Genomic DNA, 129,535 nt, shown 5'->3' with positions numbered 1-129,535 from the left:
ATTTAAGTGTCTCTACTACTCAGTGTATATAAGTGTCCCTACTACTCAGTGTATTTAAGTGTCTCTACTACTCAGTGTATATAAGTGTCTCTACTACTCAGTGTATATACGTGTCTCTACTACTCAGTGTATATAAGTGTCCCTACTACTCAGTGTATTTAAGTGTCTCTACAACTCAGTGTATTTAAGTGTCTCTACTACTCAGTGTATATAAATAAGTGTCTCTACTACTCAGTGTATATACGTGTCTCTACTACTCAGTGTATATAAGTGTCCCTACTACTCAGTGTATATAAATAAGTGTCTCTACTACTCAGTGTATATAAGTGTCTCTACTACTCAGTGTATATAAGTGTCCCTACTACTCAGTGTATTTAAGTGTCTCTACTACTCAGTGTATTTAAGTGTCCCTACTACTCAGTGTATATAAATAAGTGTCTCTACTACTCAGTGTATATACGTGTCTCTACTACTCAGTGTATATAAGTGTCTCTACTACTCAGTGTATATAAATGTCTCTACTACTCAGTGTATATAAATAAGTGTCTCTACTACTCAGTGTATTTAAGTGTCTCTACTACTCAGTGTATATAAGTGTCCCTACTACTCAGTGTATTTAAGTGTCTCTACTACTCAGTGTATTTAAGTGTCCCTACTACTCAGTGTATATAAATAAGTGTCTCTACTACTCAGTGTATATACGTGTCTCTACTACTCAGTGTATTTAAGTGTCCCTACTACTCAGTGTATATAAATAAGTGTCTCTACTACTCAGTGTATATAAGTGTCTCTACTACTCAGTGTATATAAGTGTCCCTACTACTCAGTGTATATAAATAAGTGTCTCTACAACTCAGTGTATATATGTGTCTCTACTACTCAGTGTATATAAGTGTCTCTACTACTCAGTGTATATAAGTGTCACTACTACTCAGTGTATATAAGTGTCACTACTACTCAGTGTATATAAATAAGTGTCACTACTACTCAGTGTATATACGTGTCTCTACTACTCAGTGTATATAAATAAGTGTCTCTACTACTCAGTGTATATAAGTGTCTCTACTACTCAGTGTATATATGTGTCTCTACTACTCAGTGTATATAAGTGTCTCTACTACTCAGTGTATATAAATAAGTGTCTCTACTACTCAGTGTATATACGTGTCTCTACTACTTAGTGTATATAAATAAGTGTCTCTACTACTCAGTGTATATAAGTGTCTCTACTACTCAGTGTATATATGTGTCTCTACTACTCAGTGTATATAAATAAGTGTCACTACTACTCAGTGTATATACGTGTCTCTACTACTCAGTGTATATAAATAAGTGTCTCTACTACTCAGTGTATATAAGTGTCTCTACTACTCAGTGTATATATGTGTCTCTACTACTCAGTGTATATAAGTGTCACTACTACTCAGTGTATATAAATAAGTGTCTCTACTACTCAGTGTATATACGTGTCTCTACTACTTAGTGTATATAAATAAGTGTCTCTACTACTCAGTGTATATAAGTGTCACTACTACTCAGTGTATATAAATAAGTGTCTCTACTACTCAGTGTATATAAGTGTCTCTACTACTCAGTGTATATAAGTGTCCCTACTACTCGGTTTATATAAGTCACCCCACCACTCAGTCTCTATATGCTGTATAAGTCCCCCAACTACTACGTCCCTCTACTACTCGAGTGAGAGTTTAGTTTTACGCCGCACTCAGCATTATTTCGGCCATATGGCGGCGGTTTATAAATGATCGTGTCTAGACCAGACAATTCAGTGAACGGCATGAGCATCGATCCGCACAACTGGGAACCGATAACATGTGTCAACCCAATCAGCGAGCCTGACCACCCGATCCCGTTGGTCGCCTCTTACGACAAGCATAGTTACTTTTTTCTCAAGCATGGATTGCTTCACGGATCCTCCCTACTCAGTATATATATGTCACTCTACTACTAAGTCTATATGCCCCCTGTGTATATATATAAGTCTCCCCCCTACTAAGTCTACATAGGTCTCTCTGCTACTAACTCTATATCTCCCTGATAATCGGTCTATGTAAGCATCCCTACTATTATGTCTGTGTAAGTCTCCCTACTACACAGTCTATATAAGTGTCTCTACTACAAACTCTATATCTCCCTGATAATCAGTCTATGTAAGCATCCCTACTAAGTCTATATACAAATGCAGGTCTCCCTTTTACTTAGTCTACATAAGACCAGTATTCAGTTTATACATGTCTCCCTGATACTCAGTCTATGTAAGGATACCTACTATTCAATCTATACAAGTCTCCCTACTACACAGTCTATATAAGTGTCTCTACTACAAACTCTATATCTCACTGATAATCAGTCTATGTAAGGAAACCTACTATTAAGTCTATACAAGTCTCCCTGATACTCAGTCTACGTAAGGATACCTACCATTCAGTCTATACAAGTCTCCCTGCTACACAGTCTATATAGGACTCTCCACTATTCAGTCTACATACGTCTCTCTCTACCATTCAGTCTACACAAGTCTCTCTGCTACACAGTCTATGTAAGACTCTCCACTATTCAGTCTACATACGTCTCTCTCTACCATTCAGTCTATACAAGTCTCCCTGCTACACAATCTATATAAGACTCTCCACTATTCAGTCTCTCTCTACCATTCAGTCTATGTAAGTCTCGCTGCCACACAGTTTATATAAGACTCTCCACTATTCAGTCTACACATGTCTCTCTCTACCATTCAGTCTGTATAAGTCTCGCTGCCACACAGTCTATGTAAGACTCTCACTACTATTCAGTCTATATGAGTCTAGCTACTATTCTCTCGTACTAGGTCTCCGTACATAAGACTCCAGCTATTAAGTCTAATAGAGTCTATCTTCTACTAAGTTTATATGCATACCCCAGCTACTAAATCTACAATTATATAAATGCCTGTGTTACAAAGTCTGTGGAAGACTTCCTCCTACTAAGTGTACGCCTCCCAGGCATTGAATATTTCCCACACCATATCCAATCTATGAAACAAACGTGTTTAACTAAAGTATTTAATAACAAAACCTGCAGCAAATTAGATTAAAATAATAATAAACATACAAAACATCGGCGGTGCAGACAAACTAAGGACCCGTGTGTTCGTGCAGCACCGGAGCAACAAACACGTCGCCATTACGACTACATCCTCACTGAAATTTCACCTGGCAAAATAGGCACTGTTCGGGGTCGCCTCTAGTGTCAGCGTGCTGGGGGGTACCCGATATGGAGTCATTAAAACCAGACTTCTTCTAATCATGACAAATGAGGTATGCAGATAATAACCAGGAATATTGAAACAATAATCATAGGCACAAGGTCCACATCAATCTGCCGAATGTCGGAGAACGTGAATGTTAGGGTCTGTCTTATGCAGGTACACGGTGGTGTTTTATGTTTCTGAAGAGCTGAGAGTGAGAAGTGATAAAAGACATCGAACGAGTTGTTCCCCCTGGTTCCATTTGCATCAGATACTTCATCTGCCCAAGGCAGCACAACATGCTGGCAGATTTGCGTGCTGCTGAAACCACGATCCGCTGATTGTCTGTTCGAACCCAGAGCACAGAATCAAAACAATCTTAGCTTTGTAGGCAGTGAAACAGTTATTGGTTTCATCGAACCAGTCAGTTGGTTGGTTGTTTAACGCCACACTCAGCAATGTACCAACTACATGGCTGTCGAACCCAAAAGACAGTATTCATTAACAGAAGGCGTTGTTTGTTTGCGTACCTGCGTTCGTGTGCCTGTGGTGTTTTCAGACGCACAGTCTATATGTTTCCACAACGAACTATATATTTGCTTATGAGCACGACCATACAATCTATATCTTCGATCATCTTAATCATTTAGACGCAAAACATGACTTATGGGTATTTTCCACAAAGGAAACTATCAACTCAAACATATTTCTGAACATACTATTCATTCAAAATATCTTCAAACCCACCTCGTAGCATTTACATACATGCTCTGGACCATAGACAAACGGTTAGTCTCTGAAATATTTGAGTTTGATAGAGCCACAAAACTTCATTTAAACTGAAAACGAGTCTCGCATCAAATACAGCTATTAGACATTGTACCCACATAAGGACTCGAACCCTGGTTTTCAGCGTGGCGAGCGAATGATTTAACCAATAGACTAGCGACTGCCCTAGACTACCAATACATCTGCTACTTGCCTTCTCACTCTGTGGTTTAAATATGATGTTATTAAGTAGTGTGGTGGTTGAAGTGTTAGCTCGTCAAGCCAAAATCACGGGTTAGATTCCCAACATAGGTATAATGCTTGAAACCCATTTCTGGGGACACCGGTAGTGATACCATATAATCCTCATAAATCTCTCCAACAAGCAGAGCTATGGCCCCGATTATGTCATGAACACGTGTTTGAGAATGACTGAGTGAGAGAGTGATTTGGGTTTTACCCCGCTTTCAGCAATATTCTAAGAATGTCAAGGCAGGAGACACCATAAATGGGCTTCACATATTGTACCGATGTGGGAATCGAACCCGGGTTTCCCCCGTCACGAGTGGACGCTTTAACCTCTAAGGTACCCCGCCGCCCTTGTTTGTGAATGAATTAAACACTTATTGAAATGCATTAGAATATGGAAGAACATGAAAACATGACACTTAATATGGATGACAACTTCTTTTAACTCTTTATCACGACGTTTCACAGCTATTTATTTTCTGCTCCCTCATCAGGCAGTTGCTGAGTAAAGACACATAGTTCACAGACAGACACACAGACAGATAGACAATTACGAAGCCAATGATATAGGTTATTACACAAAAATAACACTGTAATTGTCCGAAATGGCAAGTTTCATGCCAGATTAGACAAACTAAGTCTTTTCATATTTTGGTGGTTCTAGGACGTGAAGTCTTCTCAATGTACTCGTCCCAGCAGCTGCATGATATTTAACTGTGATAAAGGATAAAAGGAAGTTGTTAACAATGAAAGGTGATATGTATTCAGACTAGATAACAATGGTTATTCTAGGCATCAAATAAATGAACGTATCCTGCTCCGCCAGTAACACCCGTCCCAAATACTAGCAAAGCCAAGTCAATTATTCACCTGAAAGGCTCATGGGAACAGCCACAAGTCTTAATGTTGGTCACTGACGGGTCAGATGTGAACACACGTGAAGGTCCGGGTTGGAATATTGACCTTCAGTAACCCATGCTTGTCGTGAAAGGTACCTAACGGAATCGGGTTGTCAGGCTCGCTGATCTTGTTGGCAGATGTCATCGGTTCCCAAAGGGAAAACACCCGCGACAAATACCACTTTGTGATTTTGGGGCGTAAAACTAAACTGCTAAATGACCTCATAAAACTTTATCAAAACTTTGTGAAGATTGCCCCCGTGAATGTAATCACCGCGATCACACAACTGTGGATCGATGTTCAATGTATCAATGAACTGTCCTCTGATATCCCCGCTCAAGTCTAGTTTAAACAAAGCTATCGATCCATGTCGCGGTGTGGACGTACACGCTGAAAGTACCGGTGACGTACTGGCGAGACGACGGAGCAATGAATTCCATGCTGTGTATATATCATTACCCAACTCAAATCATACACTTATATAATCATAACAGAATTTCTAAACTGATATCGCAGCAGTTGGAGGTGTGCAAGGGATATTAGTCGGCTTAATGATGAGGCCTACATGTGTATATCTTGAATCAATTTCATATTCAGCCTAAGCTGCCGCCATCTTTTTTGCCACAGCCAGATTTCACACAATCCGAAGTTTCACCGTTACAAGCTTTAAATGCCATTTTGATTTTTTTTTATTCCCCTTCGCCTATTTTTTTCTGTATGTTATGATTTAAACATTAGTAAGGGTTTTACAGTAATTGTTTTACACAAAAACCGAGAAACGCGGGAAGCCGATGAAGGCATTTGAGTAGCGGGATATTTTTCCAAACTCTCCAAACACACTTGTTCATGCAAAAAGATAATATTTCATGCTAAGAGGTGTGCTGGCCGACGTTATCTCCAGAAAACTCGGAGACAATTGGAAGTCGACAGGGTGCCGTTTTTTGTCACGGGGTAAGCAGAAAAAAATATTTGTCAAATTGATCTTGTTTACTGTCCCGACAAATCTCTTAGCTTTTCATACACAAGATTTGCGTTTTTTTCATTAGAGACCGTGTACCTCTAACCTCAAACGACGCTGGCTGATTCCTTACTTCTCATCAGTAAACATCGGCTGTGAGATTAGGAGAAAATGTGAGAATCATCAGTTTTCTTAACCCTGGCTAATTATGTAAACATTCTTTGGCTGAAATCCCCCAAGGGGGCTAAAGCAGCGAAATGCTTTTATAAATTACGAAAGCAGAGTTGGATCGGATCGTTCCTTCGCATCATACATAGGCCGAATAACGGCGGTTGGCATTTAAAAGCTGGCTTCTTCGAAAGTAATGAAAAATCATTTGCACTTGTTTTTACTATCTCTCGTTTCAAATTAAGATGCGCTCTTTGTAATCTTGCGGCGCACGGTAAAGCAGGCGGTCGGTCCAAGAAGATGGTGAAAACAGGCGTAATAACATGTAATTCGGGGATGCTGTTTTCTAGATTGTCAGCTATTTGGCGAATGTTAGCATCGGGAAAATGAGTCACAGTTATGTTTATACAGTAGATTTTGTTGTTATTTTGTTAATTTACTTTCCTTTCATCTTATTTCTGTTGATTTGAACGCAGACGAATGGCATCACTGCGAGGCACTTTTTTTTACAACGAAAAAGAACTTTCTTGGTAATGAAACCTAGCCAGCATGTCAAGGCGTGGAACGAAGAGACGGACTTACTAGGGAAGGAGGGGAGATGGAGGGAGCGGGAACATTTACTTCGTGGGTTTTGAAGGTTATCGAGGCATTTTTGAATGGGAAAGTATTTTGTGTATTTTCGCAGCAAATATTGTAACATTTTCCGTGTATGAGACCCACGGTGACGTCGGGTTGGGCGAAGGGTGGTGGGGGATAGGTGGTGGGGGTTTGCTTGTCGATTCTCATGGCTTACTAACATGTACAGTATGCTACCGTTTGCTATGTTATCGGTATATCGTATGTTGGCATTGGGCCCTATGTTGTCGTTAATGTGAGTCTGTTGTTACCGGTAGGTTTAACATTTATGTTAGATCATACCCTACCGTTAAGTAATATAATATTATTACCGTTAGGTCATATCTTACCGTTAAGTCATATATTACGGTTAGGTTATATCTTAGCGTTAAGTCATATATTACGGTTAGGTTATATCTTAGCGTTAAGTCATATATTACCGTTATGCCCTTTCTTACCGTAAGGTCATATGCTATAGTTAGGCCCTTTGTTATCGTTGGATCATAGGTTTCTGTTAGGTCTTATCTTACCGTTAAGTCATGTACTACAGTTAGACCCTATGATATCGTTAGGTCTTATCTTACCGTTAAGTCATATACTACAGTTAGACCCTATGACATCGTTAGGTCTTATCTTACCGTTAAGTCATATACTACAGTTAGACCCTATGATATCGTTAGGTCTTATCTTACCGTTAAGTCATATACTACTGTTAGATCCTATGACATCGTTAGGTCTTATCTTACCGTTAAGTCATGTACTACAGTTAGACCCTATGATATCGTTAGGTCTTATCTTACCGTTAAGTCATATACTACTGTTAGATCCTATGACATCGTTAGGTCTTATCTTACCGTTAAGTCATATACTACAGTTAGACCCTATGATATCGTTAGGTCTTATCTTACCGTTAAGTCATATACTACTGTTAGATCCTATGACATCGTTAGGTCTTATCTTACCGTTAAGTCATATACTACAGTTAGACCCTATGATATCGTTAGGTCTTATCTTACCGTTATTTTATATGTCACCGTTATAATTAGGTCCAATGTTACTCGTAGGTCGTTATGCCATATATCGTACTTTTAGCTCACCAGTTTCCACCAGCACTTACCAAACGGTACCACGTGACTTTGTTTGTTACGTCAAGTCTTGTGGTACTGTTCGGTCAGTGCATCTGTGTGAAACTTCGCAGCAGTCTACTGTTACATTGACGCCACAGCCGTGTATTACAGCGTCAGTGTCTGGAGTTTATGGCTGAGGTCTGGGCACAGAAACATGAAAACTTAACCTTGCACCTTGCCTATCCTTCGTAATTTTACAATCTGTTTGATTCGACTGCGACTTACGGCTTACTTCTCGACTTGTGGAGTCCCATTATCACTCGTGTGAACTTTTCTGCACATACCATTAACATTAAGACTTACTGAATGGTATGCCAAACCACTCAATGCATATAGGAACGTTGTTTTCAGGGGAAGGCTAACTGATGAGTTAGATGTACAGATATGTTTACAAACCCGTTATTTGCTTTATTTGCTCACTCACTAACCCGCGTAACTCGAGTAACCTGCGTTTTACTGAAGTGTTATAGATATAAAGACAAAAGATGGTGATATCATATCTAATATGTTGACTCGTTCAATGTTTCTCGGTGTTTTCCAGATGAATAGTTGATCAACTTGTCCTTGCATGTGACGAGTGTAACCATTGTGACAGGATACGCCCCTCTTTTTTCTTATATCTTGTTTTATCACTATTGTATAGTGATTCATAAACACAGTCATGCATATGCTATACTGGAAATCGAACAACGCTCCTTGTACAGATTATTTATGATGGTGGAATCACTTTATAAAAAGATTTCTTCTCAATATTAAAACTGTATTATAAACGTACAATAAAGTACCCGAAAGCCTCACTCAAGACGTTAACTGTCGGCATATGCAATTTCAAGACACATAGAGATTCAGAGAAACATTCGTTAAGATTTGGCAACACATAAAAAACGTGATCATTGACACAGCCACAATACTGGTACCTTTTATTCTATAGCTTTAATGGATGTAGTGGAGCTTGAATGTTTAAGCGTACACTTGGAATATCAAAGATCGGTGTTCGATTCCTGAAATGACATCAAGCAAGGCAAAATGAGATTATGATGGATTTTTCAATTACGTCGTCGTCGTCGGCACCACCACCACCATCATCGTCGTCGTCGTCGTCATCATCATCGTCATCATCATCATCATCATCATCATCATCATCATCATCATCATCATCATCGTCGTCGTCGTCGTCGTCGTCGTCATCGTCGTCGTCATCATCATCGTTGTTGTCGTCGTCATCATCATCGTCGACGTCGTCATCGTCGTTGTCATCATCATCGTCGTCGTCGTCATCATCGTCGTCGTCGTCGTCGTCGTCGCCGCCGCTGCCGCCACCACCGACCTTAAAACATAACTCATTTGGACTTTGTACTTAAAATGTTTATGAATGCAGACTTGTTTTCGTCACTATAGGGCTTGAATGAAGTCAGTGTCACGTAAAGCCCAATTCAACTAAACGTCATCATGTCATCATCATCACCATCATCATCATCGTCATCACCATCATCAACTCACCACCACTATCGTCATCTTCATCGTCATGCTCATGAGTAGTAAGTAATAAGCAATGGTAGGCCTAGGAAATACAGTATACACGCTGCAGTCCAAATAGAAAATTCTCCGTGACAAAAACAAGAGGAAACATATTCTTTATATGTCAACGCTAAAGAATACACACGCAAGATAACCACTGTATCACTCTACACAGTCTGAAGTATTGAAATATATATCTTGCCCCGCAGAAAAAAAACAGTCTCAATCATCCCCCGAAACAGATTCCAGTGTGTTTCAAATACAAACAGAAGAATAGAAACATGTTTTCAATGACTTTGAGATACACACTTTTCCTTGAAACGAGAAACAAAATATTATTTTTCGGCCTTTCACATGACTGGTGCACAGTGCAGAGGCAGAAATATTCGCTGCAACAATGTGCAGATGGTGCTTCTCTGAGTTCTGTTTTTACAGTGGCAGGCATGTTTCTAATTAGAGTACAAGCAAATATTCCATCATCACATTGCACAGGCAATATTGGGGTTTACAGCTACTTTGGTGCTGGTAGTGATTGCAGGTTGTCTCCAGAAGGATTGATGTTTGATTTACGCAGCTACATTGTTTCAACCAAGTATTGTCATGAACTTACCTACTTCAAGGTAAGACCATCGTTTGGATCAAAAGCCTTAAATTCAGGAAGAAAACAAAGAACATAAAACGTAACTTTAATCGTCAAGTCTCTTTCAAAACTAACCTATCCACAATCCACCCGAGTCCAACGAGTCCATCAACCCACCCGAAAGTTCATCATTCCTGCAACCAGTCTTCGTCTATCCGGTTATTTATCCATTTATCATTTAGTTGCCACTGACACCAATCTATCCTTATGTTCACCAGTTAATCATCTTTGCAATAGTCCATCCCTCATTAGTTAATTACCTCAACAACCAACATCCAATCATCAGTTAATCACCCCTACAACCCACCCATCAGTTGATAATGCGTTATCTATCCATCCTACCCACCAACGAAATCGTGCGTTAATCAACTTGTTATTCTTGTCAGGAACGCACCTATCAGTCTACCAACACGCCGACCCATACATTTATCAATCTATCATCCAGCAGTTATTCTTCACACTTTCAATCTACGAATTCATCCACAACCAAACCAATCCGTCTATCACTCATACCATCCACCTAACAATTACTCCATCAAAATCGTCTTTTCCATTAATCACCTCCACCTACCCACCTACCCATCTCTCCCCAATCAGCTAACCGGGAAATCCATCATTCCATTCCCCCTTCTACCCAGCGGCAACCAGACAACAAGCCAAATCATCTGTCTATTTATCAGCCCCATCCCTCCAACAGCGAACCAGACATCAGTCTATTAATCACCCCTTCCTTCCAATTTACGTGTCCCTCCGACCATCCATTAATCAGTCCTTCTACCCATCCTGTAGACATCGAGCCAACCATCTATCTATTAATAAACCCCTCCCTAACCCCCCACTCCCTCCCAAACACCACCACCACCACCATACACTCCTCTAAACATCTATCTAACAATGAGCCAACAATCTATCTATTAATCCCCCTTCTACCCATCCCTCGAACAACAAACCAACCATCTATCTATTTATCACTCTTTCTACCCATACCTCCAAGACCTAGCTATCCATTTTTCTATTAATCACTCCTTCCACCCATCTACCCATTCCTCTAACAACCAGCAAACCCATCTATCTATTAATCACTCCTATCCAACCATCCACAATACTACAGTGACAAATATTCAGTACTCTGTCTGCAGAAAGCCATCTAGCGTCCCACAAGTATCTCCGGCACTGATCTCCTCACCAAGAGGCTTGGCTGTCTCATCCTCTGTTCTAAAGCTAATTGTACCGGACACTGCAATCGGACGGCGAAGTATGGTGATGGAATCCATTGGCTCGAGGCGAGAGGGGGACTAGAAGTTTATCAAATTACCACAACACTCGCTAACATGGTCCTTACCACATTTGCTCTAATCTATCACGCGAGTTCCAGTTACTAGAAACACTCACTTGTGATGTCTTGAGTAGCCATATTGTAAAACATACCGTAATTCGTCGCATTTCCGGCAGACATTTATTACAGGTCGTAATCTATCTTATTATTTAATTCCAAATTTCGAATGGTTTCCATTGAAGTTGTCTGCAGTTGATTTGAAGATGTTTATGTGCCGATGCCAAAATTGTAAATTTACCATCATTTACAGTCTATTTTAGCTGCTCAAAGAACATATTGTTTCCACGCGGTGGTACGTTACGCACGATATCATGGCTTTGAAATTTGAAATATTGGTTATTAAGTCTAATATTACCACTGAAACCACGAAAATAGTTATAGCCTCAGCAAAATCAGACAAAACGTGATCAGCAAACGCATATATGCTGTAATTCATAAAACCAAAATGAGAAAGAAAAAACAAAACAAACACACACACATGAAAGCCAAAATAATAGATAAAAACACAATAAGATTCGTTTTCGTTTTGTGCAATTAATTAAGTCAAATTATTTGAAAACATGGCTTTTTTTACAGAACAACTCTAATTTTCTGTGCTGTTTGTTCCTAACGGTTATTATCAGAATCCTAGAATTTGCGACATTGTCCTCAAATACAGAGAGATCTAATTACACTGTGACATGTTTGCTGTAATGACTTCTTTTATATTTGCGTGTATAGAGTCAGGAGGTACCTGGATACCAGGGTTTCTCCGAGACATACAAAAGTCGGAATAACAAGAACGAAAACGGAATGTATAGTATTTTCCTATTATCCACCTACATCAAACAAAAAAACCCATCTCTTGGTTTCATGCCCTTATAGCGGACACTATTAAATAGTTATTACTCTCCCAGAAAATAGAAACGACAAGTAATTCATTCCCCGAGTCCACAGATGTAATATAATAACGTCATTACTACCGCGGAACGAGATTTCGAGAATTGGACGGAACTTCTAGCCCTAATCTGAACTCTGTCAATATTCCATTGGCATGTGTGGACTGCAAAATAAATAAATCGCTTTATTCAGTTTTTTTCTCAAAATGAACCGCACTTTTATGACAGCTTGATGACTACAGTATTTGGAAGAAGTTGATATTTTGTTATGATAGACTCAATGAATCGTTAAAGATTGTATTGATCGCACGCCAGACACATTAAATATAGGGAGAAACATTCAATATGGTCGTCGGCGCGGAAAATACCTTGTACATGATCTGCGTATTAATTTCGCCATTGGGTAGTCCGAAGCGGTCATTAATTCCCTGAGTTTGTGAAATAGATTTTATTGGTCTTAGGATGACCAGCTTTCTAAGCTATTACAGTCAATCATTTAAATTCATTTGTCACGGAGGAAAATCTCAGTTAAACGCCAATCCTGTCAAAGGAAAATGAAACGGGTGAAATATGTTGTCAATTTCTTGTGTCTATCAACGATGACACCCGACCAGTCACGTGACACCATCTTGGCAATACAATAGGGTGGTTTTGAAAGGGGCAGTCATTTTTCTATCTCGGCGGGATAAACGGCTAGATTTAACAAATTGAATGATTTGAAAGGGACAATGATTAAACGACCACTCGGAATAACAACGTGAATAAAACGATTCTGCCAGGCACATATCAAATAGCTGATCTGTTAAAAAGAAATTAATCTTATTGGATTTGCAAATTGGATGCCTCCATAAAACCTGCAAATCATCCGCATATTTTCTAAATAGGAGAAGGTTATCAAAATACTAGGTTTTTCTTGGTCGACCAAATTACTATTTGGCTGAATAATGAAGCAATTAACGAGAGATTGATTGAAGAATGTGAAATATAACGATACCCATAAAGAAGGATAAAAGTATTAAAGATGTTCTGCCAGCGAGTCGATTTGAAGCAGAGGAGGGCTGATTTCATCTTTTATTTATACAATGCAAGGAATACTAGATACTGCGATAGCCGTAATGTAATACCCTAAATGATAAATCGACAACTACGTATAGTTTGCAGAATCTGCTGCGAGTAAAGAGGCAAATGCGACTACATTCGTGTGTTGAAATGTTTCCGTGCAGACATAGATGCACATTTTTTGATTGAATTACACTGATCGCAGATGCACAGGTTCTGAACTCAGCTTGAGTGCAAAGAAGGCTGCACAGTCCATGAAAATCGGGCTCAGATTGCGGGGTTTGAAGTCAGTTCTGCTGCGTATGTTTGAAGTCAATCGCCAATAGAAATACACAGGGTTTGAAGTCAGCTTGAATACTAAAACATCTACAGTATCTGAAATGAATGAATAGTAATGCATTGGTTTTGAAGTGAGCTAGGGAATTAACAAGAATGTATTAGTTTTGATGTCAGCTGGAATGGGGTATATTGGTTTTCACGTCAATACGAGAATGAATAGGAATGTACTGGTTTTGAAGTCTACTCGAGAACAAATACGGATGTAATGGCTTTGAAGTCAGCTCGAATAGAAATGTACTGGTTTTGAAGACAAATTGAAAGGAATACGTTTGATATCAATTCGAGAATGACTAGGAATGTTCAGAGAATGAATACTGACGTATGGGGTTTGAAGTTAACTGGAGAATGAGTAAGGAAGAACAGGTTTTGAAGATACCTCGAGAATGGACAGGAATGAAATGACTTTGAAGTCTACTCGAAAATGCATTGGAATGTACAAATATTGAAATCAGCCTAGTACGAAATCATCTCGAGAATGAATAGGTATGTACAGAATTTGAATTCAGCATAGTACGAATAGGTATGTACAGAATATGAAATCAGCATAGTACGAATATGGTTGCACAGATCTTTAAGTCAACTCGAGAATGAATAGGTATGTACAGATTATGAAGTCAGTATAGCACGAATACGGATGCACAGATCTTTAAGTCATCACGGGAATGAGCATATAGTCGAGTCCGACTAAGGATGAAGTCAGCACGAGAAGGAATAGCGAAGTATAGGTTTTTAAGTCAACTGTAAAATGAACAGGCAGGCAATTTGTACATTTCGTTCCATGCATGTAATGACTGTCGCACAACCCCTCACTATACACTTACATTTCTCAACACGTATTTTTATTCACATATATACGGTAATATCCTCACTCCATTAAGTTGTACTTTTTAAGTTTTCCTAAGACAACCGGACTTGTTTCAACTCAAATTTGCAATTGAGCGATACAGACCCCCAAGGTGGTACACACGCGGTGTAGAGTCGGACTTAAGTGTCATTTGGGCGTTTCGTGATTGATATATCACAATTATACCTATTCATACGTAACGAACGTCGTCATAAAACTAGTCATTTGTAACTAACACAAATATATCCCCAGTTTAAACTTTTTTACGGTTTGTTTCCGATTTCTAAACATTCCCACGAATAACAAACAGCTTCGACAACAAACTGACATCGTCCCAATTTAAAGGAACATTTTACTGTCGGCGCTGCCAATGACGCCAACTTCGCAAACGGTCCCTGTTAATCTAATGGCGTAAAATATTAATGTAATGAACTGGGTTCGTCCTCAAACAGCAATAATTATCTCTCAACTGGAATACATTCTCATAATAATGTGTTACGCACTGGTGCAAATACATCCTACAAGCAAGATTCTGATTTATTAACAGTTTGTTAATTAGTTACATGAGAAAGATTTAGTATCGGTCAATTCTGAAACGCATGTAATTTGTATTTAAATGTCAACTACGGGAGTGCCCATTTCATTTCTTGTAAATTTGTCTCCCCTGCTGAGAAGTTGAATTCAATACTAGTAGGTTTAATTATACCCACGATGAAGAGTAATGGAAAAATGTTTTTGTGTGTATGTAGATCCCTTTGATCCCTATGTTTTGCAATATATAACTCAAAAGCTTGATATATGAATGAATTATTGGCTGACCATTTTTTGCTCAAACGAACCCAATCTAGTTTAAATTGATACGATGTTTTCTGTTTCTAATGAGAAAACATCAGGATATGTGACTTTTTGTAAACATGTTTGTAAAATAGTTTTGAGATATTGAAACGAACTAGGTAAAATATGAGATAAGACAAAACCGGGGATATAGTTGAAATATGACCTTTCAGTGGGAATAATATGTTTATGCTATTTGTATTTTACATTTTCTTCTAATGATATTGTTCGTACACCGTTAAATTTAAATGTTTGTGTGCATGTATCATCACCATATTACCATTAATATTTTCATCATCATTTATTATTCACAGATTGAATGACTGAATGCAACGATGAGGTCGAGGGTCCAGGTGGTTCGGACACAGTCGGGTCAGGTTTCTAGACTAACGCTAAGTCTTGGAAAATATGTAATATTTTGGATTTCACTTTCTTAGTAAAGTACAAATTCTAGTACTTTTTTAGTTGAGTCCCATCCAGGATTCGAACCCGCACCCTCAGAGTCAGGCGCCTAATCGGCAGCACAGAAAGTCAGCCGGCTAGCCCACACAGCCACCGCGACTTCCACTTGATGGACTTCAGGGACGGTGAGACAGAGTCCATGTTCTCTTTACCGGATCCCATACAGCGAATGGCATTTCTCTTAGTCGAGCCCACAATAGAAACCTGTACGGAAAATGTGAAGACCCCCCAACACTGCAGCTTTTTCATTACCAAGAGTGTTAGAAGGGTTGTGTTGTTAGCAAACAAACTGTACTCTCATAATGTTGAACAAGAGAACGAGAGGTACCAAACCAAAGGCACCAAGAGTGTCAGGAGGGTTGTGTTGCTGGTAAACAAACGGTACTCTCTCAATGTTGAACAAGAGAACGAGAGGTACTGAACCAAAGGCACCAACAAGAGCGGTGAGTCGGACAACTTGGTATTTTGAATGCAAACGGTGCATTTCATGATCGAGTTCTGCATGTTTGCTTTGTTTTCTCTGATGATTGTCAATCACATTTGTTTTAAAGGGGATACATCAGAGTTATGTAAAGGACACGGGTAGGCTTGTTGGATTTGATACATCTGAGTCTGTATATTTTCCTATTTGAGATAATGCAGTAAGTGCCATTGTCCATGACCTACTCTTGCTCGTAGCATGGGTGGAGTCAAAACTACAAGCAACGCGAAGGCCACAATAACGGAAACAGACGCTATCATGTCGCTTCATTTGTAGTGTTTGGGCCAATGCTAGGCTTCCACGGACAAGGGGGTTGGGCAGTTTGACTGAATTCAAACATTGATGGTTATACGTGGGAAGTGAGTTTCCCTCTGTTTCACTTTTCGAGATAGCCGACTTTATCCCCGCGAAAGAACTGTCCATGACTGCTTTTCTTCGTAACACGCTTCTAGTAAACTTTATGTACCGGTCGTTCAACCGACCTACCTTAAAAACCTGTGCTGATTTCATATGTCTCTTCACTTGTTTGATGCTTATTTCTGTACGTACCAACAGTGCAGAACCTCCACCAAACACAACACTGGGGTTTAACAGATTATAGAGGGGCGGCTGAAAAGGTCACTACGAGTTTCACATGCTTCACAAGAGGATCATCAGACAAACAGATAAATACTTCTGTCATGAAGCGCCTCCAGGCAAATCCAACGACACCCTCAGCTTGAAATTAAAGCTAGAATGTTTGGCTTTATTGTATGACGCGATTCCTCTTCTAAGGAATTTTTTTGTTTTGTCCATTCAGCAGTACCAGATGAATATGAAAGGACGGGCACAGGGTAAGTACTTGTGGATCTGGCTTGACTGCGAGGATGTAGTTCTGAGCTCCATGTTTTTCTGACTTTATATTTGCATTCTTGTATTTGTTCTTAATATGAGCTTTCAAGAGTTTGTCTCTGAATTGTTTCCCAAACTTTCAGCGAATTGATAAACAACGAACCCGTCTCCTATACCTTGTCACAGTTCAGAAAAAGAATGTTGCATTTGTCGAGTTCATACCAGTGGAATGACAATCCACTTTTCTATGAGAAGACTCGACATGAAAATCTATTTTTTATTCTCCCTTGGCAAAAGGTTCCAGGTCATCCATGTGAAAGAGGTTATTAAGAAATGTTGGACATCTGTTCTCAGACTGTCAAAGATGATGTTTTTTTCAGCAAAAAACCTTAAAATATTGAGTGACAAACAGAAAAGCAAAGGACTGAAAACATCACCGTAACATATTCCTTTTTTGACAGGAAAGTCAAAATCAGTTCCTTTCAATAGATCTCAGATTAAGGAGACCATCAGGTCAGTAGAGACTAGAGTATGACAACTAATCACTCAGGTATTGTTATCATTATCAGTCTTTTCTGACATGCAGGCAGATGTTTCCTGTAGGAAATGATTTTCCTTCAGTGTTGGTATCAACGATATCCTTAGCAGCCATCGGGACTACAGCACATGTGTCTGCTTTGAGGAGGGTCTCGAATATTCAGGAGCCGTCTGTGCGAGGTGGACATTAGACAGTGGTATTTGTCCCAGAAGTGAGATTCGAGGACAGGTCTGTGAAGGAGCAACAGCGAACAGGCGTAGACTACGGCAAATTTCTTGGTGAAAGTTGCAGCAATCCAAGTCAGTGTTGGTTGATGATGGATGTTTTGTAGCAAACTACTTTCGGCATACTCGATTGCAGAACTGCTTTGGTGTATGGAGCCATGTCCTATTTGCAGTGGTTTAAGTATAGGTGACAGCAGGTAGCTACTCCGACCAGTTTCTCCGTCGTCCGATTTTCATCTGACAAGCGAACGCCAGATTCTTATCATTGGCGACATTCATTACAAGACACAATTGTCTTCAGCAGTCCATGCTCACTCAAGGAGACGGCATGTGCGATTGGCTGGTCAGGCTTGCAGTCTTAGTAGACACCTCACAGTATTCCAATTGCGTAGATCGGTGCTTATACTATTGATCACTTGATTGTCTGGTTCAGACGCGTTGAAATACAAATCGGTGCCATATTGCTGGAATATTGCTGTGATCGTCTCGCCAAGGTCTTTTTCACGCACACGCACACGCACGCGCACGCGCACCCCCACAAACCTATGCATGCAGCATACTCCTTAAAATAGTATGGAACAGGACATATTCTACGGAGTCAGGAAGCCAATACCAAGCATTAGAACAAAGAAAGGCGTTTACAACAAACATCCAAAGCAAGAATGTAAAACATCAAAACGCATCCAACAGTTTGCACGTGCCCCATCAGTAACGCCATACACGTGTTTCCAGTGCCGTTCCTCTTCGTGATAAAAGACAGGATCTTCCTTGACCATTATATCTGTCATTCATATTGATTCTGTGTAACATAAAGTTTTGATTTACTTGACTTCATCCCATGGTTTTGCAGCAAAGCGACGTCGGCAACGCGCGGAGCGTCTGCAGGATATGGGCGTGCTGGAAACTGCCCGTAGCCTGCTGTGTCCAATACGTTCAATGTTCCACAGTCTGGGATTAGCAGACCATGATATAGGTACCAACAAACCAAACATATTGACGATCAACTCTGATCAATGACAAGAGTAAAGATTTGGTTGATCTGAAACCAGGGTCTGCGAAATCGAGCTGAAAAGATGAATAACATTGCCTTCACCGGACTTCTGGGCTACAGGTAACAGGTCAGACGATTTGGAATCGTCTATACGCAGCTCATCTTCATGCTCCGTCGTCTTTTATGCTGCTTCTCATAAATCATCATGCTGCCAAAGGGACTGGCGGGTAACACAGTGGTTAAAGCGTTCGATCGTCACGTCGAATACCCGGGTTCGATTCCCCAAATGGGTAGAAAGGCGTAAAACCAAACTCACTCACTCATATTGGCAAAGACGTAAACGGTATGCATGGTGCTGGTCACGTGCCATGTCTGAAGATGAGCCCCAATTATCTTTGCACTTCCTTGATGGTTGTGTCTGGTGACGTCGTAATGAACGTCAAACAATGTCATAATGAGACGTAATGTCACAGCGGGTGACAGCTCCATGTTGTGCAAAGGACAAAATACTGACACACCTTACATTTGCAAAAACGTCTGAGTCGACAAATTGTCTTTCAGCACGACAACTCCTGTGCTTACCATGCACGAATTGTTAGTGCCCACCTCAAACAGTCCATAGTACACAAGCCATTCAATTCCACGACCGTAAATATCCAGACATTTTCCGCCATTAAACAAGACCGGGGCAAGTAAGTCGGTTGCATCAACGTCGTTAGGTGCCGTCAACGTTGGCTCCGTTACGCCGCCATTGGAAGGTTCAGACTTAGGATGAGTGAAGTTAGTCATTGTCAAATCAAATACTGATTCAAAGACAAATTCTAAAATTTCACCCAAGTTTTAAAATTAATAATTCACTCATCCTTTATTTTCGTTGGTGGTCATACTTCATTGCCGTTTCAAATATGATCTCAACTGTCTTCTCATGACTTTTACTTGAAACTGATATCTCCTAAAATGTGGAATTAGTATAATTTTTGAAAGATGTTTCAATTTATTTATATGTATTACAGGGGTTTGTTACTACTACTACTACTACTACTACTACTACTACTACTACTACTACTACTACTACTACTACTACTACTACTACTACTGCTGCTGCTGCTAAATAACGGTACTACACTTCCGGGGTCCACGGCACCACAGTTAACTCCATATCTATGATCGTGGGTTCGAATCCAGAGTCAAATCGTAAGGTTTGTCAGCACCATAACCGTGCTAGTAAACGGCTTAAAACTCAACTCACTCACTCATTCCTCCAGCTATTGTCCGAGATTCACACATCGTATCCATCCCACCTGAAGTGACAAGCCTATCCTCACTAATTTGGCTGCAACCGCATTGCAAAAGTAGAAGGCAAAGCTGAAGATATTTTACATATTTATTGATGACAAAATAGGAATGTCTCCACGAAATATTGCAAAAGTGACACAAAATATACAGGCCACTAGGACGCGTAGCAATACACTGTTTAACCCGAGGGTAAAATGACATCATTTCCGTTACACATGCGCAGAAGGAAATTTCTATTCGAGACCAAGTCTTCAGACAACAGCGTTGCCATCAGACATTGTTTAAAAGATCTAGCCATTGTTTGGAATTTTTGAGAAGGGCAATTGGATTTGTCGATTTGATTAAAATGATCAGAAAATGACAGACTTACATGGCACTAAAGATGGCACGTACTAATAAAGAATGATAATAATTTATGAAAATAACCAAACAGTGGCAAAATTTAAACGAATTTCGATAAAATCTAAATAACAATGACTACAACTAAATCATTAGTAAATGGGGGAAATATGGCGACAAAGTGTTCGCTGGTGGCACATCACCATACAAATATATACGTTATCAAAATATTCACATTCAAACAAGTTATTATCAATCACATTTGGGTAGAGAAGTGGTGAAAATGAGTCTCACATTTGTTAGTTATTTTCACTAACATGTATATTATTTAGTGCCGCCACTGCAATGACGTCACTAAATTACGTCATCAAAATCTGAACACGACAGGACGAGACCAAAACAAGAATGCTATGAAAAATGAAAAATATTATAAAAACAAATGATACAATGATCATAGTTCAAGGACAGTGATACTTCATACATAGATTGATGCTTTCGATATTGAATAAACCATAACTCACAGGCTTCGACAGCAATCAGTAGATCCGTAGAAATGAATCCTTAATCAACAAGTTGAAGAGGTAGTCATTACGGATAATGTTTCGTGTCAATACCCTTATTGGGAATATCTCATTATTGGAGGTCGGTATTCGACCAAGCGTGAAGCATTTCCCTCGGTCGATCTTTGTCATCCGGGCACCGTGAAAGCGGCATGTAATCAACGCCCTGTTCCTACTGCAAACGTACTTAACCTTGGCATATTTTTCACTGGACGTTTGACGAACCTCAGACGAACTTTCAATAAGTAAAACTAGTTAGAAACAAAAATGGAAAATAAACTAGTAAGAACAGCTATTATGCTCACCCATAGGATTCAGAATACATCAGTAAAAACGTCGTACACGTTATAATACTTCTTTCAGAATACTTGAAGTGAAGTTTAGGATACGAGAATTTGGTTCGATAAATTGAAGAAACGTCCATATAGAAATTGTTAATGTATTTTTTCCATAGCTATACTACAAGATTTGACAAAGAGGATGGGCATTATGGAGGGGCTTTATTGAAGGGGAGGGGTCGTGGTTTGAGAGGTAAATGATCGTATTTCAGCATGATCTGAACGGAGAACACACACATAAATATAGTTATGTTCGTAAAAGTGAAAGTGAAAAATGTACTCATGCGTAGGTTTTCCTAGTGACAAGTCCAGTTTCGAAAAATAGTTATTTTTTCGTGTTGACTGATGTGAAAATGAGTTGTAATACAAACGCCTGTTGTATGAAATCTATCACAACTAAATTATTCAATGATGTACAGCATTAGGCAGTTTTAAATCGACTAGATTTAGGAATGGCATGGCATTATAAACGCTGGAGACATTTAATCTAACGTCAAATATCATTAACTTGAGTACCTAGAAATACAAGAACCATCTAAAATTATGCCACTTACATTTTTAAATTAAAGCTAAATTTAGAATGCTACTCACTGGCTTTAGTCTCTACCTTTGGCCGAGTACTAGATACTAGATATTTGGTTGAAACCAACGAGAGCACCATGTCATAGCTAGACTGTTTCTAGAGTCTGTAATAAACATTTCTCTGTAATAAACATTTCACATAAAAACATGACAAAGGCCGATTTACATTAAAGGTTTAACAACCAGTACGCAATTATGAACGAAAAGAAAAGTTATGAATCGTAAATATGACGAATATATTTGAGTAATTCTGTGCTCAGTTTTTACTAATAACACCCCCAAAATAATCATGTTCCTTAACTTTCTATGTTCAGTGTGTATATCTTACTCAACTATGAATAAGGAAATCATCACTGTCGACGTTCACAGATGGCTTCGCGATAATTTCCTTCATATTTCTGTTACCAGTCTCCACAAGCAGGAATTTATCCTATCCCTATGAACGTTGAGTAGTATATATTATGCATTTACAAGAAATATGATTTCGCTGATGCTATCTCGTTAAATTACTCATAATGATACGTTAAGTAATTAGCAAGCTTTTAGATTCATACTAATTTTGATGACCTTCGAGAAATTTCACCGTAGCATACAATGTTTTTGATGTACTGAATAAGGTCCAATCTTGACCAACTTAGTAACGTCAGTGATTTAAACAGGCATTATAAAAACCAACATTTGTAACTATATTGCAGAAAACACAACAATATGAACACCATGTCAGTAACCAAGTGAGCGCGAACAATGTGGCACGACGCGACGCGACGCGACGCGAAGCATATTCGCCTCGAAGTCTCTTCGCCTAATTACATGAAATATAACAGATGGTCGTATTGGCAGTGATAATATGACGTAAGTTTTGGGGTTTTTTTGTGGTCAGAATATCGTTAATTCCGATGTCCAGGATATGTAGAATGATTCTATTTTTTTTATTTTATTGTAATTTATTGTACGACCAATGAATAAATAAAACGTATTGCAGCTTTGATGCCGTTTCGTCGCGTCGCACCACGCCAAGTAGTCATCACGTCTTACAATTCTAGCAAACATACAATATACGCATTTATACCAATATTAAGCAACACTTCCGTCTAAACGTCCGATATTACATCTAACGTGTGGTAGATCCAAGTTTTGACATCCATCATTGTTATTATTGAGATTGAGCTGTATTTGTCACAACCATCATAAGTAGTGGCAAATGTTCCGCCAGTGGTTTTTAAGTACAACACACAGACCACACACACCAAGGGCGCACACATCTCAAGTGTAGTGAAATCTAATCTAATGTCGTACATATATGGGTAACCCTCTTCTAACCTAACTCGTACAGTTGTGCAGCAGGCCTGCTCAGTTATCTGCCTTCCTGGCCTTGACCTTGTATCAAATCTGCCGTTCTTGAGTACGCCACTTGTGGCCCATGCTGCACGTTCTAAACAATAGGACGAAGTCAATACTTCCTCTTCAAGGCATATGTACAATGTCCGCCTCCTATCTAGGTCGGGCTGTGGTGCTGTAAGTCTTTAGTTAGTCGTTACAGTCGTAGTCCCTAAACGGGAGGCTAGTACCGTCAGAGACAGGGTAGCTTCCATACTGATCCAGAAGCTTGGTCAACTATGACCTCTACGTTTTCTGAGACCTTGAGTTCTGAGACATTGCTCTGAAAGTATCAGAGGAGTCAAGATGGCGGACTGTCACGTGACAGCCTGTCGCTATGACAACTAGATATGTTGTTGTGGTGACGATCACTGGACTTCATTCTGTACCATTGGGAGGTAGGGAAAGCGGGTGCTGCTAAGAGTATGGGGTGGCGGGAAGGTTTCAAAGATGTCTCGATGATTTGACCGACCGTCAGAGAGATCTGGAAAAAATCAAAACAAGACTGACCACAAATTGTAACTATTTTAGGATGTATCAATCAAAGATTGCTCTGAGAGATCTGAAAAAATGTTAACTATTTTCGCATGTATCATTCAAAGATAGTTTCAAGGTTTGTTCAATTCTAGTTTTATGCCACACTAAGCAATATTCCAGTTAAATGGCAGAGGTAAATAATCGCGTCTGGAGCAGGTAATTCATTGATCACCATCTTGAGCATCAGTTTGCGCAGATGGGATACGGTGATGTGTCAACCATGTGTCCGACCACCCGATCCCGTTAGTCGCTTCTTACGACAAACATGGGTTGCTGAGAACCAGTTCTTTTTTTTTCCAAAAAACCCGACATTTACAACTGTTACGGCGTTGCCTCCTATAGCGGTAGCTCACCTGGTGTCTTCTTCCCCGAGTCACATTGGCTGTGTTTATCGACGTCTGAGTCTTGGTCTACTGAATCTGAAGAAGAAGGATCTTCTTAGCGATGCTATTCGTGCAGAGAATACCAGGACTTATGTAACTAAATAATCGTGGCTGCTGTTACAGTCTGAATCGCTTCAGACACTGTTACTCCAATATGTATTACTAGAGAACCACCATGTACCACAAGTTGAGATCATGGGTGTAAAAAGTACGAGATGGGGTGTTCATGAAATCTGACCAACCTATTCCGGAAGTGGAATCACCGATCCTCGTGGGTGTAAGCCGACCCAACTTCCGGAATATGCAGTCTTTTTTACTTTGACGTGACGCTGGTATGCTTGATACAGCTTAAGATTATATATAATGCCATGAAATGGCTCCAGTTTTACTGTCTTAAAATAAATGTTCATTATGGTCAGTATATCCATGGTTCAGAACCCCCTGCAGCAACAGAAGCTTGACTTCATTATAATTGTAAACAGGAAGATGCAGTACTCACCTGCGTTATTTCTGGTTGACTCCGGGCTGTTTGGAGCCTTGCAGGCATCGATGGGTACCCCGGACTGCCCTCCCTGTTGAGCCAGAATCTCCAACTGTTCCTGAATCTTCCTCCGGGCTTTCTTCTCTTTCTTCAGCCTTTTCTGCAGGATCACTACACGGAAGAAAGAGAATGCTTGTAAAGAGGACGTTCAAAAGGAAACATTCTTCCATACATTGTAGGATGAATACAGAGTGTCGCATTGGGTAATACATAGAGGAAACGTGAAGTCTTACTCAATCACAACTTGATACATCTCTCAAACACATGGCCATTATCAATACACAGTTTCCGTTACAGGTCCTACCAGCAGATCCACGTATAACTGAAGGAGATAACTCTGAAATGCAGCTGTTCACACCACGAGTCCATCACTGAGACTTGTCACTAAAAGGCCGTAATGTGGAGGTCAGTACTTTATATCTTTTGTACAAGTGTGTGAGTTCAGTTTTACGCCGCTTTTAGCAATATTCCAGCAATATCACAGTGGGAGACGTAAGAAATGGGCTTCACACATTCTACCCACATCGGGAATCGAACCCGGGTCTTTATCCAGTATAATAAGCTTTTTACCCTACCGCCCCTCCTTTGAATGATAAGGGCAAGGCTTGAGGAAATAACCAATATTCCGATAATTAGTGCCAATAACGTCCATCTTTTATTACAGAGGACGCATAAAAAGACATCTATATCAAAGAAAGTCAGATCTGATTAGCGAACTAAAAAGAGATCTCCGTAATGTAGACAGTCGTGCTGGCATCATGAATCCCATTGACTACTCACCTCTATTTTTCTGTTCGTCCATGAGCTGCTTCTCTGTCTGTTCTCGGGCTTCTTTTTCTCTCAGCAGCTCCATCTTCAGCTCAGCTGCAGCAGAGGAAAAACAACATGAAAACATCACGTCAGACATTTCAAGATATATTGGACATAGCTTTAGCACTTCTTACATTGAACTTTGAAGACAGAACAATTCAACAAGGTGATTCAAGTAATAGTTTTCGAGGATAGTATTAAAATCAGCTATGGTAGCTTCAGTTATGAAAGTTACACTTACATAGCTCTTGTTATCTTTAGTTTAAATAAACTTATTGCAAACTGAACATAGGTACATTCAGACTCTTCAAATACTCAAAATCGTATGTTAGAATGGTAAACGGAAAGATCATGTTCCACTAAAGTTACGAAGAGTATAACATCTTAAAATTTGGCAAAGCAAACGGCCTTGACATTGCCGCGTGTCTTCACAAAGTCTACTTCAGTTAACAAAGCGGAAAGCCCGAAATAATTCGGCAATATATATCGACTACAGTCGCGGCAATTGAAGGTTAATTGTTTTCCTCCTAAATACAATTAGAGATTTGATCATTGTTTTAGATTATACAGGGAATGAACTGAGCCAAACTGATACATAATTCATCAATCGTCTGAAGCCAGCTCCGATGTTTATTGCAACGAGAAATCCTTTTGCACCACAGGCCAATAAATAACGCATTTAATACTTAATAAATATGCACCGAGTCACACAGAACTCAAAAAGCAGTCTTTAAAGACCCACATACGTTTTATTGAATGACATCCGTGTTAGATGTTCCACAAACAATCCAATATCAACGCCTCTTTGCAATGCATTTATTTGTACAGCGCTTCAATGATCGATCAGACCCTCCACCGACTTAAACTCGAGAAACAGAACTTGTAAATTCAATCCAGTTATACCGAATACGTTTCATTGTACGAGACAGCTATGAGAAACAGAAGGGGATTTTATTCATTTAAGCAATCGACTATAACCAGATTGAGATGGATTTCGTCGTCTGTGCCAGCAACACTGCTATTATTCTCTCCTTTGTCATTTGAAGACAATCTACATTTCTCAATGTCTCTGTTGAATCAATAACACAGCCAGGCTTTTATTCCCTAGCCGAGAACACACCCATTCCAAGGTTTTCCGATCACTTCATTGTGATCTTTCATTTAGGTTCTTGATCTTTTTATTTTTAATCTTTCATTCGAGATCCCGATCGTTTTATTTAATCTTTCATTTGATTGTTGAGCAAGAAAATCGGTTTTTCGTTTTATATGTCAATATATTTTGGTGTTTTGTAATGTATATTTGTGAATCTAAGACTTTTTATGGTGGTTTCGCAATACATAATTTTGTGACACAAACGTGGGAGAAAATTTATAGATATTCAATTGAGCTGGATTGTCATCGAGTTTGTACCGTGACACGGTATTGATATACTAGTACATATATTATTTATTGATGACATTTAATGTTAAAATTTAAAAATGAATAAATATTATATTTAATCTCTGGGTTCAATATCTGTACATTTAAAAGGTCTGTCCATGTTTTAGTATTGGGCGTCATTTCAAGATGTTTCTTTGTGGCCTGCTTGCAATACATTTGAGACATGCCTGGAACTCGAACAGATCAGTTAGTGGTGCTTCCTTTGACAGCAGTTATTCGCGTGTATGAACATCAAATTGCTATTTTGTCCACAAATATAGAACATCAATAACAGAGATTACGTCTGGTTTATCTGACGGAACACACTTCAGTAATGGAAAAGGCAAGGTGTTTGAAGACATGTGGACATGAAACATCTTGAACATACACCAAGTCCAGTCTAAGGTTGATTTCATTCCGTTGTGTTTCGATTGTAACGCGTCGTGATCCACTGCATTGTATGGAACCTCATTTTATCGAATCCCTAAGTTAACCGCACTGCCGCCTTCACGTGTCCCCGTAACCATCACCGTAATATCAAATCTATATGCTACGGAGTCAATATCCAGCACGTCTCGACCTAGTCACTCCACTTACATGCCCATCTAACAACTACATCACATCACAACTACAAAACAACCACATCTGCATTGCATAGCCATACCCTAAAATCCATCAACCTCACAGGCACACCACAGACTCCCCCTCCCATCTATCACCAATATCCCAACACCTCTTCCAGTACTCCAATCTCAACCTTCCATCTGCCCCACCACCCTACCCCTCCACCCTTCCCCTCTTCCACCCCCGTCAACCCCCTCCGAGTACCAACCAGTAAGTTCTGTGCCAAATGACGTGTATAAATTTGCAGCCATGTTCATCTCAACAAGCCCCGTATGTGTACAATTGTGCGTTGATGGAAGCCTCATTTGATCCAATTTAATCAAAATCGTATTAAACGATCGGAACCCTCAATCTACAAAAAATATAACTCTGCCTGAGAAATGACTGTAAAATCAAATTTACACCTAACATGAAAGTCGACAGGACGGCGAATCAAGCGCTTCGTTGGACTCCGAACGATACGCGAAGTCCTCGCATGCTTATCACCGATATTCCAAGCATCTGGCAGTCTGCGTAGAGTCACGGTGATTGGTAATCCCACCTACTTCAATCACTGAATCAGAAAAAGCCCCAATGATAACTGAGAACCAGACCAGGCCTATCTTTATCTAATTGCAGTTATTGTTATTCATCGCGATCCATGGATTTTTCTAAATTATTGTCTTCAGCCTTTCGAGATGTTACATTTGACAGAGTCCCATAGCGGTCGGCCGATTCGTAATCCTATCAGTAAACCACACTATTATTGATGGCATGGCGAAATTACGCCACACGTAGATGGGACTGATTTGAATTTTCGCGCAAGCGAACTCTGAAAACACGATAAACGTCGCTTTCCAAACGACTGATCAAAGCCAATGCACATGTGGCTGTCGTAATGGATCGTTTGACAAAGTCTGAAATATTATTGTTTCTTCACGTCAAGGCCCAAATACAAGACTTTGATTTAGTGGGACCAGGAGCCCTATCTTCTGTTACAGAACACTAAATTATCTCCTCATTTTCTTATTTATTGGCCTTTAATTTATTTTTGAGATGAATCAGACTCCTCGAAGTACGTTTGACTCGGTGGCGATCTGGGATTATGACGGAGAGGCTAAACAGAAATGAGAAATTTTCACATTCCGCGCTCGAGCGATGATAGATTTGTATGCTTCGTCACCCCCATTGAACGACCAACCAAGGTAGAGTCAGGAATGGGAGTAAATCACTGTTTTTCCTTCTGGTCATAATGACAAAGCATTATCCAGCGCGTTAATGAGTAATTTCTCCCATTCCGTCTCCGTCACAGTAAACCCCGACGCCTCACCAGGAAAAATGTAATAAAATGTTTAAAATAAACGAGAGTAACGTGACGGTTTTCCAATAATTCTCACAATGAAAAGCCCCATCACCACTCCTTAAGCGCTGCAAGACCGATGCAGATTGAATCTGCTAGTTTCAGACAAAGGCCCCAGGAAATCATTTCTACATTGAGTACTCTGTGATAGAGGCGGAATTTGGAGCTCCGGCAGTGTGAGGACAAGTGACGATGCTGTGAGGAGCTATGGAGCCACCAAACCAGGTGTGGACAGGCAAGATCAGGTCTTTGGGGTCGAGGCGGGTAGAGCAATCAATCATTATCTGGCTTCGTGTATTGAAACCGATCGACTTTGGTGACAGGATCACCAAAGAATGGCAAATACGATATTCAGGACCATGTTATTGACACAAAGTGTCTTTGACAATAATAGATTCCTTCTGGAGTCGGACTCTGCAAGGTGTGGGTTAATAGGACTATGATTGAGTAATGGTCGTGAATTGTTGCAAATCAGCTGCTTGATACGAATCGCAGTTCAAATTGCGTTTCCTAATAAGGAAAATAAAGGGCGCTTGTGATTATCTCAACGGGGGAGCATTGAGCGGATAGTTTCCTTCCAGTTATGCCCTCAGAAACGAGGGCTTGCCATTGAGACCAGTCATCAAATCCGAATAGCTAACACTTCATTTAGCTCAGTTCTTGGCAGTTATAACATGAAACAATTTCTATGTTTAGATGGAACGAGTAAAACGTTAAAGTTTATTTATACATCCGTCAAATTCCAGATCTCTTTACGTTTGGGAAATTTAAAAAGTTTATAAGTGGTAAAAACACGAATTTCTGTTAACGGAAGACGTGAATATACCTTTTTTTGCAGTGCAAAACCGGGTTTCAGATGATTTTTGTTGTTTATTTAACTTCAAATGTTCAAAAGAGTCGAATAAATCGGTTTTCCAATTATTCCCTTCCACCGGTGCAACGGGTACGAGGAACAGGGGTATAAGATGTCATCCGCAGATCTATTCACATCCCTTAACAAGATAAATGATGGGCAAACCATTCACGCACTGTTTTGCTCTCGCTGTCAGGTAATTAATACTTCTATTTAAAAAAACTAATCGACACAGCGGATTCAATAGTTCACTTCTTCTAGTGAAACTATCACCAAGTCAGTGAACCGCACAAGCGTAAGGGTCAGAGCTTGCCGCGAGGGGGTCAGGCTTGTCCAAGGGGGGTAGGGGTATCCTTGAGGTTCACATAGGGTGATACGGTGGTTGTGCTAATCTCTGCACTAACTAAGGGTCAGCTGAGATGACCACGACGCGATCTCCGTGACCACTAATTAGAAACATATACATCCGTAACATGGGAAAGGCGAGTTTTTACGACCACAGCAGACCAAGCAGACTCGTGGGACTATGAATCTGAAAACATTTGTCAGGTCACGCCGGACATTACTGTGATAGAGTGTCAGGTGGGTCAATTAAAACCCGGGGGGTGGAGCGGGGGGCAAATGCATCCCTAATCACAATGAGAACACGAATCAAATACCATGAGAAAGCCAGAAACACGAAATACGATCCGTGCCTGTTCTGTGTGAATGAGTCGAGGCATAGGTAAAACAAATTATTTCATTTCATGCTACATTGAGAAGCGGTACCCAGGTCTGAACTGAGACCCTCTTTTCATTAATCGGGGCGAGTGTTACAATGGCTGTCTGCAGGGACAATGGTATCATGTTGACTCGAAGGGGGGTCACCTCTCATTCCCCATCCCCCAACTAGTGTGGTACATCATCCATCTCATTCGAAGTTCTCGAGGTTCTAAGTACAGATAACTGTCAACGGCTCTGTAGTATATCTCTGCTTGCCTGAAACCGACAGCAATATTTCTGCCAACGTTTCTCCCATACCATAAATATTCAAGATAATGACTTCATAATGCTGTCAGACCTACTGCTGATTAAAGAAATTATATTTGTATTCCGATTACAGCGGGTTTTACAAAAAGACATTTCTAACTTTCGCAAAGACCGAATTCTTTTGAGTTTCACATAATGTATACAGTGCGAGGTGACATTTGTGATTTATGTATCTGCTCTTGCTGCCGAAAATGACATTTATGGCGCTTATTTGTGTCCTTTGAAAATAGATGCAATCACACCTCAAACTAGCTGATTATGTTTTAATGGCTTACAAATAAAAATATCGCGCCAAGTGTATGTTAAGTAATGGTGAAGTGGTAAGGATAACTATGTTTCTAAAAAATGTCATCATGAAACAAGGTGTAAGGAATTACTCAAAAATTACCTTCGTGTCGAGTTCAATGAATCATGTGCATGTTTTATCCGATGTCAGTTTCATGCAGTGTGAATATCTACACGTTTCTCATCACCAGCATCCGTGAGATTTTTAAACATTAATTCAAGTTTGTCTATTTAAAAATAATTAGTATATTACATTCCGTGACATTTGGTTATTAGTATTTAATTAGTATATTTCATTCCAAGCGGCTTGGTTATTTCAAAATAATTAGTATATTCATTCCAAAGCAATTCAAAGATTGAAAGGAACACGTGTCAATTTCAAGACCCATCACTCGAACACATGTACATAGCAAAGGTTGTGGATCCGAACAGGCTGTTGTCTACCTCTGACAGTTAATCCTACCAGTATCAACAGTTTACGTTAGGCTCGTGCAAGGTTTTAACAACATCAACAATTATCCCTTCCTTCAATTATCGCCATATTTTGTTGTGTTTCGGTGTACATTCCGCGAAGCACCTGTTGACCAGAAGCTCAAGCACGCACAAAACATGTCCAGTAGAAATAAGAGCGGGATGAACGAGCGAAACTTGACGCAAGGGTTGAAATTAACACTACGCTTATGCATATTTTCACACATGCCATGAATGTTTGTAGTAGAACTAATCATCCACGGATTACTAATGTCGTGTTCATGTGTGTCTAAGCATAGGATGAAAATGGACATGTGTTACTGAAAAACGATAGCTGGGTAATTATGTTGAAGACGTTTAAGCTTACAACGGAACCTCGACATTAGGGATCCCTTTGTTTCTATTTAGAAATCAGCAGTTTCCATCAAACTCTATATTATATCGGAAACAGGATATTCCCAGTTTTTTATGAGGAGGGATGTTAATCTGGATTAATGACGGTTTAGTTTTAACATCACCCATCTTAATGTCCTACATCGAAAAAGGTTTTGGCATGTTAATTTGTATTCGACATATGCATTACATTTTGGGGGACGTGAACTTTCATGACTGAGCTGCCAAGCAAAAGAAAGCGAGGCGCTGAAAATTGGATTTGGCCAAAACATGACAAACTTGCCCAAAACGTAACTCGCCCGAAAACGTCTAAACACTGCAGGCTTTGGATCTCCAGCCGTGGATCGTGACAGCCGTGTGGAATATCGCTGTCCAATGACCATTTCTGTTCCTTTCATTTTTAGATTAAATCAAACGAGTGGATACGTTCTCATGCCTGACAGTAAGGCTATGAAATGCGGGGAGATGTGATAACAATAGAGTGGTTTCAAATAATACTGATATAATAAGCACAGAATCCAACAGCTTTGCCTTACGTGATGATGGGAAGAAATGGCATGTATATAATAACTATTCAAACGCGTGAGGTGTTTCGTTATGTAATTTATAACGCGTTGTTAGATTCAAATTTCAATATATGTCGACGCATGACAAAACATTAAAGCAAATAATAAGTTCATTTCAACGTTAAGACGCAAAAACTATTGATATAATGCTGTACATATTACAGGTAATCAGTATTGCAAATAATCAAGCCTTAGATTTACTAAGCATGTCATTTACGGAGTTTAAAACAGTTTTACTCATAAACACATAAGCAGCAAATATTTAACGTTTGGTTGGCACTCTTGGAACAAACCATCTTCATGTGAATTCGTCGCAACGAACGTCACCGTTTCCTGATCCGTTGTCGTGCAGCGTAACGCACCCAATTATCACTAATGAAGATGTCGACTCTGACAAAGGTCAATGCACTTTTTTCATAACGACATTTTTATCCTCGTTCATGTCCCTATTTTATCATCACCAGCCCCAAACAAGTGTGAGAAATATTCTCCTTCCTATCGGGCACCAAATGGTATTACTTGTAAGTATATGTAGTCGCACTTGGTACCACGACAGACCAATCAACTACCGTAGGGTAAGTACCTGGATTAGTGTCGCTTCTTTTTAACAAGATTTTGGAAATTGTTTTGGATATTTTTCATGTTTGACAGGTAAAACCAGAGATTTAATTGCACCATTTCGTGTTTTCGATGCCTTGGGTCAATTTTTGCTACAGTGCAGTGCTGAGTTTTCAGGAAAATCCAGATGTTCCTCGATTGGGAACAGTGTGGTACATAAGCACATGTTTGAACTCACGCTTCTCGAGTGTATACTGGCTTGCTTACACCAAAATAAACAAGCGACGAAATAGAGCAAAAATATACAAATTCTTCGGCATGAACAAGAAACCTCTGGCATTCAATTTCCCAGTACTCAAGTCGTGAGGAGTATTTGGTGAGAAAACCAAATAAATATACTTCAACGTGCACAACAATACTAAACATGTATGTTTAGCTAGAACTTGTATACGTTGATAAAAGATACAGGGATATGTCTGTCAGCATCTGCTTCTGTACATAACGAATTCACGAGAAACTGGATTGGAGTTCGACATGGCTTATTTTGTTGATGGTTATCTGGTTGTACACATTAATACCCATTGGAATGTGTCAGTTTTCTATGCATTTACCCACCTTAATTACACATGCATACATGGATATGATGTTTATCGAGCATTAATAAAATTCACAAATATAGCATGACTCCGTTTATCCAGACGATACCGTTAACTGTGAAATCGTCCAGATAATGGAGTTCCGGTAAAACGAATCGTGGGTATAACAGAAAACGGTTGTTTGTGTCTACCATTAACGTGTTAAATAACACCCTTTTTGACTGTATATAGGAAGTCCGTTAGGGAAAAATCACGTGTTCTTTAACTATGTTTTACTAGTTTAAGTCACCCGTGAAAGTCCCAGGGTAAAATAGGCTTTCAGCAACCCATGCTTGCCACAAAAGGCGACTGTGCTTGTCGTAAGAGGCGACTAACGGGATCGGGTGGTCAGGCTCGCTGACTTGGTTGACACATGTCATCGGTTCCCAAATGCGCAGATCGATGCTCATGGTATTGGTCACTGGATTGTCTGGACCAGACTCGATTATTTACAGACCGCCGCCATATAGCTTGAATATTGCTGAGTGCGGCATAAAACTAAACTCACTCGCTCACTAGTATAAGTCATTAAATGTAAGTAGTAACCAAAGTCCCATTTGGCGTTCTCTGATGTGGAACAAACGGGTTCAGTGCATATGTATCTGTCAAGGCGTCCATATCTATGCATTTATCTACTGCATAACTTCAACATATGGGATTCAACATAAGGCTGACACGCTGAAATGCTGTGGGAGCGACTTTAAACAGAACCCATGGACATTATTCAAGTATTTGCAATATATTTCTCCGTTTTTTTCCTTTCCCCAACAGCTTATCCCTGTACTATTTATTCCGTCATTCTATAAGAAATTAAGTGCACCCAATAGGCATCAGTGAATACACAATGACTTTTAGAAATAGGTCCAGTTGAACTCATAGACGTGTAATTCCAAATATAACATGTTTTACAGCATCATCAAGTATCCATCATGTTTCCATTTCATCATCAACTACTGTCTCTTCATCAGGCCATCTGTCCATCAGCATACTCCATTTCAATCCATCCCTGAGTTCAAGGCCAGCCCATTTTCCATCCTCTCCATTAAGCATATAAGGAAACAAACAGTCTCAGCCCCTATGAACACGGTCATAAATCTTCACAGTCTAAACTAATTCAAACCTTGTCATTTTTCATCCGTTCTAAAAACAGCACTCCCCAAACTTCCTGCCATAATAGAAATTTCACCCTATACTTACGGCATATTAGATACACAATATTAATATATCTGGATTATGTTATTTAAACTCCACTTTGAATGGCCGGTTTCTTCATTAGCGGCGCGAGGCGGGTGGTAGACACTGTGTAATGTTAAACAACAGCATTAGTTGCGAATCCTTGTAAAAAGTCAAAATTTCATCAATCATCCTTCACTTCATTGAAAGCTAAACGTCTTGCTTAACTGGACTCCAAAGTCTGTTTTCTATCACACTAAAATATATTTAACCATAGATACGAATGTAAATCAATGGCCTGCAAATTGAGTGAGAAATTCACAGGGTGGAAACACGAAAGCGCTGCAGTAATTATTAATTTATTTCTCAAAGGGAAATTTTGATGTGAATGATAAATCGAATTAGCAATTACTTTCACTCTGAGAATAAAATAAAACATATTTTTCTGGACAAGAAAAATATGACATCCTATCTTCGATCGGGATTCACAAAATGTCATTTGGTTAATCGTGTGCATGTTTATATGCACGTAAGAGTGTTCACTCGACATGGGTGGTGCTATAAGTGGACAAGAGGATGCATTTGAGTTTTTACGCTGAAATACTTTTTTAAAAAATATGTCCAGGATCGGTTCTGCTCATATTTGAAGGGTGTCCAGCCATAACATCTACACAACAACGAAATGAATAAACTGGCCTAAAATTACTGCCTGGCCACATAATGCAAACTTGTTCCAAAGTATTTCTTCAATTAAAAAGATGAAATGAGTTTGTGACAAGTGTCACAGGTGGGGCAAAATACATTGACATTTTCGTGCAAGCTCAATATCATCGTTACTTGATACTGGTCCGTAACAGGCTTGTGGGGTCTGTTTCAGGGAAAGTGTCTTTTTATTGTGTATGTTTCCTTTAGTTTTTATAGACATAAAAGTATCTCAAATATTGAATTTACTTCCAGAGAATCAGGTCAGTGTGTGAATGTTACCCTGAACGATTTATTAATTTGATATTTATAAATATGTTATACATGAATCCACTTTAACACTAAAACCTGTGCTGATTCCATCACCTGTTTGGTGGCAGTGGAACGTTTATGGTTGACAAAAACTGCCAAATTTAATGTGACAAGACTTGACTGTATTGAAAAAGCTTAATTCCAAGCACTATAATGTCTGACAGTTTGCCATAGGCAGGAAGTTGTGATAAACAGTATCCGACAACTGTCACAAAGAAGTTGATCCATTGAATTCCAAACACACGCCCTCATCCTCCGGGTATGTCTGTATTGACTTGACCAATAATCATGTGCGCCAAATTGACCATAATCCGGGGTGTTTGATGCACCCCATACCTCTTTTGATCCCATGTACCTCATCCAGTACCTCCTCCCATCCCCACGCCAAACCCTGAGGATATACCATGCATAACTTGACTGGTGATGATACGTGTCTAATCTAGCTTAAAGTAGTTAAATGTCCTATGCTACAGTAATGGCCAAACTGAATAGCCACGTTGCCCCGACCAAGCATTTCTTCCGAGATTATTTTGTGGCTAAGAACAGGGCATCGATTCAAAATATAGTGATAACAAAAAAGTCAAAAGACCTAAATAGCTAAGGCTATAGAAATGAAACATACCAACAGCCGCGAATGATAAAATCCACAACGACGAGGGTCATGCGTTGACATTAACAGGCCCTGATCACGCATAAAAGAAGAGCTTTACCAAACATATTTTTAACAGTTTACAAAAAAAAACGAAGGGAGGGAGACAACTGATGTCAAGTATATAGAAGCAACACCTGTATTTATCAAATCAGTTTCTACATTGTATACATTTTTTAAAAATACCGCAGAAAATATTTTTTTTAAGGAATACACGTTCGTATACACCATACACATAAATATAGACCCCGCGCTACGGCTGACAAGGTAACAGGTATCACGTGACCAATGAACACACGTTTGCTGAATATTTGTCAAGACTGTTACATTTCAGTATTCAAATAAAATCTAACATAATTACAAATTAATTATGAACAAACGACGCAAGTTTGTACTTAAAACGATTCATCAACAATGAAATTTAAACATTTAATTTAAAAATTTGCATAGCATTATTACCGAAATACGATACAGGGTATGTCGATTTAGATCGCCTAACCCACGGAAATGTTTAACGAGAACCTATAATTACATTCTGCATTCGGATTCTTCTCTATTTTCCTTTTTTTAACAACAGTATTTGGTGACAGAGACCCACGACCCGCGGGGCAATATTGAAGTTAAGTAGCCACTTGGATGCGACGTATTTTCATAGACAAGTGACCTGGTTAAATTGTTGGTATTTCTCTATTTCGTCTCCGTAATGACAATCTTCATGAAATGTCATTCCCTTTCCGGCTGGATGGAAAATTTCATCCATGGCTTGAGCAACTCCATTCATCGTCCCTCGAAGGGGGCTATCTTGTCTGCTCGAGACTTATGGACAATCGCACGGAGACCACACAATCCTTTGGGCTTCCGAAACACTCCTTTAGGTACACCCTCGTTATTTCCCCGTATTCAGTCTTGTTGGGTGCTTAATCAACAAAATGTAAATTTGTCGAACACGATCCCGATTCACTTTGTGGAGATGCAGTGAAGCATTTGGGGGATAACAGAGTGCGCCAAACAGTTAATATCTACCGAAGGATGCTGGCTAGGAACCAGAGATGTTTTATAAATCGCTATATGGTTTTACATTGTGATTTCTCTGTGTTGTAATTTATATGATATGAATAGTTGATACACGATAGTCCATATACATCGCACGAGAGATTCTCTTTGTGAGAAGAAAAATACCTTGTATCAAATGTTTCAAGATATTTCCAACAACAAAGAAATGTTATATTCGCTGCTTAAAAGCAGTATTTGATACGCCGGGAGATTCTCTAAGGAAGACCTTCAGTGAGAACATTCGGTGGGCGCATATTACTTTTACCTTTCAATGGAAGACGCATTTCTTAACATTCCAAGCGGAGCCGTATCGAAATACAAATTCTCCTTTGAGGGTAAAGAAAACAAGGTTTTAATTCTGCACTATTTGGGAAGGATAGGCTTGCACTTCCTTTGTATCTCTTTAATACAACGTACATACTTTAAACCTCATTTTAACACCAGTTGAGTCATTTGAGTCGTGGAATTCAGTTTAAAGTTACGTTGTAATTTTCAAGTTATTTCGTCACGTTTCATTTTATTATATGTTTTTTTGAATTTCAAATCCTGAGTAATTAATGAGATTTTTTTTAGAATCGAAGGATTTTCTTCAAAATCAGAAGTCTCTTAAATCCTCTTCACCCTGACCTCCATTATATCACGGAGTAAAATACAAAGGTTTCGCAATTACAACTAGAGTAATGGTTTTAATGGTGCTGCGAGATTGAAAAGAAATCGACTAAGCCAAATGAAAGCTAAAGTGATTTATACTCGACAGTTAAAGAGTATCTGTTCTCCATTTAATGCTCGTAAATTACTTATATGACAAATGAAAATGGTTAGACGGCACAGAAGCGTCTTTGTTTTTAGTTATGTAATTACAAGAGCTCTGGGCTCTTATCGTTTCTGTAGTTGTGGCCGGGTTGACGCAGACTCGCAGACTGGGCCCGTATACGTTGCTTTTGATTTACAGGAAAGAAAAGCGATTTATAGCATAAATATTGTAGCTGTCGCTCCGTAATGGTCATGAGAAGAAAAATCTTGCGTTTTTCAAGATGGTTAAAAAAAGGCCGGAGAACCGGTAACATAAACCTTTATTGATGTTGAGTTTGTACATCTTGTAAATTCTCAACCGATGTTAAGAGAATCGGAGTTCTATCTTTTGATAAACGCGTCCTCAGATGGCGCTCCCAATCAAATCTCATTATCTATCTATCTGCCCGTTCCGCCTTGTTTTCTTAAGTTGCCTTAGGGGGCCATTTTCTCAGTCAGGTCCAAATGGGCATCGCGTTGGGTATTTCTCTGCGTACATTCTCTTCATACTATCATTAGTCCTACAAAGAGACGTTAGCTTTTAGAAATGTGCTAATGATATAATGTCCTTGCAAAATGACATTTTCATCTAATGTGTTCTCCAAATGCAATTCATTGTTTTAGCTTGAGATCAATAGACCAGAGTCCCTGGCCTAATAGAGACGAAGAGCATAGTAGCCATTCTTAACGATAACCATCAAAATCCGAAATGAAATTGAATCAGCCTCTGATTTATGCGAGTTTGACTGGCAAGCGCTTAATTATTTATAAAATCCAATCTTTTCCCTTTTCGCCATCTTCATCGACGCCCGTGTTCCTCCGGCAACGTTGAATGGACCGACATCGACAACGTCGTAACGTTGATGACATGTCGAGGTTCGAGCGGATATGTTTCAGTGTGATTGGGGAACACATTGTGAAGAAAATACAGCGCAATCATTCTGCCATGGTACAGGTATTCTCGAGGCTTTATTTAAAGTCATCAGCCGAAAACGAGGAATTCATTATCTTCGACAGCAATGACGACGATGATGATGATGATGACGACGACGACGATGATGATGTGTGCTTGGCAGCCATTCATAAGGACTTATCTAAGGTTTGCATTCGAGCGCCAATGGTGATGATGATGACGATGATGGTGATGCTCAGGGCTTGGCAACCCATTCATAAGGATTTATATAGGGTTTGCACAGAGCGTCAATGATGATGATGAAGCATGACACCAATGATGGCAATCATCAAATAAGCATCATCATCAGCAACAGGCATGGCAGCTTAATCGGGTTGAAATCGACAACAATTTCGAAACACGTGCAATTTTACAGCCGTGGAGCAATCTAAGTGAGAATAATTTTAAGCAGTGTTTCAACACGCTGCTGTTACAGATGCGTTGCCGACATGCGACACGCTGCCCGCTGTTCCTATCAGATTCATCAACCGATACAAATCTTTCACCATTGAGAGAATAAATGGATGAAGTTGATGCAGGAGATGTTAACGCGGAAATCGCCGAATCTCTACAGCTGTAATAGCGCACTGAGAGGAAGCTCATTCCTTGAGCGAACTATTTCTCGATATTTCTCTCAATTAACGTAACGCTCCCTTTTCCCCTTCGAGTGGTCTCGCCGGGTGAAAAAACACCATCGAGGTTGTCAGAGGCAGTAATATGGTGTCAGACAAAACTAATTTATTCACTCGTAAAATTGAAGGTTCATTCAATTTTTGATGTCTGTTTTTCCTACTGTGTAACACGCATTTTGCCGTCTAAGATTCCGTTTGATAGCAGTGTCGTGTCATTTAGAGCCATTTATATGAAATCGTAGTCATCAGGAAATGACAGCATTTTCATAGCTAGATTAATATCTTGCAATCAGTGGTACGCAAATCCGGCAATATGAGCTCTGATACTTATTGGAAATGGAAACACTTGCGAGAGGGAATAACGCATTTGCAAAGAGATATGGATGATAATGAAATCCGCTTGAAGGTTTGGCTTGTACCTGTTGTAAAACTTTCTATAATGATAGAGCCGATATTGATACATAAATCGGTAATATTTTCGGCGGGGTTGCTTTAGATTGTTGATCTATGGTAATTGATGGTTTTTCGATCAAAGGAACAAATGCGCAGATCTCTTTATGCGCACGAGTGTGGTAATTTGTGACGTCATCATGAGTGTTATCGTCCAACATTGAGAGAAATTTATGTAGAAAGATAATAGGCTTTGAGAGAGATAATTCTGTTTTATCTATCATGAATGTGCATGTTTTCGTCTGTCATCCTCCCAAATGTTATTTGGTCTGTGACATCCCGACTGTTTGGAAAGAGTGCTTAATAAGTTGGGCATGAATAGAATACCTTATTGCTGAGAACAGCTGTCTGTTAGAATATCGCCTTACGATACCGACTGCATGAACCTCATATTCCATAAAGGACACATTACGTTTGTTCTATACAAAGTCATACATCCTTGAGAGGCATCTCGTGTATGAAAGACTGTCTTTTATCTATTGGGCATCTGGTAAAGCCTCTCCATTTACCGAATGCTAAAGAAATCTATTACAGCACAGAAGTTGGTGCCTTCTTACAGAGTAACAATTCCAGTCTCTTTATCGATTTGTCTTTTTATTTGTCTAACGAAACATCTTATGTAAAGCGTTTTTGCCGCTGGAATCGGTGATTTTCCTACCCTCATATTTAAAAAAATTGATACATGTGAATTTGTTGTAGATATTACACTGTCACTGTCCCGTCCGGTCGACATCGGTAAGCTGGTTCATTTATGTTTTATAGTTTATAGTTTATAGGTTACAGATGAACGAGTTCTTGTGTACAGATTTATTCTACCTGTCTGCACAATGTAATTGAGAGTTATGGCTAATGGCAAAATTCATTTCATTACGTTTAGTTGATTATTGATATCATTATATAATTACATAATAAATTAATGTAATAAAATGTAATCACTGTACTTGTCTGTGTGTAGTTTCCTCTCTGGTAGTTTCATCGTTCGTGAAGACGACGGTGACAATGGCCATGGCCGTTGGGAACAAAATGAGACACAGGACCCCTTAGTTAACACTGCTACTGAAAGTCGTAGACCTTGGCGACGCCCGCATTGTCACGTCAAAAGCTCAACGTGAGCGGCAATAACCAGCCAACCACTACATCCACCACCACGGTTTAACGATATGATTTATGATGTGAAGGGCACTGGGGAGGCGTCTGATAAATTTTACTTATTTCGCTTCCTGCTCGTTTATCGTTGTTTTTGTGTTTTCGGTGTGTCGAGTTTCCCTATAGATAGGTTTATGCATAAAACATGTCGTTATTTAGTTAGGGTAGTTATCTGTTGTGCTTGTGTGGCGTGAAAGGTTGTTAAGATAGATACAGTTGTAATCTGGTGCACACTGCCATTTTATATGAAAAACAACTTGGACCATTTCATGAATATTTTGTACAAAACGAATGTGTACTATACCGGGATTCTACGCATATGAGAATATCAGCGTTGTTTACATGTTGTGACTACATGTTGTCCATCTAATCACCTATAAAAATGAAGACACCACATCCAAGATTGCTGAAAATGTTTGACAACACTACATTCCAAATAGTTGAAACTATTGTTTGGTGATATTTCTTCCTTCCTCTTTCAGTTAAATTGAAAATGCTACATTCTAGAATGTTTAAAATACTGATTTAGTCATGTATTGGCAGTAGGTTTTGAGCTTAAAGTTTTGCAACATTCTTGATTTTGTAATGATGATATTATGGAAAATAAATATGAAAACTACAACAGTTAACCACTTCAGTGTCTCAGACCATCTAACAAAGCGCAAGCAAAAGCAAACCGAGCCGTCATAATTAATTGATGGCATCCACAAACCCTTTCATCTTTTCCCCTCGTCAGGGTAAGTTACAAATTGCGTCCACGAAAAACAATAGCCCCGGCAGATCAATGACAGAAAAAAATGAGCTTTAATTTCTCCATTGGGAAGAAACAGACGGTTTCTATCTGTCAACATGTATTCTCTTAAAGCAAAGCTGAAATGCACTGCGTTCAAACCTGGCTCTCAATGACGAAGTACTGCGCTGCATGCCTTTTGGGCGAATGCAAAGGTTATAAGCCATTATGGTAATAAATCGCCATAAAGTATTCAGAGGTATTGTGTGCGTGCCCTCAGTCATGTGCTACAGGATGCTATATGATGAACGTTTGTGGTTGGAGGAAGAGGAAAGAGTATCTAAATCAGGGTCTCAGACATCTTGCACACAAGTATCATGTGGTGATTTGGAACGGGTCGGTATAGAGACTTTGTCTTACTACATTATTGTCAAGTCTATTGCCAGTATAATATGAAATAAACTGACAGTTTATAGTGACTACATAGTATTATATCCTACCTATCATAAGTATGATAAAGTTATTACCCCAGCTTTTTATCTAATCCAATTATATTTTATCTTTCAGAAGGATTTATTTTTATTTTTCCTTGCATCAAGTGTCTTAGGTGGTTTCATAACAGAAAACGATTGATTTGCTGAAGGTGATTCTTCGTAAAATGCGTTACCCGGTTGTAGAAATTGCTTGGCACAAGCCAACAGGTAACATACCTTTCTCCAGCGTTATCTGTCTCTCATGATGACGAGCATTCTCCGCTGCCACCTTGAGGAGTCCTTGGATGTTGAGAAGGAGCGTTTCGATTGATGAGATCCCTGTAGCCTCTCCGTTCAGCAGCTGAGGGGTGTGTCCATGCTGCCCAACCCCTACCTTCTCTCCTACCTCTCCCGGGGCATGGAAAGACTCGTTGATGTCAACACTGTCGTCCAAATCTGCAATTGATCAACGATTGTTTGTCAAAACAGCTGAAGGCATGTACATGAGACGATATCTACAGGTACATCTTTACATATTGATTAGACAAGCCAGTGACCAAAAGGGTGAGCATATATCAATTGCGTTGCACTTTGATGTTATATTAAACGGGACCGTCTGAATAACTGAACGAACATAGTGACAGAGTAAAGGTTTCTTTTTAACGTTGCACTGAACAACTTTCTAGTTACAAGTTGATACTGTAATAAAGTGAACGAGCCTGACCACCCGATCCCGTTAGTTGTCTCTTACGACAAGCGGGGAGGTTGAGTAGCCAAGTGGTTAAAGCGTTCGCTCTTAACGCAGAAAGCCTGGGTTCCATCCCCCCATTGTGTGAAGCCCATTTCTGGTGTCCCCCTCCGTCATATTGCTATAAGCGGCGGAAAATTCAACTCAAGTTTTACGACAAGTATGCGTGATGGAGACAAATTAATTGAGGGGGAAAAGGTGCATCACTTTGGTCGTTCCTAACGTAATAACTGACTGGAATACTACGATCACACTCACTCACTTACTCACTCACTCTCTCCCACGTCTCTAAACTTTAACACTGTTGTCCATCGCAAAGATGCACAACTTAATTTGGCCTCACTGGCATAATTTCGCCTTGTGCGGCTGAATACCGAGTTCGATTCCAACATTCCATTCAAAGTAAGAGTAGCAATGTACACATACACGTTTTCAACAAGAGCACCTTTGTAGGATGATGGGCTGGAATAAATCACAGGATCCGGTACTAGTCGTAAGAGGCATTTGATGGGTGGACAGACTCGATGACAACATATTCTCGTACACCGACCAGTTTAATCGATGTTCACAGTATCAACCTCGGGATTGTCTAATCATTTAGGACCTTGAATATGAAAGAAGCGCATATGCAACGCAGTTTGACATGAAGTCAAATGGCTGTCAAAGTAATAAAACATCATTTGAAAGAAGTGGCATTTTACTACCGTATAATCATCAGTCAACCGTCTCTACCAGAATTTTTAAAGATATTTATTGTGCACCCAGATGACATTTGCTAGAACACCCCCGTTTTGAAAAACATTTTAATCTATTTCTAATATACTTTAACTGGTGTAAAATATGGTAAAATGACTCCAGATTTCACAACATTTTCATAAACCAGTAGTGCGTATTCAAATTAAATGCGTCTCCTGTTTTCCTATCAGAGGGAGAGCCCCTAATGTGATACTCTCTCCCGCATTAACTAACGTGATTTCCAAAACATGATTTTCCCACAACCTCCTCTCCATAAATTTAACTCGATCATGTGGAAAAGTCAGCAGAAAAATTATTTCATCTTTTCGGCATAATGAAACTTTAAAGACGGTCAAGATATGTAGAATTTGCCTGGCGTCTGAATGTTTACAAACTGCATGTGTCATATGCAGAACACCGAAAGGCATCACACTGCGAAAACGCAAGAAACACGCAAAGAGAAGACATATATTCAGCCATAATTGACCAGATCTTTAGAAAAATCTTACAAGTTTAGGGACAAAATGAGAAAAAAAACTGTTACACGTGGCGATATGAAACAACGTTTTAAAAAGAATTTCTCCCTGGGTTTCTCAGTAATTACCCAGGGTATAGAGAGAAACATGTACATTTCATTATCGTCCCTATGAGAAGTTAAACATTGTGCCAGTAGGGGGAGCTACTCCTGAGGTTACTAAGGAAGTCGGGAATCTTCCGTACTGCCCTCTCATGCATATTTTAAGTTTGTATTCGTATCATTTCGTAATCGTGTCCGCTTTTGTCAGATTATATTTATGTGGTGTAGATAAAATGCGACCATGTACAACAGAATACTACAGTTTAAGAATTTATTATCAAACTAATCACTGCTGATTCGACAAGATCAGATCAATGCTCATTAAATGCTAGAATAATTGCGTTCTTTGGATGAGATTTGTTCCTTGGCTGGGAAAGAAATGGCTGGCTAGAAATAAGAAATATCTGACCGTATAATTAAAACAGCTTGAACAAATATATATGTCCCAAAACACTGAGTCCGATAGGCTTTACATGGTACCTGCGCATATGCGTGTTCGTATACTCGCTGTAGTTTTTAAGAGGTAGTTTAGATGTCCTCGTTTCGATGGCATAAAGGCAGTGTTTCACCCAATGCTAAATATGCAATTACATGAGTTAAGAAACACTGCCATCTGCACTCTAGAGTCGGTCCCGTGCTTGAAACATGTCCGTCTGTTCTCAGGAAAATACCACCCTGTCGCAGCACGATACGTCTGTTTCATTCCAGTTGCCTGTTCGCAATTACTTTTGAACTCAATGTGATTCTCAAAGAGAACGAAGAACTATATTATCTATTCCGCCACCAAACTGAAGCGGAGGGATTTCAAAGATTACTCCGCCATCTGTGTTAACCCTTTTAGCCGGACAGATGTAGCTTAAATACTTCGCTTCCACAGAGGGCGCTTTTCATATCTTCATAAAAAATGTAATTTTCTTTTAGTTATGGAGTGCCGCATCTGAAACGACTTGGCTAACTTTTTTCAAATCCACATGAAAGTTTGGCTGTTTGGCCCATCTGCAAAGTGGGAGTAATTTCGTGGTTACGGCCATCTAGAGACGGACTTCACGTCTTTGAAAATTTTAAACGTAATCCATCAAACCGTTTCTATGTGCTGTGTTAGCCGTCTCACAGACGAAGAGGACTTTTGACACTGGTGGAAATAAGCTAGGGAAATATTCGACTCGCCAAGTCGGAGAATTTATTGCTTGGCGTAAAACGCCTGTGATATTTAAAAGATCGTGTGAATGACTTGCACGTGCTTTCCGTGTGAGGTGAGGCAGGGTGGGACACGCAGTGTGGTAGAGTTTATATATCTCTATAATGCCGACGTTATGCGCTCCATAACAGGAGATCACGCCATGTTCATCAGAACGAGAATATCGGAATTTGATTCAAATAGGCTTTGCTAAAACATAATCATCAGTTATAGGAAACAGTTTGTTTTGAAGCATTCTGATTTTTATCTTTCACACATTTTATGAAAACATCGGTTTAAACAGGTGATTATGATTTGTTTGTTTTACGGAGTTACAGTCCCAAACCCTAAAGTCAGCTGTAATTGCATCTAAGAGTAGTAATGTTACATTGTTTAATTAGAAATGGACCTGGTTTTGAGCAAAGAAAAAAACGGGTTTGACTTAATGATCGAGGAATCATTTCCCCTAATTGTATATAGCACCCAAATAAAAAAAGTTTATATGTATCATTTTTGTGTATTAAATAGATTACAAAAGATAACCAAACGATAAATTAAACCACGTTGCTTAATCGTTTTAATTAGTAGGTCCGGTTTTTATCCCTATTTATTTTGGTTCTGCGGTAAAGGTCGATTTTTTCCATCCTTTCATCAAAGTGGCTGTATTCTTTTAACATGCCGTTCGTCCCCACCCACACTGACATAGCTGGTGACCTTCTGTATAATTCAGCCTTGATCATAGAGAGGGGCTGGCGTTATATTTTAGTTAGGGTAACGCGGAACCCCCCCACATGACTCAGCTGAACTGGTTCTCTGTGTGCGAGTTGTACATGCGTTCAAGCCATCACGTCGATGCCCTTTCATCAGAATTTGTCATCTTTAATTCCTAGATTACTTCTCAGAAATTTGAAATAATTGCAAAAACATAATTCTTCTGCCTACATCGGCGAGAGTTGCGATTCCTGTAATTAATACCATTCCCACACCAGTTTTTCCCATCCCTGAAGATACGTGTGTATCTACGAGACATATAGCCTTGCGTTTCATCTTTCAAACAGAAACAGATTCTCCCCATCAAGGCTCTCCTTAAGATAGTTTTATACGGTAATCATAGATACGAAAATCAAATACGCGACTGTTTTCAATAAGAGGTAATTGTCACTTTGTGCACAAGAAAACCATTAATGAATTAGCTTAACTGCTAGCGCCGGGATATGTTCCAGTTTTCAGAAACTCAAAGAATATTAAAACATACCCCCAGCAGAGAACGGTAACACTGAAGCTGATGCGGTGAAAAGCACAAAAGAATTTTCTGTTGAATATTTAAGTTTGGCTGTGGGTTAATTTATCGTTTACTGAAACAGGTTTAGAGGAATGAAGTCATATGTTTGCAAGTATATGAAATCAACTTCCATGTTTCGTTTTGGAACAAATCTGCATACACTTTGTAGGATTATAAAATGTTATTTGTCTGACTCTCCGGCAAAAGGAAAAAGTTCCATTTCACAAATATGAAAACGTGGACAAATCCAGATTTGTAGTTTACAAATTTCCCGAAGCGGTCATATAATCAAGCCTTACTTACATAGCCTAAGGGTATATGCACTTTGCAAGAGAATAAGGAAAATGTATTTTTGTGTGAGGTTGAAAAATAAAAACCTCTGGGAGTTTTTTTCAGAATGTTAACATTTACATATCTAAAGAATTTCAGTGTTTAAAATTTCCCAATTTTAAATCATTTGACAGTTAACAGAAAACAGCGGCAGAAGATTATATCGTTTCGCCACAATAAGGCAGTTGAACACACAAGTGTTGATTGTCCATTTCAATATTGATTGACAGGTTTGATTGTCGCGGCTGGCGTCTCCATAAACCCACAGCGTTACTGTCATGTGCCCTGCGTCAAACACAACGGCTTGACTAGTCAATCAGTGAAATTACCATCCCCCATCCTCCCCCCATCCCCCTCCCGGTGTTTCTCGCTCCCTCCCACCTACGTCCAAATACTCACCCTCCTGCAGGTACAGATTTGATATAAATTTGTTTTTGTTCTTTAACTCGGTTTGAAATATTCATGATGGAACGGAGGGGATTTCGTTCCGCAGAGACATCGAGTGAAATTCCGTCTCCGTAATCAAAGCCTTATTCTCGCTCTCTCTCCTGGTATTGTCGCCCTTCAAGAGCTGACAGAGGCCGTCCGATGCACCCATCTGCTTTGAATGAATATTTCAGGCGGCGACACTGCGTTTGGGGAAAAGTAGCGAGAGAGGGTTCATTTTGTGATTTTGCAATACGTTTAGGTGTTTGTTTGATTTTGTTGCAGCATCATTCAGTTATTACGTTAGTCTTTTCACGTTGCAAACGCGAGCACTTGTATAACTTCAGAGTCTGTGAAGTCCAATTCTGGTGTCCCCTGCCGTAATATTCCTACGATATTGCTAAAAGCGGCAGAAAACCATATTCACGTATTCATTTTTATAAGAGTATGGGTTCATAGCGAGTGTGGGGATCGGTACGGACCCTGATATCCCAACCCTTATATCTGGATCAGTGCAAGTTGGTAGACATCCCAGTAAACTACTGTAGCTTCAGCTTCATCGCGGACGTTAATAAAATTTGAGCAATAAAATGCTTGCCAGAGCAAGGCTTAAGCTAACCACTTCCTCAACCGCACGTCCATCTCGTTCAAACTCAACGTGTACATTGAACCACACTGACCTCAATCTCTGAGTCAACCCCAGCGCTGAAAAAAAAATCATCAAACCACCAGTTTCTTCCTCAGTTGCCCCTTTCTAATGCAGCCTCTTAGTCGGTTCGTAACCCGAACACTGTCAGCTTCTTAATTTACTCATTAATGCACAGATGTTTGATCTTCAGAGCTAATCTTATCATTTTTATCATTCAACCTTGATCATGTACTGGCATTAACCCCCCTAACCCCATCCATTGACGTGGATCCGAAATATTTACACCTATGCCAGATTCAAACTCATCAGTCGGTGGATCCGAACCTAAGCAGACCAACCGGCAAATTCCCTTAATCGTTCGGCCGTGGATCCGAAGCAATACATACGAGCCCCCGGATTAATTTTTGTTTTGTTTTGCTTTTGTTTTGCTTTTTTTTTAATTGTCTATGCCCAACGAACTGAAAAAAAACAACCGTCGGATTCCTGGCATATTCAAACCTAGTAGATCCGAATGCAAAATGGCCAACTGCCAGATGGCCGCTCAACTTCGCACCTTCGCGCTTAAGTGGATCCGAACAATAACGTATGAGTCGCCCGCTTCCATATTACATTTAAACTAATGGATCCGAACTCAGACCAATCGCCCTAAAGGACCTGAACCTGAACAGGGCAACAGCCTCATTCAATCCTAACGGATCAATCCCCAAGTCTTGCCATAACATGTCCCTTCCACCCACCCACCCATCCCTCCACCCATGCACCCCACCTTCCCCACCACAGTCTCTGCCAGCAGCCAGGAAGCATACCCTACAATCCTACAACTGAGGAAAGGAATACAAATTACTGTCTCCGTATCTGCAGTCTTTATGAGAGTTTTACAGTTACGTTTCGTGTATGATTTCTGCCTACCACATTGAAAACCAGTTTGTGCCTTTTATCGTGGTGCAAAAATTACTGGTTCCTTAATCATGTTGTTATTACTTGATTAAATTTTTATTTTCTTTAAAATAATTTTTTGTTTGTATACCATCAGAGCGAAAGTGACTGACTGCAAAAGACGGGTGACCAGTCACCACATCCGAAGTGATAGGGTTAACATTGTGTTCAAGATTATTGCACACAGAAACTGCGCACTGTGAGTTCGGAAACGCCAAAATATGTTCTGGGACAGAGGGCTTACTTTAATGTTTCATCCTGCCCTGTGAGGAGCCTTCGTACTTATGTACAGTCGACGATTACACACATCACTATTGATAGCTCTATCATGAAAACCCCTGACAGCGCTGTGCCTGGGGACAAGCGTGTCACCCGGGGCTCTGACAAGGGTTAATACTTAGGCGACAAATCACACGACGTAAGGATTTATGTAACGGTTGTTTGCCAGTCTGATGGGTGTGGCCGTGTCTGCGAGTGCTGTCGTTGCTGCTGCTAGCCTTTTCGTCATTGCGGTCGTTAGTGTCGTTATGGCGTTCTTACAGTAGTTGTGGGTGTTTTGCTTGTTTCTCTGTTTGTTTGTTGCTTAATATTGCCACTACAAGTTTCCAGCAATGTGAAATCCGTCTGTAATAGAGCTTGGATAAGATCAGTTGTACGGGTAACGGTACTACAAAACACATAAGAAGTCATAAAGGCAGTAGTATTAGTATTGCAGCTGCGGTTGTGATATCGTGCATTTGGTGCATGTCTTAAAATGTCATAACGTCTTTTTGCAACGCATATATCTCGGAACGCAGCATGCAGCGTAGTGCAAACAGAGACGGACACAATCTAATGCCACAAGCGACTCTGCTTTGCACCCAACACTATAAACTCCACTCACTGACCTGTAAGGAGTTTGTAATATGATGCGAATCCTACCAAATCTCCAGATGTTTCTTTACGTGCTAATATGTATAAACAAATACGCATCTACATGTTCGCTTCACTTTGGCATCACAGTAATCATTTAGTCATATTTGTTTAGGATTCCAGAAAAGTTTATTTTTCTTTTTGTGCGATGTGGTTTACTGCTTTTCGGACTAGTGTGAACGGAATACGTTGATAAATATGGCTTCATCGGACATGGCGGAGGCTTCGTGTTTCTGCAACTGTGAAGGCGTTTTGTTGATTGAAAATAAATATGTTTTCGTGTGTTTGCTTTGCAATAATAGCACAGAATGCACTTGTATTGAATGGGTTGAACACCGTTTCGCACTCATGTTTACTGTTAGCAATATCGGTTTCCGTCATACTAATTATTTGCTTACTTTTCACCCACATGGCAATAGTTTTGTGAAAAACGCATAATAAAAATAAACGTGAAAATATCATTTGACAAGCGGCATGTTCTTCCCATAATGATCGCTAACACTTCTATTTAGGAATATTATTGTGTTACACCGCTTAATATTAACCGAACCAGTTGAACCTTTGGGATACATTACGAAATTCAGGTTTTCAACTTCCACGCATTGTAGCAACCGTCACAACACTGATAATAATAGGAGCATATACCATGAATCTATTATTTCAATAAAAATACACTGATTATAGACCACAGAACTTCAAAGCCCATCATATACAATTCATATTATTAATCACAGAAATCATATTTACCCTGTGTCTTAATGAGTTTTCTTTCAAACAATACGCCATCCCATTAACACACGTTTCGTGTGTACAGTCATAAGCAATATACCAATCAATCCTTCCATCTCGTTCAGATATCATAAGCTAGATCTTTAATTATCCCCTGTATGTTTCACAGTAAGAATAAACACATGGAGGCTGTATTTAGCCTATCGGGATGTGAGTAATGCAATGCTTATGAAATTAGCCTGTGACCAGTAAGTAGACGTTCCACGCTCCAGCTAATGAGATGATATTCTATGTTACTAATGACAATACGTCTTATTCAGCAAGAACGCACAAAATGCAAATTCTACCAGCACAATACATCCATATAAAACCCCAGTATCTGCTTATATTTGCAAATTCATTTATCGCATGATTACATCGTCATCGGATCAATATAGGCCTTCATATATAGACACTCGGCTACTGCCATCTTTGCACTGTTAGCCATGTCGATGCTTGTTCAATAGCCTGACCAGCTCCAATCCAAGAAAAGTCGTATTTTCAACTTTAATGATTTCTTGTCTTTTTATTCTTTGATATGGCAAACAATCTCCCTGATACCTGTTTATACTGCATTAAATGTGGTTCTTTCATCCCTGAGTCAAAAGTCGAAATTCGTATTTTTGTTCTGTTGTTTGTTCTTATTATTCTACGAATCCTGATTCTCAAAGCAAATACGGTGATAGAAGTTTCGCTAATCACTCGATTGCAGTGGTTGAAAATTCCCATTACCTGGCTAAATTCACATGACTGTAATGTTTATTACTCAAATGACAGAATTCCCCACGGGATCAGGTGGCCTTTAAGATAATTGATATTTAGGCCGTCTCTTCGCTAAGCTAATGAGACGAGTACTCTCTTCATTTCCACATATTCTTAGTTAATATCATTGTGGAAAAAAGAGAAATCATTCGCTTTGGATGTCTATTTTTGAAATAATTTCTCTGCGCATGAATACAACGTTACAGTTGCCGGTTTACCGCTCATGTTATTCCGAGACGATGTGGCTTTGAATTGTACGGGATTCGATAATCAAAACATTTGCAAAACACGCGGTCAAGGGGAAAACCAAATTAAACCTCCATTACGCAGACCCGCTAAATCAGAGACAACGGCAAACTCAGGGGAACAGAAATTGAAATGAACGAATGCCACACAGATCAAAGCTTTCACCGTATTATGAGAATAAATAAGGTTTTGAGTTGTCCCCTAGAATGCAACCTGCGTAATTATAATGCTCATTTAGGGAGATTGAGTCAGGGCCCATATGAACAGACTTGAAACATGAGTCGGTTCAAACTTGGCAAGACTTAGGGTCGGACAGTTACAACCTGATGAAAGCTTTTTACTGATCATAAGTTCAATCGGCCAATAATACTAAATTAATTAGAAAACTTCACAGTGATCAAGGTGTAATTATGAAAGCTGATTAACGCAGCCGTTTAATTTTCTACAGTCGAGCGACATGTTGATGTAATTGAAGCCTGTGTCACTCCGTGCATTAGACAAGCAATGTCAATTGCAGTTCGGCAACTAGGCGGAGCTATATCACGACAACGTATATTTCACACAGAAAGCGTACATTGCAATGTTAAGTACAGATAATTGAATTTCCACGTGCCCCCCATTTCTGAATCATATTATTACTTACATACGAGAATGAAAATACCAGCAGTCAACACTTGTCAATCTTATGTTTTCCTTGCAACATATTATGTCAATTATATGCAAGCGAAATGTATTTAACGTTAAGACAGCTAGAATCAATATTTATTTGCTCTTTTTAGGTGAAATAGTAGGCTAGGAAACCACACGCTGAACATCAAATGTCGATGAGGTAAAACGTCTTGAGTTGGCGAATATTGATTTAAACAAGAGTGGTCAAACTTTACGTAAATATGAAACAATGCTCCTATTCCTTCTAATCATTTAGCAAGCAAATCAAATACGCGGGATGACTGCGGCACAAACACATCCTGTATCTAGAAGGTAAAACTCAAAATAAACAAGTGAATATAAACAAAAATGTCACATATCACATATATGTCACGTACCTACATGACTTCTACATACAAATCACATGACAAATGTCGTCTTGTACGAGACGTGATCAAAGCAACAAGTGAAGTTGTCAATAACAGCTGTTATTCTCTAATTAATACAGATGAGATTTAGGAGCCTGAAGCAAGCCTGTCATATTTGGAAGAATATTTACATAAAACACTTCGCCAGAGGCAGTACATAGATTAAATGTTCAAAGTATGTTGCACGACAATAATATTTATTGCCGTACCTGTCATATTTATTTGAAATCAATGAGAAGGTTGGCTTACTTGGCAACATTTGGGAAAATAAGACACTTAATTTATAACGCGAGTAGACTTATTTTATTGTCATGTCAATATCAGACAACACGTTGCACCGTTTACAAGTATTTCAGTAATATTTCACTTATTATGTAAAGTTTCTCTAAAATCATCGATAGCATGTTAATAATATCGTTATATGATATCCTTGTACAATCAATTGATAGCATCCATTCAGTGGAAGGGAGTCGGTTCATCCAAACACTGATGTCAACTTTAGATTAGAAAGTTGATTTTAATCTGGTATTTTACTTGTTTAGAGTTTTTTCAAGCCACATTTCCCCAAGTCACGATGTGACAAAATTGAGATCGCAAAAGCCAATTTGTCAGGAAGGCCTATGGAGGCTTCGCCACGAGACCAACAAAAACTGGGTGTATTTAAACAATCTGCAAAATAAATGGGGATTATTTGATAAATGCAATATGTTTTCATGGGGACGTTTTTTTAACTGCAGCGAAAGGTCTGCTTCTACAGCAAACTAAACTCTTGGAAGGTCTTTTTGTTGATCATTGAGTGCACCAAATGTACACCTCTATTATATCGCGAAATAGTTCCATTATACAGAGGAAGGAACAAGGTGGTGCTGCACACGACGCGTCATTACGTGGATTAAACTAGCTCTCATATGTATAGCATTGTGGACAGAAAGTACAACGAGCTCACAGTTAATTCAAATAAATCCTGAAAAACATCCACGTTAAGACGTCATATTATACACATAAACCCCCAATTTGAATCGGGATGGAAGAAGAATATTTTTTCGTTTTAAAGAAAACAAATTGTTAGATTAGTTATGCATGACTATACTGAGGAGAGTATTGTGTCTTCTGTAAGGAGAAAGGTATCCGAATGTATGAAGGCCCGAGCAGGCATTTCTCTTGTAACACATTCTGTCTGCGTGTATTATAATACAAGCGATTAAAATGGAATACTTCGAACTATTAAATAATCAGTTTATAGGCCATTAAATTTTCAAATGGTTAAATATTACCACACGTCTCATTAGCTACCCAGTGTGTTTCTCGGGTTTGAAATGAAAACAAGTGTGTCCTTTTTTCCGAATGCTTCGACCTGGGGAACCATTTTCTAGAGCCTGTGACCCGCGAAGCATTAATCTTGTCACAGGACAAAGACAAGCTACGAGTCTCGTGCAAGATGCTGGGTAGAAGGCGACCCCCCTCGGCTCCTCCCCCTTCACCATCTCACCTGGATGGGGACAATACCAATGAGGGAATCGCTGAGACGAGACAAGAAATATGAATTTTATGTCTGTGAACTAAAGAGAAACTCACAGGATTAAAACACACTTCGAAGGATTTTTGAGAGCATCGGTGGTTAGCTTTTGTTGCGAGCCGATTATGACGGTCGTAGAATCAAGTGTTTCCGCCTTGCCATTTCATGATGTTCTTGAGAAACTGAGGACTTAGGGAACTGTACTACCTGATAATCAAAGATGTCGAGATCGAAATCTATGGAAGCATGCACACAAACGTAACAAACAAAGGTTCCCAGCCACCATTGTATATAAGGTCATGTGACAGTGTATGCGCCCCCACGCGGGAAGAACGCGAAACAGGGGCAGATAGCTCCACTTACCGTCGTCTCTATCATCCTCTGACATTTTGTCATCATCGGGGTCGTCGTCATCATCATCACTTCTGAGAGGGCCGACTGATTTATAAGCGTCTTTCAAATGTCCGTTAACGTGGAGGTTGAGTGGTTTGTCTGAAACAAGCCACCAGATATTGCGGATCAAGAGTCGGAGGGTGAAGTTTAAAGTTAATTTAGTCAAAGAAACAGAGCTATCTTTCTGAAAAAATGCATGCCTACAAAAAGGAAGAAAAATCAAATGGATTCCACCATTGCTTTGCTTTCAGAGCTGAGAAAATCTGGGCTTGCCAAATCATTGACGTCTTCAGCCACTAGGAGGCACGTGATAACGGGATCTAATGGCAAATGTTTTAATACCAATAAATTCGACTTAACATCATATCGGAAAAAATAAATTGGGATTATTTAAAAGGTGCTATATATTTTCATAGGCTTTCAATAGCGGCGAAACATAAATCGTAGGTTTGGTTTCATGAGAAAACTATTAAGTAGAGAGCCTGTATGAGAATTTAATGCAAGCTCTACGATGCCCAAGAATGTTCAATGTTTTGACATTGGCAAATAAATCGTCACTGATTTCATCAATGGTAAAACTGGAAAAGCGCTTTAAAAACGACAGTTCTTATGCAAACCACATGATATACTGATATCTTGAAACAGTGACTGGGTTTTTTAAGCCGTTTTCAGCAATAGGACAGCAATATCACAGCGGGGACACTTTAAATGTGTTTCCCAGTCTGTTCACATATGTGAAATCGAACTCGGACGTTCAGAGTGACGGACGAATGCTGTCACCTCTAGACTGAGCACTGTGTAATGGCCATGGGAGTGTCAAAAGACTAGATGCAGCCTTAATGTTTACTAATCATGATAGTGTCTAGAGGATTATAATATGGTAACTCACTTGAATCGTTGTCCATCATCCGGGGATGAACCCGGTCTGTATCGTAAGGGGATTTGCCAATGACGTCATCGCGACCTCTGGAAAAATAGCAATAGAATGAGTTTTATGCCACTTTTAGCAATATCCCAACAGTATCACCGCAAGCGACATCAGAGTGAGTGAGTGAATTAGCCGCGTTTATCAATATTCAATCAAGATCACTTCGAAGGACACCAGAAATGACCATCACAGATTGTGACCATGCAGGAAAACGAACCCGGACCTTCGGCGTGGCGAACGAACACTTTAACCACTACTAATACTATACATAGCACATCTGAACTTGAGGTCATTTCAAGTAAGTGAATAAGACACATTCTCCATTTATATATACGCCCATAAGTTACAAACATCCAATACAACAAGAACCATAGATTTAATGGAACAAAAGTGTAGACGCAAGCTTACGATGACCGCTTGAATCACTTGATAGTGGGGACAACGTGATATTCTCAAGGTGCGTTAGTTCTCGGAGACGACTTATCTCCCTTGCACACTCAAAGATGCTATGGTTATGCACAGAATTGTTTTCTTCTTCCTCATTCTCCTCCATCAAACTAAAACCATTGACCGTAAACACTATGTTAGCTTTACGCTCAAGAACGCCCAGATAGGGTTTAGTCATAAATACGAAAGGAATTCTAATCAATAGACAAATAGATTTGTTCAACATCTTGATGGTATGATAAACCCATGGTCTTTAAACATGCAAGTTAAACACTAAGGCGCATAACACCAAGATAACCCCGGACGTCTGTTATTTTAGAAACTGTGACATCTAAGATGAACAAAACGTGTCTCTATATATATCCGTATCCTCGTATTTGCGTCCTTCATTGGTGCAATTCATGCTTTCTGTTGAAAGGACATACAATATGCCGGCCACGGCTTTCCGCGAAGCATGTTAGTTTAACATTCAGATGAAGAAAATGTTGTGCTACTTTTACGCAATACATCTTTCAATCTTTTTCACTGATGATAACATTAAAGCTTTACCCAGTTCATTACAATGGGTTTTGCGTATATATAGAGAAATCTAGTTGATATTGCTTTGATTTTTCAATTTGAGGAGACTTTGAAGCCTAAGATACAAATTTCTGACGTATATTGTGTTTTGCAATAAATATTTATCCAATTGAAAAACAACTTGTTTTTAGCTGCCGTGATTCATTTGATCAAGTCCAAACAACGAAATCATCTTCTATGACGAATTATAGAACAGAAATAACGCTCAAGATATTTGAACTTCCTTCTCTGAGGAGATGATACATAGTTATCTCCCTTTGATAAATCTTTGGTATTTGAAAATTACATCTAAAAGCGGAAGCACGTTTACTCTGTTTCTAAAGCCTGTCTCTTCAATTAAGAGTATACCTGTTGGAGTACGCGAAACAGGTTTAGCGCACATGTCAATATTTTCTCTTTTGTTTCGTGCTTTCACAGCAATAGTGCAATTGAACGGACTTCAACAAAAGCAAGATGACTTGGCTCTAATCGTCGTTGATTTAATACGTGTGGGATTGAATCCGCATGTTGATGGCAAAGCAGCAACGGCGTCTGACTATGAAGAGCCATCATCCCGCTGCCATTATCAAATGGAAACGGAAGCAAGGTCGAACCTAAGTATTGTGCTGAAATCTATTTGGAATACAAGTGAAAAGCACGGGTTGTAAGGCATACGAAACGATTTTCATATACGTCCTTAACGTTGTTGAAAACAACAGTCACGGAAAGCTGTTTCAAGCCAAACAATAAATTCATTTGAAGACAAAAAGCACTGTGTTGTTTTCATCAATCGATGCCAATAGCCGTAAAGAGATTGCGCTTAACGCGATACGACAATTACTTTCCAAAGAAAGGGCGTGGGGAGCATTTGTTTTTAACAATTGGAAACAAATTTCTTTGGATGCGTGAGCGAGCGTTAATCAGCTGCATGTTGTATTTTGAGAAAAACTCTCCGAAACATATGTGAGATGCATTGTCTTTTGTGAAAATTCTTTATTTTTGACTTCAAGTGAGTTCTTTTCTGCTTTCAACAAAAGTATAAAGAAAGCCAAATTGCGATAATATGTTCGCTGGGAGAAGTACAGTGAACGAGATGGCATGTTTGGTGCTTAACTCTCGAGGGTTTTCTCTCGAGGGCAACAGAAATACTGAACGCTTATTTTGTACAGAATGGATGACTATCCAGTCTTGTTAGAATCCATTACCATATTTCTGATCGATGGGAGACTCTTATCCCGCATGCAGGTATTTATTTAATCACAACTCCCATTAAACGACTTTTATGTGAACTTAGTAAAATGTTTATTTTCAAAACTATTAAACCTATTTAACTTTTTGCTCAGATAAAGGCATCAATCATATTTCTAAGCTACAGAGAGGATCAATGTGGATATTTCACATTACGCAACATCTTTTGTTGGCTATTGGCATCTGAAACAAAATCTCATAAATATTAATATCGACCAAAAACTTTATACTTCACAGATATGGTTTTATAAGGGGTCTATAATAACATTAACTTTTCTGCATCTGTTACATTCACTGTAGCTAATGATCAATTTCGTGTCAGATGTTCATTAAACACACGCCTAAACGTGTATATTGACTGTATAGTTGAAGGTGAGTAATGACTGTGTATTTGAAATTGTCCAGTGACTCAATGAGTGAACTTGTCCGGTGGCTGTAAAACTGAGTGTTTTTGGAGAATGTGTGTTTAGAACTGTAGGTGCTCTTTCGCTCTGTGTATTGATGTGTCCTTAAGGCGTGTAAACGAAAGTGTTTTGTGGCTGTGTAAACGAAGGTGTCTTGTGGCTGTGTAAACGAAGGTGTCTTGTGGCTGTGTAAACGAAGGTGTCTTGTGGCTGTGTAAACGAAAGTGTCGTGTGGCTGTGTAAACGAAGGTGTCGTGTGGTTGTGTAAACGAAGGTGTCCTGTCCTGTGTGAATGAAGGTGCCCTGTGGCTGTGGTAATAAGGAATTGCAATGAACACGAGAAGGAAATGGGTCGAACTGTATGCATGAAGGTGCGCTCAGATTGCATAGGAAGCTGGAACGTTTTTGCGCTAACTACCAGATCAGGCAAATATATCCTTGTTGTATCACAAACGAGAACATGGTACAAACACATCTACGTTCTTGCACTAACGACAACGTGAGACAAATATAGCTACGTTCTTCTACTAACGACCATATCAGACAAAATATATCTACATTTGTGCACTGACGACCATATCAAATAATTATATCGACATTCTTGTACTAAAGACCACATCAAACAAACATATCCTCGTTCTTGCACTAACGACCACATGAGACACATGTATTCTCGTTCTTGCACTAAAGATCATACCAGACAAATGTATCCACGTTCTTGATCTAAGGACCATATCAGACAAACGTATCCACGTTCTTGTACTAACGACATCAGACAAATACTAATGGATTCTTGCATTAACAAACTCAACAATGCACTTTATCCATCTTTATTCAAAATACCAAATATCTATAAGCTTTGTACTAATCGTTGGTAGGGTGAAGTTTTGTATCAGTTTGAAATACTTAGGATATAACAGCTTTGTACAATTCCAGATATTTAAGCCTTGTAAATGTCTGTATACAATTCCAGATATCTAAGCCCTGTACTAACCGTTCGAAATGCTAGAGATATATAAACCTTGTGCTATCCGCTCCAACTACAAGATATCTATCCGGCTCCTAATGGTAACGACGGCGGTGCTCGAACCAAAGTGAAGCCATTCGCGAGGGGTACACACGAAACGATTGTACTTGAGGGACCTTGGGTTCACCAAGTGCTCGCTATATCCCCCTGTATCCCGCTCCACAGATCCCCTTACTCGACCGAGGTGCTAACAAAATTACTTTTCCACTTGCCCAACAATTTCTTGTTTTAATGGCAATATACACACCATCTGTGAGCGTACTGCAGATAAACTGACGGAGAGAGTGGGACATATGTTACCCCGGCTCGCCAAACTCTACAACAATCTGTTATTAATTACAGAATTGTGAGAAGGCAATAGTTTCAAGACAGCGCTTATAGCCAACACCATCGTCAGGGTTTCGTACAAACTATGTTTTGTTTGAGGAAATCTCGCAATGACCGACACGGCCAGCTTCTTTGTGAGTTCTGTTCATTTTTTGATATATAATACGGGTTCAAAGAAACAAATGATTTGTCATGAAATCGTCAGCAATAATTTTCTTACCACAAATTGGGTTTTTCTCATTATTTTGTCATTTTCTATCAGAAATAGGTTTCTAAACACTTTCACGTGTTTGATAGATTTTCAAGACGGAGGTACCAGCTGCAGGGAACGGATACTTGCTGCTTCATAACGAAAATATCATAATTAATTATTTCACTCTGCATATCAAGATGCTTTAGTAAGTTAATATACTACAAGTATGATATGCATGGACTCAATCTGCATCTTATATTGTGCATCAAACACGAGCTTGACAAATCTGTTGGCCGCATGTGCTTTATGTTCTATAAGAATCATCAGGGAGCTACCAGGTGTAACACATCACTTGAAAGGTTGAATATATTTACTTTTAGCTTTGGGCCGAGGCCAATCTAATGTTCACGGTTTATTCATTAGGGGAATGAGCGATGGACAACACTTTATATCAGACGGATGAGGAACCGTCAGATATACCTTCTTGTTTTTGGCATTCTATATTTTTTTATTAGATTGGAGTGAGGCAAAGTTGATCCTTATACCTAGTGCTATTAATGTTAACCGTAGAATTATTAATAGTGTGTAATTCTAAATATGTTTAGTCTATATCTTATTTAGTATTCCTACACATTTACAGATTTGTGCATCTACTTAGCTTTCTTATTTTCACACTCGTTCTATTCCAATACATTTTATGCTTAAATGATAAGAATTTAGTCATCCATACTTCAAGAGTACCTACAGCTCCGTTCATCTGATTCTCTTTGTCGTAGTTTAGTTTTGGGAATGTTTAGGGGTTAAAATCATTTGAATGAAACAATCATCAATGTTTTATAATTGAATGTAACACGATACCCCCTGAAAAAGTTCTATTTATCCCCACTGCATAAATTAAATTCGCAATTTCTGTTTTCAACATTTTGAACTTAACATCTCTTTACAAACCTCATAAAGTTAATATTTATAACCTCGTAGAAGTTGATAAATTATTTAAAGTTAAGGGACATCTTTGTGTACGGTTTATGACAAGTATAGATTTCACAGAGATTAGGAATTCCCATTATAAATCCAAAAGTATTGAAGAAAAAACACATTAAGATGTTTATCTCCGAGCTACAAAGTACAACGCACTTCTATTCAGAGAGTTCTAGGAGCGTAATACAGGCTTATTTACATCGTAGCGCGAGATAGAGATTACATATGCACTGCTTCAATTTACATGACAATAGTGACACATCTCAGCTCATAATCCTAATGTTAATTGTAATGTCTTACATTTTTGCTAAATACAGTTACCACGCTTGTCTATTTTGATAACGCGCGAGATAATCGTTTTTCCTTCTTTTCAGGTAGAGAGTAAATGAGTTTTGGAGGACCTTGAAAAACTAATTCTGTGTTGCTTCATTACATGGGGTGTTTTTCAATTACTGCAGTGCGATCATACACTAACCGTGTTATTCTCTGGTTACATTCTTCACTCCAACATACCGTGATACATGCGAAAAAGTTAAAATGGATGCGCAGTGATTAATGCAGATAACATACACTTTGCAGAAATGTCGTTTCCAAAGAATCAAATATAATATCACTGGTTTGATGGGAATATGTGAATTGAGTCTTTCTATCAACACAATCGCATGTCTTCCATATCAAATGAGAGACAAAATACGAAATAAAGACATGTGTGGTCTAAAGATTAACAAACTGATATGACGCACATCGATGCTAAACTAAAACACACACATAAATGCATATACATTATGGTGACCTTTCCAAAAGTCTCATTCCTTCAATGGCGGTTTTCTCTGTGACATTTTCCTAACTGCATATGTTTCCATGTTGCATTTGACGCCCAGTTCAATCTGCTTGTTTGAATAACCGAGACTGGTTATTTTCTGGCAATGACTTTCTATATTTACAATAACACCACATGGGCATTTGTGTTCATAGGTTTATAACATAATTCCTATACATAAAACAACATATTAGCGCACACGCATTGCGAAGACACTTACGGAAAGACGTACCTGGGTGACATTAGATCCGACTCTGAACTTGACCTGTCCTTGATGATTGATCCGTCAGGTCTGAGGCCGAGGTGCTGAGCCATTGCCATGGAGACTGGTGGGGACATCATGGGGTGAGTGAGGGGCATGAAAGGAAGGGGTCCCATAGCATACGGATGGTGTGGGAAGCCATTGAGTAGGGACTTCCGGTCTCCTGGAAAATACGAAAGACCTATATCGATTTATTGATTAGAAATCAAAAGGTTGGCAAACATACACAAGAACAAAACATCATATGTTTATAGCATTTTAATGACATTTGAAGATGGCTTAATCTTAATAATATTGAACTGAATAGGACAATTTATGTTATCACTAGGTATTTTCACTATTGATGACACTATGTGTATACATTGCAATAATCGACAGTTATTGTTTAGACATGGATAACAGATGTAGTATGTAATGTGTTCTCATATGTAATGTGTTATCACATTTAGAGGTGTACATAAACAAATGATCAGATAAAGGTACAGGAAAACCATCTTGTTTGTGATCCAAGAATCGAACCAGTCTAAGTGGAAACATAAACACCGTGATTTCTGAAACTGTTCACTCGCTTGATGGTGGTGTATATTTGTTAAACCGCGGTTATTATCGAAAACCGGAGCATGGAGTAGGAAATAGTGAAGATTTAGGACAACCGGCTTCAGTGGAGACAATTCAGGCTTAAAATGTATTTATTCAATGTTGTTTTTCGGGCAGTCATGTGGAGTTCGATATTAGTGCTGGAGTTCGTCTGATGTACAGACAAATATGACATTTTCCAAACGCAGCTCTGTAATCAAAAAGAAAGAAAAGACATGCAAAGGTCGTGTTTCAATTGAGATGCGTCTGACAAATCATTGAATTTTCAAAAGGCACAGCAATTAATTATTCCAAATTAACCCCCACTTAAGCCTGTAGTTTTATGTTGTTCCTGTCAAATGACTTAATGATCGACGGCCCCATTTGTCACTATGGCAGCGCAAACTTCCGGGGGCTGACCGATGCCGGAATTCGGTTCAATATCCCTTCCGACATTTGTATTTAACCCAGTATGCCGCATCCAATATGGCGGTCACCATGTGCTCAGGCGGAAGTGCGGACGACAGGGGTTTACGTTCTACACCTGCCGTACAAAGATAATATGATCTTATAGTAATTGATACCTTTATCAATTTCCAATAAGCATGAGTAATATGGCTTTATGGAAACAGAGGATTTCACACGGAGCCTCGCTGCGTTTCAGCAACTAAAACGAACTGACACATTCTATTCAAATTCAAGAACTGTAATTTATTTGGGAAAAGAGGATGGGAGCGAAAGAATGATTTTGGGTGGGGCCGGGGCGTGATGTAAAGTGATATGGCGAAAGAGACGCAGTTGCCAAAACCATTATTACAGTTGTATCGGGGGGATATGAAACACAGTTTTACTTTTTTTCAAATTTAAATATTTATATTCTTATTAAAGTAATGGGTCAGGAAAAAATATTTAATGTATAGGATTTCCATGTTGGAGATAGGGGTTGGTTTGGAAGACATGACTGCAAGACAAATGGCAATAACTGGCTTGTCCCTTACTTCAACTAAAAGTACTTCCTGCGATTCTAATCCTTTACATAATTAATGCCTCATAAAAGTTCATTTTTTTCAAAGTTTTAACAGTTGAGTCGATTTCCGAACAAAGTAAGTCGGATGCAGTAATGGCCATTATCTTACTCAATGTTATTGTTATCTCTCAGCCTCCGCGTGTAATCTGATCAATACTATTTTGAGCCAAACATCCTCAATTCTAAATAAGCCTTTATCTGATTAAATGCTTATAATTCTGTATCACTTCAAAATTTAAATGTTTCCGTTTCAGATCGTTACTCCGTTTTTCGAGTAACCCTTGGCCAATACGATATAATAGAGAATATGGTTGAACAGGAAGTGAATTAAATGGCGACATCTGTACATGGGTGTTTAGAAAACTTACATCCGAGTGGACGAACGTTATTTCAAGCTGTCATTTATAATGACAACAAATAGGCATTTAATGATTCTAAGAAAGCGTATTTATTTCAGCCTCGTGCTAGCAGTCGTGATAAAACAGAATATATAGTCTGTATTGGGAAAGGAGTAATGTTCAATATCTTTGTTACCATAGATGAAACGGGTCAGGTAATCCAAATATTAAATAAGAATCGGAGACCACGTGCCCCGAATTAAATATAAACAAAAGCATGGCAAGCAAACAATTCTAACGTCTTTAGATTTCTACATCAAAGATATATATTTGTTATGGAAATACTACCTCTGACGGATCGTTATAAACTAAACACAGCCTTTCTTTACGTTACATGTATCAACACAAACTGACTAGCAATAATATTTTTATTGTCAAGTCGTCCAAATGTTGCGCTTTCGGTGGACGGGAAATCGCTATACTGTTAATCAACGCCTTGGATATGAGACGAGACAACGATGATGTCATGCCGTTAAGGTCGCGTGATCTCGCCGGCAGCGGCAGAGACAATATGAAATATCTTACGTCACTGACGTGAATTATACATGACGTGTAATTAATTCAATGTCAACCTGAATCATACAAATTATAGGTATGTTTGTAAGCAATATGGTTCCTTGAACATCTGGTTTATGACGTTTCTTCAGATGATAATCTGAGAAAGGGATCCGTTCTGTCCCTAAAGAAGAAAAACTCATTGTTTATATTCGCAGTTTGATGGTCGGTAGAGTAGCCTTGTAGTTGAAGCGTTTGCTCGTTACGCCAAGACCCAGGTTCGAGTCCCAACATGGGTACAATGTGTGAGGCCCATTTCTGGTGATATAGCTGTGATATTCCTAAAAGCTTCATGAAACTAAACTCACATGGTGTCAAATGTCACGCGTTACGTTGCTGAATTATTATTTCAAGACGGCGTAAACTGTACTCAACCAATGCAGTCGATATGATTTCAGATTTCATCTAATTTCGTTTACATGTTACATTTAGCTCTCAGTATCCGGGTTCATATCGTTTAGCTATTCCACATAAATATACTTGTACCTCAAGGAAATCAATACATTGATTCTTTATAACGTTTTGTTCCTTTCAGTGACATGTGCTTTTAATTGTTACACTGATACCTAATTTGGTACATATATATATATATATATATATATATATATATATATGCCTTCCCAACAATAGAACTACTATTTTAACCTTCTTAGAATTGTATACCGCTTTGTCTCGGGTTGAAACGGAGAGTTTTCCAAAGTTTATTTAAAGCTCCACGGCAGTATGGAACTATAGAAAGGCACACGAGGTGAACCTTCCGACTTTGTCTATTCTCTTCACAGCGTCTAAATAACGAAACCATGAAAGCAGATCAAACAATCTGTCTGTATTTTCTTTAACAATATTCCCTCGGTGTGCGTTTCATTCTCTCGGATACCTTGGATTCACCTGTGCTGCTTAAAGAAAACTCGAGTATGCTCTGAGGCTAAGGGAGCGGAATACAGGTAGCGCAATATTGATTAAAGACGCCGACCTTCGGGTGATAGTCCACTGCAGTAGACACTGGTAATTCTGTATAGAGGCTTATGATCTCAGCTGCGCTAGATAGCTATACTAGAAGACTATTGGCGTTTTGATTTGTCTCCTGGCATCTGCTTCATACGGGACACCTTGGCAGGATTACGTGGCAAGGATGAAACGCTGGAGCCTTTCTCCTTTCTAAGTCCTACAAATTCACGGACATATGCAACCATACCGATCTTCCTGTCAAGCTTATTGAGTTTTAGCCGATAGAAGAGCACTTTGGACTGTCTTAAAGATAGCCTTTGTTTGGGTTTACGGGGCTTTTGTGCTTCAGCAAAATTACTCGACGTCAAGAGTTGAATTGATCAGAAATAGAAAACTACATTTCCTCTCTGTCAAGGCAGCAAAACCAACATGTAAAGAAAGAGAAGCCGTATGAGCTGGTGATACGCCATTATGGTCTTCCTGTCGTGGCGCTGACAATGTTTTCCACACGACAAGAGAAATAGATGTGGAACAATAACGTCATATTTGGTTTCATTTCTATTTGTCTGCGCTCAAACTCAGAAGAGAACTCTTAAAGGACAATGGCTTACCGGTCCATCACGGGTTGTGTCCGCCTATTCAGTTGCCAATACGCAGCTAGGATAGCAAACACTTCATGGTAGAACATGAATTTTTACTTGATCATAGAGTAAGGGAAAGAAAGCAAATTGCTCTGAGATTCCCTAGGAATCGCTACGGTAATCGTAGAGTTTCCTTCCCCGGGGCCTGAGTAATCAGCAATATTAAACGCAGGGTGGGTAATTCAACACAACAAAAGTTCAGAGGTACAAGTGGGATACAGATATGGGTTCAATGCAGTACACGCCAAACAAGTAATTAGTCAATAAAGCGGATGAACGTTGCTTCGGAGGAGTCTTCGGACAAATAGTATCTTCTGCAGTACAGGCAGGTATTATCGATTGGGGAACAGAGGGAGAGGCTGTCGAACGGTTGACGGGTTCACCTGTGTGATTGGAGTTGATGGTGATGTGATGGCTGCTGCTGCTGATGGTGATAATGGGGAGGTATGTGGATGGCGGGTAAGGTGCGTGAGTGAGTTTAGTTTAAACCGCTTTTAGCAATATTCCAGCAATACCCCGGGAAAACACAAACTGGCTTCACACATTGTACCTTTGGGGGAATCGAACCGGGGTCTTCGGCGTGATGAGCGAATGCTTTAACCACTAGGCTACCTCGCCACCCTTGGTGGTAAGAGGTGTGAAGATTGCGGAAGGAGTCAATGAACAGATTCAAGTGCGGATGGCTGATTGTGCGTAGGTCCCAGGAGTGTCGATTGTAGTTCATGCGTCCATCACTTCAATGAAACTGGTACCGTATTGCTGACTGCACCCCAAATGAATACTCACTCAACTTCAGTTGACTTTGGTAGATTAGAGAAGGGCCGTGGACAGTGAGATGTGCTTGAGGTGGCGGTGGGGTACACGCTAAGATGGTTGAGTGAGATCTGTCTCTCGATTCTGGCTCGAGGTGCCAGTAGCCTGCCTCAAAGTGTCTGAACCGCATTATTTCCCTAACTACCCAGCCAGCCCTCCCTGCAGTGCTAAAGCCCCAAGTGATTCATTTTCTGAATCTCCCATTTCAATAGGCGTCCATTTCAATTTAAACGGGATTATTTGTTACTAACAAAAGTATATATATTCAGAAACTAAAGGTTAGTCTATGGGGACGGCTGAGCATGTAGTATTACGACATTTTTCTTGGCTAAAAGTAAGGAAATAGCTTTGGGGCGATTTAATGGTTGCCAGATGACGCGAGTCAGCTGGGCAGGAGAGTGGGCGTGGGTAGAGATCCGGGCGAGGTCATTGTCGACATTGTCGAGAGAATCATGCCGCTACTTGTCAGGTCGAGTTCCCTCTGTTGAATGAATGACATTTTACGTCGCATCGCCAGTAGTAACTGACTGTCGACGAACTGGTTACTGGGACAATCCGGAGTGAGTGTGTTTAGGTTTAAGACGCTTTTAGCAATATATCAGAAATTTCACGGCGGGACAAGCAAAAGCTTTGATCACTAGGCTACCCTGCCGCCCCGGAACGATCTGGAGAAAGCTTTATATGGGTTTGAATACATTTTCGGTGTTGGGATCCGACACTGTGCAGTATAGATACACACTTTTCACAGAGTTTAAAAGGAAAGATCCTGTGGTGAGTAGAACACAGATCATGGACGTAGATGCTGTTGAGAAACAGTAGTCACGAATGCCCACGTAAGCAGAGTCGATGTAACGTTCAAGATTGTGACACTTATACAACGACGTGTTGCACGTGTGTGCGTGCCGGTGTTCGCGTGCGTGTGTGTGTGCGTGTGCGTGTGCGTGTGCGTGTGCGTGTGCGTGTGCGTGTGCGTGTGCGAGCTAATACCGAGACAATATGCTGCAGTATAGCATGAATACTCTGATGCATCTATCTGAGTCCGAGCCAACCATTCCTTGATGTATCATCGTAGATGCAGATCGCAGATAGCGTAACAACAAGTTTCATCGTCTTTTTCTACGACGTGGCCGGGGATCGAACACTGACATTCTGCGCTCTGGGCAAACACCTTACGTGTTTATGACGTTGACGAGAACCACAAAATACGCGGTACTGCAATAACAGCAGAAGAAAAAGAATACAGAGGGTGAGGTCCCCCCGCGAAGGAGAATAGTCCCTCCCACGCATGGTTCTACTGTCGCTTAGATCATTTTTACACACTGAAGGTTATAAATGTTAGACGCCCCATGGATTAAACATTCATATTTCATAAATCTGGAAGACCATTTACCGAGGCGTATTAATAAATGCGGTGTACGCCCCAGTCAATGTATTCATACATCTAGTACTTCACACAATGCGCGTCAAATACTTAACATACACACCACAACACTTTGGGAGGATTAATTATCCATGGAGAGGGCTGCCCTAGTTCTTTGTTATGCCCCGAATCTGCTAAGGTATGCAGTGTTCAAAGGTACATACGAGCCAGGCTTTTACCAACACAACAAAATCAACAAGTAATTCGGAAATACAAATGCAATATTAGGACATTATTTCAGAGTAAGCTATATCGGATCTAGTTGAGTGTGTTATTTTAACTTATCAAATCCCGGTGTTATGTTTTGCAGGACTGGTAATGCACTACCAGAAAATAATATTTAACTCACCTTACTATTTGCGTGAAATGTAAACATTATCCATTACCAGTAATATTTACACATATACACAATATGCTAAAAAGATCATGAACATTTTATCCGAGTGAGTGAGTCAGTCAGTGAGTATGGTTTTATGTTATTTTTATTCAAGTAATATCAAGGACTTGTTGGCCGGAACTGGGCTTCAAAAAGTGAGCCAGTATAGGGAATGGAATGCGTTGACAATTAGGCTAGCAACAAACAGTTCAATAACAATGGGCTTGTTTATAAATTTCGCATTATCATAAGTTCATACGTAAGTTCTTTACTGTCTTCAACCAGTGATATGAATAGGATAATGTTGAATCAAACACCGTATTCTATATTTAAGTCAGGGTAGAGGTGGGGTAGCCTAGTGGTTAAATCGTTCGATTCTCAATAAGGGTACAATGGGTGAAACCCATTTCTGGTGACCCCAGCCCGGAAATTGCTAGAATATTGCTAAAAGAAACGAAAAACCAATGAAACTAAACAGCTTCCGATATACAGTTGGGTTACTCTGATTTCGAAACTGTAGTTTGAAATGAATGAGTGAGTATGACCTTTAGAAATATTCCAGCAACACAAACACAAGAAATGGGTTTCATACATTGTATCCATGTGGGGAATCGAACCGGGGTCTTTGGCGTGGCGAGCGAATGCTTTAACCAGTAGGCGACCCTACCGCCCAAGTTTCCATATGAAACTGAAAGGCGTGGAATATACACTTTAGATCCTAATTCATTCATTTCAGTTTCAAAATCCATAGCGATAAAGGTGAGCTACAGTGACTAGCAGCGTTATTACTTTTTGCATTTGTTTTCTATTTATCCGTATTTAAACAGAGCACAGGGCGTGGACCGTAATGGCACACGGATAATGACATGCGTGATTACGCATAGAAATAGTTTGCAACGAAACCACTCTCATATTTAGGAGGTCGTGTAAACCCCGACTACAAAACAAACCTCCATATTCAAATAGTAGATCAAGTCTCACATCCACTGATTATGCGGAGTTCAAAGTTGTATATTCGTGACGTGGCTTGTATCAGTCTCTATTGTTTGCTTGCTACTATTTATTGTTACGGTTTAAATTTCTTCAGTTCCTTGGCGTCAATTCCTATGTATGCTTACGAATTATGATTATGAAACTAATAGTACCGTATTCATCGACAGGTGTTGACTGGAAGATGATATGACTTGTTGATAAATATTGAAACATGAATGTGCTGAAACACGTAATCGGGTTTTGTCGATGTGGCGTTTATGTAAACGTGTGGATAGTATGTGGCGTACACACCGAAAACTTTTCAGCCCGGAAACCTCTTTCAACGGACGATTGTGAAAATGGAGACGAGTCAATGATTATCAATTAAGAGAAAGCAGCATATAATTTTTTCGTATTTTATTTACGATAGCACCTCTTTAATACGGACAGTACGTTGATAACGTAGGTAACGTGCGGATTAACGAGGTTTCGTTGTTAGATAATATAAAAATTGGGATTACATGCTGCTTTCGCGTGTAATCCGTGATATTGTAAGCCCGATGCTTTAACAATCTACACACACTTTTACTTTCACGGTTCGTGTTTCTTTAATCGTTATTTCCAAAGCGAAGCAATGACAAGCGCTTTGATGTTGCACCCTCGAATCAATGAATTTAAGCGACAGGGAGTTTGGTCGATGAAATCGCAAATAATTATTCCATGTGAAATACACAAAGACTAAAGTTTTATCGGTTTGCAGTCCATTTCCTATAATTACGGATAATGCTTCAGTTACCTTCAGTAAGTGAGTAATCACCTGTGCCGTTCAAGGGCGAATGTAGGTACTACAATTTTCAAACATTCGAAGATTGGGAAGACACCAAATGCATGGATGCAGCTAGTGCCGACATTACCCCTAACCCTCAACCCCAAACCCCTATCAGAACCCCCATTTTATCCCAAACCCCTAACCTCTCATGTCCTTCATCGTTGTAGCATGCATCTGTGGAACTTCCGATACGAAATATTTCTTCTCCAAACGTTCTGCTACAAGCCAGTATTATCTATTTATCAACCACATTAAATATTTTTCATAGAAACTCACTCGTGTGAACGAAAACATCCTTTGATGAGCGAAACAGATAAGTCCATTGGTACATTTCACTTTCAATACCTTTCCTGGGTGAATTCGTAGTGTGTTTCAATTTATTTTACCGTCAGATTTAATCCTTCAAATCCGCCAATCGATACTTAACTGGATTGTGCTATCGACACGAATCCATGTAGATTTCGATACATTGTGAAATTGACATGGTACAGCTTCACACACTTTTCTAACGGAAGTTCGTCCTACCTGTGCATTGCATCTAATCCCTACCTTAATTTGATTCCATTCCCAGGAAAAGTAATTCATAGTGCAATGAACACGATCACCCCTGTGTGCATTTCTTTACCTGTCAAACTAATGAAAAAGACATCATGTTTTTACAAACGTGAACCTGTAGTCGTTTCCATTATCATGTACAGATCTAACGACTCAGGCAAAGAATGTAGACAATTTAGTCGTTAAATGCAAAGCTTTCCGTTCCAACCGTCTCTGAAGACTGTTCTTGCATACAATAATGTTTCTATAAATTGCTCTAATCACAAGAAATTCTATAATCCAACCCATTTCATTCTATTTAACTGCTGCAAAACAATTACACTATTCTATTGTCATTTTCCATTGAGTAACAGCCCGAAACACCAAAATCGAGTCCCCTATGAATTAATTCTTTTTCTGCCGATGAAAATCCATATGGTATTTTCGCGACTGCATTAGGTGTAATTAGCTTCCAAATGTCCTATTGTCCAACATTGTCACAATCCATTTCTACATTAGTGGTCTGTTTGACACGTTCGTTGTGATGAAAAACCTCTCCCCAGCATATGTCCGTTTCACCCAGACCATCTTCAATGTTTTCAGGTAACACAATGAGAAATTTCATGAGCATGACGTGGCGTTCTTATTCCATATCGATAAGTGCATCGTTTTGCTTTAGGGGACCACAGACAGATAAGATTAAACGGGTTTCATTGAGTAAATATAAAATGCAACATTTTAAGTTATTAGGACAATTACAGCGTATTTATATGATTATGAGACTCTGTCAGCCTCTCCATTGAGCGACTGGAAGAATGAAATGGTGAGCCACGCGCAGGTACGCACAGGTGAAATTGATTAATTGCAATGTATTACCGTCAAACTACAGCAAGCTTTAAGAGCTACATGAGGGTAAGGAAATTGACAAGCGTCAATTTCAACCAGGAACAAGATTTAAGCAAACGTTTCAAAACTGGTGTAACTTTCAATTTCATACAAACCAGTGTTCTTGCAGTTGTGCAACATCATTCAAGATTCCTTAATGGTGTTTGTCAAAGCTGAGCGCAAAGACGGGCATATTAATTTCGGCTTCGATTTTGATTAATCTGTTGAATTATTGCATGAAATTAATTCACATCATCGATAATTCATACGGAGGGACGTTTTAAAGTGATTACCTTAGCCAAGTATACTGTAATCCACCATACCCGTTAATAAAATATACCAGCGTGTATTTCACATTCTGATGCAACACTAAAAGTAAACTTATGTTTACAAACATGTATTCCAGTGACACGTTATAAAAACGCCATTTTGACTTTTGACAAAGCATTATTTAATTGGTGCCAAAAATGTTAGTAATTATTTGATTAATCCCGATTTTAACACATTAAATACATGTCAGTAAGGCATTTTAATTTCAAAACTACCAGTCATTAATCATGTTTGATTCAACAACTGTTGCTGTCGTATTTTGTGGGAGTTATTTAAGGATTAAAGACTGGTCTCATTATCTCCCAAACCTCCCAGATTAACCATTAAGTCTGTCAGGCGAAGAATGGACGATGACGCTTTGTTCATGGAGTGAAAGCAAGTCGTTTATATTCTTAAAGGATCTCGAAAAGGAAGGGGGAAAGACGAAGCCAGTAATCAATAACAAAAATACAATGTCTGACAAGTTTGTGAGGATAAACCAGCAATTTCTTGGGCTTCATGCTCAATGGTGCTCTTTCTTACCTGACCAATTCCTCGGCCAAGTCACCGAGCTAACAATGAAAAGAGTGATCAGATATCCCGTCTTTGTTGACTCCATACATCGCTGTTGTTTCAGCGGCAGGACTACCATCTGACTATTAGTGGTTAGTGGATTCATAGAATTTCGGTATAGATTTTCGTGCTCGGCAGCAATAAATGATCAGCTCCTAACAGCTCGCGAACAGTCCTTGCCATTGATTTTTCAAAGAAATTATAAATTTAGCGAGTGCAGTTCAGCACCTATGAAACTACAGGTACACGACTATCGTCAAGGATTACACCGATAATCGGCTTAGATTTCTGCTGGGAGAAGGGGACTGGATTTACATGCATCGTATTAATACAGATGTTACATGCTAAACAAAATTATTGCCTTCAAACAAGGTTAGGCTAACATTGCCTGTTATCTTTGATTTTTTGAAGCCACAGTAAAGAAGAATCAATGTTTAAATCATTTCTGGTTTCAGAAGCAGTCAGTTAAGCGGTAAGCGTTAACACTGATGTAAAGAGCAGTTGGCAACATGGTATGTTCTCAAGATCAAAGGCGTTATGCTCAAAGAAAAATATGATGAAAACAATTTTCAGCGGGTTTTTGTACACGTTATCCCGTAAGGTCTTTTCATGTTTAGAACTGCTTTGAATTATGAATGAGAGTATGGCTCACGTCGGTCTCTATTGCCTGACAGCGAATACGGCACGATGGGGAACAAATTCAAACTACTTAAAATTAACGCTGTCAAGTTAAGTTTTCAATAAAATACGCATACCAATTTGAAATTCATATTTTCGGGCGGACAAAAATTGGGGGAAAATATGATGGCATGAAATTGAAGATCCTTCACTGGGCGTTGAGGTGTGATTCCTATTGTCATTTTTCATTGGTGATTTATCATAGCTCACCTTATCCAGACCAAATATTGCAGAGAAACATCAACCGTTCTTGATGATGATTATTTTCCTTGATCTGACAACATTATCTCCGTTGTTGTCAACGCTATCAAGCTGGTCAATTGTCTCCAAACTTCATGGCATCATACTTTACTAAACATGTAATAATTTAATTGGAAGACATGAATGCAGTATGTTCTCTGCATTCGTGTCTTTTTTAGCAATTGACGTCAGACATACGGAATCGGTCCGGCTTGAATCGCAAAGGCTGCATGGCATTTCGCAGAGGTTTTACGGTATTTGGCTCAAACCTGGAAATGTTGCACATACGTCTACTGAAGCGTGGTCCCTGAATATGTGCAACATTTTCATATCTTAAGTGAACTTGACTGAGGTCATCACACTCTCGTCTGTGTTACGAGATCAGATGCCACCACTGACCATGCTCGCGGTGCCATGAGCCCTACTACATGTCCAGAACGAGACCGGAAACACGGTTTGGACTTTGCTACACTACTGTCCATCCCAGTGGGAAATATAAGAACTGGTTTCACTTTGTTTGACTAGAGCTATGGGATTGTAGTTTATGAATCAGAAATTGATACACATGGTTTGGAGAACGTGCTACACGAAAGCGAAGCAAGTGACACGCGAGTTACGCCTCCTTGTTGGGAGAAGATGCACTGGTTTTGGGTTCAAACATGTAATATTTTGAGAGACGGGGTTTATGGTGACAGGATGTAATGGAGGGGGTGATGGGCACAGTGCTGATGTAGATATCGGATGGTAGAGAGGGTGGGTGTGGTGTTGATGTAGATGTCGGGTGGTTGCGAGGGTGGGGATGGTGTTGGTATAGATATCGGGTAGTAGAGATGGTGGGGGTGGTGCTGATGTAGATGTCGGGTAGTTACGAGGATGGGGGTGTTCTTGATGTAGATGTCGGGTGGCAGCGAGGGTGGGGATGGTGTAGATGCAGACGTCGTGAGGTTGTCAGGATGGGGATAGTGTTGATGTGGATATCAGGTGGCACCGAGGGTGGGGTGGTGTTGGTGCAGATGTCGGGTAGTTGTGAGCATGGAGGTGGTGTTGATGTAGATGTCGGGTGGCAGCGAGGGCGAGGGAGGTGTTGTTGTAGATGTCGGGTGGCGGCGAGAATGGTGGATGGTGGTGATGTAGATGTCAGGTTGTAGCGAGGATAGGGGTGGTGTTGATGTGGTAGTCGGGTGGCTGCGAGGGTAGTGCGGTACTGAGCTATTGTAATGTGTCTAATACGTTGTAATGGTGTGATGGTGTAAATAATACATAGCAGGTATTGATGGAGTGAGTGAGATTCGTTTTACACCGCACTCAGCAATGTTCCAGCTATATGGTGGCGGTCTGGACCAGACAATGGACCTGCGCAACTGGGAACCGAAGACATGTGCCAACCAAGTCAGCGAACCTTGACCACCGGATCCCGTTCGTCTCCTCATACAAGAAGCATAGTTGCCTTTTGTGGCAAGAATGGGTTGCTGAATACCTGTTCTACCCGGATCTTTACGGGTCAAGTATTGATGGAAATAATGTGTGAATTAGATCATAATGATGAAATCGGTCTATCAATGTGGACCAGATATATCTGTATTACAGTACATGTACCCTGATGTACTGTGCTGTGTAGTCGATTGTGTGTAAATATACTGTGACAGACGTCTAGATGTGAACATATAAGCGTCGTACAGTAAATGTCGAAATATAATCAATTTTAAGATAGTTACCATAGAGCCTTGGGTCAAACTGATAATCACTTCCATCTAGACGACTCTTCTTCAGTTTCTCTATCGTCTCAGGGCTAGCATGTATAGACGGAGATCTCTTCGGTGGACGACCGGGCCGCGCACTGAAACACGCAACACGGCGATGAACAGCCAGAAAATTCAAAGTCAAAGCAGAAAAGTGGACATGTTAAAAACATGTTTGACATTTAACAATTGACAGACCAACACGAAATCGCCTTCAAATGTTATCATAAACAAAATGAATTAATCTTCCAATTTCATAATAACCTGAACAAAAGTAATCACAGTCTGGAGAGGAACCATTCACCCCTCGTCTTGTCACAGTTAATGGATTTAGGTAATTAGGAACTAGTTGACTGTCTACATCAAAATGTTAAATCGAGAAAATAATGATAGCTGTATCCAAAAGATGCTCAAGCATCTTGGTTTGAAAGTATTGAACAATTCTCAATTCCTTTCTTCTCTTTGTTCATAAAAGCGGATTCGAAATGGACTCGTTCTAAAGCATCTGCTGAAATGCGGAAAGTAAATACGGGTATTTCTATGGGAGATTGCGAAATCAAATACAAGGAAAGTAAATTAAATACCTTTACCGTCAAGGTTTAAAGTATACATGCATTAAGAAGTATCGACATCTGCATGGACGTGTACCACGCTATTGTAGTCGATGCATTAATGCATTTTCAAAGCAAGGAAAAACGTATGTGAAAAGGACGATTAGCATTGTGTTTAAGAGTACATAACCATCCATGAATTGAAAATATCCACTGCTTAAGTGAAGAGGAGGATTCTATTCAAATGCAATTGCATTTTTCGATATACCCTGCTGGTCTCCCACACAAAGACTAAATGATGCATATTCCTTTTGAAGAATGAATAGTTGTTCGATGTCCGTAGTTACGGCAGAGTTGTAAAAATTCTTCCCTTTGGCAACGATCTGTGAAACAGCTTATTAGTATCATTACTGTGGCGGGTGTCACTTTTGTATTCAGTTCATATGAGTGGACTTTTTTCTGAGAACAATCACCACATCTCATCGTCTTCCGCTCTGGATGTCCACAGGGTACATTACATTTAACAATAAAATCTCTATTCTTTGCCCCACAGACGCCTCTGTTAGCCTCCCGAAGCGATGTCCATCTGCCTTATAAAACTTGATATACTCCCCGCATCTGTACACTGTTTATTTATGTTTAGAAAGCATCATCGACAGTAACTAAATATGGAACGACTGACAGACTAGTGTGTTGGTATGCCAGGTCCGAGCGCTAATGTTGAAATGCCACACCAGGATTTGCTTATATCGTGGTTTGGTTTTGATAAAACTCGCTCCGAACAATTCAATGTTTTGATTTGTTTATGGGCTTGAATTTGAAACCGTTGGGGCCCACAATACCTCCGCAGTGTCCCTGTTGTGAAGAATACACGAAGGATGAAAATTTAATTTACTACGGCCGCCACACAGGCAGAGTGATTCGGGTGACGAGGAAAAGAACACAACAACAAACAGGGTAATGTCAACTATCAAAAAAAACGACGGACGTGGATTGAAACGCTACACCATCGGCGAATACAACACTAATTGAATTCAGGCCATATCTGCATAAAATATTCCGCTCAGTCAAGCTGATTGGGACAGTCGCTCTGACTAGTAACGGATAGCGACAGTTACGATATCTTTAATTTGTCAGCTAATACCTTTATACATCTTGTAGTTCCATACCTTTGTGTGGAACATCAAAGAGACTCGGTTTATTCTCTGTATCATTTGAATAAATCTCATTTGCCACGAGGTTCTGCGTTCAACCGTTAGGAAAAAATGCCTAAACCTTCACCTGTTGATTCTAGGGAGTACACCTTGGACCAGGTGATCACTTGTAATAATATACACTTCAAACCGACTGCTATAACACAAACCTTATTTTTACAATCCGAACAGTTATCAAATATTTAACTATTTACTTTGATAATACCTTGGTCAATACAACCGCATAATGTTTCAAAAGACGAAGCGTAATAAAACCCGAAATGAAATATTTTAAAGTACGGTATCGGCGACACAAACGGAGTGGGTATCTTTTTCAATATGGTATTATTTAGTTTTCATGTTTATTTTGTTATTGATGAAGATGAAATGAAACGCTTTTCTGATAAAACGACAGAAATAATATTTAGATACCTTTTGAGCAGAAGACCCAACCGGCTTCCTTCAGAGTGTTACTGGCGCATCATCCGAGATTCATATAAGGGGGACTGAGTTTATTAACTAATTACAACCTGTACTACTATATTGACATTAAACACGATGTATTGCTGCCATGTCTGAGTGCAAAGCTTATTTAAAAGTTTGAGAAACAGTTTTTCTAACGTTTAATTATAAAATATCTCTCAGCCTCCAGGATGTTGGAGAGCATAGTGCGTCAAGCTGATTGCTGGAAAGCCCCCAGGTCCCAAGATATATATCACTGGGTCATAAATATTAATCATCGTTAAACGCTTTTAAGAAACTGTTAATTGCATCATTAATATGACATTAATCTACGAATTATACCAGACACCAACAAGGTCAAATTAAGTAAGTATCAGGGTTGGTGGAACCAGATACCACAGAAAGTAACAATATATCTCAAAAACTATTAATTTAACGCTTGCACGATTGATCATGAATTAAAGTCTAGTTTCTTAAGAGAGACAGACAGACAGACAGACAGACAGACAGAGACGGACTATGTCTTCTAGCACTTCATTTCCTGGGACACCCATCTTCCTTTTGTTATTACAGGTTTGTTTTATGCTAATGTCACTAAAGAATTTAAGGCTGTATCGGGAATGGAATAAATAAGGTGTTAATAATACCTTCTGAATACAGTATTATGTGATTGTAGACCGACATTGTTCACTGGCGTAGCAGACGCTTCCAATATTTCTTTAGGCAACAACTGGTTGTCGTTTGACAATGATGTTCATTCACTATAAATGTATTAGACTCCAAGGAACTCTCATTTGTTAGAACATTCTCAGTTAGTCCCGCGTTAACTGTTGCGTGAAAATGTCAACAATGTGAAGCTATTCAATTTGACAAGAAGTTGTAATGGCTATTTGTATTTTACATTTGAGACAACATTTGTATCCAAATCCCAAATCACAGCTTTACATGGCTACATTCATGCACTAGCCTAGTTTGTTAATACAAAACATGTTTTCAGTCGTGATTATTACATCAACTTTTGGGAAAATGTCTAAAATAGTTCTCCAAATGTAATCATGAATGCATGTGAAATACATATATGAGGTGTGGTATGGTTCCGTCATTTCGAAGGATAGGCACTTAAAGCGCTAGCATATGTGAAGATGGTAATGCAATCATATATTTGAACGATCCAGATAACATGTCTTCTACATTTCATGAACATCACAGGAACGATCAAAGAGGAAGTGGGTCCTAAAATCCAGAAATGAGCCATTTCATTACTGAAATAATATTTTCTTCTCTGATATACTCACAGCGTATGAAACATTCACTGAAACATGCCAAACTGAAACATTTTCAATATACGTAAGCTTCAGTTACACCACATCAAATACATATTTTAAAAAAAACCCAATGAATTATTCGCTACCATTTAGTATGTTTTCGTTTCCATGGTGGAAATCATATGCATATTTCAATGATTCATTAACAACAATGTCAATTGCATTTTGCTTTATAAAATTGAATTTATTGATTTTAGATTGAATACGTATTTTAACAGTCCCTTAAACACAGCTAACATCTCTATCCGTCCCTGTCCTTCTGTTGCCCACTCCTTTCAAATTATCCCTCTCGTTGTACCTCATTTCGGATGGAGACCCCCTAGCGGCTTGAAACGAGATATTCCAGAATTTCAAATATCATTATATTTATTTCAATTCATGCATAACGCTTGAAAGAGCCAGAATCACGTTTCACATAAACGAATTGAATGGCGCTTGCAATAGAATGTAAAACCCACGACCGAGCTGTCAAATCTCAAAACTGGTTTTTTAACTCTTTTCTTAGTCGTCTTCCGCAGGTGCTTGGCTAATTAGCGACGAGGGGAATAATTACATTGTGGTATATCTGGCTACTGTTTATTCCACATAGGTAACTCGAGACCCTCAAAACAGGGTCCCTGCTTCTTTCCTCCCAATTACAGGACATTTTCCGATCTACTTGCTCTATCAAGCAATATGAGAAACTCCACCAGTGATCACAGCCAGACTTTAGCAGAGACTGGTCCTGGGGGAACAAAGATCTTTTCAATAGACCTATCGTAAAGAGATCAGATTTCTCTCATTCATTCGTATCTCGCCCTCTTTCTAGATTCTATACCCTTTTAATCAATTCACACTGAAACTACGACCACAGCCCGCCGTCGTGCCGAAAAGATTCGTATTTAGTTCTAGTCACTGACTTCGAATGTTTTGGGGTTGGCTTAGCTCGACTCCCGTGCTCGACCACAGGGCTCCGAAACTGACAACGATGCTTTCAAGCTTTTTTTGTTATCTGTGAGTCCTCAACTCTCACCTTGGTGAGAATATGGGGGATCACAACAAAACAGGAAAACATGATAACTAAACGATTGACAGCAATAAAGAGACGAGGATGTGCTCAGTCATGGCTAGAAAATGTAGATACACTAGAGCATACAATTCTTAAGTGCAATAAGAATCCCGGGGCCCGATTTGAAAGCCGATTCGGAGTAGTTTTTAACAAACAAATAGATTTGTTGTTGGAATATTGTCGAGAGGGAACACTGCGTATGTTATCGTTATTTCATTTTCTTCGGTCTGCTAAAGATCCCATGCTGAGAAAATGATATTTATTTTCAATTCAGTGGTTGTTGACGACTTCGCCGACGACAATAATGATGGAGGAGCCTAATTCATACACCTCGTGTAATCCTTACGACCGCGGGTGTTTCTGTATGAGGGAGTCCATTTGACAACGCTGTACCTCAAAGCCGAGTATGCACAATTGAAGGGCCACTACCACAATCTTATGAACCCTCCAACAAAGCGTGTAGTGTAAGTTCCACAGTGAGGGAACGCTTAGCTCGATTTGAAAAAATACGATGCCCAAAAATATATTTCTAACATTCAGTTATAGACCCTTTATTGCAGTCAGCACTGTTAGGCACTTGGATTTCCTGTGACGTCACTAATGACGTCACAAGAATCACACACGACACTTTTGAATCTAAAGCCATGCAAATGTTATGTGTATTTTTCTGAATGATTATCTCAATGTGAGATCTCATTTCAGCCGTCTTCCTTTGAAATCGGTGTCTGCCCATTTCAAAATATATTTCGGAAGATAAACATCCGGCACAAAAGCTTTGCTATGATGTTTTATGTGTGTACAAAGCAATAACTAAACGCGTCTAGTCACCACGAATCCCCGCCAAGACCAAATTATTCTGTTTGTGATAGTTCATTAAATCAGATAAGTTCAAACTGTCTCCGAGACATTCATATAGATGGATACAGGACTTCGCAGCAACTCGTTTTTTTCTCTTATCATTTTTTTCCTTTCACAAAACTGCAAACTCATTCGCACAGGCATATAGTATTATGCGATGGGTCAAGAGACATAAAGCTTCACCACCATAACAAACTAATTTGATGGCCAGATAGTGCGCCTCCAACATAAACTACAGGTAAAGAAATCTTATTGTTAGGCTCTTCATTCACACTCGGATACAAAGATGATATCGCCTATATTATAACGCTATCAAATAGCACGGTGGGATCGGATGTCGCTGCTTGGAGTTGATCTTAGGGGAGATAACTCTCATTCTTGATGCCATCTCTTCAAAAGAGTCAGAGAAATGAAATGGGGACTATATTGTAAATCAGGGGACAACGCTTATAATCTTCTACCTGTGGGAGGTACACGCTTTATTCTGTCCTTCTTTGTGGCTGAAATTTTGACTGTTGGTTTTATTATTTGTTGACAAGAGAGAATGTCCAACGTAAACGTCACCCTACTAGAAAAAGGTATAAAAATCTCATAAAATTCTTGAATTGAGGGAGAGGGTACAAATTAATTGTGGAACGGAAGCGGTTGAATTCACGAAAAGCTGCGCTTTATAACTCAAAAACGGTCATTTTCTTCTTAATCAATGCAATTTAGGTTTCGATCCGTCAGTTCAAGTCCTGATATTCCATAATTTATTGACGTGTGAAAGATAAAGGTGATATCAAAGTGTAAACCTTCCGTCGACAAGAATATGACCCTTGAAATCAAATCCAAATTACGAACTAAATCTTCAAACAATAAGCCAGTCTTTTCATGTAAAATAATCATTGCATTTATGAAAGGCTCTACAGCCAGCCAGCTATGTATGTTAAAACATGACATCGATACAGGTATCGATCGCCAACATTGGGTGATTAAAGTGAATGTAAAATTTAATCGTAAAACTGGTGTCAACAGGGACCAGATATGTCCTAATCTGACACTTTCAGATCCCAGAGAGTCATCTCCCAGGTGCAAGATTATGTGCGTTGTCCATCCACAAGAAGAGTGTCTTATTTCTCCTCTTTGAGAGTGTATTCATTGTTGTATTCATGTACCACTGCATTAGAAGCATGTTAACTTTCGCACCGGGCCAACAACAAAATAGTGAGCTAATTGCGGTTAGAGTTATAAACATGTTTTCACTTCAAACTCAATATACAGTACATTATGTGTCGCCAAACTTTTGATCTAAATGAAAAGATGTATCACATTTTCCATTAATTAACCTTCATGTTACCATTAATCTGTATAAAATAACCCTTCTTGTACGCAAAGTAAATTGAAAAAAATGTTTAAAGAACAAGAGAAAAATACGAAACTTTAAGATGTCAAAGGATTAATATTGTGTTTGAATGAAGATGATAACGAGAGATGACTATAACTCGCTAATTATTTAAATAATAAACGTGAGATTAATTGTTTCACATCACACAAGCTAACCAATGCCATAACGACAATATCCCTGAACTGAATGCTATTTAAGAAAGAAACACTCATTAGTTAAAAAAACTTGAAAGTTTGTGAAAGTCAAACACGAGTAAAACACATATATCTTGGTAGTCTGCATATCGAAGTCATTGGTTCCATTTGATAAAAAGCTTGAATCGAGAAAGAATGCCTCTTTTTAGTTCGTAATGCACTAAGGTAAACTTAATTGATTTTGTCTTGTGAAAGTAATACAGTGTTCCCGCAATATGCTTTGGCCATTGCTCACATAGCAATGTTTCCTTTTAAAACGTAATTGGAACCAAAAACTGATTCAGCTTTCTTATACGACCAATCTCATTCTCATTTGCCTTTAATTATCAACCTGTCAATTTGGGTCAATAAATTATGTCGAATAATCGGATTAATTAATGGGAACATGGAAAAAATGAATACGGTGTATATGACGTTTTTTGCGTGTTATAATGTAGAAGTCGACTTGGGTCGAGTATGGGGCTTTGTTTGATTGGCTATCAAGCAAAAGGACAAACATGTCTGATACATTATCCAATGTCTGTCGTGTTTTATGTTGACGACGCTAGCGATATATGGCGACTGGTGCATGTGGGTGGTCCAGGCAAAGAGGACCTTCAATGAAAGTACTTTTTTTTCACAATCCTTATTTAATAAAAGAATTTAACTCGGTAAAGAAACTGTTTTGACAAATGGATATTCGTGAATACTTTATGGGCTGGGGATACTGGTGCGTTGATGGACATTGAACTTAGGTAATGTTATTGAGACATTGCGAGTAAGAACATTGTTTTTCCTGTTTGATTCGTGGTAACAGTGAACAATATGGTGGAGTGACTTTTAAACCAACCACATATAAGCATATGTTGGAAAGAACGTTTATTATTCAAATTGTTATTATATGTGGTTATCTGAGATTGTTTACACTGCTTTTAGCAATATTCCATCATCATCATCACGGCTGGGCTTCGAACACGGGTCTTCGGCGTGATGAGATAACACTTTAGCCACTAGGCTAACCCAAAGCTCGCATGGGGAAATCATCAATAGTTTGACTTTGGAGGTGCCAGTAGTGGCGGTGCTACTTGCATATCTGATGTAATTCGTCATTTGGATTGTTAACACAGGGTCGTTTTCAGTGGATAGTTGACGTGCCTTTGCGTGTGTTTTGTGAGAGCCACCTATGCGCCAGGATGCGTTCGCCTTTTCCACGATGCGGTGCTTTTTTCCATTATTATTAATCCCATGTCTAGAGCTTATTAATCCCAAGTCTAGAGATTATCAATCCCATGTCTGAATATATCGTACAGTGGAGATGTCTTGTATTTAAGGAACGTGTTTTTGTGGCTGAAATAAATCCGCTCGACTAAAACAATGAAGTCATCAAAGATGCCAATCATGAGAATGCTTTGTTAGGCTACACACAGATGCACAGAGAGATTAAGTTTACAAATAACTGGAATAACTTGAAAAATAAGCATATTTCTGATTAGGGGTTGCAATTTCAGCTATAAGATGATACTATAATATGATCAATATGTAATAATCAAGGAACACATTACAGGGAAGGGTTAAAAGAGTGGAATGGAGATGGGAGTGGAGGGTACACCCCCTAGCTAAAGGATGGGGATGGGATACCTTTTGTGCAACCCATCAACTGGCCCATCACCACGAAGTAGGGATAGCTAAAACGATGAATAATCGGAATTATCGCTATGGGAAATATTAATGATTATCGATATGGAAATTGTGTAATCAGTAATATTGCATCTGAACTATTGCATTGTATTGAAACATGTTTTATTTTTTTATAAAAATCAGAATATACACTAAGTTAGGTCTTTATTCATCGGTTGCTTCTAAAGTATTTCAGGACAACGTTCAGGAAACCCAATCCAGCATATTGTCACGACTCACCCCTGATGTGAAATGCATTGACTTCTTTATGAATGTTTAGTCATTTATGCATCATTTTAGATAACTTCGATATTTATCGATAATCAGTCGATATTCATATAACGATGATCGGTCTGCACGATTTATATCGATTGTAAGCCAAGCTGGAGAATAACGGTGTGTTAACGATAGCTACAATATGATAGTCATGGAAATATTCACTGGAGCAGTAACGTGTGTAACATATTCGCTTTCATATCACTCACATACACGAGTCATGGGACCGGTGCCCGAAGAGCATTAAAATCATTATCGGTTCTCAGGGGTATGAGAACCGGTCCTAATTCTCCCGCAGGTCACGTGATTGACCCCTGGACCGATCCGATGTCCAGCGAGCCTGAAGTGGACAATACGAAACGAACGACATCAAGAAACAGATCCAACAACGGTCTAAGATCAACATGTTAGTTGTCTCACACGCTGCTAGGCTATCTACAAGCTAGGCCTTGTAAGTCGACTGGTTAGCAATTTCACACATCGGGGCGTAACAGACAGATGGGGGTCGGGTGAAGGGGGACGGGGAGGTGCGAGAGGGGGAGAGGTAACCCTGGGGTCACGACCCTACTTTGACAACGATAGCTGCAGTATATTATGATCGGAAATAAAACTGGGAGCACAGGAAGCGAGGGTGGGGATTAAAATTCGTTGCCTGAGATACGGGGAGATGAGGGGCAAAGATGAAAGGGGTGTCCATATTTGTGCTTCTTAGTGTAGGAAGTGATGACAAACTGTCTCTTGAAATATACACTGATTAAACTGATTGACGGGTACTCATCCCGTGATTAAACGGGGACAAAAGGTAGGAGGGAATAGAGAGAAAGTTGGTATGAGATCAAGGGGAGAAATGATACGGAGAAACGTTTGAAACCTATCTATTGTTCAGCTGAATAATATTAAGGATGGGAAAATAAATATGTAAAGAAACGAATAAAAAGTAACATATAAATATTATAAATAAATAAAAGTACTCTATCCTCACGTCGGACAAATATTTACTTTTCAAATTAAAAGTCACAAACTCAACCCTTTTCACGCGGGAGGCGTGAGATAGCGCCCAGCCGAACAATAGCCGTGTTTGTTCGCCAGTTCGTTATCACCCAGGTAGTAACAATAGCAAGTGGAAAAGCTTCAGTTAATTCCCGTGGTTGAGACTGCAACAACGCTACCCACGACGACATGGCAGGTGGGAACGTTCTCAGGCCGAGCGCACCTCCAATCCACGTTTGCATCAACCAGCCAGCCACTTCAAAAGAAACATTTACTCTTGTGGTATAATTTACACTCTTCATAACAGCGGACTGTCAAGAGACATACCTGAGATCTGAACAACAAAGCATATCCATGCCAGCTATCCCAGTATTCCTTTGTGAAAGGAGATTGTATTTCCCTTCGCTTTGCACGGCTATCGCAGTAATAATACAGTCTTGGTCACATCTGTTTATGTTAAAACCCAGTTGAAATGATCAAAACACAGCTCTCTAAGCCTGTATTGCCAAAGTAAATAGAAACATCGTGGATAAAGGCCTATTTTTCTATTGACTACCCAGAAACATCGTTACAGGAAAGAAAGATTCGGGTGTCGTGACAGTCTGCCGCGGTTTTCCGGCACGATACAATATCTCCAGGACATGGCAAATGACGACGATTTGAAAAGTACAAATTTATCCGTCTTATTTCGCTCGGACTATTGAGAATAGGGAATTAGTAACACACACCAATATGGCCGACCCGTTACAACCGGATAACATCGGGTTTTTTCGACATGAACTGCATTTGGTGTGTATCGACTGTGGAGATTTGTTAGTAATCTCGCCGACATTTTGTAGTTTGTCTTCTTGATTTGAGCATGGCAGAAGTGAATCCAATGGGGGGTTTTAACAGCGTGTAGAGAACAAAGGCTAACATAATGCAGACGCATATTCATGAAAAATGAACAGTTTGGCGTATTGTTCGTCAATTCACTGCCGCCTGCGACAAACGGTATTTGCTTTTTAAGCTGCGCGAGCCATTGCAAGAGCAATTGTGTTGGAGAGTCAAACAGACTAAGCGCCTACTGAGGCACAGGGCATTACCTCCAGCCTGTTTTCAAACCATGGCACCATTTCTTGGTACATATGTTTATTTTTTTTTCTTTGATTCCATGTCTGCGACGTCTGGAATTGAAATGTTGTGCAGAAATGGCAGGTATTTCTAAACACAAAACACGTTAAGAGATCATTTTACTGTGTCTTTGGATACCTCTGACAAATACATTTAAATTTCTCATTGGGTTTTAACTTTTATTAATTTTAACCTGAAAGCAAACGGTTCCGTTTGCTGTTTCTGCACCACGTAAGTGGTTGTCAGTGAATTCAGGATGTTTATAAGGTAATAAAACATTATTTTCATGAACTGAAAAGTCAAATTTAAAGTTTTATTTCAACATACCTCAAGCGTCACCTCAATCACGTTAATTCAACAAAGGAAACCTAAACTCCTTGGGATTAAGATTAGCATTAAAAGAATTAAATTTAAACTTCATAACAACATTTAATGGAATTCACAAGAAAAACTGATTATTTGATCTCAAATATTATTATTATCCCTATGCAAAGGATAGCTGTTTCCATGGCGTGTTTCTACGAGCAGTAGCGTTACATTGCAATCGGCGTTCCCAGCCCTTGTAACGGAAGTGCCATTTAATTGATCTAATTAGCTCATGGGCCTCTAACAAATAATAAACAACAGCAGCCCTTACGACCCTTTTACCTATCGCCCGAAACACGTAGGTGTCATTATGATCTTGGGGAAAGGTACATTCAAATACTCGAGTTGTATTTGCCTTAGTATACAAATTGAACTGACAACTCTCTAAGCAGTCAACTGTAAATATTGTTTTACACTTGAATTGTTAATTCGCCCTGTCGGTATTTATTTCAAACTCAGGTGAAAAACCTATGTAAATGATCTGGCGTCGCCAGGGCAGGATTCTTATTCCTGTGTATTTATTTTCCGAGCTTGGATTTATTAGATCAGAGTTTGATAAAGCTTAAAGGAGGAGACAATTAACCAAAGCAAAAGTCCAAATAGAACATCAACAAGTATTTGCTTAGCCCTACGTCTCAATAATAACCATCGCATTCTTTCCTCCCCTTGAAAGCTTTCTCATTTCAATTCACTCCGCGCCGTCAATTAAACGCCAGGGATATGGAGGTCAGTTGAGGAACTGTATTTGTCCAAGCACAGTGACCACCTTGGTTAGAAGAGGGTACTATTCACTCAAGTGACGGTTGCCGAGAATCCACGATTTGGTCAAAGCATTTGACACGAATGTGGCGAAGTAATTCCCCGTGACCGAATGCGTGTGTTTTACAAAATACGGGCTTGACTTCTGTGACGTCCGCGCGTGTTGAGTGTCACCCCTAACCCCTCTCGCCGGTATCTGACAAAGCAACGCTTTTGCTATCGCGAGAAACACAAAAGGACGGAAGCAGAGTGATAATGCTGAAAAAATCGTTAACGTTTGGCAAAACATTTGCGTAGTGTTTCGCAATTTTCTGTTACTTGCCATTGATTGACTTTTTTCTCCGAGCTAGTAGTCTACCCTTGTCGGTAATTCTCTTCATTTTCAAGCAGTTATCACATTCCGCAAAGCATTCACAGGGGCACAGCCAGTCTTTATGAGCTGGTCTTATAAATCATCCTATTTAATCATAAATTTTGACAGCTGTGCTCGTAATTGACTTACAAAAGGCATTTATTTCCCTCCAATTGCACTTTGAACCGTCTTAACATAACGAGAAAAGTATCAGAAGCAATTTGACATGATTTTACAACTTTTTTATTAAATAAGATAGATATTATCATAACCACCATTTAGATAAAAAGGTTCCCGAAAACAATTTTCCATTGATTTGTAAGCATTAAAAATATAACTTTAATTTTGAAAATGTTTCAAAAACGGATTTATCCGAATAACACATTACCGTGATATTTGATATTTAAACATTAATAGGCTTCAAAGTTTTATACAAAGTCAAATGCTATTGTTTAACTTTTCCTTTAAATATCCCCCACTGAGCCCAAAGTTCAACCTACTTCCCGATCGCACTATCTAGACATGCTATTTTCTGCTGCATAAACACATTAGCAATAATCACCATGTCAACGCAAGCGGGTATTATTTTCAATATGATGTCCTGAGAGTATTCCTAGTCTCCATCTTTATCCACGAACCCTTGCCACGATGCGTATAAACCCTACCCACGTGTTTCATAGCGATGTACAGGGACATCACAGCTCGAAAGAAGTTTACAACCTTGTCATGAGCTTGTGCATTGCGCCAATATATCATAAATGGCGTTACTAAATTGTCAGTATTGTGAAGTCCTGTTTTGCTGTGTAGCGTCTCAGAATACCTCGGACGCGTGTGAAATCGCACACGTGCCCTGAGATCCCGCGAACAATAGTTGAATATTCGGTGTGAAGCTAAACACTTTCCTGAATCGATAGTCGAAGCCCAACTTGGCTATTTGCATGTAATCTTTCTTTGTTCGCAAATAACACAAATGCTCGTAATTCTGTCCCTTTAATGACTGTGGCAGGGAATTTGGTAAATGCTAGCTTTACAAGCAATTTGCTTTAATTCGTTAGTGCTCTTGTTTATTGAGGAATTTGAGTGTGTTTTTTTGTTATTTAACAATTTATGGAAAAACATTTTATCGATGGTTGTATGCTGGTTAAAACTCACATTGTGTCAAGTGAATGTGAAGGCAGTCTCGTCCCAGACTTATAATTGTGTTACTTTTCTTGCTTGTTTAATGAGTTAATATTCATAGACGTAGATTCATAACCGAATTTGTATGAAGAGCATCTATTCAGAGGAAGCTATGTAGCTATGAAATGGTTTTCTATATATTGGACATTAATTCCTACCAATGAACAACAGATAATAACATCGATAGAAAAGGTTCGTAAGTAAATACTTATTAATGCTCCAACGTGGATGGGTGTTTGAGTACTATATAACAACAAACACAGATATTTGATAAAGTAAACGATTGATCTAACTCTATTTGAACTTGATTACAGTGAGTAGTGTGAGACGATTCTCACGTGTGTACTCATTGTCTCATAAACCCACACCCACACCCACACCCACACCCACACCCACACCCACACCCACACCCACACTCACACCCACGTGTTTTGAACTTGACCACAGCAAGAAATGACGCATACGCTGGACACAGTGTGGTTACAGTAACTCACAGTTACTTATACAGTACCCCCATCCCATCACCCCCTCACTCACTCCTGTCAAACGACTATAGAGCCAAGCGCGATGAGAGCATGACGCAAGTGCATGCATTGTGCTTAATATCATACTCTGTTTTCAATTACTGGTCTGAGTTTCAACTGTAGATATAACACTAGCTATTGCTGTCCTTTCTTTGGCAGAAAAACCCAAACAGTTCTCTCACTGGTGGAAAACTTTTGATCACTAAATGCCGTTTTCACCGGTGATCAACATTTAAGGACTAACTGCTGTTTTCACTTGTGGAATTTTTTTTATCACTGGATGCTGTTTTCACGGGTGGAACCTTTTGATCACTAAATGCTGTTGTCAGTGGTAGAACCTTTTGATCACTAAATGCTGTTGTCAGTGGTAGAACCTTTTGATCACTAAATGCTGTTGTCAGTGGTGGAAACTTTTGATCACTATATGATGTTTCACAGGTGATAAACATTTGACGACTAACTGCTGTTTTCACTGGTGGAAGTTTTTGATCACTAAATGTTGCTTTCACTGGTGGAAAACATTTGATCAATAAATGCTGTATTCATTGGTGGAAACGTTTGATCACTGTTTTTAATGGCGGAAAACCCCTGATTACTAACGGTTTGTTTTCACTGGAAAGTTCACATAAGTAACAGGTCTTACCATTGGTAGAGGATATGTCGTAATAACTGCTCACTGCTAAGAAATTCGTTATCAAAAGGCACGTGTTATTTGGTTACTAATAATATATTCTCTGCGCAATGTCAAATGTTAATGATGTGTGACAAAAATGCTTGAATTTCGCCTTTCAAACAAACACAAATTTATGGTATGTTTAGAGTTAATAATATTAAAGTTCATTTAATCAAAATATTACATACAGGATATTACAAAGTTGCTTATACTGCGCCTACTCGAGCGGCCCAAGTGTGATAAAACAGATGGCGTTTTGACAGGCTGCACGAGCTTATGACCGAGGGCAATAACACTGTAACCGACCGGGAAGACGCAGAGCACATTTACCCCCTGAATACACTCAGCTTATTCTTTATATCCGGAAAACAAAATACTTTTCTTAGTAAGTTTGCTGTCTTTTATACGCAATATAGTGTCTTTGCTTTGTTATATTTAACTCAGGAAGTTAATGTTACGTGGGTGCAATACGTAACTTTGCTTATCCTCATTTGCATAAATTTGCATAAATGATAAGCGATACAAGAAATATGACGCATATCATTTCATGGCCCAAACAATTTTGTCACACAATTTTCTGGGAGATTGAAGATTAATTAAGAAAAGATAGATCTGAGCTTAAAAGGCGGGGTCGTTTAAAAAACGCCAATTTGTGGTCATAACGGATTCAATCAAATTATATTGTGATACATGTTGTATTTAATCTAGATTATTATCTAATCGATTTTTCCGACCCCCAAACACAGATCATTCTTTCTTTCTCAAGACGTTCGTTCTCCGCCCTAACATTGTAGTTGGTAAATAGTGGGAGTTAGAGACTCAGCTCAGGGAACTTAAGGGCTTAAAATCTGTTTGATTTTGACTCTGCACGGGGGGCATGTTGAACGATGTGTGGCGTAAGGCGCGTGGTCCCCTTTCAGAGAAGCCCCGACCATTGTGCTGTGCCTCGGCCTCAGGCCTAACCTGTCAACGCCTTTGGGTCGTTTCAATTGAAGGCACAAGACATTTTATAGACCTGCGGAGTACTAAAGATCACTGAAGGTGTAAACCAACGTTGTACAGTCGTTGCAGAGTCTCTCTATAAACAGTCGACACTGATTGAGCAATACATTGTGTCGAATTTTGTTTCGTTGCTCAGCGGAAAACGACGAAACATATTTGTAATGTGTGCCCTATTAAAATCCTATCAACTTATTAATTCAAGGGTGGTTTTCAATTAAGTTGCATCAAGAGTGTTGCGTAATTAAATCGCAAGAACGTGTAGCTGGGCTACAATGGCCAGTATTGCTGTGACGTGTATGAAAGAATAGACGACCGCTGCCAAACTCCTCTTGCTCAAACTCATTATCAGATGCGAGAATCACACTTTCATTTAATCTTTCCTATGAGAGAGGGGAGAAAATCGGAAATAATCCTGCCCTCTTGGCAAAATTGAGATCTTTTGTAGCAAAGTTAGAAAAAGTTGTCTTGCAGAGGTCTCGCTGGGGTACACGATAATGAGACTTCACGAGAGATTTCACCGAATAAGCAGAGAACAATCGCAAACCAAATTAATATTCTTCAAATTTCCAACTCAATTCAAGCCACTCTAATCACAAGCAAATGTGAGTTTCTTTCCCTTGCATGTCAATTCTTTTTCTTTGTACTCTTAACAGCTGTAGGTCGGTGGAGTAACGACAATTAAATAACGTTTCATTGTTTCGACAACGAGACCAAATGTTCCGAGGCGAAAGGAAGAAACACTAAACACAGGATAATTAGACTGAGATTTGAAGTCTCTAATCTCTACAAACAGACATTCGTACATCGGCTCATCCCACTATATCTTGACAAATTCATTCGCATGGGTTAGGGATCAACATACCTTCCCTCCAGAGGGCGTTTGTCTTTAAGCGTTAGTGCCCGGATGACAACGTTGCTATTTTCGCAATAATTTCTCGGCCTTTGATAAATAAAATTGATTGCAATTTTCCAAATAAAATAATTATTTTGGGGGACTATTGATAAAGTGTCACGAATGGGAATTAATTTGAGTGAATATTAGCCCCGGCGTTGCTGAAACCGCCGCCGTTGTTACAACACGACAACGTTGTCTTGTCGAATTAAAGGAAGTCTCACCGTCTCTTTGTGGTTGGAAGACGACCAAGCTTTCATTACACCTTTCCGGTTTTAACAAACACGCATCACACATTAGACATTTTTCTTTCGAATCCTTTTATGTTTTACCACCAAACAGATCCCTAACACCTGCATGTACCACAAAATGGCAGAACAAAGAAAATCACATTTTTCTGTGTTTCTAATTTTTGGAACAAGAGTGACACATTTATCTTTGTAAAGTGGCATTTATGACGCAGAGAAACATTTGAAGTAGCAAGTATCTCTTATCATGCCCAAATCCTCTACCTGTCCTGTCGAGAAGAGTTCTCACGCAAATAACAGTTAAAATGTCATCTAGGGTCTTCAAAGCCTACCTTGATAAAGACAGAAGACTCTTTATTTTATTGATTCAAACCTAAAGTCTTGAAATCGCAAAGTATGTCAACTACCAAGGGTCGTATTCGTTTAGATAACGATCCTCATTTTGCATCTTTGTAACAATATGCTTATCTAACGTCAGATGACAAAGGGACAGTGCATATCTACAACATTGGCGATATTTTAACGTAAATATCGAATAGCCTAACTTGAAGGAAAAAACGTCACAAACCAGCAACCAAACAACTCCTGAAATAATCAACACAACTGGAATACATACGTTTAAGCTAACCTTCAACACGGAGATCCAGTGTCTTATTCGAGTTTGGCATTTCAGCACATAGCATTATTCGAATATTGCGATTCGCTTTTCCAGAATTTAAGATTTTGAGTCATTTCATTTACATATTTGTACACTGGCTGTCAGAATTGTTTTTATTATGATGTATAACACGACTGCACGTGTCTAAAACGTACAAAGACAGTTAATAATGTTGTATGAAAGATATGTCGTTTACAAACTTCTGTGCAAGAAGCTGATTTATGACGAATTCCTGCACGTGGAAACGCGTACTTCTTTTCTTGCCTTGGCCTTTTATGTTGTCGTTGTGAAATGTTAATCAGCTAAGTTATTGACAATTCTGTTATGGATTATGGCTCTATGAAAGTTAATTTCTTTATAATTCCAACATATAAATTCCTCCCGAAGACTCGCCCTTACTACAATAAAACCCAAATCAGTTGTAAAGCAATACTAACTCATTAAGATTCTAAATGCAAAACCCTTATGGTTGTTGAGTCTCTGACAAGAGTCGTTCTTTTGATATATTTGCAAGTGAATATTCAATTCAAAAACATTATTACTTGCCAATAGGTTGCTTTGATAAATAAAATAGTCAATTAATATGCTTTAATAGCGAAAGGGCACTTTGCTATGGTTACTGTGCCTAGTTAAGCATTCAATAAAAAACCCCGCTAATTTGTGGCATAAATTGTCCGACTAATAAAGCAGATTCCTCTAAAACTATAAACTTTAAGACAACATTCACTGTACAGATTAGTGGATAACACTGTCGGTGTTACAGATAAGCGGGTTCTTGCATATTGTCGGGCTAACATGGTCCCTTGCAAAGACAAATAAACCGTAGACAGGCTTTGGGGTAAAATGGTCCCTTGTCTGACCCCTTTCTGCTTATGTGCAAACGAAACAACACCTAACGGGCAAACCAATAGACACTCGAGGTAGCAATTTTTACAATATTCTCAAAATGTACATACAAATATATCTACGTTATTGTGCCTGAAATTAAAATCCATTCTTCTTGAAGACTTAACTAGTTTATGGGACGTTGGGTAGACAAGTGGGTAAGGCGTACACTCGTCGCCACGGAACACCGGTTTCGTTCCTTCTATTGGTTACAATGCGTCTCCAACGCGATATTGCTAAATTCAAATTAAAACAGTTCTCTTAAAGAGCCTAATCATTTTATTTATAGAGCTCCGGGGTAGGACTAGTTCTAACAGCCAAAGCCTGTAGTAAGTGGCGATTAAGTGGATTGGATGGTCAGACTCGGTAACGCATTATCGTATTGCTCACAATATCAACCACTGGATTGTCTGGACCAGACACGACTCATTCCAACAGCCGTCATATTGCTGGAATATTGTCGATCGCGTCGCTTAATAGCAAAAACATTTTAATGTCCTGTGCCTGCCTCATGAACTGTGCTGTGACTTCGGTGGCCTTATAATGTTCTCATGACATAGACCTCGAGCAATCTGAACATTCTGTCAAGCTGGGTTATCTAAATAAGGCTTCTGGGGGCTGTATGTACCCGCAAGACACCCACATATACTTCTTACCTCGTGGCGTAAAATTATAGAATGTAAATCTTCACCAGTGGGAATGTTCAGCTACTACCTTCACCATAAAAAGAATGATTCCAGTATTTCACTGTAATATTAGGATTTGTTGGCCATGACTCCAGTATCCCACAGTATAATGAGGATAGGATGGACGTCATGACGCCAGTATCCCACAGACTGCAGCAAGTACACCATCGTACACCTATGACACCAGTGTCACCCAAATCCTACAGCAAGTACACCATCGTACACCTATGACACCAGTGTCACCGAGCTCCTACAGCAAGTACGCCATCGTACACCTATGACACCAGTGTCACCCAAATCCTACAGCAAGTACACCATCGTACACCTCTGACAACTGTGTCTCCCAAATCCTACAGCGAGTACGCCATCGTACACCTATGACACCAGTGTCACCGAGCTCCTACAGCAAGTACGCCATCGTACACCTATGACACCAGTGTCACCCAAATCCTACAGCAAGTACGTCATTGTACACCTCTGACAACTGTGTCTCCTCTCTCCTACAGCAAGTACGCCATCGTACATCATTAACAACTGTGTCACCGAGCTCCTACATCGTACACCTATGACAACTGTGTCACCCAACACTTACAGCAAGTACGACATCGTACACCATTAACAACTTTGTCCCTCTACCACGCATCGTTGACTACTGGTTACAAGCCACCAATACGTACCGAATGGTTGACAATGGCAGAAAACAGCATTCTTTCTCCTACATGGTATTATCGTATAACACGTTCACAATCCATCTGTGGAGTCATCTGAATCAAAACCTTTAAGCCTTTGGGTATCCACCTGTATTTTTCAGCTGAAGTTCAAACAAATACATGCTAAATGACAACGATAGCAGCAGGCCATGCAAAACCACTCCAGTGACCTACCTGCAGGCTAAGCTGTATCTATATTATCAGACAAATGAGTAGTTCAATGTGCACATGCAATCAGTATGTGACGTAAGTGTACTGTATCAGATGTATCGAGTATATACAGTTATATATTTATAATTTCGCATCGTGATGAGAAACTGAACAAAGAGAGACGTGGTGAAAGAAGGAAAATGCGAGACAAACACGCGCAGATCATTTGAGAATACAAACGGAATGTTCCATGCGACAGGAACAGATACAACAAGGTGGGAGGAACACGTGATATGTTCATTTTACAAGACAGGTGGGCAAAAGGTCTTAGTTCATTTTTGTTGTTTCATAATTCTTGTTATGTGTCGCAACCAGCGATAAATCTGTCGTTGTGAAGATTGTTCTTTCTCACAGTTTTTATCGGCTAACTTACGAAGACAGGCCCCCCACCTCCCATTTCCTTACAACAAGACCGATGAACTAAGACCCTTCGGTGTCACTTTCAAAACGCCACGGGCAACCAACATCTCAGGCAATCACAGATAAGTAAATCCAATTGAGGGAATTAGGTGTAAATGTGACTATATACACACTCTTGACAGCAGACAATAACTGTAATCGTTCCCCCTCGTTCAGTACCTCGTAGCAATTTGTCTGATTGCCGAGTTAAATCCAGAAGTGCTAATTACTCTCCAATCCGTTCTGTGATTATGTGTGAGGATTTTAATTCCGGGGTCGGCAGAGTAATGTGTCCATTTCACAGATAAGACCGTTGTTGATCAAATAGGGAACCCATAAAAACAGACATACCGCAATAAAATTACTCGTAACTTTACCACTTACAAATTTAGGGTATTACAATGGTCAGACTCGCTGATAAGTGTGTATACCTTTTCAAATGGATGTTCTTAATTGTTGCTGGTTTCCATGGTTGCAGGTGTCTAATTGTGTGACTGTCGACTGATTGAATGTGTGTTTATTTTATCTTGTCCAGGGGTGGAAGGTCGCGGGAGGAGCCCTGGATTTACGACCCTTGAGAAGGAGGATCGACTCCAGTCTTCTTGTGTTTGTGGATACAAGCGTCTTCTCTATTGTCAGGTTGAAGGTAGCTACGACCTGACACAGTTGTCAGACTAATATTGAACAATTAGAATGGTCATCTAAATCTTCGAATGCCTTCCCTTATCAAAGTCGGACAATCGCAACGCCAAAGTAAATCTTGAACTATCTCTAGGTTTGCAATCACCGTAACAGGACGTTAGGAGAGTGTTATTGGTGAAATGGCGTGATCACTTGATAGTACAAGCACAATTGATGTGTTTCAGTTTTCAATTAACAGGGACATTATTCTTACTTCAGCTCGCACATTAACCGCTACGCGTTTCTCGCTAGTATATATCGCCACCTCGAGATATCAAGATAGAAACTTACACTGAAATTGTCTCATTGTTAGCTACTGAGTTCGAGACGAAAAAAACCCCAGTGTCACATCTATCCGCTTATCTCGTCACTTATGTAAGGAAACTAAATCTTTCAAATCAGGGAATCACAGATTTCCAATATTCGAACTGTCAAATCCTGGAAACTTTAGCCTTTCGCTCAACACTTATACAGTGACACTTACCAGTGTTAAACAATGCCAGTATGCGGTCTTACCAAGACCAGAGTTCGACTAAACAGTAACATAGGCTTTGTAGCTCATGATTCGACAAAACCATTAGAGTCTCCCTAAATCAAGAGCTCGACCGACCAGTTGAAGAATAGCCCTGCTAAGTTCAGAGTTCGAGGAAATAGTAAATAAAGAGTGACGAACGTTGGGCATACGTTATACACTCTTACTAACTCCAAGGTTCGACTAAGCTGTTAAAAAATCTAAACAGTTGAATAGTCCTGCTAACTCGAAAGTCGACGAAGCAGTTTAATTTTGCTAACTCGAGTAGGACAAAACACTCGTGGAACTAAATACTTATAGATCTGACTTCATATGACAACCCAAGTATATAGTAAATAGTCCTTTCAGTCAACAAAATATGCTAATACCATTCCAAAGAATACACGCTGAACTCCAACGGTTGACGTATTTACATAATACCTCTCTAATCAAACGGGAGAACACGATCGATCCAATAATCATCCATGTGTGAGAAAAAGACATTTTTATACCAGCCCCTATCATGGATAACAACACACATTTCACTTTTATTCGAGAAAGTACCATTACATAACTCACCTACATCCCAACTAATAGGCCACTCGCTTTACAAAGTTCTGACCCGAGTCCCATTCCTTAATGCAATCAAAACTTCTTATATACAGAACGACTCGCGACATTTGACAGCGTTAATGGTTACTATGGTAACCTCACAATAGGACCATATGTATCATGGTATTAAGACCAGCATACAATAGCTGCCCTTTGCGGCATTTCGCTAATATTTCCAGTGTATCTAGTCCGTTTTATTGAAGGGACGGCGATAATCATTATGCTGACTCCAATAAGAAAGGTATCACGGTAGATACGATTAGCAGTCTCTGGAATCACAATACGATGATCACTCACCCTCGGTGTCATAAACCGTCAAGCGGATCAGAGGCAAGTTTAGTGTTATGATATGAAGTGATCGCACTCGAGTAGACCGACATTTGTTTATCTGCAGTGCCGTTTAGCTATCCATTGTTTTATCTTACAAGTGTTTGATAATCGAAGATTACACTTGAATAAGCTGTTATACCTTGACATTGAGCCCCGGGAATTTGACTCCTAAAAGTATTTGTGTCAGGGACAGTTGTCGTTTTTTTTGGTTGTTTTATCTTGATTCAAATGCTGGAATGTAGAAACTTTTAAAGACAATCCTTCTAAAGGGTCCTGTCTATACATGTACAAACTAGCGCAAGGACGTGTAGAGAAAAGAAACCCTGTCAGTCGATCACAGGCATAAAGTGGTCTGGTTAACCAAGTCTAAAACAGTATCGTTCACTCTTAAGCGATATGGCTTAATCATTTTAAAGCTCCAAAACCACAAATTCTATCAATGCGCAAAAATTGATCTCATTTTAAAGAAAAACGGCTACGAAACAAGATTGAAATGTTCACGATTCAGTAATTCTACATGCTCTCTTATGAAAAATAACCTTCTCTAAAGCGGTATCAATCCAAGCATTCAATTAAAACACGAAAAATCGGGTGCTCCATTGCTTTTCACCACATCAAATAGAGTCAACAAAATCGGAAAACCTTTGTCCTCGCACGACAATTTCCCTTAAAAAAGGCTCCTGACCGCCGCAAGAACAGCGTCTAATTTGATACAGATTAAAGCATGTTCAGGCGCTGTTTAATTAACTCCGGCGACCAGTTGAGCCGAGGTCCAGTCAGCAGATCGCCAGCAATGTCAAGCCAGCACCAAGTCTCCAGTTCGTTATCTTATCACAGAACCAGCAACGTGCTAATTGTAAGCAGACACGGCCTTGCTCTCGCGGTGGTTCACGGTGTTGAGTCGTAATATCGGTTGTCGAGGGCTCTTGAAAAGAGCCTATGCTCTTTAACTGTCTCGGTGGACGGTGTTGTAAATTGTCCGTCACGGGAGTCGAAGATAGTGCGAGAAGAGTATATAGCGCACTTGAACTTCCTGTGGCGGAATGCCGAGTGCAGTTGGCATTGAACAAGGGCAGATAACTCTAATTACTGTTTCAAAAGCCTCGTAAGCGCCGCTGGACATCGATAAAATATTTAGAGGTGTTTGCACTGTGACTAAACTTTGTTAGATGAGCCTATGAGATCTTTATGGATAAAACTTTGAGGATTCATTAAACATCACTCTAAATGAAACACCATATAACGATTGACTTGAGCCATAAACTGACCTGATTTCAGGTGCAACCATTCAACGAGTATACTATGTCAATACGTTTGTAGTTACTTAATCCGAAATACTGAATTTGTTAAAAGCTTTCATCTTGAGGAATGTAAAGTTTTCAACAGTTTGCAGTGTGTGAGCTTCGCGGTTAAACATCTGTAGTGTACACAATTCAACCGAACAGGTCGCCAACAGATTCGACTTCCATAGTATAGTTTCTTACGAAATAGCAACAAGAAGTTGTAACTTTCATCGAGATGATTTATACATCTGGAGACACCAGGGCCCAGTAAAATATGCATTCCTTTGATTGTCAAGATGTACATTTTGTTTGAAATGAAATATGAACAACAAATTCTTTCCATGATAATGATTATAGAATGGAATAACGATAAACGACAAAATTCGTAACACAATCATTACAAATTCGTGCTTGAACAGTATCCAGCGTTCTTTTTTAACTTTATCATAAACATGTGCATAGAATCACTATTAAAAATGTGACGAAAGGTGTTGGCGAAAAGACGAGCGTGTCCTGTACCACCTGTGGCGCCACCATGGGAGATATCTGCTGCAGATTACACTGTACGATTTGGACTGCATCTATGTTTCAACATGTGTGTCGTTTTTTGTCATACCTCACGTAAGGTGTTGAATGTTAACTGTATATATTAGCCTGTTGTGTATGCATCACACATACCATCTTAACACACTCAAATTACAGTATAATACGGTCCAATGAACACCGACGTAACAATACCTTTTCTTTAATCCCAAGCTAAATTGACGTTTCAATGTAAACATCTCATTCTAAATTACAACTAACCGAATAATCGTGAATTTGTTGTCGGAGAGTTCATTATTTTTTAATTTTTATGTACAACGTTTTCTACTCAACGCTACCAACTGATCCATTAAAGAACCCAACATAGGATGGTTGAATTAGTTCAGAAACATGGTGTAAATTCAAACGAACTACATCAACTTATAATTTTATAATTATTTTAATGTGTGTTGGAAGGTTCTGTACGGAGCAACGAACCGAATTCATTTTAATAAATCTTGTTTGTTAAAAATTAAATTATTTATTTACAAGAACTGAGACTCCCTACTTATTGATTAAGGGACAGAGTAAGGCGGCATCAACGCGATTTTGAATGTCACATAAAATCAAATGGGTGTCGTCCAACACAGTGATTGTGTTCATTGGAGTAATGTCATTATTGTAAGGTAAGCATTGGCATTCGTTCATTGAGCCATTATTACAAAATTGAATAATAATAGCCTAATGAATAATAGATTAGACGCAATTTTATGTTACAGCTTCTTGTTTATTTAATGAACATATCACGTCCGGAGCTGTCACAAAGATGAGTGAAAAACCATGTTTATTTCGAATGTTGCAGAATGTCAACACGATCTTTACCTCATATTTATTATTTCATATTTATTCAGGTAATCCAGCCTGGTGATGATATTGAAAAGAGAGTAAGTAATCATCTGATCTTAAGGTGATGCTGAGTAGTATTTCACGCCAGTATTGATCATTGTGAGTTTTACATCTCCTAATCAAAACAGCCAAGTACTTCTTTAGCTTGATTTTCATTTCATTTGGAGTGCATCTGAAATCGGCCCTTCATAAAATGAAATCTGATCGGTTTGAAAGCAGGACGGGAGACTGTTGGGAGTAGATTTCCTTTCTACTATGTCCTGGAGCCTTAACCATCTGCTGGTGCTATTTACAACCTCAACAAATTCAGACAGTGTTTCCGAATTAATGAACCGTCCCAAACCTCTACTGTGTGTAGGTAATTTTTGTGAAGCTTTTCAAAAGCACACAGACGCAAAGGGAAAACTTATGTTAATGATGAAGTATGCCCCGAACCTTTGACATAGAAACTTGAAACCTTTCTGAAAAGAAACCCTCGCGTTTTGTGTATCGTTCATGTGTTTAAAATGATATTCATGGATAATGATTCTGTTTCTGCCACAACAGGAGATCGGAGGGTTTCTGACAGTTCGCGACGGTCGACCGAAGATGTGAAAAAGCCCGCTGATCCGATGTATTTATCTCTCCTTTTCAATAAGACAATTTCTCTCCTCTCTGTCCGCTGGGGGCCCCAATAGTTTTCAGCCACAGAATTGATGGGAAGAGCTCTGTAACTATTTTGTAATATGATTTGGAAGCATTCGCTCAACGGCCGCCACCGACAGTCCCCAAAATGTTGAATGCTGAACGATCAGATTTCTTCTCCCAAAGACGACAATTCGCTTTACAAGATTTGATGAGGAACTACAAAGCCACAATGGAAATTCCATTTTGATAATTATTGTCAGTTTTGCCCACGACCATAACGATATCGAGTTGTTTCTTTCAAAGAACGCACAAGTGGCCCTTTTACGAAGCAGACGACAAAAAGAGTGTAGCAGACGACAATAAGAAAGGTAGCAGACGACACTTGGGGATGCAGGAATCATATTCAAACTTTAAATTTGAAACTTTAACTTCCACGAGGACAAAATAAACTATATTCTCCATAATCGACATTTAAGTTAAATGAACTTTAACATAAATCTGTGTATTTGAATAACTGTTTCGTCACTCTCTGGAGTGTTACATTACAAACATGTCACAATTTAACATTAATGTAATTGAATAATAATGAACAAAGGCCATTGAATTGATTATATGTTGCTTCAGTTGTGTTTGGTTTATGAATCATGATTATTCGGTTGTATAACTATAATCTACCTTGAGTTCTTATATGTGTGTATAAGTAAAAACGCGTTTACAGAAGGACAATGTTCACACATTGCTGGAGTTTTAGATAGTAAAGATTAATAGGTGCGTGTGGGTTTGTTCTTTTACCGGTTTTAACATGATAAAGAGAGGGCACCAGCAGGGCAGCACCAGGGCAAGAACATGTTAAAGCAATGTGATTTGAGTTGCACTTGACAGGTTTCTAATCCAAGGGCTCTGTCGACAAGCTTTTGTTTGATCAACGGACGCGTCAAGATCGCATCATCATGCATAAAGTCTTAGTCAATATCATGTAGATATAAAAGATTACGTAAAATCCGCTTCCAATACCTTCTTCTCAAATAACACCAATAACACTCGAGATGTTTCAACCCCAGGCAAGTTATCTCGAATAAATCTAAAAAATCTCATTATTTTATATTTAAAATCCAAATCAATTTTTTTCCCAGTCGAGAAACGTTATTTTTGAAATGAACAGACATTTTAAAAGGATCGTTAAATAATTCAAATGTAAGTGATACACAGGTTGTATAAAACCAATAAATAAATAATTCATAATCTCTAAACATGTATTCAAGCGCGAAGTCATGGATGAATTTCTTTAACACTAACATGTATTGAATCCGCTCAGTACAGTGGTGTATTGTACACACCAAACAATACATACATGACTGCTTGTGATTCAGCGTAGAGAGCTAGCTATTGATAGTATGGGCGTTTAGACCCAATATAAAGACTTGGAGATCATAACTGGGGCTGCTGTGTTTTCATACAACTATAAGTAGTGTTTGTGGAGTGTGTAACTCATTAAATAGTTTACGATTTTAATACATTATTTGAAAAATTAATAACTACCTCATTCTATTTTAAGTCACACATGGCCGAGCGCAGAGACATTTTCGATCACGCGGAAAATGACAGTGCGCTATGACTTAATTGATTTGTGAAAATCATAAAAGAATGAAATTGAAATGTATTAACCTTGTTCTTTAAAATGAAACTATTTCTGATATCCAAATCATCGGTTGCTCCTAAAGCCTTGCCCTGAATGTGGTATCAAAATTAACACAGAATGCCAGCCTGCAAACCCCCCTCATTGCAATAAAATTCTGTTAGCAATGAAATATTCTTCAAAGGGAATTTTACAGAATGTATTAATACTAGGCTTGTGATCTAATTATGTGGGTGAAGACATTAAAGATTGTCTCTTAGCTAGAAATCGGACTGAGGATGGAAAGATGCTTGTTGAATTAAAGGACTTGGGATGGGTATTTTGTTGAGATGCTGATAGAGGCTGACCGCTCGTAAACCGTGTGCGATGGGTATTTAGTTTAATGATTGATGAGAGAGAGAGAGAGAGAGAGAGAGAGAGAGAGAGAGAGAGAGAGAGAGAGAGAGAGAGAGAGAGAGAGAGAGAGAGAGAGAGAGAGAGAGAGAGATGCAGTGACAGTGACATTGTAATCGGGATGTAATTGTATATTTGCAAATGTTAGTCCACATCCACTTGCAGAATCAGTCAACGAGTTTGTTCAAGTACTAATCTGTGTATACCTGTTGCAGAAACAGTATGTTGCTGCTTTGTGTGTTATTTATCTGGCAGGATGAAGAGAGGATGAGTCACGTCTAAAAAAATAAGCGACTCTCTCATGCGGATGTCAGAATAAACAAAACATCTCATGACACGATATTACACTTAATTGTAAGTCCAAAAACGGAATAAAGGTAAAACGGAACTTGCAGCTGCTATTGTAAACGTTCCAAGAACTGATTAGCAGGTGTTCTTCCAAACAGTAATGTTATCAACGAATATCTGTATACATTGTATACACTCTTGTGTATATTTGTACCGATTAATCATAAAATAAACAAAGAGAATCATCCCACTGCGTTATTATCTCCCATGATATCTATTATGTTGAACGTATTCGATTTCGGGGCAACGCTACCACTATGTTAAGAATCATTATACAGCACAATATTAACTATGTATGGTCTCTTTGAATTCATAGTCAGGTAATAGGAAACAGATTGGAGTTATTTCTTTTAACAATTCGCAAAATTTAATTGTTTGTTGAAACACTTTCTTCTAAAAAGCAAGATGGATTCGAATAATAAACCTGTGCCACGAGGAAATAATTCAAAATATGTCATCTGTTTCTGATTCAGTTTATTTAGTGCAATCAATGATGTTTCGACTGTTAGCAACACGTCTTAGGAGCGTCCTTTGTCTCAGTTCGACCTTGTCAGAAGCGTGCAAAATATGGAGGGTGCGATATGAAATCATTGAATCAAGAATGTAATTACTTATAAAACAGTCTCACAACAGCTTGTCATAACTTCCTTAATGGATAATACATGTGTAAAATCGATATATGGAACAGAAGGATATTTTATATGAATCAATATTTCACGTATGTGTAAGACGCACTCAGTGTCTTCGAAACATTGGTATAGACGTTCATCAAAATGTCTGTAGCTTGTCGTTATTTTGATGCAATTAAATATCATTCAATAACCATTCCCACATCTACATGATTAGAACCATTGAGTTCTGAAATCTCAAGATGAATATTGCTTGCCTTTCAATCAGGATTTAGTTTCAGTTTGAAATAGACATATCGAAATATACAACCTTCAAAGAGAAATGAATATCCTTTTTAAGTAATACACATAATTCGTGACTCGGGATTCAAGTACAGACAATGATATTGATTGGTTCTGTATGCAAATTGCGCGCAATATCAAGTTCAAATATAAACAGGATGTGGTACTCTGGTGTTAATGTAGCAAATATACTTTACAAATATATTGCAAGGAATGAACAATATACCTGCATGTATATCTATTGAGTTGTTAAATGTTAAAAGGGTTCTTAATATCAGCCCCATAATGGAATTTACATTGTGAATAAAACACAAAACTCGTTTAACTTAAGATGCATATTTCATGAAATGTACACCGCTGTACAACTGGAGTGCAACTCCGTGAACAGCCAGGAAAGAAATGTATATCTTTAGATGCAAACACCTATCGACATTAACCAGAGAGCACGCACGTCTATGCAAGGGGGATACATTTAAGACTATATCGACAAGCTGGTCCTTAAGGAGTCCATGACGCATGTGACAAAATCACACGCGTGAAGTATGTTCGTACTGATTTGGATTAGGTATGTAGGTTTTCAATCCCTCATGAATACTGAAAAACACATTTTAGAAAACCTATCACGCGGGTTGTATGTACTTGTTATTATCAATGATAGGTGTTGGTGCTGAGGTATACGATACGCTGTAGAATGGATGGCACATTTACATATTTATAACACTAGGTGTAATTAATACTGCAATTTATAACGTTGATTTGTTATGTGTGGATTAAATATATGGATCTTATGTCCCTTGTTGTGAACTGTGCGCATAATTCATCCATTCACTGTCTCACCATTGAATGTGGCAGCAATTGTCAAGACAATTAAGCATTATATGACGTTGAAATGTAACACACATTTTGCTTTGAGATATGGAGATGAAAAGAGGTTTGAACAAAAACAACCAACTGGAAAAACCGATTTATATATTCATAATTTTAAAAATATTTATTAATACTTATAAAAAGGTGTTTTCTTTTGTGTGTACCATTATCCGCATGACACGTATTTCGTGTTGATATTGATACAAATATCAATAATCAATATTGCTAGTCTTCCCAGGTAATACCGCAAACAATTATACAGTGGTTAATCAGTAAAGATTATCGCATTTCTGATAACTGGACAAAGGCGATGAGAGTAGGGGTGCTCTTGTTTATGAATGTGTTACATCACTCTGATCAGAGATAAAGGTTGGTGTTGATGACAGTTTGCTTTTGAGTTATTCACTGATGTTGACTGATAATCGAACAAAGGAACGGTTTTCTATTTCAATTGTCATAATACAACAGCAACTATAACTATCGTTCAACTTATTTATGAATCAACGATAAACAACCACAAGTTCAAAAGAAATATGCATTTTCCTGTTTTGATCAATCATCATTTGTATCATTCATTTGATTGAAATGCAGGAAATAATTATACATTAATTACCGAACGTATGTCATGTATATTGCATTATCCTGCGTGTACATTGCAGAGTAATTTGTGTATATTGCAAATAACGACACAGGCGTTTCAGCGATGTTCATATCGGGATGCTATCTTAGATAAAAGTAATTCATCAGCAAACAAATCCCTGCTGCATTTTTATCATATTTGACATGGCTATCTTATCTCGGCGCGGCATAAACAAATACCATTCGTCTTAACACGAATTAATTGTCTGATTAGCCGTGAAATGTACTCGAGGACGTGTTTGTTGGTACACATCATGGATTCAGATATGGCAATTAATACGTCTGTCTTGACGACTGGTTATTATTATGTAATATTTTCTAATACAATTACATCAGAGCACACTGCACTAATTGGACAACACTTTTCAGGGCTCTTGACATAGCTTTCACTGATGTCGTATTGTGTCAAGCATGTGTCAACATCCATCAACGCTGATGTTTATTTCATTCAGCTTTGATTTATATTGATATATTTCTTTTTTAAAAAGTCATGTGATGCTTTGTTTATGAATAACAAAGCAAACACGAACATGTTTTTGTTTCGCGATGGGAGATGTCATGAACCGTTTTACATACTCATTTATGCATGTAAATAGCAGTTTGAAATAAACATGTATCCATTTCACAGTTGATACACATGGACCACTTAACAGCGTGGTACTACGCAGCGAAATAACAGAATGACACTGTCAATCAAAACAAATAGACTAGCCAAGCTGGGAAACACAGAGATAGCGTTATATCCACACGATACAACGAGACAACATGGAAACATCCACAAGTACTTACCTTGAGTTGGTACAATCGTCATATAAAATATCAAACTCCTTGCACGAGATAAGTTTGCATCTGTTAACCCCTGGTTGGATCGCTCCAAGTCCACGTAGGATTCGAACCTGCTCCACATTGCAAACAACAGGAGTTATGTCCAAGCGTTTCAGTTTGGTGTAGACAGTATGAAGCCCTCCAACGAGGTGTTTTAGGAAAAGTTCAAAAGCTTGGGGTAGACATATCAACTCACGGCCGTCTACCATAAATGCTGCAACTTTCGCCCCACGGTATTCGATCAGTTTACACACATTGTTTTCGGGGTGGCAGGCTACCGGTGGGGGAGAACTGTACGTCCCTGGTTTCTGTAGCTTGCTCATCAAATTCAGGGGGTTGTGTCCACTGGGTGTGAGCCCGGGGGTAGGGCTAGGCTGGGTGGTCATTTGATGGGTTAAGACCTGGCTTGGGGACTCCATCGCGATCATAAGCAAAACGTCCTCACCACGAGTGAAGCAAAGGGGATTCCACACTAAGATAAATACAATTGTATTTATGCCTGTGCCGGGGCCAGCGTCTAAGCCCCGCCCATCCGGCGAGCTTTCCTCTCAACGCGCGGCTTAGCTGTCAATCAAGCTTACCGTCACACTCTCAAGTCGCGCTATTTCCACAAATCGTAAATGCTATGTTCCTGAGTGCTTCTTGTCCGGCTTATCGCTGTATTGTTGTTGATATTTATTAAAGGTACAGACTGAAATCGTGTGAAATGCATGATTAAAGCTTGTGGTTCACTAACGATGTGTTTTGGGGAGAACTGTATTAAATATCGACCTGCATTGGCCGGTTAACCCTGAAATGTGTTACCCGGCCCACAGAAAAATATGTTGTCGTTTGTTGTCATTTTCACGAGTTCATTTTATCTCCTTTACCGTCGGTTCTCAGGAAACGGGTTCACGTTTCTTGGATTTTGTTAAACGTTTATCAATAAAAATTTAACTTTGCACCTTCTAGCTTCAACCTCGTCCTTGGTGAATTCGACAGCTGTTCGTCTCGGAAACTGATACCCGCCAATCGAAGGTATGACAGGGGCTGGCCTGAATTGTTGTACATATCACCTTCGTCCCACAAACGCTTCTCAGTTCAACGTTATTATTTGCATCCATGAAATAGACTGCCATTTCGATTCGTCACTGTTACAAAAAACATTTTGCAAAAATATCAAATACCGTTCAAACCATTGATTAAAGCATAACGGTTGAAATTCACGAAAAACTAGAATCCTGCTGCGTATGGCCATGAGCATCCAGACATATTAAATATAATATCTGTCAAATTGTATGAAATGTCTATATTTCCCATTTACATTAAATTCAATCTCCATGTCATTTAAACAAAATACAAAAATCCACCAGTTGCGCAGAACATTAAACAAATTCAATAAGCATATGTGAATTAATCATAAACATATATAATTCATACCAAGGTCTAGACATAAAATCCATCAGAGTGCAAAAGGTTCAACAAGTATTATAAAACAGTGCTTCAAGTCAAGTGTGAATTATGCAAAATAAGTAAATGTTAATATTAATATAATCAATCGTTCCCTTTTAACAAGATCAATTGTTCTTTTACTTCGGTATAATCACTTGTTTCCTTTTAAGTTAATCAATGCTTTAGCCTATAAGTACATGTAATTCATGTTCGCTTTCAAGTGGTCAATTGTTCTCATTTAGGTTTATCAATGATGTTCTCTTTCATTTGACAAAGTGCTGGTTGAGTTTTAAGTTAAAATGTTCTCTTTTATGCCAATCGATTGTTTTTTCTCTTTTGATATAAGTAATTTTCGTTTTCTTTAATACAACGCTTCCTTCTGCCGCGCCGTAGCTCAGTGTTTGCACGAAGTCTGTCACAAACAGTTATGTAATAGTTTGTTTTCTCTGTGTTTGCTACAAACCAACTCAGAGATGTTGAACTAAGTTCCTTCAGTCTATACCGTCCTTTAGGCACAACCATCTTATTAGTTGATTACATGCCAAAATTATACGTTGAATAAAACCCAAACTTACTGAAAATCGCGAAATTTGATGAAACAATACTGATTATTGATTTCTTCGCCCTTGCTGGTCTCAACTAGAAGCTGGTTCAGTTTTCCGTGCAGTTTTCTTGAAACAGCGTCAGCAGTTTTCAAGATGTTCGGGTAAGATTTTAAAAGTTGTTGGACGCCAAGGGGCTATAAAGACACAATTAAATCATTTAGAATTACAACGGTTTGAAAAATGTCTGAATCCCGTCTGAATTTTTACTCGCATAACATTTCTGACAAACTGATTTCGAGGCAGCAACATTCTAGCGAAATTATCAAAATATTTAAGAAACGTGTACATTTCATGTTGATTTCAAGGCTGTATAAACTTAGATCTTGACAGATTGTCTCAAAACACGAGTCAAAAAGGAAAACATTTGGTTAATCGATCTGCAAATACAAGTCTCGATTTCCTACACTAGCTTAATGCTGTAAAGCTTGCGACATTAGCGCGATGCAAGGTTTTCTCTCAAGCGCCAGCTATCACGAATTAAGATATTGTTAATCTAACTTTGCAATCTGTTGCAGAGTGGAAAAATTATCGAGCTAAATGACTGATCCCGAAGCGACATCGGGAAATTCCGGAGTTTCCCGAGCAACCAGTCCCTCTTTAATCCAGCGTCGCGTCAGGACACAGGGATATGGTCAAACGATCGATTATCACATTCCTGTATCTTGTTTTCTGGAAGGGTTACATCACCTGTCATGAAAAAACAGCATAAACCCGATTTATATTTGAGGTGAAGATAACTTCCCTGGCATGAATTTCGTGACACGCGTGTTTGACATTTGATGGACAGGAAATGCACGTGAAATTGATTACCGTTTACACAGCCGATTAATCTTCCCCTTATGTGCCCCGTTATTGTGTAAGCTTCTTTTTACTAGTGACATTTATCCACTTCGTGCTAACTACTTTGTTTAACACTATTCTATTAAAACCAAAAAATAAATATATAATAAAATATATGCATGTTGTACCTGAATGAGTGGCGGGTGTCTCTGGACGTGAAGGGCACACTTACACCCTTTACGCAACCAAATCATTGATCCATTCGAATAAATTTCGCCACTATTGTATGATAGTTTTGGCAGACAGACGAGACTGATTATTCTCTGACCTTTGAATATGCATAAGAACAATACTTATAAAACCTGCTCATTTCCTGTGCTTGTGAATGATAAAATCAACTTTAATACGTTCAGTTGAAACTCTTTGTAAATCCGGTAAAGGCTGTTAAAAATATTAATCGCAATGAGGACTCAATTACAAGTACGCGTGTTTAATCACTCTGTTTTAAAAATGATTTCCCGACACTTTAAGAAGTTGAATGTAAAATCAGAAGCACAGGCACACAGACGCTTCCCTTGGAATATTGAAATTTATCACATCCCAGACTCCGAAACTACGTTTTGTGATGTATGTAAACAATTCATCAACATACCGAGTCCGTTCGACCTGTGCCGTCTAAATCCCCCCGCATTCCCCAGTACCTCTGAAGAAACATGTCTTTAAACGTCTATTAAAATTCTGATAAATTTCCTTGCAGATATGTTTTAAAATTTACACAACGTCACAGCTTTTTTTATATAGTTTTATGGCATGTAAAGATTTACATGGGCTGACAAAGTATTTGGAAATTTTGACACATGGCAGCCTTTATCAAGATTTGGGATAAACGTAAGGATAATAGTGACACTCCGTCTTACCGGTGAGTGAGTATGGTTTGACGCCGCCTTTGGCAGTATACCAGCAATATCACCAGAACTCTGCTACATGACATCACAAGAATCGGTCTAAATCTATTGAGCAAACTTCTGTTTGGGATGTATGAATCGTTGGCATAGTGCAACATCTTTGACTCAGATTCTTCTCAAAAAGTTATATAAGTTTATTTCTTCAGAATTCAGTAAATGCCCCCACTCTGTAAAAAAATAAGTAAATAAAAAACATTGCAGCTGTAAATCATGGTGAGAATGTCTTGGTCAAGCTTGCTAAGTTTAAAGAGGCTGCTATGCTCTGCTCCTTAAGGTGAAAGAAATAACGCTTATATTGTCTTAAAACAATTCATAAATGTCCGCTGCAGAGATCAGTAAACGTCTTTGCATGGTTTAAAAATAAACTTTTCATCTCTAAAATCAAAACTGTTTTATATCCAGTCGTCTAATATAGTGCTTGTTTCTTTATTGTCATACATGTAACGCATCCTTAAAAATTCGAAGGGCAGCATTAATGATTTTGAGAGCATGAATATTTGAAAGTTTGTATAATATTGTTTTACTCAAACAAACTATAAAAAGAGGTCGAAAGCGCTTAGTCATTACTTGTAGGAAAAGAACACGACTCATAACCTACATGAACGTGTTCTAAAAACTAATTCCTTGTTCTCAAATTTGTGAAATGGACAAATGCATCATCAACTCCTAAAACCGAAGCATGACTAATTTTTTCTCAAGCAAATAAAAACATCCAAAGTAAATAGACTGTCTGAATGAATAGGTGTAACAAGTCGTACAAGGAAAGAACACACGTGAAAACTGGAACTGACTGAAAACTTTGTTTTCTAGGTTGAAAACAACTACCACAGCACTGTAAACATAACTTTTAAAACACAACAACGATACTCGTTTTAAATTCTACACGACCATTGAATTACCATTTCCTGTTAGCTTCATCTTTACCTACCATTGTGTTTGCCTTCTTTTGCCGAACAGTTGACTGATTAATCATACAAGATTTATCAGTCAGAGATAGAAATTGAAAATAAAAACATTCCAATTCCATGTTAATAAATGCTCATGATGAATATAGAACAGGCTGTGTCTCCATCACTTAATTATGCAGGCCGTCGCCAGTAATATTACGTTTCATCGCGTCCTGGAGTATTATTTTAAAACATGGTTTGAGCAATCGATAAATTGATTAGGAACCGGCAACATGTGTTTCTATCATTGTCAGGGCCCTATGGACGAAAGCGGTGATTTTTACTTCTAGCTTGCATGCAAAATGGTATTAAAACGCAGATTTCGTAACGTTCCCATGGCAATGGTTGTAAAATGTAAAAAACATGTTTGCACTTGCCAGTATACTTACTCTTACTTACATTGCAGGCTCAACATAATTGAAATCACAAACTTTGCTCATTATTCGGGATTAAATATATGTAATTTTATCAGGTCAGAAGCAGATGAGAACTTGCTGAATAATTTGTCAAGTAGATCGAGTTCTTTAAGGCTGAACTGGCGGAAAACAATATAGATAAGCCAGTTTTAATCTCTCTCTAATCACATGCATGCACATGCAATCATATGTAGAGGGAGTATGTCAATCAACAGTGCATTTGAGATCATGATTGATTGAGTGATTGGGCACGTTTGCTTGGGGCTGCGTTGATACCACGTCCTGAAACAACTGTACATCATAATTTCTTCAAATAATTTGTCATGTTTTTTTTAAAATGTGCCTAGAGCAGCTGCTATTTGAGTCAGTGTTAAATAATACATAGATTTCTTGCACAGATATGTGAGTATTTATAAGTTTAAGTAAATGTTTCCTAAACGGATTCTCAAATGACGTGGGGTCGCTATTTTAGCATTTTTGTTCTTTGTTTGTTGTATTTTCTGTTTAACGCCGAATTCAGTAATATTTCAGTTATATTGCGATTTCATTCACTGCGTGTTTTCTTTTTTTCCAATATAAGAAATACGTTGATACATTTTGCGTAAGTAATGTTCTGCTTGCATGCGTTTGTAGACTGTCTTGAGTTTAAACTTCTTGGACTCTTTTATTTGATTTGTTTTTTGCTTATTCATCATTTGTTTGTCCCAGTGAAACACAGACCTGACAGCAACACAATTGTAAAATATTACAGTAGGGAGATACTATTTCAAAACGAAATTAGTATGGAACTTTATGGCGCACATTAACTCCTACCTACTCCTACCTCCTACTCCTACGTAAAATGATATATTTCTTCTAAAATATAAAGAAAATATATTGACAAAAGATATACATCACTGACGCTACATTTCATCTCAGAGTAGATCGAGGAAACGCTAAGCAAGAAACCAAAAAGCAGCCATATATGGTAATAGGCGGAGTCTATCAGAGTATCATATCATAATCCAGAGATTACTGGTGCAAGTTCTAATTCAGGCCAATTTGTTACAAAATACTGGCAAACGAACCAACTCCATGCTCAAGTTTAAGATAACGTGCCATCGGTATGATCTCATTATGCTAAAATAAACCTCAGTATTTAACGAGAGCCATCCTCTGACGCAGAAGTGATAAACCCACGAGTTGATCATGGAATTATAATTTCATATGCTTATAATTGCGCCAAAGAATGATAAAACGAGAGTAAAGAATGACAGTTCACCGATGCGCCATAAAAGTACTCCCCTTTTCTGATTGACATGGAGATTATTGATGTTGTATTGATCTGGTTCTGTGGTACGTCTCTCTGAGTTGAACTGCGGCCTCCTTCTGAGCGGAAGTATGATCTGATACTAATACCTGCGTGAAATACTGTTGTACAGTACTGCAAGATACTGACAGCCATCGTGTTCTACACTCGGCAACCTGTTGTATAACGAGTTTACTATTTGAGAGTGTTACTATATGTTTTCATTCTTGTAATTTAGAACACCATTATCAATATCTTACAGAACTTTTTCAAATTCATATGTTGTCAACTGTATACCCAATGTCTTGTGTTTCATTCTCACTGATGCTACATTACGCGCAATAAGTTAAGGAACATCCGGCACGATCGGACAGATAAATGTATTTCAGTGATATGGGACATCGTTCATAACATAGACTTCGTTGGCTTTTCTAAAATCCAAGTAAAATGTAAGATCCGATGTTCTGTACTTCTTTTGAGCAGTACATATCACCATTATTATGTAATATGTACATGCATTATTGTATGACGTCAGAATGACGTCAGTAAATGTGGTTGCAAATGAGTAGTTATTATTCAGTTGCGCGTAAAATGATATTTTTATAAGATGAAATCATGAGGTAATTCGATAAATGTAACTTTAACAGTCCATCAAGTCTAAACGAAAAATATTTTAAGATTTAAACACTAGTAAATGAGAGTACATGTATATTATATTGGACATGTATATTATCAGAGTCTATATATAACTCATTTTAGACACAACCGGTTACAAAGCAATATTGTTTTGCACATAATGCATACAAGTTTCACATTATTTCTTGTTTTGCATAAATCCATTAAAGGTGTTCATTCATTTCTAGTAAAAATATGTAACATACATTTATGATGCTTATATTTTCAATGATGTTAACGAAATCTCTCACCCGTTCAGCCATTATCCAAAATCCCATCTGATTCTTACTGTAATTTATGCTAAGGACTGGAATTGAATGGTAATGACAAGTGTGGTTCCCAATACAATACCGTAAACGCAGCGTCTCGTGAATGTATATACATGCTCATCTTCAGCTTAATACTTATGTTTAGATTTTTTTATTGCCCTGTCAAAGCGAAATCATACATCACGCGTAACGAGTTTAGTAAAGAGCTCCGAACATCGCTATCAAATCTCCTCAGTGTATAGATTGACCACAAATGTCCTCCTACTGCCCTCAGAGCAAAACCCCCACGACTTTTCTCACTTCGTCACATCGCCAAACCATAAGCCGACGCGATGGATCAGTTTATTTCCATTTTATGTCTGAATGGACAGAACTTTTCTTTCATGGGCGAAAAATAAACAGCCATAAAACTGTCCTTCGCCCCAACGGTTCCAGCGAACTCCACACACCGATGCTGCAAACTCCGCTACTCTGCCATTCATCTTGATCGGCGTCACCGGAAATCTTCGTCAAAACCCCATCAAAAGACAATTAAATTAATATCGAATTCATTGTGCGACATGGGGAGAAAGCTCGCTACATGTGTTAGGCGGTTTCAGGCTTTGGAAGGAAACTGGCGGTTGGATTTTATGTTGAGGTGGTTTGGTACAAGCTCTTCAGTTTTTCTCTTATTTTGCAACATTTGTAAGAAATCATGGCTGTTAATAGACCGGGGAGGCTCCCAGACTGGGAAATGTTGTTAGGAGGTCATCTACTGTTTGCACTGGTAAAAAAGTATAAAATGGTAAATCGTGCATTCCTTATATAACGACTTGCGATCAGATTACCGAAGGCGATTGTGATGAAGATAATTACTTAATGGTGTTGAATATATCAATTAATATTCTTGATGACGTCAATTCATGCATTATGATGATGATGATGATGATGATAATTAGTTAATGCTCCGATGATCATGGTACTTTGTGGTGATGATCAGGGGGCGCCAATGGTCATGGTATTGATGGTGATGATGATGATGATGATGATGATAATGATGATGACGACGGTGGCGAAGGAAGATACTGGCAACAATGCTGAAGAATTATGAAAATGATAACTTTGACAGGTATTATTAATCAGATTTAATTATCAATGATGATGCAGAAGATGATACTGGATATGAGGTAAACAGATTAGGAAAGGTATTAGTGGTGGTAGTAGAGGAAGAAGACGCCGATGTTAATGAAGAAGATGGACATTTTAACCCAATGGTGACTAAAACGACGACCTTGATGAAGAAAATGATAAATTTAACATGATGGTGCTCCCTCCTTACATACTGCAACATGTGAATCACAGTTTGTGTAGGTAATTCCCAAACTCATGTTTGTGAGAGACCTTTGAGGATCCAACGTTGATACTTTTCATTGTCACTGTCGCTAATAAAACACACTAAGGGATATAATTTACGTATTTTCCTAAAGTCCTTAACATTTGCACGCACCTATCTTGTATAATGTCACATCTTATCAATGATGTAAGTGATATACTAGCATCAGAAGCAAACACTTGAGAGTGTGGTGTTAACCTTATGATCCGGACATGCTACCGTTTGAACCCTTCCAGCCCTCATCCTGTAACCCTCAACACAGAATACTACCCCTCCAGGGGTACCCCGTTATATCATTTGTGTTACTGATAAAATTGGCTATGAGAGGTAGAGCGGAGAGGGGCGGTTTGGGAGGGGTACTGACAGGTTTCTGGAGATGGAGGGGAGTTGGGTTGGGAGGGTTGCTGACTGGGTTCTGGGGATGGAGGGGAGTCGGGTTGGGAGGGATGATGACCGGGTTTCGAAGATGGAGGGGAGTCGGTTTGGGAGGGATGCTGACAGGGTTCTGGGGATGGAGGGGCTGATGTGGTGGGTTCGCGATGTGGAAACGAGTGGGAGGTTTTAGTGAATGGAAGCAGGATGGGTGAAGAGTATAAGGTGGGCATGTCTAGATTGGAGAAGGTTTAAAAGTGAGGAGAGTTTAGTGTTCACATTGCTGCACATGTTTGTGAGGCCGGTAGGGGATGGAAGTTGTTCGGGTTCTGGGTGGAAGGTGGACAGGGTGGAAGGTTAAGACGAGTGGTATTTGGGGTGAGGTGGGAGAGGTGGTGGAGACAGGTTGGGTGCAAAGGTCGGGTCGGATGAGTGGGAGGTGGGATGGGTTTGGAAGTGGAGACGGGTGGAAAGAGAAGGGTGGGGCGTTAAGATGAGGGTTAGGTGGGAAGGGAAAGTTAAGATGAGAGAGAGGTGGGGTGGGTGTTGAGAGGGAGAGAGGTGTCAGAGGAGAGGACTGGACGAGGGAGGTGGGGTTGGGGAGGAGGTGGACAGGGGTGGGTGGCGGAGAGGGATATGACGTTAAGATGACAGAGAGGTGGAGGGGTGTGGGGAGGGAAAGGAATGGGCTGGGACGCTAAGGAGAGAGAGGGGTGGGGTGGGAGTGAAGAGGGAGGGGGTTTGGAGAGGTAAAGGTTGAGACGTTAAGATAGAGGTGGGGTATAGTTGGCGGAGGTGGAGAGGGTTGGGACGTTAAGATGAGAGAGAGGTGGATTGGGTGTAGTGACGTAGAGGGATGGGAGAGATGATGGTAGGACGTTAAGAAGAGAGAGAGGTAGGGTTGATGTGGAGATTGAGAGGGTGGGAGAGGAGAGGATTGGGGCGTTAAGAAAAACGGGCGGTGGGGTAGGTGTCGGGTGGAGAGGGGTGCAGGTGGCGGAGAGGGACGTTAAGTTGAGAGGGAGGTGGGATGGGTGTGGAGAGGGAGACGGGTAGGAGAGGATTGGAACGTTAAGAAGCGAGAAAGGTGGGGTGGGTGTGGGAAGGAGAGTGTAGGTGGCTGAGAGGGGTGGACGCTTAGGTGAGAGGAAGTGGGGTGGGTGTGGAGAGATAGAGGGGTGGGTGTGGTGGCGAAGAGGAGTAGGAGAGGAGAGGAGAGGGTTTGGCCGTTAAAAAGAGAGGGAGGTGGGGTGGGTGTGATTGGTAGGATACAGGCGGCGAAAAGCGTTGGACGTTAAAATGAGAGGGAGGTGGGGTGGGAGGGGTAGAGTGTTGGACGTTAAGAAGAACCGGGGGCTTGGAGGGAGACAAGAGGATGGGGCGTTCTAGAGCCGTAACAACGCCCAGGGTCGAGTGTGGTTGTGCATAGTGGAGGACATAGGACTTGAGCGGGTGTTCAGGCTTGTACAAGGGACGCAATATAGGCACAAAGGCACCCGCGTTATAACTCCTACGACCTTTCATGTGTATATTTAACTGTTGACATATCGCTCTTGAAACCCTGTTCATGAACGACATGAGAGCTACGTGTCATTGACACTCAACAAATATTGACCTGTTCTCCGACTAGTAAATAAACATCGTATTTTTCGCTCTTTAATCTACCGAGCCAAATTGCGAATCGCTGTTTATATACACCAGTCAATTCAAAGCACATCGGACAGTAACATAAGGAGAACCCTTCAAGTAAACCCGGAATCTGTTGATTAAAGATGAAGATAAATCTGGACTTATGTTCATAATTCGATGCTTGCAGCATTTGAAGTCTGTGTTACCGATACAATGTCGACACCGCGATCTTCCCACCTAACACATCAGATCAAGGATATATGAAATATTCACAATTACTGATAGGAATTACTTTGGTATAAGCTGCAAATAAATGATAATTGTATATCAAGTATTGATTTCATTGCTCTGAAAACACGAGAATCTTGGCCAGGTATTTTATTACACACCCTTTAGAAAGATATAAGGTCATGGCCCTTCTTTATTTGACCTTCTGATTACATTGGGTACATCTGGTCAGGCCAATAGTGTGCGACATAAGTGTGTAATGTTATCTGGGTGTATTATCACTTCAGTGATAAATCACAAGGAGAGGACGAATTGGTATTGGAATATAAGCTTTCAAAATGGTTATAACTAGATGAAGGCGACAGTTGAATATTATTGCTCTTTTATTGCAAATATATTGGAATTTGTAGGAATTGGTTTGCTTTCCGAACATAAAGATATGATCATTTGCTTTGAAGAAATGATATGTGGATTTTGAATGTATGGTTTGACTGGCGGTAACAAACCTTGCAAATAGTAACAACAGTTAATGTATTTTACGAGTCTGGATACGAGAAAGTATATTTAATCAAATTCTGTTTAAATAAATACATTTCATCCATAAGCCTTTAAACAGCGGAAACGCCTTGATTAAAATGTTGGATTTATTCACTTAGTCCTGTGAAGGTTTACAGTAGAGGTCTGCATTCACACTGCTCGGGGTTAATAGTTAATATATTTAGCTTCCTCTCTGTGTGTATGCTTTGTCAGAGCTGTGCCTCTGTGGCGAGACGGCAAAGAAGGCTTTACATTTTTAACTGTATTCAGCGGGAACATTTGTCTGTATGCTTGCGTAGGTGACAGTTTGACTGCAGTTACTATGTACTTAAGTAGGTAGCATTTGTATACAATCACTGTGTAGGTATCCATCATTTGTATATATTCACTATGTAGGTATGAGTCATTTGTATATATTCACTATGGATGTATCCATCATTTGTATATACATTTGTATTCCCTGTGGAGGTATCCATCATTAGTATATATTAACTGTGAAGGTATCCATCATTTGTATGTATTAAGTCTAGGTTATCCATCAATAGCTTGTACAGTGGAAGTTATGAAAACCGGCACATGTCTATTCCGGCAAGTTGTCAACACCGGCATGAAATCTCAGTCCGGCCCGTGGCATGTACATTTATCATCAGCTCTACAGACAGACATATTGTTTAAACCGGATTCTATCTTCAGTCCCGGTGAGTGCCAGTTTAGACAGCTTCCACTGTATATATTAACTGTGAAGGTATCCATCATTTATATATATTCACTGTGTAGGTTTACATCATTTGTATGTATTAAATGTGAAGGTATCCATCATTTGTATATATTAACTCTGAAGGTATCCATCATTTGTATATATTCACTGTGAAGGCAGCCATCATTATACTGTGAAGGATGCCAGCATTTGTATATATTAACTCCGAAGATATTCACCATTTGTATCTGTTAACTGTGAAGGTATCCATCATTTGTATGTATTCACTGTGTAGGTTTACATCATTTGTATATATTAATTGTGAAGGTATCCAGCATTTGTAAATATTCACTGTGAAGGCAGCCATCATTATACTGCGAAGGATGCCAGCATTTGTATATATTAACTCTGAAGATATTCACCATTTGTATCTGTTAACTGTGAAGGTATTCATCATTTGTATGTATTCACTGTGTAGGTTTACATCATTTGTATATATTAATTGTGAAGGTATCCAGCATTTGTATATATTTACTCTGAAGATATTCACCATTTGTATCTGTTAACTGTGAAGGTATTCACCATTTGTATCTGTTAACTGTGAAGGTATTCACCATTTGTATCTGTTAACTGTGAAGGTATTCATCATTTCTAAATATTCACAGTGTTTGATTTACATGATTTGTATATATTCATTGTGTATGAAATTCTTCAAAGGCATTTAGAAGTTGGTGAGGTAATACAAGACACTATTATGGATGACAACTTCTTTAATTCTTTTAACACAACGTTTCAAGGCTTCATTTTCCACCTGACTAAGCGGCAAGAATTAGCCTTGAAACGTTGTGTTAAAAGAATTAAAGAAGTTGTCATCCATAATAGTGTCTTGTATTATTCATTGTGTAGGTATTCACCACTTGTGTATATTCAATGTGTTGGTATCCATCATTAGTATACATTGACTGTAAAGGTATCCACCATTTGTATATTTTAACTGTGAAGGTATTCGTCATTTGTATTATTCATTCTGTAGGTATCCATCGTTTGTATCTATCCATTATGTAGGCATCCCTCATTTGTGTATATTAATTGTGAAGGTATCCGTCATTTGTATATATTCACTGTGAAGGTATTCATCGTTTGTGTACATTCACTGTGTAGGTATCCTAAGTAAGTCCTAAAACCTAAGTAACTCTTTCACCCAACACGCAGTTGTTAGGTGGGAAAACTAGTGGCCGATTGAATGAACACAGATTCAGGTTGTAGTGTACACAACGGGTACAAATATTCGCCTCACCATTCATACAACCGAGGTAATGACTACTTATTGAACCACAACTACAACGTGCACAAACACGGTTCAATCTTAATTACAAAAAGCGATTCAAACATGATTATGAACCACCACGTGTACAAATTTGAGCACAGACCAATTTTACAAACTCGGGTACAACCACACAACTGATTCAACAATTGTATACATCCACGAGTATAACCACCCTTACAGTCACATTTACGGACACGGGTAAGGCATCTTATCGCATTGTCGAAATTGTACAACTGCCTCGGAAATTTGTTCGGGGTTTGCAAAGGAATTGTTGCTTTTATTTACAACCATGCGGTAGATGCAGGTGTAGGTCCACGTTAAAACGATTGTAACATGTTATTCATGAGTACAACCCATTCACACACAGTTGAATATTCACGCAAGGGTAATTATGCAACTTTAATGTATACTTTAATTGCTAATAATTGTTATATAATAAATAATTAATTTTGAATTAATACGGGGGAGACTGCTCGGGGTAAAGCCATAACCCAAGCCTCACCGTTCGTGCATACTGTAAACGTCATGGTGTCAGATGTGACTTACGTAGAGAACTGACTACAGCTGACACAATCAGAAGTAATTGTAGGTAGTGATATTTCCGGATCCGGTGCCGGAGACAGACCGACATATTGATGAGACAATATTATGAGCAACCAGACACAGCCATTAGGCAGATAAGTAGTACTTCATGAGTAGCTGTAGAAACGAAATTTCCAGTCTTGAAAGGGCTATTTTTTAAAACTATTTTTCATGTACTGATGTCAAGGTCGTTTAGTTTGTTCGTCTATCTGTGTGTGTTTGATTACAGTGAACATCTACATTGTGTCCGTTCTTATGGGATCACCTTCATAGTGAAGTTAAGTGTGTCCAGTGGGCGGAAGATCATTAGGTCGAGCATATGCCCTGTAATACCCGGAGAGGTTGCAGGTAGTGTGTGTTGTTACTCAGCTGCTGCTCAGCAATCCGTGACTATTCGGGTAAGAGCTGATCTTCAGCAGCCCATGTTCGTCGTAAAAGGCAACAAACGGGCCCTGGTGGCCATGCTGGCTGACTTGAATTACAAATGTCATCGTATCCCAGTTGCTCAGATTCATGATGTTTATCACTGGATTGTCTAGAGCAGACTAGATTATTTACAGACCGCTGCCATATCGCTTGACTGCGGCGTAAAACTGTACTCACTCACTCCTCAGCATTAAAGATACAACATTGACAGGTGAACCTGAAGTTACCCAACTGGGATGACACTGAATATCTTATTCAGTATATGCAGTGTAAGAAGAAGCCGTTAGCACACAGTCAGCAAACACTTTGGCTGAGTATTTGACAGAAATTTGGAGCCGCAATTTGGCATCCATCCATCCATCCATCCATCCATCCATCCATCCATGATGCACCAAACGGCCCCGAAACACACCATCCATCATGTACCAAATGATCAAGACACATACCATCTATCCATCTTGCATCAAACGACTCTCCATACACCATCCGTCCGTCCACCCACCCATAATGTACCAAATGACCCAGATATACATCATCCGTCCATCTATCCATCCACCATGCCCCATTTGACCCTCCCACACTCCATCCGTCCATTCATACATCCATCTATTTGCATTAATTGACCCCCGACACACTATATCTCCTTCCACTCATATATCATGCACTAAATGGCCTCAACACACAATATCCATTCACTCATCCAGTCATCCATCCTTCCATCCTTCCATCCATCCATCATGCACCAATCGACCTCAACCCCTTACACCATTCGTCTATTTATCCATCCATCATGCGTCAAATGACCATCCACCCTATACATTCATACAGACATATCTCACCGACCCCCTTCAACCATCAGTGCTTGATTCAATCATGTTTGAAGTATATTTTGATATCTGTTCCTGATTACATGTCTGCTTCTTTGTCTGGCATTCAATCCCACCACCTTACATTCAGTCCATCCAGCTGTATTTAACTCCACAATCATCTCCTCGCATTGTGTTCTGTTATCAACAATATCCAAACACGACCTTATATCAACCCGCACATAATTCACTTTTCCTACAAATATGAAAAGGTCTAATGGAGCATAGCAACCCTTCAGAAGATAGAGCCACGTCTTAGTTATTGAAATAACCCTCATTAAGGATCCAATTCCTACACACCAGCCTCAAGACAGTCAAAACACACAATGATCATCCGCTAGGCCAATCGTGGTCAATTACTGGAAGAGATATCTCAACAACCGCTACACAGCTGATTTGTCAAGCTTGATGGCAATTGCAGGATAGAGACATATAATTGCATACAAAGCAAACAGAGCGATCGAGCCTCCTCCATCTCAATTGTCAAGGCAGAGATGACCTCTTACGGAAGGGACGTTGACGTCACCTGCCGTCTCATGCAACGTTTCATGCGGCGTTGATTGGTAGAAATTGGTAGAAATTGGTAGAAATAACTGTAAGTGTTTATCATCCCTAGAGAACAAATATCACTTAACAAAGCCCAGTGGTCTGCTGCCTCGAAGGGAAAATGGATATTTCTGTCTGGATGAATTCATCAATGGTTTGCATGGCGCTGAGTGGATTTACTATACAAATGGTTTCTTGTCTTAGACAATTATTGCGTTTAGGCAGCGAAAGGAAATAGCTTGGATGGAAATAAAGCGGCTGATTGCACAGATATGATTGATATCATAACGTTGCGAGCCTATTCTCGATGTTTGGCAAACACGAGTTGGATTGTATTAAATGACCTTTACGATAGCGAAATGAACTGTTCTGCATCCATTAGCAGGGTGTTGATACATTTGCTATCGGCCCTTGTCCAAGATTTCACGCAAATTTAACGTTCAAATGAAGAAATGAGAACGTGGTGTTTTGAAGTCATTAGTACCTGCAGGGCAGTATGTTTATATTTGCTGTTATAGGACTCGAATACCAACGGGGCTGTTCTGGTTGAAAGTTGAAATGTTGCGGCTACTTAAAGTGAAACATCATCCTTTAGTAAGAAGGGCAACCAAGGTACGTATATATTATATACGTGATAGAAATTGACATAGACACAAAAATGGGGTTTGAACGACTTGGTAGGCGCTAGTTCCGTCAGTTCCTCTTTAACAGTGATCGGAAAGGCGCACATGGCCTTTAAATGTTAGGGGAGTTTCAAATACATCGCGTATTGCACTACAGGTAAAAGCTGCACATTTTTATGATAATCCTCTAGTGATAATGGCGTCATTTTTGAGGTTGGTGTGTAAGTGAGTCGGTACTACTACTGGGTGCCTATTCTCGAAAGTGTCCCAGCTAAGACAGATCCTAACTAGTTAGGACAGGAGTTAGGACATCCTACTGTTAAGATAAGACCCATTCTCCAAACGATCTTATTCTTGTACTAAGTTGGGTAACAGATCCTAGCTGGGATAGCGAGCTCTTCAGTAGATGAGACAGAAAAAAAACCTTCATCAAGTTCACATAAATATTACCCTTAATTCATTGCATGAAAAACACATATGTAAGGGCAGCTACGATCTCGTTTACAAGACAAATGATAAGACTAGAAATCGAAGTTAAATGTTTGAAAGTGGTGAAATTCACCTTTTGATTTAGAAGAAATTGTAATTAATTATAGTCATAATAAAAATTCATACCTTGTATCCAGAAAAATAGAGTGAACATGTTCTCGAATAGATCTAAAATATTTTATCAGATCTAAGTATTGTTACATGTTAACGTATTCGATATTTTGATCATATCAAATTCATTTATTAAACTAGGACATAACATTTGTCGTCAGATTTTGAAAGTCTGCCAAAAAGAGAATTAAGACGTGCAAAATGTATTATCATTTGATTTTTTAATGATTATCATGACTTGAACTTTCATTATGCGTCACCTCACAAAGTGAAAATTCACTTAGGAAATAAACAGAAGTTACTTCCCTTATCAAGTTGGCTTTGATTTCCACTGAGATGGACTTAGGACAAGTCAGAACAGATTTGTCCTAAGTTAGGATGTACTAGTGTTAGGATACTTTTCGAGAATGAGGTAGGACACCTATCCTAGACCCTAGGATCAAAGTTAGGATATCCTAGGGCTAGGATCCTTTCGAGAATAGGGGCCCTGATACGGAACTAACTTCGGACATTTTGTATAGTGTCCATCATTTATTGACGTACTGACTTATAAACTGGGTGAGGATATATCTGAGTGAGCGAATTCAAGCAATATCAACGTTGGGGAACACCAGAAATTATCTTCATTGTTATTGTTCTCATGTGGAGAATTCAACCCAGGTCTTAGGCGTGACGAGCGAAACTTTAACTCCTAGGTTGCCGTATCGCCTCTGATGATAATGTGAAGAATCTAGGATCCACACGAATAATTCTGTGAATTATCTACTCCATACTGACATGTAAACATTGCCAACTATCCAGGGCTGTGACGTCACAACACTTATACCTACAACACTTAGACCTACAACACTTTTACCTACAATACTTATACCTACAACACTTAGACCTACAACACTTTTACCTACAATACTTATACCTACAATACTTATACCTACAACACTTTTACCTACAATACTTAGACCTACAACACTTTTACCTACAATACTTATACCTACAATACTTAGACCTACAACACTTTTACCTACAATACTTATACCTACAATACTTAGACCTACAACACTTAGACCTACAACACTTATGCCTACAACAATTCTACCTACAACACTTAGACCTACAACACTTAGACCTACAACACTTATGCCTACAACAATTAGACCTACAACACTTAGACCTACAACACTTATGCCTACAACACTTATGCCTACAACACTTAGACCTACAATACTTATGCCTACAACACTTATGCCTACAACACTTAGACCTACAACACTTAGACCTACAACACTTAGACCTACAACACTTAGACCTACAATACTTATGCCTACAACACTTATGCCTACAACACTTAGACCTACAACACTTAGACCTACAACACTTAGACCTACAATATCTATATCTACAACAATTATACCTACAACACTTACACCTACAACACTTATACCTACAACACTTATGCCTACAACACTTATACCTACATACTTATACCTAGAACATTTATACATACAACACTTAGACCTACAACACTTTTACCTACAATACTTACACCTACAACAATTATACCTACAACACTTATGCCTACAACACTTATGCCTACAATACTTATACTTACAACAATTATACCTACAACACTTATACCTAGAACAATTATACCTACAACACTTACACCTACAATACTTATGCCTACACCACTTATACCTTCAATACTTACACCTACAACACTTATACCTACAATACTTAGACCTACAATACTTAATATACCTACACCACTTATACCTACACCACTTATACCTATAACACTTATGCCTACAACACTTATACCTACAACACTTATACCTACAACACTTATACCTACAACACTTACACCTACACCACTTATACCTACAATACTTACACCTAGAACAATTATACCTACATCACTTATGCCTACAACACTTATGCCTACAACACTTACACCTACAATACTTATACATACAACACTTATACCTACAACACTTAGACCTACAATACATTTACCTACAATACTTAATGTACCTACAACACTTATACCTACAACACTTACACCTACACCACTTATACCTACAATACTTACACCTAGAACAATTATACCTACATCACTTATGCCTACAACACTTATGCCTACAACACTTACACCTACAATACTTATACATACAACACTTATACCTACAACACTTATACCTACAACACTTTTACCTACAATACTTAATATATCTACAACACTTATACTTACAACACTTTTACCTACAATACTTAATATACCTACAACACTTATACCTACAACACTTTTACCTACAATACTTAATATACCTACAACACTTATACCTACAATACTTATACCTACAGCACTTATACCTACAACACTGTCGGTCTTCTTCATGCATGAGAGATCATTTCGGCAAACATTTCAGAAATACATTTTTTAAAATATAAAGAGGAATGTGGTGGTTATATATCTTGCTTTAAGGATCCATTCCATTTGTTTAATGTTATTAAGTATGTCATACCAACATACCAATTAGATAAGGGTTTTAAGATGGCTACTGACAGAGGACTCTCGTTACCTTCTGAACAAACTTTGATAGATGTTTCACACATTGTACCAATCGAATCGGGGTTCAGCCTGACAAGCGGACGCTTTCCCCATTGGGCTATCCCACCCGACACCTTTAAGAAAAGTACCATAGAGCTTTAAGGTCCGTCTTGTCTGAGAATGCATTGTGGGATTTTACATTGCTCACCATACTGATTGTGCCTCAATGTTCTCCTTTAAGTGAGCTGTCTTGGTTCCGTTAGTTGTGAATGTTAACGCCTATACTATACTGGACAAAATAAATTAGGGATATTGGTATTTTTATGAATGATTTCTTTTCAGTGAGTCAGTGAATAAATAGATCATTATTCAAAATTTCAACATTTGCAAATATCCCTAACTATTTTTGCCCAGCATATATAGTAATGTAAGTTTAGAACTGACGTAAACAGATTGCGGTCATAAACATGAACGTAAGCATCGATTAACGCGCTGAGCAAACATTCGTAAAACGAATAAATCACTCTCTAAACATTGAAATCAATTCTTGTGAATAAAAATGATACATTATTTCACAGGATGTTGTTGAATAGTCCAAAGAAAAATAATTGCAGACATTAATACGAAATCGGTCGGCATGTCCAGCAAATAGTGCACGATCAGGTCTAAGTTAAGCTAATGAGGAAATTAGTCTACAGGTAGGCGTTACCTATTTATTGTGCGCTTGTAGAAACATACGCGTTTGGTCAACCAATCAAGACTCGGGATCTTTGGTAGTTCATCTGTGTGTACATGACTTTCTCCATTAACTGAGCAAGGCACACACAGATTGAATAAGGCTCTCCATTCATTGTGTTGTTACATTTAATATTTTTTGTAGTAAATGATTTAATTACCGAACAATCATCCAGCATCAATCAACACCCGCACCAGTCGACCTTCAGCCATACCATGTATCATCCAAGCAAAACCATCTACCCATTATGCACCAACTGACCCATCCACACAGTATCCTTCATACAAACAGATATGTGAATAAACCATCTAACCACCCACCATGCACCAAATGACTGTCTCACACACCACATCCATCCATCCATGCAACGTACAGAATGGCCATCCTCCCACCGTCCCATCTGTTTCAGTCTACATCCACCAACCACTATCTATCATTCGTTCACAACCAGCATCTATCGCCCATCCACCAACATAGTGAAATGAACCACTCATCTTCCTACCATCAGTCATCAACTCCTCGCCATGCACCTGTGAACCTACCACCTCACACCCCTCAAACTATCCATGAACAGTAATTCCTCCAGCCTCACAGTCCAAATGTCCATCCACTCACAATTTATCCATCCAAACTTCGAGCCATCCACTCACTATACACAAACCTAATTCATCCACCAACTTGCAACCATTCTTCAACCAACTGTCAATCCATCCACCAATAACCAATCGACACGCCGCCATTTATCCATCATGCAATTTTCCATAAATGCACCAACCAACCATCCGTTCCTGCAAATTCCATCCCATTATTAATACCTTCTCCACTTATATATGCTATTCGTCAGCTTTGTAGCAGCTTTGAAGCCTTTGACCTCTCTATCCTTCCAGGTCTGTTTAGATCTTGGGTACATCATGGTTGTAGCCTTCATTACATCAAGGACAGAGCTAGATCCAAGGACGCAGTGTTAGCACTACCACAACCACACGCATTCTTCTGGACAAGGGATGACGTCAAGACCAAAGGTTACAAAGGCTATAAGCTAAGGCGAAGGATGAAACGTGCTCTAAGGGCCAAAGCCTCAGTGTGAAAGGTTAGCCTTGCATGAAGCCTCGTCTATTTAGACATAACACCCCTCGTCTCT

General features: G+C 39.2%; 2 protein-coding genes across 5 annotated transcripts; both read right to left on the bottom strand.

The window, feature by feature from the left end:
* Nucleotides 1-20,370: 20,370 nt before the first annotated feature.
* On the bottom strand, nucleotides 20,371-108,414 carry LOC137273950 (dachshund homolog 1-like). Of its 4 annotated transcripts, none has more exons than XM_067806873.1 (10): nucleotides 107,894-108,414; nucleotides 76,219-76,340; nucleotides 62,700-62,910; nucleotides 56,427-56,503; nucleotides 55,508-55,636; nucleotides 43,242-43,460; nucleotides 25,738-25,821; nucleotides 24,916-25,068; nucleotides 24,387-24,452; nucleotides 20,371-23,980 (listed from the first exon to the last, which is right to left on the bottom strand). In XM_067806873.1, exons 1-10 carry the CDS (start codon nucleotides 108,355-108,357, stop codon nucleotides 23,865-23,867), a joined length of 1,641 nt encoding a protein of 546 aa, XP_067662974.1. In that variant the 5' UTR covers nucleotides 108,358-108,414; the 3' UTR covers nucleotides 20,371-23,864. The 4 variants fall into 4 exon arrangements, with proteins under 4 accessions (XP_067662974.1, XP_067662973.1, XP_067662975.1 ...); XM_067806872.1 differs by having other exon boundaries at nucleotides 62,688-62,910; nucleotides 107,894-108,396; XM_067806874.1 differs by having other exon boundaries at nucleotides 62,688-62,892; nucleotides 107,894-108,375.
* A 7,866-nt stretch (nucleotides 108,415-116,280) lies between these two features.
* LOC137274515 (uncharacterized) lies at nucleotides 116,281-127,505 on the bottom strand. The gene is made up of 5 exons (XM_067807741.1): nucleotides 127,157-127,505; nucleotides 126,785-126,868; nucleotides 126,241-126,326; nucleotides 116,984-117,284; nucleotides 116,281-116,381 (listed from the first exon to the last, which is right to left on the bottom strand). The coding sequence occupies exons 1-5, from the start codon at nucleotides 127,503-127,505 to the stop codon at nucleotides 116,281-116,283; spliced, it is 921 nt and encodes a 306-aa protein (XP_067663842.1).
* Nucleotides 127,506-129,535: the final 2,030 nt, after the last annotated feature.

This window comes from Haliotis asinina, chromosome 2, assembly GCF_037392515.1.
Source record: "Haliotis asinina isolate JCU_RB_2024 chromosome 2, JCU_Hal_asi_v2, whole genome shotgun sequence".
Taxonomy (NCBI): Eukaryota; Metazoa; Mollusca; class Gastropoda; order Lepetellida; family Haliotidae; genus Haliotis; species Haliotis asinina.
The sequence above is the reverse complement of the archived record's forward strand: the minus strand, read 5'-3'. Positions and strand labels throughout refer to the sequence as shown.

Excerpts from the sequence above, each read along its gene's own strand:
- LOC137273950 (XM_067806872.1), bottom strand. The coding sequence starts at position 108,357 with ATGATCGCGATGGAGTCCCCAAGCCAGGTCTTAACCCATCAAATGACC. Across the intron at positions 56,504-62,687 it reads TCACCCAGGTACGTCTTTCC|AGGTCGCGATGACGTCATTG; the intron begins GTAAGTGTCTTC and ends CTATTTTTCCAG. Across the intron at positions 23,981-24,386 it reads CTCGGGGAAGAAGACACCAG|ATCTCTCTGACGGTCGGTCA; the intron begins GTGAGCTACCGC and ends GATTTTTTCCAG.
- LOC137274515 (XM_067807741.1), bottom strand. The coding sequence starts at position 127,505 with ATGAAGAAGACCGACAGTGTTGTAGGTATAAGTGCTGTAGGTATAAGT. Across the intron at positions 126,869-127,156 it reads TGTAGGTGTAAGTGTTGTAG|GTATATTAAGTATTGTAGGT; the intron begins GTATAAGTGTTG and ends TAAGTGGTGTAG. Across the intron at positions 126,327-126,784 it reads TATAAGTGGTGTAGGCATAA|GTCTAAGTGTTGTAGGCATA; the intron begins GTATTGTAGGTG and ends TAAGTATTGTAG.